This window comes from Pecten maximus, chromosome 18 (genome assembly GCF_902652985.1).
Source record: "Pecten maximus chromosome 18, xPecMax1.1, whole genome shotgun sequence".
NCBI lineage: Eukaryota > Metazoa > Mollusca > Bivalvia > Pectinida > Pectinidae > Pecten > Pecten maximus.
In genome coordinates this window covers 17474853-17619031 of record NC_047032.1, presented here as the reverse complement: position 1 = coordinate 17619031, position 144179 = coordinate 17474853, and the positions used below count along the sequence as shown (strand labels likewise).

General features: G+C 35.7%; 1 protein-coding gene across 1 annotated transcript; it reads right to left on the bottom strand.

Annotated features, from left to right (window-relative positions):
* Nucleotides 1–28057: 28057 nt before the first annotated feature.
* On the bottom strand, nt 28058–118459 carry LOC117317102 (thyrotropin-releasing hormone receptor-like). Its single transcript, XM_033871900.1, has 2 exons — nt 118098–118459; nt 28058–29466 (listed from the first exon to the last, which is right to left on the bottom strand). Exons 1-2 carry the CDS (start codon nt 118146–118148, stop codon nt 28294–28296), a joined length of 1224 nt encoding a protein of 407 aa, XP_033727791.1. The 5' UTR covers nt 118149–118459; the 3' UTR covers nt 28058–28293.
* Between the last annotated feature and the right edge of the window lie 25720 nt (nt 118460–144179).

The following is a 144179-nucleotide window of genomic DNA, read 5'->3' as shown; positions in this document are numbered from 1 at the left end:
ATATGAAATAACTTGGTTAGCTCAAAAACTTAGGTTATCTCGACTGTTTTTGACACCACTGACTGCGGGAAAACGAGGTTAAATTTTAGTTATTACGGAACTCAAAGTAACGATTTAAAGAGCGAACAGGAACGGAAATACAACAAAGAAAAGATAGAGTCTGGAGGGAGAAAACCCAATAATTTTAACGGAGCAAGTAGGTCAATGAAAGGTGTCCCAATTGTTCAGTAAATTCCCGTCTCTTCATTCTATGGTGGAATCTAGTGATCACAATTAACTGCATGGTTGTGACGTACCATGTAATATTTGATGATTTTATTGTGTGAAAATGCATACTCATTTCATTAATTAGCAGATGACGTCAGCGGTTGTGTCACAATAATATTAGAGAAAATGGGAGATGATCACTGTATGTGATAACTATATATTGTATGATTAAGGGGTCATTATTTAACGATGACATAAAAATTGATATCACGGTTATAACCAGGAGAGACGATCTAAAGTAATAATGCCTAACAAGAATGGGGGAAATTTCTAATTTATGTAAACTTAGGAATCCTTACTTAGCAGGAAAAATGAAACTACAGTATCGTAGGACTTTCATGGCTATTCGTATTATATAAATATTAAATGCTATAACTAATATGTAGCATTTTCTAGAATACATCATTACATGGCACCTATAACAAGGTCGGGTTTTGCATTATAACTTCATGCGCCTTAGATAAATAAACGTTTCATGTAGCTCACGCAGGCACGGCATGTGCTGGCTCATTATTGCAGTCCTTTAATTCGTCTATTTTCAATGACCAGGCTCACGTTGCTGGTATAATACTGCAATAATCACCTCGTAACTCTCCCATGTGTTCTCATTCGTATCCCCTGATGGTAGCAAGGGAGTCCTGGAAAATTGTTTGCCACATCGGAATGATAATTTTTACTGTTCCCCAAATAGCCACAAAACTATGATATGACTAATATCAAAGGCTAGAAATAACGGCTGTGTTACCGGAATAAGCCGACATTATCATATATAGGCCATTCAAAAATGATAAAAGAAGGTCCGCGTCTGATATATCCTTAAATCGTCCTTCCTTTAGCGGCGATCGCGTTCAGATAGACGTTTTTATCATTTGAAGGCTTGGGCACGTTCGAAACTTCCACGCCGGTCAACATTTTTCACAGTTGACCGGCTAGTTTTTCGATTTTAAACCAATATTCTTAGGAAACAGTCGAAAATACTTAATTAACAATGACATAGAGTGCCGGGCAACAATAACTTCAAACCAATTCCGATGTCAGTAGTATGTACAAGGAGAGACACATCAGTAGAATGACACGATATGGACTCTGAAACAGTCGGATAAATCCATGTAGGTATTGGTTTTACCTGAAGTAAACTACGGTCAAAGCTAGTAATCTCGAAGTCACAGGGGCCATGAGATATCCCGAGTATTTAAGGTGAATGGATATATTTTCTATTCACTTTTGAAACCTGATTTTACGTTCCAGTTGCATTATCAAAGTTCGAGATGACGAAAGGCTTGTATGCGTCTTTACGGGACACTTGATAATAACAATAAACAACCTGTATCGCAGTACCATATGGTAGAGGACACCTATAAGCCTTTTCCCAGTTTTAATGATACCGACTACACAAGGTATATGACACTCCATTCAATATGTCGGTGATTCTTATTAATACATAGCACGGGTTTGAGTTCGTACAGAAATACATGGTTATTGACAAGACTTATAGGACTTTCAAAATGTCTACAAATATGTCTTGAGCCTTGGTTTTCATTATTTAGTATCACATTCCTTGTCGACGTGACCGATATAATGTACCGCTAATTTGTTACTTAAAGGACTTAAATAACATTCTCTTAAGGAACGACTTAAACAAGTTGGAGACAATTGTGCTTCGTATCAAACATACATGACATCAAAACTAACGTTAATATGCACATACAAACGAATATACGAAAATCATATTGTCAATCGACTTAATCAATTCGAGAGAATTTGATTGACATGTCAATTGTAAAGAAACAGATAATACTTTTAGACTTTATTGGCATCCCGTACTAGACGCAGGTTGCGTGTTGTATGGTTTGGAAGTGCTTGTGTTATAAGCAGGATCCAATAATGATTTACCAAATGCACGTCAAGGCTACTGCAGCTGGCACTTACGTGTATACATACATTCCCACTCTTAACAATATACTACGTCTACAGTGAATAGACAGAAATAGGTTGCTGTATCCCTCTGCATAGCTGGACGAAACGACGGTTTATGGCGATGTCTGAGAGCACTTCTCAGGAAGACCACGACTTTCAAAAACAATATACATATTAAATGATGATGTTCAGTTGTTTATCTAGCGTATATTGGACATAGTTACGGGCTTTCATAAAAAAAAAAAAAACAAGAACAATAGTCTCGAATCCCAAACTAAAGAAAGGCTACCTTTCTGAAATGATCTCGCATATTTTTTCGAAACATTTTTACTGTAATAGTGCATTAATGTATGAAACGTATACTTTAATATAATTTCACTCGGATTCATTAAAGGATTTCTTTTTAGAAATTCATGTAAAACCTTTCATCGTTTTTCTATCTAATCTGAAATACAAAGCTTGATTTTGAAATCGAGAGGCCTAAAACATATTACGACACGAATCAACGGGAAACGAAGATACAGCTACAGTTGACGTCTTCCATAGACTCATCTTATCAGCTCCGGTCAGCGCTTGGTTAATGTCTGGTCAATGTACACAAAAGGCAATACACATAATTGACATATTAATTCTATGAACCCCATTATCCATATTCAGACAATGATTCCTTTAACAGTCGTTATCTGACAGAGTGTAGACATTAATCATATAAAGATCAATAGCTGAATCGTTCATAATTCATCTATGCTAATTGAGATACGACCATCTGTGATGTCAGTTCACAAATTGCTGTTTATGATCATTTTCCGGATTTGTGTCATGAATCAACGTGTACTAGTAGCATATTACTTCATAAATTGTGCATTGTACAAGTGGAATACAAAAATTGATCTTGTAATTTTATTTATTTTTCTCTCCTTTTTCTAATGTGCCATTGAATTGATTTTCGTCTATGAACGAGGTCGACTAATGTTTTAAAGGATGGAACTGAGTGCCCTCTTAGTAACGATAAGCTTCATCCTGTGTCAGTATGATGTAAATTAGTATCATGCCAAGCTACAAGGTTCGCGGTAAGGGCCTGTTCATTCTGTGTCAGTATATAATTTTAAATGTACCTGAGTGTGATGTCATGCTACAAGGTTCGCAGTAAAGGCCTGCTCATTCTGTGTCAGTATGCAATTGTAATGTACCTGAGTGTGATATCAAGCTTCAATATTTGCAGTAAGGTCCGGTTCACCCTGTATCAGTATATAATTGCAAATGTACCCGAGTGCGGTGTCAAGCTACAAGGTTCGCAGTAAAGGCCTGTTCATGTACCCGAGTGTGATGTTAAGCTTCAAGATTTGCAGTAAAGGCCGGTTCACCCTGTGTCAGTATATACTTGCAAATGTACCTAAGTGTGGTGTCAAGCTACAAGGTTCGCAGTTAAGGCCTGTTCATTCTCTGTCAGTATGCAATTGCAATGTACCTGAGTGCAGTGTCAAGCAACAAGATTTGCAGTAAGGTCCTGTTCACCCTATGTCAGTATGCAATTGTAATGGACCTGAGTGCAGTGTCAAGCTACAAGATTTGCAGTAAGGTCCGGTTCACTCACTGTCAGTATAATGTACAGGTGTAGAGTCAGTATACAAAGTTTTGCATTTCAGTGTGTTGACAATGTAAATTTTGTCACTCGTGACGCGGGAGCTCGGTTTCTAAAAATACAACATTCAAAATGCAGTATCAATACACGCTATTCATTCGATTTATAAGTTATTCGCATATGTCATATATGATATGAAAAACGAAGATTCGAAGCTACAATACACTCGATGCCACCAGATAGCCGAGATGTTCATACCTCGAAAAGTGTAACAATGTGGAGTTTAGCCGCAGATGAGTGGAATATTTATGTAATTGTCTAGAAATATGAGATATCATTATAGCAATGGCGTTTTGGGATGTTAATTATGAAAAAAAATAAGTAGAGAAACACTGATAATACAATTTGCGGTTTTCGATTGCCCGAAACTTTTGTTCTCCTTTATCACAGACGATGCGTCACAGGGAAGTAATGTGCCATGTTCTCGATAAAGTATATTACAGATATCAGTTTTGTTGTGTTGTTTAACAGTGTTAAGATTATATTTCCTTTCTGTCCAGCATCCACTATTGAATTCGATACACTCACAGTAGGTGTCATGAGTTCGGTGCTTTCAACAGTGACAGTGTTCTACCAGATTAAGTGTGTATTGCTAAACAGTGTCAGCAGTATTTCATTGAGGCGCGGCAAATCGAAAATATCAACATTCCTGGTTAAGACATATCACCATTTAAACTTCAAAACTGAAATTTAAAAAGCTCACATGTAATTCATCAGCCTTTATTATATAGGTAAGCCGTTAACGTTATTACTTCAGACTTACGATATGTTTGTTGATGTGATAAAAGTACATATATTGCATGAGAAGGCCCTATTTAATGTCATATAGGATGTGTTTGAAATGCTGTTCTCTGAACAGTTCCGAGATGTTTCAAAACAAGTGGGTTCCGAACACGCCAGAATAGAAAGTTGTAAATAAAGATGGTGTCTCCATCACCAATCCCTACTCTGGCTGGGGTGGCTATGGCAATTTCTTTTGACAATATTGCGTTTCTTGCGACAATCTCGTTTCTTGCAGTCTTCTGTTTATATATACACACAAATAATCTTTGCCATATACCGATATGCTTGAATCTCTTCCAAATATCTTTTCTTTTTTCACTGACCAAACTCATAACTCCTTGCTATTATCAGATTTTTCATTATGATCTTTTGATTTTTTTGTAAGAATGCACCATGCCCGTCCATCATCCACTTATCTGACCCGCACTATATGCATAACTCTTTTTTTTACACTTTTTGTCCTGAGCCTTTGTTCACATTTTTTTTATCCCACATATTTTCACTCTCCTTTTTTCTTGAAACTCTTGAAATTACCGTAATATCGTTTTAGTGATACACCTATGGACTAAATTGGGAGGAACCCTGATGAACAAATGGTCGAGATCAAAAAGCGACAGGCTCATCATCACTTTTATGATCAGTTACAGCAAATAAAAATAAGCTACATATTGTTGCCTACCTACAAACCACCAATTCATGTGAACAAAGGGTTTTCTATTTTTTTCTGGTGTCACTGAGAAAACTATACTTACATTATAAATATAGAAATGTATGTATTGTTCCCCAACAGGTAATGGAGTATATTTATTATCTGAATATATAATTTGATTTAAGATGAAAAAATATTCCAACTATGCTTAAAAATCGTCAACTGTTTTTTTTTATTGATTGATGCTTACCATTTAGGAATAGCTGTCTTTTAAAATCATTCTCAGTTTTCAACATGGGCCCGGATAATATCAATTTTCACATTTAAATGAGTAAGTACCTTCTCTTACTTAATTCTACAGACACATTTGATAATTTACACTTATTTTTCATGAAATGTCCCGGAACCATGGTCTTTTACTAAAGTTTACTTCAATTTACTGTTATAAAACAGATATCAATATTTTCTGGTTTAAAAAGGATATCTCCGAATCATAGAAATCGGTAATTCTAACACTTACGTTAATACATTGTCATAAGAAAGAAAGCTGATATTTTTATCACTATATTATCTATCCAATTCTAGAACCTCTGATTCATGTATTATACGCGGTAAACACGAACGCGTTCCAGTACAACACATTTTACTATTAATTTAGCATTTGTCTTCGTTCCCATGACCAGCACACGTATGTCTTTGAGCGGCTGCTTACAATACCAAAAAGATATTGCAATTTCTGCATTTGAAAAATGCCCACCAGGTCTTCTGTTCGCCATATTGTTTTCTCGCTGTGCCTACTAACGCAACGCGCACAAAAAAACAGCTCCGAAACATTATGCCGGCGTGTTCGGAACATGTTCTTGTTGTACAGGACCTCTAGACAGAGGTACAAACGCACCCACAGTGTCGGTAAGTACAATGCATGTCCGTCATCGGCCACGAACTGCATGCGAATGTATGAGAGGTTTGGCTCTTTTGCGATAATCTACTAGTACACCTATACAAAGGAGTGTGCAACCATCTTAATAAGAGTTGGCAGTGTTTTTTGAGAGACAAAAACATGTGCTATTAGTTTACCTAAATCTGTTTACGATGGCAGACACGAGAGATTTAGTGTATAAACCAGACAGTAAATACACTATTGTAAAGTGTATTATATAAAAAATACAGTGTGTTTTATAGAATTATGTGCTTACATTAAGCAGACAAACGGATAACAACAATTATTTTCAATTGTGTTTAACGTTCATTCTTTTATGTCTAATCTAATGAGGGCGTTGTGCATCAATGTGTTAACGTTTCTTTGGCCGTATTGTTAAGCATTCATTGCAGGTATTAGAATACAATTTACATTCTACAGTTTTATTACATTTTCACTGGTGATATATCGAAAATTATCACCCTTTTCTTATTTCGAAGCACTACTTACAAACGGTAATTAGAGAATGTTAAAACTGCATAGATGGACGACTTTGCTTTTAAATAAAACAAGCAATATATCCAACGGTATCCTCAAATATACCAACTTGGTTTGGTTTATTTTGTTTAACGTCCTATTAACAGCCAATGTCATTTAAGGACGGCCTCCCATACGTGCGATATGCTAGCGTGTGTTGAGTGCGTATGTGTGTTTTGGGAGGCTGCGGTATGTTCGTGTTAAATCTCTTTGTGATAGGCCGGAGCTTTTGCCGATTTATAGTGCTACCTCACTGAAGCATACTGCCGAAGACACCCAGCAGCACACTCCACCAGGTCACATTATACTGAAAACGGGTGAACCAGTCGTCCCACTCCTAATATGCTGAGCGCTAAGTAGGAGTAGCAACTACCATTTTTAAACACTCTGGTATGTCTCGGCTAGGGGACAGAACCCAAAGCCTTCCTCACAGCGGCGAACGCTCAACGTAAAGGCCAAAAGTGAGGCATTGTCAAGGGAGACATTAGGAAGAAAGAAAGTTGTTCAGAAAGAAGAGAAAAGATAAGATCCCAAATTTAGTCGCCTCCTACAATCATGCAATCAAGGGCAGCAGGTACAATTCTTACGCCCTACCTGCAGAATATCAAACTATTTGCCTCACTCATGATATATATTTGGTATAACTGACGACAATATAAGATATCCTGTATGTAGAGTTTACACACTCGAATAAGGTTATTTTTTTAAAAGTTACAATAAAACCCTATCTTTAGCGAGTGTCTTTTGTAACTTCCACTAGTGGAATATAACACACACACACACACATATATACAGTATATCCAACAGTCAGCACATTAATACAATGACCTGAGAGAGGCGTTTTGTGTTAGAAATACTATTACCGAACAAAAGCGTATTTAAAGCCCCTGAGAAGGATGGTATTAATATGAATGCACTTCACGCTTTATTGGTTAGCCATACAGTAGTCAGTTCTGTATTAAAGTTCTTATTTACCACGAAATAGACTGCACAATTAAATGTCACTTTTGACATTGATATACGAATCCATTGCTAAGTGTCGGCCCGCCATAATATCTCAAGTTCGAACAGTTTCTAAGTACTTTAAATACAGCATATTGTGGTTCTAAGACAATATCAGAACTCCTTTTGTCTCACAGCCACAATTTTTAAAATAAATAATGAAAAATCTTGACGAACAAGCACATACTGTTTTTTTTCCGATAAACAGACTATTTAACGAGAGTCTGGGAAGGGTTTGATAGATGGCTGGTTATTCTACGGAAGAACAATGATAAGCTTGTCTCGTCAGTATACTTTCCGGAGCATGTCAACTGACAAGATGTTTATATACGTGTACATACACCAGCATTTTGCACGCTATCACCTGTCAAAACAGAATTTATTTAGAATTCCCTGAGATGTGATATGACGTCAGGATAGTCGATAGATGACACGCATATATGTATATACCAATGCAAAAATATGGGATGCACTTATACAAATAACGTTTTGTAATCCTAGGGGAGCGCGGATGTTTACTTCTAGCAAAATATTTTTTCTCGTATCGAACAAGACAAAAATACAGCATGCAACTTTTGAAATAAACAAATCCAGTTTAGAAGTTCGATAATTTTTTTTGTATACTTTGTATGAGTACGTATAGATTTAATCCACAAACATCGTACACCACTTAGCATGGCATTCCAATACAAGATTACGACATGTTCTGATTAGTTGTCGTCGATAGAGCAGAGGAGACTAACTCTTCCGGAAACACCTGTTTTCTCTTGTATTTTTTTCAAAGTTTAAAAGTGCATATGTGTTTTGTTCAAAAATGTCCCTTATCCATTTTTAATCATCATAATTGTTTCGTTACAATTCCTCATACTCCGCTGTGGTTTTAACCTAAATGGCAGTCATCGAAGTTTGATACCGTTACACCTCATATTGTTTTATCCTTGTATTTATTTCATGGTATATTTGTACATTTTTATTTTGCATATTTTACATTGCCTATGTTTACCGATTTTGAGTCAGAATCACTTCAGATATTGATACCGTTACAAATGATATTACTTTACATACGCGTTTCCGTCATGTTTACTACGTGTATATAGCGTCGATATGCTGTATATAAAAAATCGATAGAGTCATTTTCACTCAGTATTATTTCTGTGGGGCACTTAATCTGTAAATAATGTTTCGAAAAGGTTTTGTTCATTAAGACAAAAAACATTACATTTTTATACATTCATATATTTATTTGATAAATGTTTTGATATTTTTGGGTTTTCTGTATTAGATTCAGACAGATGTTAATGAGATCATTTATTTCAGAAAAGATTTGAGTTTAGACACAAAGACAGTTGAAATCTTCTTTGAATCAGTCACAATCCTTCAGCTAACATAACTCACAGACTGATTCCTTATATTGATGTCCGCCGTAGATTGTTAACCTCAAACACCCCTATGTTTTCGGTCTATAACCTATACTTTTCGGTCACAATATCTGCAAGTCAATCTTCCTTCAAGTTATTACTTGACGCTCTACGTTCATATGGTTATTACATTTCTACATCGAAAGAACATGGTAATCAGTTTCTAAGAGCCGACCAAAAGAAAACAAAATGTGTGACCATAGATCCGGAGCGTTTTAATTCATCTGAATAGTAAATTGGTTCTGAATCTCCAAATCTGCTTAACGTTCATCTGAATAGTTATATTAAAAATGTGAAATAGTTATTGAAAATTATGGGTACTTTGCACTTTTCGTTTTACATTTTCAAGTTTATTTATCGCCTCCTATCATTTTAGACCCTTAGCATCACTGCTGAGTAAGAGGAATTAGTTGCATTGTATCCATGGCATCGAAGGCGAATGCAAAAAACTTACGAGTCCAAGAAGGATAAAACAACAGTGTCCCTTGCATCGCTGGCGAGTACAGGAAGGACGTAACTGTTGTAGGATATCCCTTGCATCACTGACGAGTCTTCGAATGACGAAACTGCTGCTGGCTGCAGCATTAAGCTATACTGTATCGAACTCCTCATCTGTTACAATCGTTACAATTTATGTCGTATTAAAGGGCATTACCGATGTTGACGATAACTCGAGAGTACGGCTGGCAGAACATTTACATGTACGTCGAGTTTTTATTCTTAACACCAACGGCCCTTCATATGGTTCTATCACTAAGTTTTAAAGTTACACAATATCGAAAAATAGATTGAACTGCACAATAATTATCATACCAAAGACAAGTATGTAATATGAAAGTAAATGAGAAATAATTTCATTGGCGATCTTTGAAAATAATATTATATTTTCCGCGTAAATTCCCTGATCCAGTTTTAGAAACCAATGTTCTTGTTTGAGATATATACATAAACGCCAATCAGAATGGCAGTATTGATTGACCAGACCTGTTTTAATTAGAAAAAAAAAACGGCCAAAGGGAAATCGATGAGACCACGAGAATTTCAAGAGTACGCCCTACCTCAGATTAAACAAACACCACTGACATTTCCTATGAGGTTTGCCTAAGTCCAAGTGTGATTACAATGCTGACATCATGATCTGTATAAGAAACTTGGGCAAATTAAATGTCTAAAAGTAGTTTCAAGAAATAAATTGGTGTACTTTCCCTACTTGAAAACACAGCTTTTGTAATGCTGCCACGGAAATATTTGCATTTCTTTATGTTAAATGAAATTGATAAAGCAACTTCGTCATAATATTATACTATCCGTGCCTGACGAATCACAATCGTAGAGCCTGTGTGTGAAGGTGGAGGGTTAAACTTCTATTGTATCCAATCACATGTCGTTAGTTTTAGGTAGCAGAAAGGGGAGTGGTTAATCCGATATTTAGAGGGAAAAACAGAAACAGTATTATTAAAATCTTTCTTAAACAATAAACCAATTACAAAACGTTGTTCAAGAATGATAAGATCATAGACTGGCGCTAATAACACTGAAATACACTGTGGTTTATTTGTATTTAGGGGCTTAACGTCCTCGCCACAGCCAGGATCAATTGAGGACGGATGTCAAGGAGACAGCATTGCCCTCCGCTAGGCGTTTATCTAAAATGTTGTCGGTATGGACGGAAGTTAATGTCATAAGGCGAGACACCTTCTTTTTATAGCAGTGGCGGCTTGGTTGTATCCACGCATAACAAAAAAGAAAAATGTCTGCCCGTCCTTAGATACGACACTATCATAATTGGGGAATGTCTTGGAAACGATTTTGGGAAATCTGTACATGTATATATATTTTTTAATCTCAATTGGATGCTTTTTAACCTGTCAGCTTTAAACAGTGATTGTTACATAATACCAAAAAACGGCATTCAGGCACCATTAATGCTTTCAGCAGAAATTATCAATATAATTAATTCGTAAAATTAAAAAATAATTTAGCATCACATGTATATAATATGAGATGTCATTGTGCAGAATGTGCTAACTTATGTAGATCTAGTGGACATGGTATTAATTCGAGTAATTAAATGGTTGATTTATGAAGTTGTGCCCATATCAGTCGCCCCTGACGAATCCGTGAGGTAGGATAACGTTGAATAAACTGGTCCAAGATCCGGAGGGATTCCATGTTAAGTTGCGACTAACGACATTCATTGATATTCAGCAGACCAGACGTATTATTCTCAATTCCTGAACGAGTTGGTGATTGGATTACTAAGTTTCGCTGTCTAAAGGTTTAAAGTGACTTTTTTTCAGAGACAAAGACAAAACATAATTCTCAATTTTCCTGAATAAAACCGAATCGTTTTCACCCATGTCTGAAATTCACAAATGTATGTCGGTTTCTGATCACTTGGTTGATAGTCGTACGCAGCTAATATTGCAAAGGAAATCTTCATTTTTATAAAAGGACCTGCTATCGCCAATGGCAGCTTTATCAGCGTATCGTTAAAATGTTGGTCTGATGATACTAAATCCTGGTCAAGCGCAGACATCGCAGCCGTATCACGGTCAAACACACCTCTTGACAGTATAGTCAACCTCCGGGAACAGTGGTCGTTCTCACTAGGACGCTCGATAGTATTACACAGTGTAAGTGCCGCTGTGACTTAGATTCTTAGAATTAGATTCAAAGGTCTATTCCTGGTCAATGCTGAACTAACAGTACTTAAACCGTGTATTTATTGCTCTCTATAACGCTTCAACCTAATATTCTCGTATTTTTGAAAGGGTACATTTTTTTTCAAACTGAACCGGTATCACCACATTATTGGAAGAGAAACACAATTTTGCAGTGTTAGTCAAATATTAACGTCGCTTGTTGATTTTGTGGGAGAACAGGTCACTATGACCTTAATATTACTTATCAGTATCAGTTGTTATACCGTTATCACTGTGGGTCCCTTTAATAGTACTATCCTTTAATTGCAACCAAACGGTACGGTAGGACTACACATTCCGCGTATACTTCCGGTTGTGTATTAGTCGCTATCACCGGTGCTGTCTAAGTTACCAGGGGTGTTTACTTTGGAGACGACCGGATCTTGGTGAGTTGCCGGAAGAGGTTCCGACCTCACTACGCATATGCTATAGATTTGTCCAATCAGAATGGGTATGTGATGCAGGGATGCAGGTTGCATGTAGGACCAGGGGGCTGGGGTATAAAAGGGGCTGCACAGTGATAATCGGGGACTTGCATGGCCGGATAACCGGCCAACACCTCAGGAGAGGATACCCTCTCCACAAACCAGGCTTCGACAACGTTGCCACAAGGTGCTGAACACCAGTGCCACACATGTGCTGACAACAGCACACCTACGTTAGGGGACGATAGGGTGTAGGTTACGTTAGTGTTGACTGGGGGATCACGGTATGGGGTGTTGGCTGTGTTTATTAGTGCTCTAGATTAGGCTCATTTGTTACCACGTGGGAGGCTACTGGGGCAATGTTTTCTAACCATTTACTATCTGTCTACTCTACATAATTATGTAAATACTTTGCCTGTATCTTTTAATATGTTTACTTTAATATTAGATTTGGTGCCGTGACCAAACCTTGTTTCAAGTGAGGTGAATACTTGACAAGGGGATACCCGAACCTGGGTTGTGAAGTCTTCGGGGTCGAAGACTTAAAAAAAAAGGAGGGAAGAGTGTAGCGGAACTGGACCGGGTCGATCCTCGGCGACCAGGTAGCTCAATCGGTAGAGCATCCGGCTAGTGTTCGGAGGTCCCGGGTTCGAACCCCGGTCTGGCCGTGCATTTTTCCACTCCTATTAGAATGGTGCCGTGACCGAGGATGTGGAAATGTGAGTAACAAGTCATATTCTAGTTATTAATCTTTGTAAATTTGAGTTTCAACACTTGTATGTGATACCTTTATTGTTATAAATAGCCATTCCTGTAGCAATAGATGTCCATTTACACATGGTAATGTAATTGTAGGTTGAAATAGATGTATAGTGCCTTTACATATGTTGTGTAGTTAACCTGTCTCTAAAACAGTGTAACGGTACGTCCAAGGTTTATCTTAATAATTAGTGAGCTGTATCACTGTCGTTATCAAGGGATCCTCAGACTTGTATTAGGTATAAGATTATTTATGTAATCAGTGGGTTTTGTTGTTAGTGTAGCTATACAACCAGATAGTTTAACGGTTGGGTTTTACAGTTGGTTTGAGGTATAGACACTGACAATGAACACGTCTGATGAAGAGACAGATCTACAGTCTGATTGGGAGGGAGAACTTGGAACTCTAGTTGATACACCATTAAGTATGACAACCTCGACTCCAAAAGATTTAGGGTATAGTTTTAAACCTTTTGCTGTGAGCCAGGACACGTATTATTCTCAATTCCTGAACGAGTTGGTGATTGGATTACTAAGTTTCGCTGTCTAAAGGTTTAAAGTGACTTTTTTTCAGAGACAAAGACAAAACATAATTCTCAATTTTCCTGAATAAAACCGAATCGTTTTCACCCATGTCTGAAATTCACAAATGTATGTCGGTTTCTGATCACTTGGTTGATAGTCGTACGCAGCTAATATTGCAAAGGAAATCTTCATTTTTATAAAAGGACCTGCTATCGCCAATGGCAGCTTTATCAGCGTATCGTTAAAATGTTGGTCTGATGATACTAAATCCTGGTCAAGCGCAGACATCGCAGCCGTATCACGGTCAAACACACCTCTTGACAGTATAGTCAACCTCCGGGAACAGTGGTCGTTCTCACTAGGACGCTCGATAGTATTACACAGTGTAAGTGCCGCTGTGACTTAGATTCTTAGAATTAGATTCAAAGGTCTATTCCTGGTCAATGCTGAACTAACAGTACTTAAACCGTGTATTTATTGCTCTCTATAACGCTTCAACCTAATATTCTCGTATTTTTGAAAGGGTACATTTTTTTTCAAACTGAACCGGTATCACCACATTATTGGAAGAGAAACACAATTTTGCAGTGTTAGTCAAATATTAACGTCGCTTGTTGATTTTGTGGGAGAACAGGTCACTATGACCTTACTATTACTTATCAGTATCAGTTGTTATACCGTTATCACTGTGGGTCCCTTTAATAGTACTATCCTTTAATTGCAACCAAACGGTACGGTAGGACTACACATTCCGCGTATACTTCCGGTTGTGTATTAGTCGCTATCACCGGTGCTGTCTAAGTTTACAGGGGTGTTTACTTTGGAGACGACCGGATCTTGGTGAGTTGCCGGAAGAGGTTCCGACCTCACTACGCATATGCCATAGATTTGTCCAATCAGAATGGGTATGTGATGCAGGGATGCAGGTTGCATGTAGGACCAGGGGGCTGGGGTATAAAAGGGGCTGCACAGTGATAATCGGGGACTTGCATGGCCGGATAACCGGCCAACACCTCAGGAGAGGATACCCTCTCCACAAACCACGCTTCGACAACGTTGCCACAAGGTGCTGAACACCAGTGCCACACATGTGCTGACAACAGCACACCTACGTTAGGGGACGATAGGGTGTAGGTTACGTTAGTGTTGACCGGGGGATCACGGTATGGGGTGTTGGCTGTGTTTATTAGTGCTCTAGATTAGGCTCATTTGTTACCACGTGGGAGGCTACTGGGGCAATGTTTTCTAACCATTTACTATCTGTCTACTCTACATAATTATGTAAATACTTTGCCTGTATCTTTTAATATGTTTACTTTAATATTAGATTTGGTGCCGTGACCAAACCTTGTTTCAAGTGAGGTGAATACTTGACAAGGGGATACCCGAACCTGGGTTGTGAAGTCTTCGGGGTCGAAGACTTAAAAAAAAAGGAGGGAAGAGTGTAGCGGAACTGGACCGGGTCGATCCTCGGCGACCAGGTAGCTCAATCGGTAGAGCATCCGGCTAGTGTTCGGAGGTCCCGGGTTCGAACCCCGGTCTGGCCGTGCATTTTTCCACTCCTATTAGAATGGTGCCGTGACCGAGGATGTGGAAATGTGAGTAACAAGTCATATTCTAGTTATTAATCTTTGTAAATTTGAGTTTCAACACTTGTATGTGATACCTTTATTGTTATAAATAGCCATTCCTGTAGCAATAGATGTCCATTTACACATGGTAATGTAATTGTAGGTTGAAATAGATGTATAGTGCCTTTACATATGTTGTGTAGTTAACCTGTCTCTAAAACAGTGTAACGGTACGTCCAAGGTTTATCTTAATAATTAGTGAGCTGTATCACTGTCGTTATCAAGGGATCCTCAGACTTGTATTAGGTATAAGATTATTTATGTAATCAGTGGGTTTTGTTGTTAGTGTAGCTATACAACCAGATAGTTTAACGGTTGGGTTTTACAGTTGGTTTGAGGTATAGACACTGACAATGAACACGTCTGATGAAGAGACAGATCTACAGTCTGATTGGGAGGGAGAACTTGGAACTCTAGTTGATACACCATTAAGTATGACAACCTCGACTCCAAAAGATTTAGGGTATAGTTTTAAACCTTTTGCTGTGAGCCAGGACACGTATTATTCTCAATTCCTGAACGAGTTGGTGATTGGATTACTAAGTTTCGCTGTCTAAAGGTTTAAAGTGACTTTTTTTCAGAGACAAAGACAAAACATAATTCTCAATTTTCCTGAATAAAACCGAATCGTTTTCACCCATGTCTGAAATTCACAAATGTATGTCGGTTTCTGATCACTTGGTTGATAGTCGTACGCAGCTAATATTGCAAAGGAAATCTTCATTTTTATAAAAGGACCTGCTATCGCCAATGGCAGCTTTATCAGCGTATCGTTAAAATGTTGGTCTGATGATACTAAATCCTGGTCAAGCGCAGACATCGCAGCCGTATCACGGTCAAACACACCTCTTGACAGTATAGTCAACCTCCGGGAACAGTGGTCGTTCTCACTAGGACGCTCGATAGTATTACACAGTGTAAGTGCCGCTGTGACTTAGATTCTTAGAATTAGATTCAAAGGTCTATTCCTGGTCAATGCTGAACTAACAGTACTTAAACCGTGTATTTATTGCTCTCTATAACGCTTCAACCTAATATTCTCGTATTTTTGAAAGGGTACATTTTTTTTCAAACTGAACCGGTATCACCACATTATTGGAAGAGAAACACAATTTTGCAGTGTTAGTCAAATATTAACGTCGCTTGTTGATTTTGTGGGAGAACAGGTCACTATGACCTTACTATTACTTATCAGTATCAGTTGTTATACCGTTATCACTGTGGGTCCCTTTAATAGTACTATCCTTTAATTGCAACCAAACGGTACGGTAGGACTACACATTCCGCGTATACTTCCGGTTGTGTATTAGTCGCTATCACCGGTGCTGTCTAAGTTTACAGGGGTGTTTACTTTGGAGACGACCGGATCTTGGTGAGTTGCCGGAAGAGGTTCCGACCTCACTACGCATATGCCATAGATTTGTCCAATCAGAATGGGTATGCGATGCAGGGATGCAGGTTGCATGTAGGACCAGGGGGCTGGGGTATAAAAGGGGCTGCACAGTGATAATCGGGGACTTGCATGGCCGGATACCCGGCCAACACCTCAGGAGAGGATACCCTCTCCACAAACCAGGCTTCGACAACGTTGCCACAAGGTGCTGAACACCAGTGCCACACATGTGCTGACAACAGCACACCTACGTTAGGGGACGATAGGGTGTAGGTTACGTTAGTGTTGACTGGGGGATCACGGTATGGGGTGTTGGCTGTGTTTATTAGTGCTCTAGATTAGGCTCATTTGTTACCACGTGGGAGGCTACTGGGGCAATGATTTCTAACCATTTACTATCTGTCTACTCTACATATTTAAATACTTTGCCTGTATCTTTTAATATGTTTACTTTAATATTAGATTTGGTGCCGTGACCAAACCTTGTTTCAAGTGAGGTGAATACTTGACAAGGGGATACCCGAACCTGGGTTGTGAAGTCTTCGGGGTCGAAGACTTAAAAAAAAAGGAGGGAAGAGTGTAGCGGAACTGGACCGGGTCGATCCTCGGCGACCAGGTAGCTCAATCGGTAGAGCATCCGGCTAGTGTTCGGAGGTCCCGGGTTCGAACCCCGGTCTGGCCGTGCATTTTTCCACTCCTATTAGAATGGTGCCGTGACCGAGGATGTGGAAATGTGAGTAACAAGTCATATTCTAGTTATTAATCTTTGTAAATTTGAGTTTCAACACTTGTATGTGATACCTTTATTGTTATAAATAGCCATTCCTGTAGCAATAGATGTCCATTTACACATGGTAATGTAATTGTAGGTTGAAATAGATGTATAGTGCCTTTACATATGTTGTGTAGTTAACCTGTCTCTAAAACAGTGTAACGGTACGTCCAAGGTTTATCTTAATAATTAGTGAGCTGTATCACTGTCGTTATCAAGGGATCCTCAGACTTGTATTAGGTATAAGATTATTTATGTAATCAGTGGGTTTTGTTGTTAGTGTAGCTATACAACCAGATAGTTTAACGGTTGGGTTTTACAGTTGGTTTGAGGTATAGACACTGACAATGAACACGTCTGATGAAGAGACAGGTCTACAGTCTGATTGGGAGGGAGAACTTGGAACTCTAGTTGATACACCATTAAGTATGACAACCTCGACTCCAAAAGATTTAGGGTATAGTTTTAAACCTTTTGCTGTGAGCCAGGACACGGTGTCCTTTCCTAATTTCCCTAGAATGGATAACAAGATGGGAATTAAAGAGAAATTAGAAGCAAAACGGGAAGATGTCAAACCTAAAATAAAGCAGAAAATAACTCCTAGCGTCAAGAAAGGGATCCAGGAAACAGGAAGTGCTACAATGGAGCAATATGAGGGTGATACAGAGGAAGATAGTGAGCCCTATTATAGGAATAGGAAGTCAAAACAGGGTAGGACAATGTCAGGGGTAGAACCTACCTCACGCATACACAGTAATCCAAATAGACACAGGGATATAAGAGAACACAAACATACAACTAAGATTAGACCGGGAAAAGCATGGGTAGAGTCCGGCTATCATAGGGTAAATAGGAAGGAGAAACACCCAGATACATTTAATGGCACCAGCAGTGACTGGCAAGATTATCTTGTTCATTTTGAACAAGTCGCTGCCTGGAATGGTTGGTCGGACACAGAAAAAGCTCAACAGTTGAGTATGAGTTTAAGAGGTACGGCCCAAAACTCCTAAGTTATTTAACTGTAGGGCAGTTGACCGAATACCAGACTATTAAACAATGTCTGACTCAGAGGTTCAATCCTAAGGAAAGGAGTGTGGCACATAGGTGTACATTCCGGGGACAAAAATAGGGTAAGGATGAAACAGCCTCTGATTTTGGGTATAGTTTAAGGAGGACAGTCTTACTCGCCTACCCTAACCTACCTTACCATTATCTTGAATGTCAGGTAGTAGACCAATTCATTAATGGGCTTCATAATTTTGAAATGAAAAAACAAGTAACTTTTAGTCGCCCCAAAACCTTAGATGAGGCCATTTCCTCTGCCGTAGAATTTGAGGCTGTAGCCGGTAGTTTCTCTAAGAAACCTGTAGAAACCGAACATGTATGTTCCATACAGTCAGATATCAGAGGGGAGCAAATTTTGACCATAGAACAAATATGTAAATTAATGGGTCAAAAGTTGATAGTTAACGCTAAAAACAAAGGAAAACAAGATAAACAGGATAGAAAGAAAGGGAGCTCAAATTCGGACAAAAAAGGGGCTTGTTTATGTTGTAAGGAGGAGGGTCATTACATAAGAGAATGTAAACGACTGGAAACTCTAAGGAAACTAGAAGAGAAATTAGGCAAGTCGGAAAACTAATGAGGGCTGGGGTCACGGCCGAGATCCCAGCCTGTCCGGATACAGTAAATACGATAGGTATTGATAGGCCAGTAGAGTTGGGAGAAGAGACAAATCTAGGAGAAATAGAAAAGCAAGGGAAAGTGTCAGGTCAGGTTCGACAAGGGTTACCAAATGTACAATTAGACATGGGTTGTCTATATGCAGAGGTGCAAGTGCATGATGTAACAAGTAGAATGCTGATAGATACTGGGTCCCCTGTTTCTGTTCTCTCCTACAAAGAGTTTGTAAAATTGGGGCGAGGTGAAGAGTCTACAGAGATTTGAAACAAATCTCACCACAGCAGACGGTAACCAACTCGAGGTTAAGGGATGTATTCCTTTAGTTTTCAAAATGGGATCAAAGATATTTGAACAAACCTTCGTAGTTTCTAGAGTGGAAAGATTGTCTGGGATACTGGGAATGGATTTCTTGGCTGGATATCAAAGTTCTATTCAGTTAAAAAAGGGAATTTTAGTAACAAATCGGGGAAATGTCCAGTTGAGTAGACAGGGTTTTAATTATAGAGACCAAATAGTACTCTCCGTAATGAAAACGGAACAACCAATTAGGCCTAACGAGAGAGTCAATAAAACTGAAGCTAAACCTACATGTACCGAGGTAGTGGTTAAGATATCTAAAGGGTTAGATATGGAAATCAATAGTAAACTCCAGACAGGTAGTAGTACTGAGGATATAAACACTAACGAGGAGGACTATATGTTAGCAGAGGAATCGGGGGATGTCGCGGTATCAAACAATGGTCACGAGAAGGCTAACCTAGTTAGTAATGGTGTTACCTTAGTAAAAGCTATGATTGTCATGGTGACAATAGGATTGGTTGGGTTAACTTTAATTGGTGTAAGTATGTCAAGCCCGTTATGTCACACCTGCACTGTAGATACTACTGCTATACACAAAGCTATATGCTCAGAATTGATCATACTAGATAAGGAGGGGTGTTGTCCGACAGCTCGGTTTATTATAGCTGGTAAACCAAGGGTTTGGTACCCTCCGTAACTATAGGTAGTCATCTTGGTAGTATTGTAGTACATGTAGTTATTAGTTGTTCAGGTAGGATTCATATATTTCAATTAAATGATAATCAGGATACAGTATATAGTCATGTGGTATAATTGTAATTAATTACCCGGGAAGAGGTATCATATACAGGCATAACAATCAGAGCGACTGTAACCAGTCGTCAGTATTGAATTCTATTTGAGAACCTAAAGATGTAGGGAAGCAAAGGGAAATGTGCATATACAAAAACTGCATATAATATCTCTTAGCATCAATTGGCAGGGGTTATAAGCGTAGCACTACTTAATTAGATGGTCAGGGATGAAAGGGAGTTAGACCACCTAAGGGCCAACATGTGTGTATCTGACCAGCCAGGGCAAGGAGAGAAACGCCACAGTTACCACGGGTATCAGATTTCCAGACCGGATCTGACTGACCAGCGCTGGACCTCCCTACTGCGAGGATTGGCACACGTTTGTCCTCAGGTGACCTTAACCAGTTTCGGGACACCGGTCATATACATGTGTGTGCCGTATATGTGATATACACATATAACAGATCAAATGTCTACATTGGAATTGGCCTCGAGGAACTGCACCAGTTCTATTGGGTCTATTGTCATCACGTCATCAGAGGTAATCCCGGAGACGTTACGTACCTCCGTGAGGATACAGGAACTGAAAAGGAAGAGGATCCCCAACACCCGAAAGCCGGAGGTCGTTCTTGAGTTAATAAGTGTTATGCAGTGTCTTTACTTGTGACTGTGTTAAACATTTACAGTTATGTGAAACGAACTCTGATAATTTAAGCAGCTGGATTGTACTGAAATGTGTTTATGCGTTTTATTTCAGGAATTTTATATTTTTATATGTTATTGTTCTTAAGGGGGCAGTATATATTAGCAGTACTACTAGGTGATGCTATTTTGTTTTGTGTCTAATTTACGACAGGTACAGTATGCATGGGGGCTACATTAAATACTCAGATATCCAATAGGGTTAGTTTATTCGAAGAAGACATTGTGCACCTCAACTCTGTAGGTAATGATATATACTTCTTAATCGTATGCTGGGTGCGATTGAGCGTTTCCTATTTTAGGGTGACATGATATTACCTCAATAGTTAAGTTAAAGTCCTGTTTGTGAGTTCTTATGTTTGTTGGCCACGGTGAATTGAGTTGTTAGCTGCGTTCCCCACTACGTCTCCATAACTTGTGGCGGTGGCCAATGTAAATAGTTTATTTCCATGGGCCACGTGGCAGGACTTCGCTAACATCGGTGCAGTGAATAAATATATATTATATTTCATTCACATATAAGTTCAAATAAATTGGCATAATATGGGATGATCATTGGATTCTCCTTGTTCACCAAATGTCTTAATTTTCAGTCAACTTGCATTGTCATTATATGTGTTTCTTGTACTGGTATTTACGATGTTGGACCGTTATTGACGCCTTTGATTTATGTACTGTATGGGCCGTTATTGACGCCTTTGATTTATGTACTGTATGGGCCGTTATTGACGCCTTTGATTTATGTACTGTATGGGCCGTTATTGACGCCTTTGATTTATGTACTGTATGGGCCGTTATTGACGCCCTTTCTTGTGCAGGCCGTTATTGACTCCTCTTGACTTGTGGGCCGTTATTGACGCCCTTTCTTGTGCAGGCCGGTATTGACGCCATTTCTTGTGCAGGCCGTTATTGACGCCTCTTGACTTGTGGGCCGTTATTGACGCCCTTTCTTGTGCAGGCCCTTATTGACGCCTCTTGAGTTGTGGGCCGTTATTGACGCCCTTTCTTGTGCAGGCTGTTATTGACGCCCTTTCTTGTGCAGGCCGTTATTGACGCCTCTTGAAATGTGGGCCGTTATTGACGCCCTTTCTTGTGCAGGCCGTTATTGACGCCCTTTCTTGTGCAGGCCGTTATTGACGCCTCTTGAAATGTGGGCCGTTATTGACGCCCTTTCTTGTGCAGGCCCTTATTGACGCCTCTTGAATTGTGAGCCGTTATTGACGCCCTTTCTTGTGCAGGCCCTTATTGACGCATTTTGAGTTGTGGGCCGTTATTGACGCCCTTTCTTGTGCAGGCTGTTATTGACGCCTCTTGAATTGTGGGGCGTTATTGACGCCCTTTCTTGTGCAGGCCCTTATTGACGCCTCTTCAATTATGGGCCGTAATTGACGCCCGTTTAAATTAGCAAAACAAAAATTAAACACCGTGGCCATTACTATCAGTATTGTGTTTGTTGTTTTGTTTAATAACATACCTTTAGTGAGCTTTCACGGCGCCTAATTGTAATTAAAACACTTAAGTTTACTTAAATCTCAGAATGAAAGTGGCAGGAACTTCCTCAAAAAGGTTAAGGTTAGCTCGCAATAAAGTGCGCCATGTGTGCTTCTGATCAACTGTAAGAAGTCATGGTACTCATCGGGCCGAAACCTTTCTCATTGTTAGATTCTCGGTCAGAATAAAATGTACTTTTTCCTTATAAATGACAATTTTACTGGCTATACATATTTCTGTGACTTGCTCTCAATCATAACGATATCATGAATTGCATTGACAATTTCTGAGGTTGCAACTTTGATAGTCCTTCCAGGAGGGAGTCATCATTAAAGCTGTCGGCCGCGCTTAAATTCCGCCACCAACCTTTTCACTGTATCATATGACGGGACATCTTTCCAAGTGCTATCTGCTATCATATAAGTATGGATATCCTTAGGTGTTAAATATTTTGTTATGCAAATATTGGATCACTGCTCTTTCATCGAGTTTGTCAATTTTGTAAAAGCCGCTTGTCCTGTTTACTTTAGATTGCTACCTAATCCATATAAACTCACCAAATTAGACCAGTCCTTGGGTACACAGCCCTGTATAATCAGAGAATAATAGTAGGATTTAAAGATATTATGATTTGAAAGGAACATCCTTGAGTACCTCCTTCATTGCTAGGATCACAACATATCAATTATACCTCGTATTCTACAGTACAAGCAAATGCCAGATCAGCCTAGTCTTCCTGGTTTTTTTTTCGAATTCGTTATACCAAAACTCGTTGGAAAGATTAAACATGTATATTTATAAACGTGGATATACAATAATAAAGTGGGTCAACGATCCATAATGTATAATAAAACATTGTTTAAATCATTTCCCGGTATGTTCTATTGTGGGGTTACGACTCTTAATAATATCATTCAAATTTATCTTTGTTTGTGGACCATGGGTAGAAATACCATGCCAAGTCCATGTTGGAAATAACATACCCGGTACCTGACCTGTTCACTATATGCTATCAATGATACTGGCAGCAATAATCTGATTTTAAAACAAGGAAATCAAATCTAGCGGACAAGATTATTGTTTTCAAAACATTGAACAAATTAAATAAATTCAACCTTATAAGGACATATATGTGATACAGGTAGTATTCGTCCGCTCGTGTTGGCGCACTGGCTATAAACACTGTATATACACGAAATTAAGAATCTCCGTTTCGTCATGTCTGTTTTAAACTAATGCATGCTATACTCCATGTGTATCGGGACTTCTACCAAAATATGGAGAATTTAATTCTATAGTTGTTAGTAAGAAATCTGGATAAGCGAAACGTTTGAGATAGTTTAATGGGTGCGAACGGCAGGAGTGTTGTAGGCAGTAGGCGAATCATGAGCCATAAAGGAACAAAATATTTCAGCGAATCCTTTGTACCTTTACACCGGGGAGAATGTGTTTTGTTTATACAATTCATAAGCTTAAAATCATTTAAAAAGCTAATGTACTTTAAATCGTTCAATTTTTTGTATAGCGATTCAATTGCAAAGTTCACTGTTGGTATATTTCGATCGTCATTAATTCACATTACTAGATACTTCTACTCTATATTTGTCTCATTTTACATCGCGAAACCTTATACATTTCAGTTTAGAACTCAGTATTATAAAGAAGTGTGTAATGTCCCGATATTGAAGTACAGCGATCGACAATATTCATATCGTTGCATTGGTAGACATTTCAAAATGAAATTGAACTTTAAATAATAAACGCCTACTAAATCCACGATAAATAATTGGATATGCCACTAGCCTGAAAGCTTCTAGCATGTCAAATTATGAAACTCGTTTAATATATTTTTTTGTGGCATAGCCAGTCATGCAATATCCTAAATTAAAACAATATCGAGCAGCCAAACCATGAATTTAAAGCTAAAGCAAATTGCCAAACATTATACTTTTACTACCATCCTGATGTTTTTAACTTTCCGTTTTACCTATTAAATTACTTGTACATGTACCACTGGAAATTTAAACCCCCAGTAAATTCTTACTGTACTCCGCCTCAGTATTTGGTTTGCAGTTTTTGGTCTTGTCAGCTGGATTTGTTTTCACTTTTTCTTTCAGTTAAACATATTTCCACATCGTTTAGGCTATGAAAATGCCCTTTTATAAGCGAATACGATGTCGGCGTTGTCACAGTGGGTAGTCACGTGGTCTGAAGATACGGATTCAAAATGGCGGCCACCAGTGCAGAAATCATAAAGTGAAGTTAATCACTGTATTGGCTTTTCATAATTGCGATCATATGCGTTACCAAATAACCAAAGTTCCGAATCGAATTCGTCAGTTTAATTGTTCCGATTCGAAACTTTGGTCAGAATGCAATTCAAGATACAATTTCCTATTTACGAAGACATATTGGCGAAGCCTTATCTTAGTTTAAATTACCTTCTACCATAAAAAAAACCATACAAGAAAGGCAAAAGGGGCTTAACTGAAATTAAATGCAGACGATTAAAAGATAAAAATCCGTAAAACATAAAGAAAGAAAGAAAAGAAGAGGAAGAAAAAAAACGCAGTTGCTGACCATTCGTATTCAGAGTACCATCTCCTCTGGAGTTATCTCCATGTATTAAGATCCTTCGGTACAAATTTATTTCAGACACATTATCATTGGATGAAGACTACTACACATGTTTTTCCTGTCATGATGTCGCGACAATAACATAATGTACAGGTTCCAATTAAAACGACTATAACTGTCGATTTCATACTCATTTAACTGCTATTTCTTCTCATAAATAGTTAACCAATTTGAAGATATAGCGATACACGAGCTAATAACATAAAAAATTGTAAACATTGCTTAACGGAGAAAGCCTAATGGGATGACTTGGTTACGAGTGACGAGTTCGCGCAGAGTTCTATTTACGAGCGGTAGCATGTGATTTCTTGTAGAACCTACCAAATTTTTTAAATGATTTTTACACCTTGTAGTCGCTTTTAGATAAAAAAAAGAATGCAATCCGTTTTTCTTTAACCCGTTTTCATGATAACGAATCCGCCCTTGTCTCATCAACTACAATTCTTGTGAAGCTTGTGTAGCCTATGAACAGCGATATGTTGCCTACTGTAAACGTACTAATTTTGGCTCACTCAAATTTTCGCTTATTACAAATTATATCAATCGCCTATCTTTTCCGTAATTATCTCATTTAGAAATATTGTATTTCCTTATACGTTATAAAGTCAGAGGTTTCTGATGTTTGTTGATATGCCTAGTGCTACCATAATTATAATTTGAGAATTTGACCTCCTCTCGGTTTTGACCTTGGCGGGTGTCGAACAAAACCGAGGTTCTTAAGAGAACTTTCAGCAATCCTACCGGTTACTGTAAACCCGAAACATGCTAAATATGTTTGGTAAATTGTCCGTCCGTCTTCGAATTGAAATATTTCACTCCAAATAAGCAAATTCACTTTAGGCCTTACTTCCGTAACATGCTCAATGTGACGCAAATAAGGCCTAAAGTTTCGACGGTGGTATTATAGCATATCGTCGTCTGTTTCCGTCCGCCCGGCGTAAACTTTAGTTTATTTGGAAATGCTCTCTTACAATTTTCAACCAAACTAAGATTGCTTTACAATCATGATATGTAGTTGTGTTTCACTGAAAGGCATGTCGGTTCGATTCTTTTTGCATTGTTTATTGTTCATTTAAGTATTTTGATCCGGAGATGGTCTCATTCATTTTGCAGCCGATCTTTTTGAACATTAGAAGAATTTACAATCATGATTTGGAGTTGAGTTTCGCTCACAGGAATTTGAAAATAACGTCATTGTCCTTATGTATGTATCTGTGTTAATCCTCATCTTCAGTTTTAATCCAATTTTAACAACATTATAGACTCTTGTATGACATGAAAATGCACTTTCTGAGTTAATAAGAAAATTGTATTACAACAGTTGTATGTACTTGATACCACAAATGTATTTCCTTTCGGCATGAGACGGGCGTATATTGTTCCCTTCCAATATACTCTTAGGCTAAGTGTATTGGTTTAAAATATTGTCGCCAGGCTGATATATATAGTCTCTGAAGATTACAGAGACGTTTCATGTTCCTCATTGATTTGTGTTCACGCTTCCGCAATTTCCCTTTCTGGAACTGAATCTAAGAATGTAGAAGATATATATTATAGGGGCTGGAACCAAATGACGCTGGGTTGCGCAATGGTGACAAAAATCGCCTTTCACTTAGGCGACCAGGATTTGATTCCCCGAGCGGACGTGACCAGGTTGGAATCATTCTCGTACTTTCATCCTGTTCAACAACAGTGATTAACATGAGTTGGCATTATTTGTTCTGCTATTGATGCAGAATATAAATAACTTATAATTTAAGTTGAACCCCTGAACTCCGAAGAAGTGCTCCGCTCTAAGTAAAAAAGTGTGTACATAACTGGACATACATAAAAACAAACATACAATTGTATAACTTGATGAAGTATACATAGCAAAAGACAAGGCAGCTGACGGATAAAGAAAGGCGTGAACGTGGAAGACATTACAAAAGAAACAAGTTTACCAGACATATAGGCACGTAGAATAAACGCCACAGACATGCAAGTTAATAAACACCGCCAGGAAATACACACTGGTATCACATATCATTCTAACCATCATATCGTTTGACATAAACTTGATTTTGGTTCCAGTTTCAATTTTATCGAAATTTTAACAGTTTCTCCTTAAAATGATAGGGCATTATTTCTGTTGCCAACTCACCCTCTACTTAATATGTTGTGTATATCGACTTCGATTTAAAAAGGTTTTGCTGCTGTTACCTCGAAGTCGTTGTAACTAATTGGATATTTTTTGATGCCAACATCCTATTAGGATAAATCGATATTGTGCTGTTATCTCGAAATCTTTGATAGAATTATGCTTTGAAATTATGTCTAAGTTTTTGCGTTTAACAAAGCTGACCACAAATGAATATGTCACCATCATTGTCACCATACCGAATTTCGAAATAAACGGAGTCTGATTCCAATTTTGATATATGACGTTTTCGGATTGAAATCAAATGTTGAGTTGTGTATTTTTCGAAGATATCATGTCAGTACGTGTATTTATAGCGCAAATTGACATAATGTGTTTAAAATTAAGTTACTATGACTGAATGATGCTGACGCACCACCTGAAATCTAGGGGCATTCAAATAGTGGTTTATTTCCTTGAATGTTATACAAATTTCCCTACGGAGTTACAATTTATAATCACGGATTATTTAAACCAATACAGTGTTGTCCGTAACATTTAAATCACAAATTCAAGTTTTTAGATTCTCAACTTTTAAAAATTGATTTATTGAATCCCATCTCAATATATATAATTTTATTGGCTATTCCTGTCTGCGCGTGCTATTTTATCATTTAATGTTTTACAACAAACGTCTCGGCATGTTCCAACAACGCTTATACAATCTTCTCTATTCTGTCGTTTTAAAAGATAATATTGTTTTAAATTATTTACTACAATGGCGTAAAGAGTATTGGCATCTTTTAAAATTATACTTAGTTTGCTGTTCTATAACCATTTCTGATATGATATATTTATCATATCAAAATCAACACAAATCATGTGACTTGATCAAGGACGTATACATACATTTCTGCGTCACGTGTTTTCATGTTCGTCACTTTAAACGGAATATCTAATGTAATGAGGATAAAGAAATTAAAAGGATACAGCTGTGAATAATTTAATATGATTCTGATACAAAGAGTACAATGCCTGAAAAAAAGATAATTGATCCCCACCTCCAGAACTAGCAATTACAATTAAAGGCCAAGATGAATAGTCCTGATAAAAATCAACAAATAAATATTTAACGCCTGCTGGATAACAACCACCGTTTCACGCCTTTCAGTATCCGGTCTGTCAACTTTCCGGAATTAGCTTTTTTCAATTTCCGGTTCCGCTCATACCCATGACTGTGGCGTGTTAGAATTTGAATTATGCACAGAACAGCGATGATAATTCTGGTACGCTTTACTTTTATATGTAAACAACATCTTGAGCTCTTTCCGGAAGTAGGCCCCGGTGACACTGTACAGGAAAAAATTGATACAATAGTTTATGTAAAAAATTGTTCTCGTAAAGTTGAGCAGATCTTGTGTCTCCCAGAAGGCGATCTTGTCCATTCGGTCACGTGACAAGACGAAGAGCTTGTACCATGCGACGGTGTATGGGACATTAAACGCTATAAAACAGAAGGATATAGCGATGAGGATGAAGGTAAACTCCAGGCGGATAATGCTCTCCTCAGTAATCACCTTGCATTCTCGATGTCGTCTGTTCCGAATGAAAAGCTTCCGGATGATGAAGCCGTTGAGTACCGTGATGATAACGAAAGGCAGAAAAGTGATAGATACTCCGAATATACAATCGAAAACGAACGACAGATACTTGTGGGTCTCACTGCGCGTGCAGGTTGGCGCGTTGAAGTTTCCCACAACGTGAACTTCGCTCATGAAAGGTTTAAAGGAGCAGAGGATGAACGCCAGGACGATCAGGGTCAAAACGATTTTCCTTGACGATCTGACGTCACAGATATCCTTTCGTTTGAGTGGATGACATACTCCAATATAACGCTCTAGTGTGAAACACGCGACAAGCCATGCACACAGAAATCGCGAAACGTACTGTAAGTATAGATGAATCTGACAGATGCCATTTTGTTCAAGAAACTCGGCTGTCACGTGACCGTGTCCGGAGGGGATTCCCCTTCTGATCCACTCCGTCAGGACATAGAAACATAGTGCCATTAGATCAGCAACAGAAAGCGCCGCGAGATACACACTTGCAGACAGTTTCCGCATGTTCTTCGTGAGAAATACCCTAAGGGACAGTATGTTTCCTACCAGTCCAATAGTGAAAATCACTGGAGTTACGTATGTGAAAAAATCGTGACCGATTGATGTCTTGTTTTGACTATTGACCCACGTAAGACTTTGGTTGTTATGAAAAATGGTTGTTAGGTCGAAGTTTCTGGTACAATTGATATCCGTAGATGCGTTGAACATGGACTCATTAAGGCGTTCGCTGCTATATTGCCAAGTAGAGCAAGGGTCCCTTTTAGATCCATTGTCATTCTGGAAAGATACAAAAAAGTGAAGATAATAAAATATGTAAAAACAAAAAAGTAAAAAAAACAAAAAACAAATAAGAACAAAACTATTCCATGTAAAAATAGTTTCTTAGAAGAACATTTGCGCAGCTTCAACAAAATAGACAATGAAATAAAATTGTTTGAAATAAATGTGTAAAATAACTGTAGTATGACCTTATATGAGATATAGGACAAATGTCTTACGAATTTAGATAGTTTGTTTGCTCTGGTTTCTGTTTTTCTTGTCTGTTGTTTGTCTTTTTTTTCTCTTTTGTTTTAATTTCCAGGGGTTTAACATCCGCACAACAACCGTGGCCATATAATGACGGGCGTCGAAAAGACACTTATAGAAATAAACAAAGCTCTGATAGGCAGAGTAGTGAGTCGGGAGAGGTACAAGTTAACACCTCAAGTGTTGTAATGGGAAGACCCCGACCTATACATACGATGTCAACTTTTACTCCTCAACGATACCCCGCATCGTCGATAATGGACTAGTTATAACATTAATTAATTGATTTCTTATCGGAGGTTTATTTAATTTGAATTATAACAGTGATGTACTTAATGTGTAACTAATGCATAAGCACAAACAAACTTCTCATAATTTTCTCTTCCTTTAGCAAAATGACAAAATCACACATACAAAAACGTAAGGGAGTGAATAAAGCAAACAATGTAGTGTGTCAACTTTGTTTATTGTTCGAAACAATAATCTTGCCGTTTACTTTCAATTAAATTGGCTCTCGTTGGTTTAAAATTGTAGAATGGCCGCCAATAACATCAATGTAATGAATTGTAGAGATAGCAAATACCAAACGTATATATTATTTTCATGTGACACCAACAGATAAAAACACTTTAAATATATTTATTTGCCGCTTTCATATAGGTGCGCAAAACTACTGAAAATAAACCGATGGTATTGGGATGAAATGACCCAATTACAGTAACCAAGAGGATCATAATTCAAATGCTTTATTTAGCGCAATGTCAATAATAAAAAAAAAGAGATTAAGCAAAATAATCTTTTTTTTTCAAGGAAAGACATCTGATAGATAGTAACAGTTCTTTACACAAATGAAATATTTACCAACATTGTACATGACAGAGCTGATTTTCAGGACCAATTTCATTAAAAAGGACATTTCCTAACTTAAAAGTTTCCATAGTAGAACAATACACAGTATAATAGTTAAGAGCCCTTCTTAAATTCTGTAACGGTTTCCTATGGAATTCGTCCATTCGTTTTCTTCGTGTAGTATTCTTTACAAACATCAGCCGAGGTTAACATTGTTTTAAAACCCATAAACATATATCTATATAATATGTTCATGGCATAGACTCGTGCGTTGCTATATCTGAAATCCATTTCATTAATTTATTGGAATAAATCACCCTTCCATGTGTCTGAATTCTACAACTTTAGGTATATCGATGAAACTATCCTAGTGATCTTAGTCACTAAGACGTTTAAACGTACATCTATGCACGTACAGTATAAAAAGATGAAGAGTGAAAAGGAACATGATGTAAGTACTCGATCTGCATTGTACCACGGATTGTCTTTTGTATCTAGATCTGCGTTTAATGTAGATTTTGACACATTCCACAACAGAGAACATTGCTATCGATACACCGAGAAAACGACAGATGTCTACAGAAGGTCCTTAGGTGTAAATTGGACCTTAACATCTATCAGATACCGATCACGTTATCACACAACGATATGCATTTGTATTTTTTTTAAATGGGATAGAATTCATAGCTGTTTGTCTGTGAAATAGAAAATTATGTTGTGTATGCATCTTTGAAAAATGTAATTCTAAATCTATAGACAGCGAAAGTATGTAATCCAATAACCAGCTCTTGCAGGAAACGAATATATTTCATCTGCTGTATTCCGATGCATGTTGTTAGTGGCGGCAAAAACGGGGAGTAATACAAAACTTGGACAGGTTTCTTGATGTCTTCCAATAGACATTGAACAGCTATGGTCATTTAAGGACAGCCTCCCCAGAGTGAGAGCTGCATGCGAGGGATCAATATGTCTGTTTTGGACATTTATTTGTATTTCACCGGAGTATACTGCCGAAGGACGCCAGCAGGATATATCATCTTCACTCATTATACTGACAAAGAAATCGTCAAGACTAAGGCCTATGGTATTCTACTGCATGCGATCTAGGGGAATAACATCAGAGGCGACCAATGTGTGAAATAACCTTCTATGATATGAACTTCTGTGACGTTCCCCGCATATGGTGTAATATATTTGTTTCTTTGTTATGAAATGAAATACTTTATATATGATCATATGATAATTTACAAATGTCCTTATCTTTTTTTCTGTTTATTAAAATAAAGTTTATTTACCTCTTGGTAAAATCAACTGAATCTCTTTTTTCTATCAATGTCAAACATCATCGATGTTTGAATACTATTTTGTGAAATGTGAATGATTTCAACAAACATTTTTGAAGTTATGAATACTTAGAAATTTCTCCAACTGAAATCAATAAACTACATCAAATAGAAATTGGCTGATTTCCTAATCCTGCTGAAATGTGTCAACTATGAAATGGTTTTCCCGGGTATTTGAATTCTAGTTTCTGCCTTGTATTCTTCTTATATACAGAATTAATTATTGTAACTCTCTACTGTTGAGGTAATTAAATCACTACCTCGTTCTACTTTCAAATGACTGGTTGGTCGTTAACAAATACAGAACCATTATCTGTTTTCCGGAATGCATTTCCGACAGTATTGCGAATGATGTAACATCCGGTTAACAAAAGTTCAACGATACTATTGGTTTCAATGTCCTATAGATACCATGAGGCCATTCAAGGATTCTCTTACTTAAATCATTTAGTATTCCCAACAGTGTATTAGTCTGATAATCGGTAACCGATTTCATCTTGAAAAGACAAAAAACGTAGTTGTTTTATATCAATTTAATGATAACAGTTTTGTAATTGTACCCATTAACTGGCGATGTTATTGCTTCCACGAGGTGAGTTTTATCCTATGAGGATTACGATTAAATCAGGCCTGAACCTCCACTTACAAATAACTTGCGCAAAAGTCAATCAGTAATCTTATGAGAAGCAGGGTGTCGTCTCCCCTGAGTGAAAGGGAGGAGTCATAAAACGCGGAAATCCCAGAACATTTAACAGATGTGTTTCTATAATGTCGTGAAGAGGGGTATTGTTAGAGACAATGTACCACCCAATCTGTTCTAATAAGCTTTATTTTCGCAATGATATATTTTTATGTGAATTTAAATGATTGAATTACGACAAATGTAAGATATATCTGTAGTGTATGACCTAGATTTTATAATCATCAAGCGGGCGATATATATTTGTTTAATTGAACAAGCACACCCATGAAGTATTCCGCTAGGAAACAAAAGTGATTGCATATGTGGGTTTAGAAAAGCTACCTATTGATGAGACAGATGTAGTATTAGAATTGAAGGAAATGTATAGTTAGTCATTACAGCCCCTGAAATGTCAATTAGCACAGACGCACAGACGAAAATCCTTCGAACCTACAGTGACCTTCATTACTTTATCGAATGTTTTACGCTCCAAAAACAACTAAAGTCAAACGAGGAAAGCTCCCGAATAATGACATGGTCACACATGGGCTGTTTAAAAGTCTAGTGTCTGGAAAACTTTTACTTTCTTTTTATGTTAAGTTATTTATTTCCAAAAAAAAAACACACACAACCCCCCCCCCCCCCCCCAAAAAAAAAACAACAAAACAACACACAGAGATGATTATAACGTTATATCATATCCGCCTGACTTTATTTTGCTACAATAGCATAGAGTGATGTTAACGCCCGACGGAATAAGTTAGATAACAGTATTTACAACAAAGCGTTTTGTTAACATTCTAGAGTTGAAGGTACACGTGTATAAGTTTACATACATGTAGTGTTATTTCTAACAGTACACTACACCTGTCTAGATATACATGTGTATGTGTATTGGCGTCACCTATCAGTATTACTGACGTAATGTAGTTTCTCAGGGAATTCATATGTAATTCTGTTCTGACAGGTAAACGTATTTGTTTGTGCGCCACTAAAAGCATCTTGTCAGATGACATGCTCAAGAAAGTATTCTGACGAGACAAGCTTATCATTGCTCTTCCGTAGAATAACTACTTATCTACCATACTCGTCCCAGACTCTCGTAAAAGACCATGTTTATCTGGTAAAATATGATGTTTATCGTGCCAAGGTATTTCCATTATTTCCTTGGACAATAGGTTTTTTTGGAAATAAGGGAGTTTTGATATTTTAACAGAACCAAAAAATACCATTTTCAATGTGTATGGAAGCTGTTTATTTTGAAATATAACGTCAAGCTGACATTTGGCAGCGGATTTGTTTGTCAATATCGCACCTGACATTTCATTTTACTGTCAACTTTGGGCTAAATAATGTTTTAATACCGTAACTCCCTAAGGGGCCCAATATTACTCTGATTATGTAGTTATAATTGAGTAGAAGTTATGAATGAAATTGGCAAAACACGAAATATTAAACGTTTAAAATTATGTATATACTGTCACTTTTGAAAATGGAACCGTTAGACTTGTTCTGTTGTTGTAAGTTGCATATAGGAGGATAATGCTATTCTACAATGTATAAGCATACTGCACGGATGAATCCGTCTTTAACAAAACATTCATGAATTGTAAAGTGTATTCGAAGATTCCCCTTCACCACCACCACCACCACCACCAAAACACACACATACAGACAGAGCTGAAGTTCGTTGGACAGACAATGGAATGCACACACATTGACGCACAACGTACTAAACTAGATTCGACATGCTCAACTATGTTACACGTCATTCAAAAATAGACATTTTCTCCATACGTCAGGTTTAATACATGTATGCTAATTCAGAGTGAACTGTCTATATACCTTGCAATTTTTCGAGGATCGTTTCCCGGTTATTATATACGCTAAAACTGGCCTATCTGACATGTTCAAGAACTTCATATAAAACGTGCACATGTTTTTGTCTCTCAAACACTCGAAAACTGCCAATTCTTATAAAGATGATTGTTCCCCGTTTGCCTAGGAGTTATAATAGAGTATCACGTTGTGGCCAAGCCCCTCATACATCTGGATGCTGTTCGTGCAAGTTGACGAACATGCATTGTACGTACCGACACCCAATGGCCTCAGATAGTGCATTCACATGCAAAGTATCTAAATTTATTGTATGTAAATGTGAACATATTGTATGTTTGAAGTAATAACAGTACTAGTCTACCTACACAATAAAGGCTTAAGAATTATATGCTAGCTTGTTATATATCTTTGTTATAGTTTAATGGTAGTATATAACTTAACATTGAATTGTGTCGGTAAAATAATGAAAAAGAATAATCGACATGATTTTCACTTATCAACAAATATTACTCACGTAAATAATCTGAGGTCAATTTGGTATGTTTCTGTTTATCAACGCCGGTAGAATAGTATGACGTAAACCAGAAACTAATTAACGGTGTCGGGACACTGACTTGACGTGGTTAGACGAAATCTAGCAATTGGCGAAGTCACGTAGGCGGTAACCAGAAACTAATTAACGGCGTAGGGACACTGACTATACTTGGTTAGACGAAATCTAGCAATTGGCGGAGTCATGTAGGCGGTAAACCAGAAACTAATTAACGGTGTCGGGACTGACTGCACTTGGTTAGACGGGATCTAGCAATAGGCGGAGTCATGTAGGCGGTAACCAGAAACTAATTAACGGCGGCGGGACACTGACTTGACGTGGTTAGACGAAATCTAGCAATTGGCGAAGTCATGTAGGCGGTAACCAGAAACTTATTAACGGCGTAGGGACAGACTGTACTTGGTTATACGGGATCTAGCAATAGGCGGAGTCATGTAGGCGGTAACCAGAAACTAAATAACGGCGGCGGGACACTGACTATACTTGGTTAGATGGGATCTAGCAAAAAGTTGAGTCATGTAGGCGGTAAACGAGAAACTAATTAACGGGGTCGGGACTGACTGTACTTGGTTAGACGGGATCTAGCAATAGGCGAAGTCATGTAGGCGATAAGCCAATGACAATCTAATGTCGACCAAGCAATGTCTACACACGGTTAAACGAAACCTTACAATATATGGCGTCGTTTAGGCAGTGAGCTAGTGACAAGCTAACGCCGACGGAACAATGGCTCCACTCGTTTAGACGAAACCTAACGATAGGCAGCGTAATGAAGGCAGTTAATAAGTGACGTCTGGTTACTAACTCCGACGGAACTCTAAACTACGAAACCTAGCGTTAGATGGAGTCATGTGGTCCGTATTTTCAGTCTTTGGTCTCTTCCTACCTGCCTATTTTAAAGAATACACACATACATGTACAGATTTTGAAGAAAATAAACAATGTTATTTCTACCAACTACATATGTAATTGGTTAGCTACATTGTGAAATAACCTTTCAAACAACTTGGCTTAGGTATATTTTTTGTTTAGTATGACGTACGATCAGAGCCTTTTTTTTCAAATTTAAAACGTATTCATAATGTCTCAATTCGATATCAATAAAGGGCAGCATTTGTACGATATTTTTACGATAAGATTTACTGGCATGTTTACAGCTATATTGATAACCGAACATGGCCGTCCCATTTTTTTTTACAATTATATTGCGGTTATCATACTAGCTATTTAAAGTGGTATTGTTTACACTCTATTGTCATTTGAGGACGGTTTCCACTAATGCTAGGATCACTATAGTGCCATCACACAGGAATACCAGGACACAACGACACGGTGAAGTCACACTCATCCACCCACGTGATACAGGCAATGGGCAGGTCTTACTGCTATATATAAAATCAGACATGAAGCAGAGGCCATGAAATCAAATACCAATGTCATAACTTTAAGGTTTAGGTTTATTTTGTTTAACGCCATATTTCTAGCTAGGGTCATTTAAGGCTTGCCAGGTTTTGGAGGTGAAGGAAAGCCGAGGTACGCGGAGAAAAAACACCGGCCTACAGTCAGTACCAGGCAACAGCACCACTTCGAACTCGCAACCCACAGATGGCTTGTGATACAGTGTCGGGACACCTTAACCTTACGACCGCTGCGGCAGTCTAACTTTAGGAAATCAGTGTAGTTTTTATCTCGTTGTTTAATTTAAAGCTTATAAGGCGTTGATAAAACACACGCGAAGGGTAAAAGGCTGATAAGTGTGTTTAAATCTGTAACCGCACGAGTCATGACCTAAATCAGAGATATAATGACTACAGCTATTTCAGAACATATATAAATCAATAGCCTTATTTCAATAAGCGTCTATTTGGACGATTTTCTGACGGTTTTTATGCTCTTGATCTTTACCTAACCAATATATAAACTCTGTCACAGATGGATTGTTAAGGGGATGGGTACTTAAAGCATGAATAATAAGGATTAAAACTAACAGATTTTTTTAAAATAAAATTATTGCCTCATTTGTTCAACAACCGATCGTACATGTACGCTGACCATTCGCAGGCCAAATGATGACTGGACCACTAGCAACAACAGTCTGGGGTAGATGCTTATTGGCTTCATACTTACAATTATAGTTCAAACACGAAATTTCAATTTCAGAAGGAACTAAATTCTAAGTGCTAACCTAAGCTTTGAATTTCAGAACGGCATATTTTATGAGAGGTTTTGCGTTGAAATTTACATCACATCTGATCCACACTATGTAGTTAATAGGAATTCAATATCTTATAATTCGTAAAATATGTTCTGTATAGCATATAACGTTCATTGTTAATATATTTTCATGGTTACTTTAGAACCATTATTGTTATATTATACAGTATCTATTACTTTTTTTAAATTCTAGGTTTCGAGTTGTGCTCCCAAACATCGCCATTAGTTGTCGTTAAGTCAAGAAATACCGGGAGATACAGCAGAATATTGTTCATCCATTCCGATAGACATCGTAATATATTGTTATGGGAGAACAGATGTACACTTTAATGCCAGCTGTAGTAGCATTGACGTGCATTTATTTGGTAAATCATTATCGGAAACATGTTTATAACACAAGCACTGTCCGACCACGCCACAAAAATGTCTAGCGTTGGATGTCAATTGTTTGATATTAAACATGGTCCCGTCATTCCAAGTCTCTGGAATTGACTGAGCCGGAAGAATTTTTTTTTTACTCATTTGCATGTGCATATCAACGGTATTAAATGACAGTCATGTCCGATCCAAATGCCACGAATGTCGTCACTCTCTCTATATATTCTCTTTCTATTTCTTTTTTCGAATGGAAAAACTCTACCATAAGTGTATATGTCGCTTTAAGTGACAAATTAACTGTACATTATATTGATTTCAGACAGGTTTAGTAGGCTGGTTGTTCAAGATGATGGTAGTGTCTGAAGACAAAAGGCACGAACTATTTTGTTGACATGAGGAACGTCTGAGTAGCCATGTCAATAGCCATTTACCTCTGCACGAATGTCTAGATATAATGGCCAGAGTCATAGACTAATTCATATACGTCAATATAATTCCCTGGCACTGTCGGTATCATGATCATGGTGGGAAAACTTCCCTAAAAAAATTGCTTCTGCTCAAATTTCAACTTAAAACCTCTTGAAAGATAATGAATAACATCATATTGATTTATAGCATTCCACGTACTAAATAAGGTCGTGATTTTCAACGATTACTTCATAAACAGACAGTCATTGAAAACTTGCAATAACGTATTGAGCCTGATGAAGATCAATACTAATGTTTAGATATGTATAACTAAACGAAAATAGGAACTTTATTACTACAAAAAGTATTAATCAAATTAAAAGCCAAAAAAATATTGAAAAACATAAAATGACACTTAATTATGTTGCCTTCCAATGATTACTTCAGATATAGGTAGCCATTGCAATAATGCATTGAGCATGATGAAGTTAAATGATAATGTTTAGATATGTATAACTTTAAGAAAATCGTCATTGTTACTACCAAACGTATTTATCAAAATTTATATCAAAGTTAGTTAAAGGCGGTGTCAATACTTTACTTTATTAATTGTATTTGCTATTGTAGAGTGGCATTTCACTGAAATCACATATTGCACAAAAAGATCCATCTCTCTTGGATCATCTGAATCGGGATTGGCCAGTTGTGAATTGCCTTGCTTCTCCTTTCCAGTATTGCAGTATCTATTGTTTGGTTTGGTTTGGTCTGTTCTTGTTTAACGTCCTATTAACAGCCAGGGTCATTTAAGGACGTGCCAGGCTTTGGAGGTGGACGAAAGCCGGAGTACCAGGAGAAAAACCACCGGCCTACGGTCAGTACCTGGCAACTGCCCCACGTAGGTTTCGAACTAGCAACCCACAGGTGGAGGGCTAGTGATAAAGTGTCGGGACACCTTAACCAATCGGCCACCGCGGCCCGCAGTATCTATTGTCAAACAGGTAACATCAAATAGCATTTTAAGTAGTCTACATCTAAAGCACGAATATTAACCATAGTCGTCATAAATTAGGAAATTGGTACAGGTGGATCAAAGAATAGTCCCCAGAGCGGAGGAGATGAGGATTATAGAATTAGTTATGGACTAATTCCTACCTCATCCGCACACTAAATTATTTCTTTTCTAAATATTTTGATTGAAATAAGAACAAGACAACTGTGATTAGCGTTACAGGATTATTACATCGAAGATGTATACATTGTAAGTATCAAAGGCGCGATGAGGCTTCTAATTTAGTTGCCTGGTATCGATAATGCGACGGGGATAGCAGAGACATTTCTAACCGTCTGCCTGTAGGATAATTAATTCGTAGGCAGTGACTAAACCTAGTACACTTATATATTGGCGTCATATATTTTTAATTATGTCACATATTGATCGCATCGAGCAGTTTTAATGGGTCTATCACTTGATCTCTTGTGTTACTCTGCTGACAAAGGACCTATAAACCATAATCAATATAATATCGAAATATTTTCCGTTGAAGATAAAAATTCTGTCCTTTTTTTCAGATGTGATGATTAAGGACTATTGAAGAAATCCTCAATCAAATAAAAAGGACAGCGGAGAGACATTCGGATAGATCATCGATGTAACTGTTTTCTTCATGGCTTAAGGACATTTTACATATTCCTTTCATCCTACTTTTCTGCTATTCACGTTGAGAGATAACAAATAATTAGACTGAGTTTGTCACCAGGCATTTCATTGATTATTGAGAAAACAAGGACAGTGCGTAAAATATTATATATGAATAGCATTTGATATACCAGTAGGCATATCGATATATCATTACTTTTCTTATTCCTTTCATCATACTTAAAGGACATCAATGCGGAAAGAGAACATGTTATTATACTGAGTCATTTCCTTTATTATCGAAAAAAACAATGGAAACCTCATCTCGTTTACTTAGACGCAGGTGCGTGAAATACAAATATCTTATGATATAGGCCTACCATAGTTCAAAGTAAATTGTGTCTTTAGCAACTTATTTTTCGCCAATAATATCCTTCAAGCCACTGATAATAAGTCCGAAAAGGATATTTCGATATTTCATATCCTGGAAGCATCAAACAAATTGGGTTTGCCGGTTTTTTAGTTAAAACTACATTCGGAACCCTTTGTATTATTATTATTATTTTTTTTTTTAGGAATTTTTCGAAACTGTGCTCGACATAAGTCCAAACGATAATGTTTGAAACCTGCATCATATAATTAAATGATATAAACTATGGCATCGACAATAATCTTGCATCTCTCTTAAGGACAAACCATAGCAATTTAAGACAATATCACCTCTCCTGCAACAAAAACCGTTACTTGTTCGCTTCTTCCGAAAACAAACGATTCCGTTCTTTGCGCAATGTTGCCTGATAGTAATTGATTACTTGTCTCAGATCATCAGGTGAAGTTTCCTTAAATCAACTCTCAAATATTGAACTCCAAAAGTCTTTTTAAATAATGAGAAAGAAAGGCACACAGCAAACAACGCCTAGGAACAATGCACCATACATAATGAACATTGATAAAGATGCCAAAGAACAGTCAATAATGTGCGATTTAGCAGTTACATATGAATGAGAATTCACCAGGGGATACGTAGTGATTATTGGCAGCGTGTACCAGCAACATGGAGTCTCACCAGTGTACATAGACAAATATAGGGTTTCGGTACTGACCGAGCCCTGCCCGCCTGACTTACGTACGACGTTCATTCGTCTATCATATATGTTGTTATAACGCCAAACAGGTTTTTGTCATGAATTTAATTCAGGATGGATTCGTCTCGACAATGTTAAAAAATGCCATGTATTAGATATCTCAGCACTTACGTAAATAATATGAAGAACGTGTTTTTTTTTTTGTCCAAACCTTGCTTCACGCTTCAACGTTTCCTCCTACATTGAAGATACCCAACTATCAGTAAAAAGCATTTATTATTATTATTTTTTTTAATTTTAATTTTTTTTAATTTGGAACAAAAACGTAACCTTCGTTGTATGACATGTTTGTCGTTACGTTCTTATCCAAAGTTAAACTAACTGTACTTAAACAATCATCTTGATTATCACATCCTAGCAGAATGAACATTTCCATCAAACCCTTTATACCTTTTATTTAAAGTGACTATATTCCTTCTTCGCTAATTACACCGTGACAAAAAAAAAAAAAAATGGATACATAATATTTGGAAGTATCTTCTGCCGAGTTTTAAAAAGGGTACACCATACGGAAAACATAGGCGCATTTGAAAATTTAAAAGATGTGGCCAATCTCGGTTTCAAAATAGAATAAGAAATCGGAAGATGTTTTTTATGTGTGTCATACTTTCTTTGTGAATTGACGTGACAAAACTCCCAAGTCCCCACATTGCAACATTCGTAGTTAAACCACCTTTTTATCCTGTCCTTTTTCTTCTTTCTTTTTAGTTTTTCGTAGAATACTGTATAACGAGTTGTTGTAACAAATTATTAGACTTGTTGTCCCCGACCGAATCACGCGAGGGGTTTTTGTTGTGGGGAGGAATCGAATCAACCAGGAAAAACCAATTGGTCGGCAAATTTATCCTTTATCGACCGATCAAGGAATCGAACCTCGGTCGCCTAGGTAAAATACGTTACCACAGTGACAACCGACGCCATTGTGCGTGTTTCTGTGACACATGTCTTCATAATATGGTTATTAGGAGGACGATTGCTTTTGTAGCATCTAGATTATATACTAAACCATCTAAACGTTTTTAATGTAAGTAAAATCTTATATATTGTGATTGAGGTGTATATTATAATCTACTAATATTGCGTTCCTTCTTATTTTGTTTCTTCATTAGTTTTTGTTTTTTTGTTTTTGTTTTGGTTTGTTTTATTTTGTGTTTATTTTACTGCTGCATTGATAATCATTCATATATCACTAAATCTAGGTAGGTCAAAGAAAGAAAATTTCATTCGCATGGACATTGTCAAAAGATCAAAATATTAATCTTTTATGTTCTCGTAACCGTTTAAGTGATATGAGTGCGAAATTCAATGATGAATGGGTCACTACTGTGCCACTCTCAAACAGGTCATCTCGCTGAAGTCGCCGTTGAACACAATATACAACAATCCTCCTAAGGTCATGAAAAGTCTGAGGAATTTCTGACGGTGTAATCACAGCACACCACACACCAGTCTCTTGAGCATTAATATCAGGGCATCGCCGAGTTTTGGAAATAGTCTGCTTGTTATCGTAAGGCAAACAGTATGAACATTTTGGAAGATCAAAGTGCTCTCGAGCGAGACAAGGTCATCACGAGTCTCAGATACAGGACAACTCATGACAATTCAGTTGGAAAGTAGCGATACAGAGATGCCTTAATGCAACATCGATTGTCGTTTTTATATTTTGCGATAACTTGATATTTTATAAACACTGTATAGGTTTTATGTATACATGTGGGACTTCTTCAAGGTGTAAATGGAATATGTAATGATAACCTCATGCAAGAAGCTAAACAAGAGTTTTCAACGGCGTTATTGCATTAGATTTTCAGACAACTGCAGTCCATATCTTTGCCTGGCGGTTTGCTTCTTGAACAATCCTTTTAACCTTATTTGAAACTTTTACGCGTGATAAACTGTAAAAATGCTTACATTTAAACATATTAACGATTTATTGGGTAACTTTGTTTCTTTAGGCGTTGCAAGATAAATGCAATGAAAAAGAGACGAAGTGTTATAATAGGTTGAGTACTGTCTTCCTGATTAATGACATTTCACCTTGATATAATGCTAAAATATCTCTAATACCAAGTTTCAAACATGCAAATAGGGTAAGTCAAATTAGAACCAGTACATTTTAACAAACATTGATCTCGTATGCACATTCAACAAATAACTTTAATGACTATGAGCGGAACTATCCTGAATCGTTAAAGAAACAATATGACACTCGGGACGGAGTATGTGGATTGCTACTGTGGTTGATATAAACTGAATTGATTACGAATCAGGAAAAAAATTCGTTCTTTTTAACTTGAAGGCAACGCTTCCTTATTGAAACAGGGCTCCAGTCATGACCGTATTCACGATTTGTCATTAAGGCGCGGAATGCCGGGTTTCCCATAGAGATGCCGTGCGAATACCCCCTTGGAAGATGGAGGGCTGTTGATATAATAACTATAATCCATTTCAAATGATTTTACATGAGGTATTTAGGCAGCTGACTATAACTTGTAATCGCATTTCTTTGTGCTCTTAAACGTTGCAAAACCAGCATTATTGACAATATATATGACCTTCCGGCAGTTGTAGAAAACAGTTGCTAAACGTATATTCATGTATATATGTTTCATCTATATGTGATGGTTTATGCAGTTCTGTATTTTTTTTATTCCACACGAACACTGATATTGTTTACCCAATTAAAATTTGATTGTATATACGTCCTTGACACATTACGTATCGCTCATCCATTGTCAATATAATGTGACCGGGTCGGGTATCCTGCTTGATATCATTGGCAGTATGCTTCAGTGGAGTAAGCACTGTACATCGACAAAAGTTCCGGACTATCAAAAAGAGGCTTAACAGGAACACACCGCAGTCTCCAAAAACAAATATACGCACTCACCCCACGCATGTATGTCACATTATTGAGTATTATTATCAGGACATTGCCAAGTTTTTGAAATAGTCTATTTGTTATCATTCCCATCATTTAAGAAAAGGAAAACAGCAGGGTTAAAATGGCTTTTTATTACATTTTTGGCAGTGAAATATTAGGTTTTATGGTGAAAATATAAGTGATATCACTCAAGATAACAGTTTTGATATATGCACTTGTTTTTTTTACAGAGTACAGTATTGAAATTGAAAATGATAACATCGCCTTTGAATGAAATTATCTTTTATACAAATATCAAAACAAAAGATTTATCTCCCTTCAATTGCAATACTTAATGTTTATACTATATTGTAAAACATTTACATTTTCGGTGTGTGTTCGTTACATAACCTTACTAACGAATTCATCGGTTAGAAGTGTGTAAACGTCAAACTTGACGCGTAGAAATATAAGCCGGACCGATGCACACATGCGGAATCGATGTGAATGCGCAATGACAAATTTTATTTCTATTTTGATTTTGCCCCCAAAACAATACGGATGGAATTTGGTAGAATTAACACAAATATAACGATAAAGAAATAAAATGCTTAAAATATACTACAGGAATTGAATAAAAAACGATGCTACTGAGGAACTATATTTTATCAATGCAGTTGACAACCTTTCCCGCCGAATCGGAATCAGCTGTTTAGGAATTCCCGTAATTGCCCAGCTGTCTATTTGTGGAACACCGGACAAAGAATGCCGATTTAATTTAACAACATTCTATGAAAAAAAAATGGCTAAACGTAAATACAAGGAATAATTCTTGTTTTTTGTATCGTTTACTGGTGTGTAAACTACATTTTTTATAGATGTGTCAACATGACGCACTATGCACTAACGTGAGTCATTAAAAATATATCTGCAAAACAATGCAGTTAACACACCAGTTAACGATAAAACAAGAATGATTCCGTAAAATATCCGTCGTCAATTAATCATGATCAAACCAATCGATCATCTTCCTCCGTCCAAGCTACTTAGCAATCGTGCACAGCTATGAGCGAAGTCAGTCTTTATAGCATTCATCAGAGCTCAGGTCAAACAAGCGTGTGTCTCGTCACGACTAATGTCCGTCGCCATTTAGAAAGCATAACAAGCGCATTCGGATATATCCTGACAGTGACAGTGATTATAATCCACATATCCTACTCTTTGCAGTCAAGATATGTCTCCGGGTATCCATCTTCCGTCCGTATCCGTCCGCACTTCAATAGGTCAGCCTACAATATTTACAAGTAGACATGCCACTTCGCTATATTTGGAGAGCTGTGTTGCGGTTGATATTATTCTGCAATAGAAATTGTTTTGTCTTGTCCATACTCGACAACTAGGAATGATGCCCTGCGGGTAGGGCAAAATATTTGAACCGGCTGCCTTCATTGCATGATCGTAAGAGGCGACGAATTAAGATATCTTATGTTTAGGCAAATCTATTATTCCTAATATCTCCCTTTGCACTGCTCCCCCCTGACATACCAGAGTATATAGAGGATATCTAAGAGTGTATTCAGTAATAACATATATATTTCACGAGTGTGACTATCACTTTGATATTTTTCACACGAGTGCGTAGCACAAGTGAAACATATCAAAATGTTAGCCACATGAGTGGAGCGGACATCAAAAGTGTCTTCAGTTATCAAAATGTTAACCACACGAGTGAAATATATTTGATATTACTAAAATACTGTTCGATATTCTGTTTATTTTATTTGATAGGAAAATATACCGAGGCAGCTGTCAACGGCTAACAAAAAGAACGCCAAATCGTGACGGTATGTATTCTATCTTACATTATCACGTCATATAACATGACGGAGAGCTATATGCAAATCTTAAAATTGGTTCGGCAATTGTCAGTTAAATGTGAACGGGTGGGGTGACCTGCTGAGTGTCCTCGGTAGTTTGATTAGGTAAGGTAGCACTGTTAAGTCGGCATCACTTCCGAGCTGTCAGGAGATAAACACAAACATACCGAAGCCTCCAAAAACACGCACATAAGCAACAAGTATTTAACATGCACACTTTGGAGGCCGTCATTAAATGACTTAAGCTGTTGATCGGACGTGAAACAATACATAACCAAACCCAGCAAGCAAGGATTGTTCATTATCCACACTGGTTTTGTACTTTGACTCAAATATCCCAATCCATGGCTTTTTATGCTGGCTGCTATGTTAAAATAGCCGCCCTTTACCACCTCAAGTAGGCGTGACAGTGATTCATCACGGCGACTAATTAACATGGCAATTGTGTCTCTATAAATAGGCTTTCGGAGTCAGAACTAAAGGTAATTTTTTTCTAACTAGATAAACGGACTATTGAAGTGGTCCCACGAGGGCTGTGATTAGGAAATGGGTCCTTCTACCTTGTCAGGAAAGAATGCCAGCATAGTACCACGTTTCCCCAGAATGTCCAGAACGCAACGGGGTTCTCGCCTCCTTGATGTCTCGACATGTTAGTAAAATCCCGACAGAAGTCGTGTAAATGGGCTTTTTACCACCATCTTATGTACTCTTAAAGCCTGATTAGCTTTCTTTAACACGCGTGTCTTAGAAACAAACCGGTTTGATTAACAAAATTCTAAGCTACAAACTATCATTATCATTTTGATTCCAATATGTCAATTCAAGTTAATGTTGTAAAGATATCCGACTTTTCGGAGAATATCATTCTATAGGAGTTTCTAGTTTGACAGTTGTAAAGACACCAAGCCATCGACTGAAGAAACTAAGAGATCTTTCAGTAATTCTTTGCAAAGGATTTAATTGTATTGACTCGTCTATTAGGAGACACCCCGTTGATTTCTTCAGCTAATTCAGCCCACTTGAGACAAGGCAAATCTATAGTGGTCTGCTAATAAGAAACTATGTTGCTGACTTTTGGACAGATGATTGCAAGTTTGAGCTAAGAGGACAACCAGTAAGATCGGAATTGACATACTAAATAAACTTGGAGATGCTATGAACTCATAATATGACTAGTATACATTTAAACACAATATATTTATATAATCTAAATTACAATACTGTTAAGATAAATCATTGTTAACATACCGTTATTAATCCATGAACACTACAGTACTTTTGCTAATATTCTTTGTAAAACAAAATCAGCTTTCACAGGTCACTCTCTGATCTGTCAGTTGCTTACCATAGTTTAATATAGCTCCAACTCCATATTGTAATATCTTATTCATCTAGCTGTTATTATCGATGGTTGCAATATTAAGATATATATTAAATGACTTAACTGCAATTTTGTGCGTTATTGTTTATTATCGTCATTATCAACGGGCCTGTTAGAAGTGTGTATGCTGTTGATAGATGTTGAGTGTTTTAAAGTAAACAAATATTAACGCTATATACCTACCTACGCCATATATGTACACATAATGTAGCGACACCATGCATGTGACTTACAACTAAGCAAGAACACGGTATATATTGTCGCTAATGTGCAAAATTCTATTCCGCGCAGAGAGTGTTTTTTTTTTGGTTACTCGCCTAATGATAATTAAACAATTCATATTTAAGCGGTAGTTTTATTTTTGCGTGCTTTACGATCGACTCTTTGCGTAAAATATGATTGCAATAATTGACTATACATCACCGAAAACACTAGCGTGATTTGCAAAGAAATGCGTGTTTGCAATTAAGGGAGTAATGTCTGCTTCATCAGATAACCATAAACCCCGAATGTCTTGTATGATATGACATCTCCTGACATTAAAATATTGCCTGATATACATACGGATCTTTATTAATTATCAATTCCATATATATGATCAAAAATCGACTTCGTGTAGCATTATAGGAAGACTTTGAACCTATAATCCTACTTAGATTCAACTGAGATATCCCCTTGATTGGACTTTTGTTATACTAAATACATTATCTCATCATAAGTATATTGTACCTGTTTCATTACACTACGATAGAGGTTTAGGTTTTCAATGTAATGCTGAAATACGTTCGACGTATTACTTATAGATAAGGCAAATACGACTTATGATTACTACCTTTGGGCGTTCGTGGGAGCTCAAGTATACAGAACGAACGCATCGTATGTATCAAATGGAGTTGTGATAGTTGAGATAGCGTTGCTTCTCTTCTGCTTCATGGGAGATAAAGTAATGTTTCATTCAGTGCTAATAATAAGAAGAGTCCGTATCCGGTTTTTCTGTTGGTTTTGCCAAACGTAATGAAAATTGCATTTTTTTCCCTATGCAGCATGCTGTTAGGTCATCAGTTTGATTGCAAATTACAAGACACAGTTCGTTAGTGTAGTCCTGATAGAGGAACTGTTCAGGTACATGGAAGACAGCAATATATATTTGTTATTATTTTTAGTTTAACATGCTTGTTGTCAGAATTTTGAATTATACTTAAGTTGTAAGATTAATATTTTTCGGTCTTTTTGTTTTGTTATATTGAAAATATCGAAATTGTTGACATTGTGAATTGTCGAGATGATGATGCTAAACAAATTGATGACGCCACCCCTTCGTGAGTTGCGTCATAGCGCGAGTCAGCAGTATTTTCCTGCCCGGGGCGGGGTATAGTTGAACCTGTTGAACATGTGAAAATAATCGAATCCTACATTTGTCTGTCCGTTGACAACGAAGGCTCAATATGAATTTGGCTGGTTAGCACGAAGTCATGTATTCTAAATTATTATGAAACCTGACGCGCCATCATTGATGTCCCATAGAAATTGATAACGTTATCAATGTTCGGCATTGTTACGCTACAAAAATGATGACATTACCCTATCATGAGTAGCGTCATAGCGCGTGTCAACTACCCTACCCTTTCCCTTGTTAGGTATCAACTGACAAACACCTACTGGATCACCCTATGGAGTAGGCAGATAAAGAATGTACATCCAAGGAGAGTACAGACCAACCAACATATATATCCTGAGAATCAATGTTCATGCTACCTTATATGTCCTCGAAGGTAGGCACATTAGGTCCAATTCTAAAATTACAAACTGTACAATATGCATTGTAGAATTCAAATTTACTCATTCTACATATTACAGTGCACGGTTTAAAACATACGCGAGCAACACCTTTATCAACAGTGAAATACTTATATTTCAAATATAACTTTTTATCCTTTTTGGTTCCTCGAGACATATCCGCTAGATAGATCATAGATGTGAATACCCATATAGGGTGCTATTGTATATCCGAATTTTTAAAAATGATACACATATCTCATTAAAATTTCCAGTATTTGGCCTTATTGCCCCAGGGCATCCTCTTCCGCATCACGCCATTATAGCCTTAACTAAAAAGACGATGCTCTTTCCTTACCGTTATGATTATTCTAAGGAATTGTAATTAAACCGAAAATGAACGAGACTTGTCAGAAAATTGAATTATACTTAAGTTGAAAGAATAATATTTTTCGGTCTTTTTGTTTTGTTATATTGAAAATATCGAAATTGTTGACATTGTGAATTGTCGCGATGATAATGCTAAACAAATTGATGACGTTATCCCTTCGTGAGTTGCGTCATGAACTAGACTTAATTTGATACAATCTGTATATCCCTGTTACGCCGTTAGTACCCAGAGAAGAGGCGTGGTATCAAGTTACGCCGTCAGAACCCAGAGAAGAGGCGTGGTATCAAGTTACGCCGTCAGTACCCAGAGAAGAGGCGTGGTATAAGCGACACAGAGGTATTCTGGTCTATTAGATTACGTCCCTTTATGCCTGAAATGTTCAGATAAATGAAACGTTCTTATATGATGGTTTTGCCTTCCTGTACTGTACTTTACGAAAGGTTCTACCCTCTTTACGAGCATAGCTAGTGTATGGGATTCGATTGAATATATTGATATCCCATGGATTATTAAATACTCATAAAAGTTAAAACTTTCCCAATTAGATACGATTTTAGTACAAATACTGTCTACGCCACGTTATGAAAACGCAAACTGTATAATAAACCTGCTTCGTCCTTCTTGGTCACGTTCATGACGCTAGGGACAAAAAGTATGACGTGATGAAACAGAAATTTGGAAAATGAAATGTGCCCGAATTAATGTTTAATATAACAACTTATATTTCAAGAAGTCTTTTATGTCAAACGTGAGATAGATAACTTTGCCCCGATGGGGTGTTTTGTAGTCTTTCCTTTATTTTCTTTTTAAAACATCACATTTTTTTTCTATGGTCTCCCTTGGTAATGGTTAGGGAGGATTACAGATTCTGTTATTTTGCCTAGACAAAATGAAGCATTTAAATGCATCGTTCTCTACAGGACGTTTATCGTTAAATTGAGTGGCGAAGACCCGTTCGGCCATTGTTTATATACTGAGACCTAGATAAGACGTCAGTTGATCCCTTCAGGCTTGGACATTGTCCTTAGATGACCATATTATGTGCAACGTAAAACAAATAAAACTGACCTCAATCACTGGAAAATATGGGATATCAAAGAACACATACACTTGTACAGCGTAGTAGGAAGGGGAAATCGTACACAATGGATTTTGACATAACAATGGAAAATGACATGACAAGTTGTCAGAATTTGTCTTTATAAGTAACTGTAGCACTCTACCCCGTATTTAGTTTGGTTTGGTTTATTTTGTTTAATGTCCTATTAACAGCCAGGGTCAATGTAGGACGCGCCAGATTTAGCCGGAGTATCCCGAGAAAAAACGCACTGGCCTAACGTCAGTACCAGGCAACTGCCCCAACTCAGAGGTGGAGGACTAGCGATGATATTTCGGGACACCTTAACCAATGGACCACCGCGGACCCTTCTCTTCCCCGTAATCGCTTTGAGAACATACTCATTTTAACATATATATTGGTCAATCATACGAGCACTGCTTCATTCAGTAATACATGTATACACTATTTACAGCCTGTTCTATTTAATGCTTCTCATCCATATAATTACATCAAATCCTGTAGATATTAAAGCAGTTTCTAGAATCTGTAAGAAAACCCATCATATATATTCATTTATATTATCGTAAAAGAGCAAAGAGCAGTGACCGGCGATCGTTCTTATCCATTTGTGGGGTCGTAATGGACAGAGCGAAATAGTAAGTTCTCATGACATGATTGCATTATATTGCGTGTATGGTCGTGGAAAAGGACGATTAAGATCGCAGATCATTTTTCCTTTTCAATTATAAATAAATCAAAAGACTAACATTTAATCTGCAATCTCTTGGCTATATAATGTCCTGATTGTCTATGAAAGCTTTGGCCTCGCTGTTACAGATCTGTTAGGATTCCAGTAGGAAGATACGGTTTATTTATATATATACATGTGTATATATTCGTTGTGATGGAATCGGCAACCAGATTTTCTCTTCTTCCTGAATTACATATAGCTGTAGTTGACAGGGGTTTCTGGTTTGAGTGACCGAACTTTCAACTCTCACAGAGGAAGCTGTCAGACTATATTCCACAAGACAGAATCAGTGAAACAGGACCAGTTTTTTTAACAGTATAAGTGGACAAATAATCGTCTTATACCGAGGAACACTATGACGCAATGCATTCTGTTACTCTTAACCGGAACTAAACAAGTTGTGGTTCGGGCTGTCAAGTGGCAGCAGCAGGTGCATATCCTAGTTTTAATAAAGAAATAATAAAATACCATGAACTCGCAATTATTTAGGGGATAGTGACCGGCGATCGAGACCGAGTTTAAACCAAAGTTCATGTTCTAATCGCCAGTATAGCCACGAAAAACAACGTACTATCCCCATTCTAACACGTTTACTATCGCATATATTTAGATACATTGTTTTACATCGCTACAAGTACGCTGTTAAGTACTCTGTGACCTCCGCTAGTTACATGTCATACTGTGGCGGATTGACCAATCAGGGAGAAGCTTTCAAAGTCGGTCAATTGGCCACGCCCATACTGGCGAGAGTTCGATCTGTATGTTGACGAAGCGGTGTATTTGGATTGTTGTGAAAGTCCTATTACAGAAGATTTAACGACATATTTGGATTTATGCAGTATGCATAACGACATGGGCGTTTTGACAGAGTTGATGTGTTTCTATAGGCTCAATCGTTATGTGAAAGTTATGTGCACTTGTTCCATTTCATTTCGGATTTTACTTGACCTTAGATGCTTACACACGGACGAAATGAACGTTTCAATCAATAAATGACGGTAAGAATGAAGTTAACGATTTTTGTTAAATTTATCAAGTTAATTCATTCTATTCGATTTCTTCACTTTCGATTCCAATATCACGGGTCATCAATCATAAATGGTGCAGAGTGTTGAATTTCGCTACGAGTCGAACTTGACGCCATATTGTTTTGATTAGAAACGGGGCGTGGCTTAACACGATATGTCATGGTTCTATCGCAGATTAGAAGTCGGTCCGCAACCAATCAAAACACGCGTTGCAAACGAATCGTGTTAGAATGTAAATTAAAGTTGACATTTTTTTTTATTATTCTACATTGCGATTATTTTGAATTTTCATTGTAATCTAAGTATATATTTTATTTCCAATAATTTATTATAATTGATCGTAGTTTGATGTTCAATCATAATTAAAAGAAATAGAATGAAGTCACATACGTCAAGAGGAAAATATCTTTGATTAGATTATAGGGCTTACCCAAAGAGGAAAATAGGTTTAAAGTAAAATTGTACAATCAAAAAAGAGTGATGAGTCTTCACAAATCCCTACTCAGACAGTATTACTTCACGTGTTAGTCACCAGGAAGTACGATTACATCCGTTTAATAGATACATTGTAATAAAAATTTTCATTGAGCTTCGCAAACATAAAAACGTTATATATCACTTTGTTTATACATGCTTTAAAGGTCATTCTGTGGTCTTATTTGTATCCGGTAAACAGGAGTGTCAGCTGTGTACATTTCAGTAAAGTTGATAATGACGTGCTTTCTGTTGTCCTACAGCTGACACAATTATGTTACAGATAGAAAATAAAAAGGCAAACAAATACTGCGGATGCATCATTAAAATAACCTTGCGCAACGGTGATGCACCCGCCTTCAGCCTAGGTAACGGGTCGATATCCCTGTAGTAAAAATGTATGTAGTTTCCAGCCGACTCCGCCCAGTTTGCTCCCATCGTTAAACCTCTTGCACGCTTCCATTCGGACCAACATGTGTCATAGACATAGTTGATGAGACTGTTTCGCATTTTTTCGGCATAGCCGTATAATATTCTTTTGGCCCGGATATGACGCGACAGGTGGCGTTACTAGTCAAGATGAAGTATCTGATAGGTCAATGTAGCGGTCAATGCAAAATGCAGATATGCAGTTAAAAACCAAACAAAGTTAAGATTGAATGCAAGCTGAATAATTGGATGTATCATTTGAAATGACACATTAATAAAATTATATTCCTGATTCAAATGCAGTCTTATTATCACCAAAAATGATTCACACTGATATAATTTTGTTATCCGTGCTGAAACGCATTAATTCTTTCATTTATTTCACCAGCAGTTTTATATTATAACAACCAGCATTAAAACTATGCCGTTTATCTTTTTTAAAGATATTTCTTGTTATACAGTTTCTTTTGATTAACGCCAAACGTGATACAATGATTGTTGTTGCAAGTATGGAAAACGAGACGAAATCGTTCAAATATGTCCTGTTTTTTACATGCTGAATATGCCATGAAAAGAATTATTCTTATCAAAGTCGTAAAGTCATATTGGAACAACTGTTAGGGTTTCTGAAACTCTTTTGAGAGCTATTACGGAAACTTTCTTATGTAATCAACTAAAATTCTTCAAATAAATCTAATAGATTTTAGAAAATATACACATCAATCAAATACTTGCTCCCTTAATTATCCAATTTAAACCTAAAACTAATCTTAAAACAAAACTTTATTCCACGGAAACGAATTGATACACAGGCAGTGCAGCCTCAGAAAAAATCACGTCTGCTCATTGCATTACACACCATGACAGACGACTGCATGTTAGGCTGTCCTAATTGCTCTTTTTTTTAAGGGACCAATGGAGAGGCCAGTATCATGTGGCGCGAAAAACGTTTATCTGTTTGAAAGACTCGCAAATTCCTGCGTTCTCTACTAACGGGAAAAATGACAGTCTACAATTGAACACTTTTAATCTGGATATATATATATGTCTTTATGTCTTCACCTCGATTGGTGTCTCCTCGGCACTGGTCCTCATATGACACTTGGAGTGAGGACATACATTCTCGTACTCAGACAAAAATTATTGAATTTGTATTCTGCTGTACACACTCCAATTGAATATACACAATATTTCAAATAACGCTGTAAATCGCCATTAAAATAAACAGAGGGTCATAAAATTGCAAAAACAGCATGCAATTGACTGGAAACCCAATAACAGTTTAGTGAGAAATGATGGAATACGTGGCAAAATGAAATATTTTAGGATCTATTCATTTATTGTAAAAAAAGTCGTCTCAAGTTATTTGATTTGAATTTTTTGATGGTTCAAAATAAAATAAACAGCCAACATTTTCACTGACAGACTGAAGTATTTTCTGAGGGAAGCATTGGAAACTATATGACATTTCAAGGTCAACTTGAACATATAATAAATCCAATCGAATCAGTTTCAATACATACTTCAGCTTGGATAGAGACTGCTGACCACACACGATATGGCATCAGAAAACCTGAAGTGTCATATGCGTGACAACGGGCATAAGACAACCTTAATATGACAAGGGACGTGGAAGGTCCCTGGGGTCAGATAAAATACGTGTTCTGGACAGTTATTAATACATCAGTAGTCAGGACATGTTATTTTTGGGACGTGAAAAGCACGTGCAAACAGCATTCCCTAATAAGGCAATGATTAGTAGATATCGTGTCAACACGACAGTTATCAATTAATAGTGTTGATATGCATAGTTAGGTTAATACCTCATTGGTTTCCTGATGCCTATGTCCGGTATTTGAGATAATTTTCAGTATTGCTGTATTCACCGTAATGATTGATAACGAATGTCAATTAAACCCGAACGTGTCCAGTTGTTTGGAATTCCTTTTGATCATACATCATTATAAATGGTCTCATCTCCATGCCTTTAGTTGAGCGTCCGCCCCTGTTAGGTAGGTTTAGGATTCTTTTACCTGACCGAGAAATACCACGAGTCTATAAAAGTGGTAGATTCCACTTCTGCTTATAACTAAGTCTTATAGCAATGGGGTGACCGATTCACGTGTTTCCAGTATCATTTGAAACAGGTGGGGGTGTCCTACTCAGTGTGTTCGGCAGTTTTCCTCAGTGAATATTACTATGAAGTTGGCATCACTTCCGTGCTGTCACAAGGAGCAAACACGAACATACCACAGCCTCCCGAAATTCACAAACCTACACCTCACATATGCATCTCGCACACAATGAGGCCGTCCTTAAATAACCTTAGCTGTTGATACTAAACTAAACCATTTATCTTCAATGACCATTTTCAAATCTCCATGATTGTATTTTTTTCGTAGTTTACTCTCGTTTTATCGATTTTGGGAAGGAATTACGGTTCTGTTTTAATGCCGTTGTGTGTTTTTGTTGCGGTCTTCGACAATTACGAATTACTCTTTGTTTGCACTTTCCCTTGTTTAATCGATTTAAATCAATGCTACGGTTACATGTTAATGTCGGCACTATCTGTTGTTTTGTCGTGTTCTTTGAACAATCACTTTTTAGCATGTTTTTTTTTTGATTTCTGTAAATCACAATTGTTTGCTTAAGCACGCATTACCGTCACATAAAAGTGTTGTTTTCACATATTAGAGAATGATGACAATGTCAGCCTACCTTTGACATGGTATTGCAGTGAAATTGCTATAAAAAGCTGGCCTTACGTTTGGCAACGTTCACCAATGTCAAAAATGTAGTATTGTCAATGCAATAGATTAAATTGATAGATTTCAAAATAATCACCATCTTCATGTCTAGTGTTTGACCCCGTCCCTCCTCATCCCATTGTCTATATTCTGTATCTAATATGTAGACTTCCCCCTCAAATCTTGTAGTTTTTCTTTCTTATTTATTTTCCTTTTTACTTTTGCCATATATCATAGCAATGCATTTTAATTGATGCATTTTTTATATTACTAATATTTCACAAATTACTATTCTGTGTGCTACTTCATTCGTTACTCGCTTCCATTCACGATCAATCCGCCAAAGGAAAAATAATAATTTATGAATAACGCATGCGTTTAAATTAAAATTTAATCAGAGTATTTTAAATTACGTGCAACTATTCTCGAGGTAGCTAACACATATGTTGATGATGGCGTATACAAATATCTTTGATTTATAAAATTTATAATATATCGGGCTTACTATAAAAGTATAATATTAATTCATTCAATTGAAGTTGGGGGGGGGGGGGGGGGGGGGGGGGGGGTGGGGTACTGGAATCGGTCTGTCTGCCGGTAGACGAAAACTGTCCGCACAACTCCTCTTAAATCGCTTGGCCAATTTCAATGAAACTTCACATAGATTTAAGTGATCATGTGTAAATGTGCATGCAGTATTTCTTTTAGCGAAATTATGGTTGCTATGGTAACTGGTCACTATAAACAGGTTTTCTGTAGAAAGTTTGTCCGGACAACTCCTCTTAAACCGCTTGGCCAATTTCAATGAAACGTCACACAGACATAAAGGTCAAGACCATGTGTAGATGTGCATGCAACTTATCTTTTCTTAATTTTATGGTTGCTATGGTAACCAAACCACTACAGTAATCATTTTCTCATCTCATTGGCTTTCCCGTAGACTAGCTTATACATATAATCATAACATGAAAGTAAGACACGTGTGTTGTAAAAAATGTTGTAATAACTGGCATCATAAATTTCAGTATTGAAAGGTCATTTTACTTTTCTTATTTCATTTGAAGACTTTGAGTAATAACTAACTGCAGCAAACTAGACAGGATTAATATACTTCATAGAGTAGCTGGCGTCGGGATGGTCATCCTTCATTAGATTAATGAGGTTTCCCAAACAAATTTGAACGATACATCCCTATTAAGAGTTTCTTATCAATTTGCCTCATATATACATGAGATAAATTGGCGACGTAAGTAGTTATTAAGATGAATAACGACCTAAGGAAAATATCATGATTTATAGCAGTCTGGATGATCCCAATTTTCAGAGATAAGAAATTAATATGTCTTACCAAAGTATGTCATAGTCTATAAAATAAAGTATTTGATATCACATTTGAAAAAAAATATACCTTTGACAAGAATGAATACCTGGAATTTCACATTATAATGAAAGAAACATTTATCGAGATGTCTGATTGGTTGTATATCACATTAATTGTATGGTTGATGATATCCAGGCGCGGCGTTCTGTCACGGTATTTAGTGGTAAACAATGTAGTTTTCAACTATAGGCAATCTCTACTGTGTCACAACACTTTCTAATTCGATTGTATAACACGCTCACAATCTCAGCCCTAACACTCGAAGTACATATATATCAATTTCCTTAACAGGTGTTTTGTAAAAGTAATACACGATTCATTATTACGCGAAATGCATCCTCTGTGGTCGATTCCCCGGCAGTGAAAAGGTATGGGGTCATCTGCCGACCTCAATATAGTTGTATGTAAGAATTGCACTCGGCTGCTACTTAGACAGATAGGCTGCTACTTAGACGGATAATATGGATAACGAAACCCTATTAAACAAGGCAAATTAATAAACATTGATATAGATTTACATGAAGATCAGTAAAACACAGCCAGGTGCTCCGCGAGACTAAGGGTATTTTCTGAATCGACAAAACCCGTCATACAGTGAGGTTGAACTATAGATAGGCAAACGATCCGGACTATCAAAAGGAGATGTAACATGAACATACCGTGTCATCCTAAATACACACGCACTCATCACATGCATGCATGTCGCATGCACGGGAAGCCGTCCTCAAATGACCTTAGCTATTGATACAATCATTTATGCAGGGCATTGAGTAATGATAGACCTAACCATAGGTACCGTCTGCATATGATCTTTCAACAATTTTCCTTTGTGTCTATAGTTTTGGCCACTATCCACTACCAGCAGTGAATACCCAAAACTCAAACATAGGAGTAACTAAATAAGAAGGGGCTCGTGATAGATAGTCATATACGATATAACTGACTTCAGATTTTTGATTAAATGCTGATTTCTAGTACAAACATCTCCGGATCTTTACAGTCACTCTGAATTCTGCCTTCACTGGAACTACTTAATTTGTCGGAGGACACATTAAATGAAATAGGCATACTTCAGACGAACGTCGACGTTCGGGTACAGACCACGCAATTACAAACTCGCACAATTAATTTCTAGAGAACATCATAGTAATTCAAAACCGTCAGTATTAAGCACCTTTCATTACAGATTCAAAATCAATGCCCCTTGCTGATTGATCCTTAAAGTTTAATTAGTACACACTTCTTCATCGGAGAAAATCCGTCCAATTACATTCACTGGCATGTCGAGGAAATTGTCTGGCCCATAAATAGAACAATAAATAGGGGTGTGAGAGAGAAAGGATAAACAGGGAAGCTGTGACTTTAATATTTTCAGCACCAGCGACCGTAAAAGCCTCATTTTCGTATAGACTGTCGCGATAGCATTATTTTTACCTAGTTTGATTTACTTGTAGCCTTTTACATTCCAATGAAATAGACTAGAAATGGACAAACCTTTTGATTGTAATTGTATATGCAGCTAATGTTAGTTATGAATACAAATATATTAGGTAATCCTAGGTTAAAACTAGAAAGCTACATCATGTAAACCCTTTGTTGAGGACACAAGAAAAGGTAAATGTTTTCAATAAAGACAAGAATTAAACAATAATAGGACAGAGGACGCGATATTGCACATATAACTAGAAATTATTAAACTTGCTGCATCTGTAGCTGAAAATCTTAGTATATAAGGCAAATTACTAATCAACTTGAGAAAGTACATATCCGAATCAACAGTTTGGTTTATTACATTATAAGTATTTGCATTTATTGGCTTTTAAAATTCAACATCATTCTTCTATATAGATGACCCTTACACAGTTAAAGTATATGAAATCAGCACTATACCATACATTCTCATACGCCATTACACTATTTTCATTTCAGCTCTTACTTAAAACAGTCATTGTGATTCGGGCTTAATGTATCACATATTCCAGCATGGCTTTCTTGCACTGTCTAATAATAGCTTTATTTGATTCTTTGTATGATAATATAACTCTTATCGGTAACTGAAAACGTCAAAATACTATGTATCAACCCTAATAATATTTTATGTTGCTTTTAATGATCCCAGAATATTAGTTACCACGACGAAAGAGCCACACCATCCACAATCGGAAACATCATTATGGTACTGGCTGTTTAGCGATGATAACATGATGATATAACAAAACTAACATATCAAGACAGGAGTAATCTAGTGCTAGTTTGTTAACAAGCTAATATAGTCATTTGGAATATAATGAGAACATGTCAATATTTATCCACCTATTTACCCAATCACAACGAAATGCAATTCGCTATGATCATGTACAGCAAGTGAAGTGCTTTTATTATGTATTAACTGATATTTCTACACCGGTGTCAGATGTGTGTTAGCCTATATCAGAGACCAGACAGGAAGCCATGAACTATGATTGAAGATAATTGGTGTTTGAACAATTATTATACACACGACATAATGGTCTATCCTCAACATTTCGCAAATCCATCACCTGTCGGTGTGACCTACTTTGTATGCTTTCGGAAATACTTGAATATTTTCATTAAATGAATATTCTTGTATATTTCGACATACAGTAAAACTCGTTTATAACGAACTCTAAGGGACCTGGAAATTCGTTATACAAGTAGTTCGTTGTTTATATAAAACGAATGGGAATAAAAGTTGATAAAAACAATTCGTTATACGTGTTAAGCCTACAGTAACTAGCGTATTTGTAAGACTAGTAATGTTAAAACAAACAAGATAACAAACAGGTAAAGTAACGTTCCTTTAATTGCAGAAAAAAATATGTTTTCACTTTTTCGTAAAAAGGTCCAAACTGGACTTTTGCTGAAAACATGCATCAGTCCTTAGAGTAAAAAAAAATGAAGTGTGCATAGCACTAAAAATGTCATCCGGGACATTCGACTGTGCCTCGACGAAACGTCGCAATTGTCCAAGATGTTCATTGGCCAACGTAGTTGTTGGTATAGGCATAGAAGAGCTTTCGCCCTCTTCCTCATCACTTATCTAAATCCTGATCACCGCTATCCGAAACAGAACGAATAATATCATAGTTCGATACCAACTTTTATCTACAAGGTACCATATTACGTTATATAGATCGCTGGCCAAGCAAGCCAAAACATGGTTAAATGATATCCTGAAGGACTATAACAATAGAAAACAACCACTGGTAACACAATTATGTTATAATTAAAATGTGTTCTAGAAAACCAACATTACCAATTACCATATATACGAAACAGAATAAAGCAAAATAAGCTGATTTTTAATTTTGATAACTGTTAGTGTTTCAGTATTTTAGTTTTTATCTTACCCCATGTAAAAGTTTGCCTATTATCTCAGAAAATTTCAATTATAATAATGAAATAAAATTTGTGATATGCCACAACGACTTCAACAAAATATCGTATTATCGTAATTACAATTCCTCTTCCTGTCGCAATTCATTATCTTTAAAGTAAATGTATCAAGATGTTTAGTGATACAAAATGTATGTTGCATTCGGCAGCAGTTAACTGATTAAAAGATTATACATGTTGAAACATGACGATAAACTCGTTTCCCTCTTGTCATAGACGGGCTTAACAGTTGCATGTTGAAGTTTCATTATATATATATATATATATATTTATATGGAAAGAGAGTGAGAGAGAGTAAAACTTGTTGATACATTCACAAAAAAATATGTAATGACACCTTAATTAGTAACGTTATCTCCCCTGGTGTTATTATGTTGTATATAACGTCATAATGTGGTAATCAAGACGTTGAATACGTGAATCGCCTGAATATGTCCTTTAGGGTTTAAATGTTAGCAAAACACAACAGTTGTCGTGTTGAATTTATATTTTTCAGCTTTAAATGTATATCCTTTTGGATCAGAAAATATCAGCCGTGGATTTGAAAACAGTATTGAAGAATTTGAAAGACATCGATCAATTCTATAATTTTACCTATTCTACTCCATTTGACTTTATATACATTTGTATATCACATACTCCTCATCATCATTTCGTTATCCCTTTCTTTATCTTAACCCCGCTTTTATATTAATGATCCAAATGTAAATGCTATTAAAAGTGATCACCTTTATCTGATTTTGTGTTCGCCCCCCCCCCCCCCCCCCCCCCCCCCCCCCCACATATTTGTTTATGACTAGTTAGTTAAAGCATTACCATGAACCATGAACCTAAATGTCCGCAGCTATAAACTGGACGTTAACAACATCCCCCCCCCCCCACCTCCCTAAACAAATCACGTTAGCCAACAATTGCTTGATAGTAAAAAAAGAGACATGAGATTATTACAAGCTAAATAAGGTAAGTCGTTATGTATTTTTCGGAAGGAAGGCTTATCTTACTTCGATAATGTACGCCGTTACCGGTTTAATTATACCATTATCATGGTTACCGAACATCCTATTTTACTTCATTTGTATCGCGTTTACCAGACTGCTACACTGATTACCGAGGTGGATACCCTCAGGGATGTTCTTAGCAATAATCAATGTGAAGCCGCTACTCTTCATTCGTTCGTTTTTTCATGTTCGACATTTGGACAATTTTGCTAGTTAATAAGACCTGACAACAGTACTGTGCAGGTACATATTTTATTCTTTTAACGTCTCATAAATCGTGTATTTTCATAAAATTTATTACCAATATATTCCAATTTGATGACAACGGAGAATAGGTACATTGCGTACGAAGACCATTCCAGTCGGTGTAGAGCAATAAATTGACATTCAGAACAGAGCCTTTTCTGTCGTTCGTTCTTTGTTCTATCTGTAGATGTTTGGAGTTGCTTATTTCAGCTTTATTATACCCGTTACACAATTTGTAGCCCAGGTTTTATGTGGTCATATCAGATCTATAATTGCCATAATACAACTTAAAGGAAAATATGATGCTTGTTGTGCCGATGTATGTTGTCAGTTGAGTACTTCGTTTGGGCATTCCTGCGCTTATTTACCCTTACTGTCAGCGTTAACACACAACACTAAGTCTTGACATAATTACGCATTATGTGAAATTTTCTAGTCAATTATCTCAAAACACTTGATAATGGCTCTTGTGCTGAGATCCTTTCGGAATTTGTTAGGAAACTTAATTCCCCAGCTTCGTCAAATCAGCGGATGACACCTAATGTATTGAAAAATCAATGTGTTGGTTGTATTATTTTGCTGTAAACGGTAAACTTTAATTTTAATTTTTTTTTAATTGACTTTGAAATATTAAATACATTCACTATCTTTATTTTCCAACAATAATAAACAAACGAACAGTGAATATCGATATTAATATCGGGATGATATAGGAACGTATCTGGAAATGTATAAAACATCTGCAATCAATATTGTTAAGCCTACCTGGTACGAAGCTTATGCCATAGTGCAGAGTCCGTCCGATGACCGTCAACATTTCATTTAAATCACTTTTTTTTTTCTAAAGGCCTTATTAGATTCTGATGAAATTTAGTCTGCAACATAATTGGGCAAACGAGATTTAGTGTTGTATAAATGGAAGGTGTGGCTCTCCTGGGGTAGGAGGGTTTGGGCCAAATAGAGAAAAGTCAGGTTAAACATATTAACTATATCCATCTTTTTACACTAATAACTTAAAAGCTATGTCCAATATTGATTAAAGATGCCTTTCTATATTGTATAGCGAAAAGCGGTTTGTGTCGTTATGCTGTTGTAAGCATATTATTTAGCCGAGAAACAATGTAATTAATGATTTAATCAATAATTGTTAACGCAGAATAATCACTTGTCTATGAATGCCCTAACAAGAAACTGCTCGTGCATTCCAAAACTTTTTTTCCAATTACAGCGAGAAAAGGGAACCCTGGCAATACGAAAACACGGTGTAAGTAATGAAAAAGTCTCTCCTATGGTTAAATATATTCCCATCATTCTACTTATTTAATTTATGATGCCAACTTCAGCTCACCACTCTCATAGATGTGTCTAGCACGGATATGCAACTTCTAACAAACAACACGTGTAAACGCCATCTGTTTAATCGAAGGAACCGATGATATTAAGCTAATCAAACCAAAGTTATGCCATGTTCTGTTAACGAGAATAAGTGTAGTGGTAACGGAACATCTAGTGATCTCTTTACAAGCCTCGTAAACATATGATTAAAAACAGTACAAGGGAATATAGTGTTTACTTTATGACCTCGTGACTATATTCCATCGTAACGTAAATTGCAAAACCGGTACCAAAAAACCTACATGTGCAATGTCTAACATAACCAAACGCTACGATTGGAATATTTCTTATTAATTTTAAAGCAACTGCAAATTTCATAATATAATACCAATCACTCATGTTGGCCTCGATAATAGCGTGAGCGAAACCGAGTACCAATTGAAACCAAAGTGTTAAGGAAGACGACTCCCATACGACTCCCATACGCTATCACTGCACCAGCAGACTATATTTACATTTGCTTCCATTTCCCCATTGACACAATGCTAAGAGGCAGTTGCCATAATACGCCTATAACACCCAGTGCCTCAGGCTATAACACCAGTGGGCCATGTGACATTACAAAAGAAGGGCTTTTTGTTTGTTGGTTCAGTTGTTTTCAAAGTTGACGGAAATAGTAAGACAATGTAAATATAAGTATTGAACAATGGTTTTAATGTTGCTATAGTCGATATGGCAGCAAGATGTATGGTGGGCAAATGTAGCATGGGAACCCTAATGGGTTCCCGTGCCATCTGCCTACCATACATCTTCCTGCCATATCGACAATAACAACATTAAAACCACTGTTCATTGCTTAAATGGATAACGCGTGTCCGGAAACTCTTCAAAAGCACTGCAAAGCCCCATAATAAAGGAATCTATTAATTAAATATTTCCTGACCGGATGATTGAGAAAATGCAAAAAACTATATTACTGTACGGAATCAATAAACAAGCACTGATTTTAAGCATTAATACTGCCGGACTCCAATATCCACTATCACATTTCGGTTTTGGCTGTTTTGTTAATATTTCGCCGAATGATACAACATCAACAAGGTTCATTTACCTGGTGTTTTCATTAACATCGAAATTTACACTAGTATCAAAGCTAATCTCAGTACGCTGCATGTTTCAATAACACATAAGAATTATATCTCAATGTATATTCTGAGTTTTCGTAACAAGGCATAGAAGACCGGACGTTAGTCAATTAGCATCATTAAGGGAATGAATAGTATCCTATTTTTGCATATTGCTTTTTTTTAATTATTTTTTTTAAATGAAAGCCAGTGTCATTTACTGTATGTATGAGTTGTGTATTAAATGCACAAGTATGATCACCGATTATGTTATTATCTTATTATTATAAAAAGCATGGTTGATCATCAATTTGAATGAAATGGGTAGAACATGTAAAAGGAATTGTTGCTATTTAAGTCATGTCAATGAACATATCCCACTTTTCAATATTCTTCAAAATTAAGAAACATAATAAATCAATTATTGCGTTTTAGTTTCAGTTGACAGATGGTTATATCGACTTAAAAAAATATTTTTCTAAGGTCGACGTTCATTGTATCGACGTCATCAACATTCTATAAACGTATATTATAACACTGAAATAGAACTCAATTTAATTTGTGGAGAGCGTTTATTATCATTTGTTTTTTAATTTGCAACCTTTCTGTCCACTTTGATATTTCCCTTTGTACTTTCACATTAATTAATGTATGGAATATCAACCAGAGTCTGTATATTAATATCCCAGGGATATACATCGGCACAACAACCATCATCAAACGCCCGATAGACTCTGCTTTGTCTTGCTACCCGGACTCTAACGGCAGAGCAGGATCTCATTCATGTCCGATAATAGCGATCGACCAGTCACATATATCATTAGCATGTGATTTTTCGGAACCAAAACCAGAGGTAAAAGGAATTAAGGTATTAATGCTTTCGAATGACCTAATTTTAAACTACTATGCTACTATCATATCATTATTAATGCTATTTAGAAGGGAAATGACATGTATGTGCATAAGAACACCAGATATTGCCGTTAGATAAATAACGGAATAATAAGTAGAAAAATGGGAACAAGATAGGAACAAAATATACATAGCTAGATTATAGATTTCCGTTAACAGAATCATAAGGCTCAGTGGAAAGGCAGGCGACTTAATTCTGCTTCATCCATGGCAACCCCCATTAAGATCAAGGTTAAATTCGAGTTAAGCTTCATTCTAAGATATGATTGATGGTGTTACCAAATAAGGTCATTGTGTTAACTATAAACCATTTGTATATCAACCTGCATATCTTGAAACCTCGTTCTGATAACTTCTCCTGTTCAGTAGAAAATTTGTTTATATTCGTTTTATCAATATGTTTCGGAAAGGTCAAATTTAAGTATATCTGCCTAATAGAAAAGTCTAGCTGATATACATTGTAATGTTTTTATACATCAAGCACTTAATTGTATGGATGTAATGAAGTCTTTATTGACCTTATCATAAACGTTCTTTTGGTCTTGCATCATAGTATGCAAATATGCGATCGTCTGGGACTTAAATACCATAATGCATGGATTGTCATGTCAATTTCTGTTTTCAATCATTCAATAAATGCCATCCTGATATATTGTGGATATTCTTCAAGAAAAAATTAATTCATGTGGTCGTCGGTAATATAAATACTTTCATTGTATGCACATAACAATACATGAGAAAACAAAGTAAATTGTTCCAAAAATAGACGATGCAATGCATTTCATAGAAGATGATTGTATTACGTTGGAAGAGCAATTGAAAGGATAAGATAGCAACATTCATTCCTTGGAGTTTCCTTATACATGTAGTACATATAAACGACTTAATTCCAAATTCCCCAATCGATCCCACCCGTTGACCCCAATCACTGTGGTCGACATGTCGATTTAGGGCGCATACGTCAGGCCAGAGTGTACGTATCGTTTACGCTGTAAGATTCTGGGCAAGATGGCTCATATTGACGCGTGTTATTCGAGGGAACGAGTATACTGATTCCTCTAATTATCTAACAAAATATGATATTGAAATGAGCATGATTGGTCGATAGATTAAATAAAGGAATAAGAAACATTACAACATGATAGCAATCGTTTTCACTAAAAAGAATCTATAATTCATATCAAAATTATTTACACAATTTTCCACGTGTCGTTTTTGACGTAATTAGATCTTCCTAAAATTTGTTAAATCCATTGAGTTGCGTCATTGAAAAGACGTGATGAAGAGTTGACACAGACGAACCAGTACAGCTTCCAATTATTTTACACAGTAGAACATTAGACGTCAGCAGTAAAATAAACATATAACACTAATACAATGCTTGCTCTGGTAGTTACAGTGTGAAACTGGTTATTTTAATCAAAATCACAAGTCGAACAGTCTTATTGCTATTCGACTACATGGCGTTCAGTACAAGACATGCATTCATTGATAGTTCCCTATGGAGCCTGTCTAAAAGAGGTCATCCTGCCATTGCTTCTGGCTCGAAAGGGACCTGTTCGATAAAAATACCAGCAGGGACTATTTGTCTCCTTTTATACTCTCTAGATACGGTGAAGCGTATTGTTCCCAGGAAAAAAAGAGGTTGTTGTCGACTTGGATATTTTATTGATTACAGATAACAGTCCCACAGGTTCTTGGACAAATTGCATCTTTATTCGCAGGGGAATTCTTACATTATTTAATTATCTGTAATAAAATGTGCCCTGGAGTGTGTTTAAGTGCTTAGCAGCTAAATCATTGATAGCTTCACCAAAGTTTTACGCAAATCAGAAAAAAATTATTTCACAATGCTGGTTGAAATCAATATGTATCGGGAAGACAGAATTATGTTTAGGCATTTTGAATTCCCCGTTGTATTGATAACCTCACGATTGATTGTCCTACCTCCTTGTAAACGTTAAATGTTGTAATTGTGGCGTATAAGGTTACGTTACGCAATAAATCTCACTTTCTTTATTTCTTTAAATACTGTCTTTCCTTTATTGATTGCATCTCCATATTTGCGTCACTTTCTCTCGATCTAGCTCGTACTACCTCGACATTATTTTATTCTCTACATTTTAGGCTCTCTCTTGATTCTTCTGGGTTTCCGTCTTTTAAACCTTCTGACTTTCGCTCTACATTTCTTCATGTTACTTGAAATGTGTTTGTGTATCATTTTGAAAAGAATTGAAATCATTTAATATTATTTCTCTTTTACAAATATGGACACTGTCTGCATGGGGTGGTATTTCGGTCAACTCTGACATCGATTTCCTGTTGTGAGCGGTGTTTTCTTTTTATCGTTTTGTAAAGGTTATATAATGCTTCGGTAACAAAAGATAGCGTTACAAATAAAAAAAAATCAGTTACTAGGTAAATTCAGCAGTACCTATTTTATTTAAAAATATGATATCAATATTCGCAAAAAAACAAGTTTTCCGTTTTAGTCACGAGGGCAGTATATAAGAGGTAATAACTAGTTTTAGAACTCAGCGAAAAAATGCGGTATCAAATAGCTGCTAACTGGTATATTTGTTGAAAATTCGAACTGAAACAGTCGCTATTATCAACATTTTTTCCCCAAAGACTTGTTCACTACACAACGAAACGAAGAAAAAGCAACAAAAATAAATATAGAAACCAAACAAACAAGAAACCAATCCAAAAACTAAAAGTAGATACTAACAATTTTCTGTAAAATTATTCGGACGGAAACGATTAGAATTATACATTGTACAAGGGAAATGTGATCAGGTGTTCCCGAGTGGTATTTGCCTTCTGCCTCATCTGCCATGCAAATCGAAACAAAATGTATTGTCATGTGTGGAATGAGAATCGAACGATGACAATGGAATCATCAGGCATATTGGCAACGAGCGATGAGCATGTCAGATTAAATATTAAAAGTAGGATATATCCATAAATGTCCTAGGATCCTGACCTCGACTACGGCAAGAGATGTTGTATAGATACAATGATATTTCGTTATCTTGATGAATGACAGTTTTTTGTCATCTGGTTTAAAGACGTCAATGAAAAAATCGTTATCGATTTATGAAAAGAGTCTTCGAAAAAGTGGAAAATGATATTCAAGATTATAAAGAATCACAGTCTAGTATCAGTATTTTACTGCATTATTGCCGTCAAAAAGGACAACAACAAGCAGAAATTTGAATATAATAAATCACTTCCTTTTGATTAAAACGTTAAGCTAAAGAATACATGTTAGGCACGATCCGTCACCGTCTCTCTTTGCTTTATGCTCTTAGTTGTAATAGTAAACCTCCGACGCCGATACGTCATGTTTTTTTTAAATATTTGACAAAATCGATTACGTTATCGCATTATGCTATTGTTAATCTACCTTAGGTGGTGTCATTAAAATATGACATTCCATTTTTACAGCGTTTTGGCTAGATGCTAATCTACACTCAAAGCGATAAAACAATTGGAATATGATTGATTTACACAAGACAATATCAAACTAAGAAATGATCTCATGAGACCCTTTTTATAGCGGTTTTTGGCGTTTACGGTCAATGCCAAGTACAAAGAGTTGATGCTTTATTGAACTCATTGTTTTGAACGTTATCTTCTAAATTTGACGTTCATAACATAAATAAAACTGTGATTAAGATATAGTGGGGAAAAGTATTACCAAGTGTTAAGTACCTAGACCGATCCTTAAGGTCGATTACAGGTCACAGCAGCCAGCGTATCGCACACAGCGAACTGCCTTTATAGCATGTTTTGTTTTGGTTTTTAATTCTTTTAACTTTGACCAAAGTACGATGTTATATGAAATCGTGACAGAAAAATGAGTATGCGAATCAGACCAGATGTTCAAGAAAGGTAAGCGTCTTATCCGCCATTGGTTGAAGCCGCAAGTGAATATCAGTGAAATCAAATTGTTGTTTTGTCCTTTTTACGATGTTAATGCTAAACCCAGCAGACATTCCAATAATTATAAATCCAAATTTAACTTTACAACGTATGATAATGTGTATAATTAAGATCACATGTACTTATGTTTGTCTGTCAAAAATAGATAAATAAATATGACGTTTCATTTTAAAATCATTATAACCCGGTGCAGTATAAACAGAATGTGTATTCTGTGAATGTCTTAGTTACATTTTCTGTTTAAAAAGGAAAAACAAATGTTAATTATAAGTTTTATTTTATATATTATTCCGTTAAGTATCCCTACCTATATTGTATTTGAGATTTTCGTTACAAGGTATGACATAGAGACCGAACCTTTAACTATTACATGTTTTCATTCATTTAAAAAGCGAAATTTAGAAACATCAGAGTTTCACTGTGGAGTTAATGAGTTGTATACATCACCCAAACACTAACTGATGTAATTGGTTGTGAGATACATTAACATACATTAAAGTCAAAGGTCAGCAGAAAACTTGTTCTTAATGATTCCAGCTTGACTCACAGCATGTACATTTTGTAAATTTCAAGTGATATAAACAACACAGCATATATCTTAATCACCGTGCTATCACAGAGGGACAAATTGAAAGTCAGTGCATAATAACAAAAATATATAACACACTCTTGATGACTATGATGATCCTTTACCTTTTGTCTCCGCCTTCAATAATATCAACGTGGTACACATTTATGGACTAATATAAAATGTCCATCTGAACATGATGACATGGGCTAAATATTTCGATGAAATAGATGACGAATCCTTCTTTGTTGTTGTACAATGGATATGTAGCAGTTTTACATACAAATGCGTTTCGATATGATCTGTAAGCTGAACTGGAAGCATGCTCTGTCTATTCTGATACATACTGAAGTCTACCAAAAAAATGGTTTTTATATGGTATATATTTGGTCCTGAAATATTCCAGAAAACCGATATATTCATTGCTTTGATAAAGTATGCATCAACTTGATATTCTATCTTCTAAGAATAAATTCTGGTTAATTGTAATTCGGTCTTTTGTAAAAGAGTTATGCACTTTTAAATCGGAATGTATGAAATTGACGAAGTTATTTAGCTGTAGGATCTTAGTTTTCATACTATTATATATATATATTTGAAATACTGTCGTGATTTCTCGGTGAAATATTGTTGCAACCCACATTGAACTCCTCTTTTTGTAAAAATTAATCAAGGAACATCATTTCATTGACAGGTTGTGCGTGCATAGGTTGATTGCAACGCCTGGCAATTTCACCGACATGGTTTCATAGAAAACCCACACAAAGTGTCCCTGAAACAAGTACCATAATTTTCCCTGTGAATGAATGAGTTTAACAACAAAATAATTTAATTCGCAACTTCTTGGCGAGGAAGTGAAACGAAAATGTAAACGTTTTGGTTCTTTTAAGAAGAATTATTCTACTTGTTATTTTCTCAAATTTAAAATTATCAAATGTGATTTGGGGATGTTGTCTATATTAGCGTGTTTAGGTTAACGTCATATCAAAGGCTATGCTCATTTAAGGACGGCATCTCATGTGTGAGTGATGCATGCGTATGGTGTTTTGGTGGCTCCTTTGGTAGCGCGGAACTGATGCAAGCTTTAAAGTGCTGCCTCACTTAAGTATACTACCAAAGGGTCACAAGCAGGAAACTACACCCGGTCACCATACTCCCAAAAATATTAATCAGAGTTACTAATTACGATTTGAGACTATGGCATGTCTCGACCAGGGAACAAAACATATTAATGATGGAGTTAACAGAGGCCGATTTTATACTTCAACTCAAGGACAAATTATCGAGACATGTGACCCAGTTAGCAATATTTTGACGGCCCAAGAAGCAGTCTTTAGAGCCATCTGTTTAGATTCCAGCGAGAAACATTTGCATTCGGTAAATTTATTTTCGTGTACGATTATTTTGTGCGTATATCGCTGGCAATTTAAATCTGAGAAAATGATCGCCCCAAAAGAATTTTAATCACATGTACAGTAGACCTTTTATGTAAATTAAATGATGAAATTAAATTGCCATGAAAAAATCGTTAGACATAAAAACGAGAAATTAAGTCGCCGCTAAAATCAGTTGGTTAACAGTGTTACTTGGTAAATTTCGGTCAGGGGTCAGCACCAATAAAATGCCCTACGGGGGCCAATGTTCAAACAATGACTAGAACAAAAGCATTCTTAAGGAGAATAGTTGATAAATAAATTGAGAAAATACAGGTTATCAAATATAGATGCACCTTAAGGAAATTAGGCAAGACACTCTCGTATGTTGTTCAGTGAGGTAGTCACCAACTACTACAAGAAGTCAACGCATCAAAAACCCAGCCAACAACAGATGAACAATGATTTAATTATATAGTTGTATGTCAATGCAAATACAATATTTTTGTTTTGCTTTGAGAACAATGATATTGTCAAATGCTTTGTACCTTTAAAGAATCAAAAGTAATAAAGATGTTATTTTTATCTCTTTCAAGTAATTTTGGGCGTTTAACGTCCTTATAACAACAATAACCACAAGAAAGCGGATGGCAAGGAGAGAAGCCGTAAAAACCAGAGGAAAGAAACGATACACATGAAAGAAAGCAAAATGGCGTGATACTAAGGGCTGTTTTCGGCCATTGGATATGTGATATTGCTTTTGACATCACAAAAATACTCGGATTAAATAGAAACTCGATATCAAAAGAGATCAGCTGTTTTTCCTAATGATGTAAATTGATCTACATGTGCTCGTACATCGTTATATTTCCCCGTTAATCACTAGGAAAAGGGAAAGGCTAACAAATCGTTAATAAGCGATAGCTCCATGTGTGACAAACGGCTATGTGGAAGCTTTTCTGTAAGGTCTGATGTGTATGATACGGATCTCCTCCATATTATCGTTGTTCTTTAAATGTTCTTTATATTACATACAGCTAAAACGATAGTTGGAATCTTTTATTTTAACATTTGAAACGTTTATATTTTAAATCAATGTGTACTATGGGATTTGGAATGACAGATACGCGTTAATATACTGGATTGTTCCGTCGCTCTGCCTCTGTTCTTACTTTGAGAATATAACATAAACGGGACCTAGTTCAAATTTCTCGCTTCCTTCAGTGACGAAATTCCAGTCATAGCTGGCTCGTTTTTTTATCAACTTAGAGCTAGAATTACATTGTAAACAATGTTGCCGTGAGCGTAAAATAGCTTTAACATCTACGTTCAAGAAATAGATTTCACTAGAATACCTTATTTTGTTATCCCAACTGACTCCGTTGTAACGATTTGATTAAGCTGTTCATAATTAAGTGTTTCAAAAATAGTAACCAAAAAAGTTAAAATTTGGTAACAAATAACTCGCTTACAATGTTTCAATATTTAAATGAGTTGAAATGTGTTTAAAATACGTATACAATAGCACTCTATTAGATCGAAGTAAAATATGCGTTATTCAGGTTTAAAAAATCAAACAAATTAGACAATAAAACTAAAGGAAACTAAATATGCAACATTTCTCACGCTCATCGATTGTCTAGAAATTAGACATACGGAACTGTGGTAGGGAGCCTGATTGAGGTGAAAGGTTTTCCAACATCTAACTTCGCAGTGTTAACATATGTTAAGTATCCTAAAGTAACAACCCGATTGTTAACCGCGAGACCCCTTAAATTGATCTTCTGATCATGTGTCACCAATATTAGCTTCAAGAGTAACATTAAAATGACCACATGGTCGTTAACCGTGGGGTCTTCTGGGTTTTTTTTAAATAATACTTTATGATTGCAAACTGATCTCGTGATCGTAACTCGCGATTAAAAATCTTCATTTATTAAATCTTTCTTTTTACCAATAACTATATATACTAATACATTCACAAAGATTCATTTTTTCTGAAAGGAACAATATTAAGTTGAAAGTCATACTGTTATAAAACGGCTGGCAACTCACATTGTTCCACAATGAGAGCTCACTTGTGAATTGAAAGTACGAACATGTTTCGCCGCGTGACACATTGACATTTGCATACCATGTTTGTCTGTGTCCATAAAAGACTCCCTTTTGAAAACCCAGCGTTTATACGTTTCCCTCTGGTACGTTCTCTTATCGTGTTATTTAGTCTGGGCATGAGTGGACTAACTGACAACCTCTTGGATTGGTGAAATGTAATGCATTGTTCTTGTAATAACGTTAGGAATCATAAAACAATGCACGTGTTTAGGGAGAAGGACTTCAACGTCCATTGCAAAGCCTGCAGGGGAAGTCTCCTTTCATTTGTGTAAATTAGTTTTGTAATATCCGCAGTTGTATTTAGACATCCGCTTTCAGAAAAATGCCTGGTTCTATTGTTTCCTTTTCTCTCTTGATAATAGCTTTATTTCAAACACGTAACGATTGATAATTTATTTACTGTTTATTGTGCTTTAAGCAGCAATTTACGTTTAAAAAAATATATTTGTTGTGTTTGATCTTTTCATCTGATCACTCAGCCCTAGACTATTCATAACAACCACACTGCGTGTATAATATATACTAATCTGGTGGCCTTGTCTCTTTAAATACATGACCAAACAAAAGAACACAGGAATAGGTTTGATTTTAGTTTTGTGTTCTCAATATTCTCCATCCTTATCTCCGTACGATGCACAGTAATATGTTCCTAAACATTGTTTGTGAGTTTCCTACTTCAAGAACTATGCATCGAACACATGCAATTTCTGAACTGAAATGCATGATTATGGGGTTTAAAACCCCGCCCTAACTCCGGCTTACGCAGGAACCTTCTCGTTAGATAAATACTTATTTTAAACATCTTTAAAATCTTTTATGAATGTTCATTTGATTGCTAAAAGTATGTACTGTATTGCTTTGTTTTAAGGCGCATCGACAGTTTAAGTCATTTAGGGGCAAACAACACCATATCGTTCGTCTCCATTGAACTGAATTACAATAAGGTTTGACTACTTCAGTATACAAAATGGAAAGAAAAAAAAAGAAGAAAAACCGACAGTATAAATTGAAGGATTGGTAGATGGTACATGTACCTCCTTTCCATAATTCCATTTATCAATTCATCTGCGTTAGTTATATATGTGCTTCTTTCAATAATTGCATGCAATTGAATGTTAGCACAAAAACTAAAAAGAAACGGCTTTCAATATATCTCCTACATGTAAGCAGGTTAGAAGAAGGTGTTTTTAAAATAAGCAGTGATGTCTGAAACAAAATTAGATTTTTCAAAACTTTCCTTTGGGGTTAACAAATGCAGATTTTTTAAAGTACCGATTAAGGTTATTTCAGCTTCATCTTAATGACATTTAATATAGATGTTCACAAGCTACATCTACATCTAATAGAAGGCATTTAGAAATTTCTCCTTTATTCGGTAGACCGCAATTTGGTTTTATAGTCACTTGACAGTGATAAATTATTTACAATATCTTCGTTATCAATCACGTTAAGAACTGAATCTTGTTTTCTTTTTTTATCAAAATCTAGAGAATATTGTTTTTCAACAGTTGTTTTCCCTGGCGTGTCTAACATATTAACATATCGAAAACAATTATTTTCAGTAAAAAACGTTTTCAGTGTAACCGTTTCTGCAAAAAAAACCAGAACGAATATTGCTCGGATGCCCCGTGTAGCACTAAAAGATTGATCACAGACAGAAATTGAGAAACCATATATAAATATATATCAATAAATAAAAACAACATCTGCGTAGTTACATTTCTTGGCGTTACTACCGGATATTTAGTCTAAATTTGGCGATTTTTTAAATGAAATAATTTCCCTCTAGGCTGAATAGAAGCGTATTATTGATCTTTCGTTGAGCTATGTAGATCAACATCTCGGTAAATAACACACTTCTTTCTGCTTATAACAGAGTTACCTTAAATTAAGATCCTTCCTATTAACTCAAATGTAAACTGTAAACGAGGCTGTTTCTCGCAGATCCTAATAGTATGCGGGTTTACGAAAAGGCGAAAGGGGGATTGTGAAACAGACTAATATGTATCAATCTGGTATAATATCGAAAACTGAAAACTCTTGAAAATAACATTCAGCATTTTGAAACGAATGTTTTTTATCTGGAATTCATTGTATTGTACAAAGAGTGATATTTGTATTGACATTAACAAATCTATATTAAAGTAGCATTCCGTCGTTGAAATGAGTTTATGCTATTAAACAAATGTAAACGGGAATCTTGATTTTTTCTCAACTAGTAAAATTTATAAACTTTATCTGATACGACACACAAAGCCCAAAGATAACCAATAGTTCTTCAAAATAAAAGTTTTTGAAAATGTCACTTTGACCCGAAATGCAAAAATTAATCGGCGCCAACGACTATCAATACCAGCATGCGCAGACAATTCACGAACAGAGACGAAAATGGCGTACTGGGCTCCCCGAGTTAGCGATTACCTAATTGGACAATCGGAAAGACAATCAGGACACGACAAGTTAGTGAATGTCACTAGAATCGTATACATGTCCGCAACTAGTTGGAAAGATGAAAGAGAGTGAAGTAGGCCGCGTCAGTCGTGTTGGACGAGGAATTCGCATTGCTTCTGGTAAGTTCTGCGGAATATACATTATACTTATAGTCGACTCACCAAACGACAATAGAGGATTGAACAAGTATAGTTTGTATTTGTATTTGTTTTGTATCTCGCCATTTCCTTCATTACCATTCATGTACACATCAGTCTGTAAACACGGCACAAGTTTGCGCCCTTTGGTGCTCATATTAATGCGACTTTGTGCACGAGAAAGATAAAGTTTGTAATATTTTAGAGTTTTTTTTAGTATTCGTAACTCATTTACTAGTTATGCATGTTACCATAGCAATGGTAATAGTTGTAAAACGGACTGTTATTGGGGTTTATCATCACAACAAAAACGGTAAACCTACCACGCTAGGATTAGCTTTACCAATTCGATGTGATTTTTACCGAAGAGATGTAATTTTTGGCGAACTGATGTGTCTACGGTTGTCTGTGGTGTCATGTTGTAGCTAAATGAAGCGTAGGAGGCGAGGCTGAATATCCCAGTGCGGTTTATAGCAGCCGGGTTTTGCCGGTTTTCTGTACAAATATGATATTTATTCCATCAAGCTAAACATACATATGAGTGTTAGCTTCTGTACAACACACATCTAATGTTCGAAAGAAGAAATGCCCCTTTAACTAAAATGAATCCAGAATATCTGCATTTTCATGGAAATAGTCATCATTTATGATGTTTAAACGATTTAATCAAGAGTCTTATTGGTATGTTGTTTTCTGTGCCATTGTTGTTTGTTTCTGTACCATTGTTGTTTGTTTCTGTGCCATTGTTGTTTGTTTCTGTACCATTGTTGTTTGTTTTCTGTGCCATTGTTGTTTGTTTTCTGTGCCATTGTTGTTTGTGCGTTATCAAATGTCGGCCACTGCCACACAATTTTTCAGTTCAACGTTTGTCCCAATCACAAAGAGTCAAATATATAGCAGATAGAACCTCCGATAACATGACATGTATATACTTAGATCTCATACAGTGGAGAACGTCCCTACATACGTACATGTATATCCCATCTGGAGCCTTGTCCTAGCCACGCTGTCGCTTAGGTGAAGTTAAATGTAACAATATTGTCAATTTACATTAGGTCTGGTTATGCTTTACACACCCCTTTTTAATATCTATGTAAACTTCTTGAAAAGTGTATTAAGGTTGTCTCTGACCAGCCAACGTGTTCGATTAAAAACCGACATGCGCTGGAAACCAGGCCAACATAACTGACGATACGCACAGAAGGAAACATATGTCTGTACAAGTGTCAAGGAGCACGCAAGACAACGCACGCCATGCAGAGGGTTGCACAAGAGTGCCATAGTGCTATCCCACACCCAAGCAGACGGTTGACCATGCCATGCGGTTAAACAATGAGGCAGCATCATTGCCTCGACTCCCTGAACACCTAACCCTATTCAAAGGTCTCGATGCCAATCTTTACCTTTAGTAGTATTCCTAGTTACATGTATATTGTGTTGTCATTGTTGCCATACAGCACAACGGAGATCATATTGTAGTATCACCGTATGGTTTAACGTATGAAATATTGGGGTAAAAAAAATACAAAAAAATAACATAATAATTCAAACTCAAAATCATTTTAAACTCAGGAAAAACATGGAGTAAAATATGGATTTGCAAAGAGTCTCGTGAAAAGTGCAAGGATAAGAAGACCAGGTGTTCAGAGAGAGAGTAAGCGTCTTTTGCTTCACCGACGACACCCGTCATTAACATCTAGGTGAAAATCGTTGCCACAACGTCCTATACGTGAAGCTTGACGTAACACAAGCTAAGAAAATAGTTTAACTTTCATTCTTATATTTGGAATATGATGATAACATGTATTTAGGGCAGTTGAAACATATGCCGGTTTTAGAGTTACAACGAAAAGCATTATAAGTATAATACAGTATAACATGACAAACAAAAAATAAAGATATAAAAATTAAATAAATAATGAAGAGACGTGGGTCCTAGCATTTTAATGTTTTCAGTAAAAGCTGTTCCTAAGCGAACGCACCAATATTGAGCCTCGTTCTGTTTCCCATGTTTCTTGTTGATTTTTATGAGACTCATTCAGGTATGTTGGCTGATATATGCCATTTCGTCTTTTCGCCCCGCAGGGCGAGATAGCGAAGATTATTATTTTTTCGACCCGCGGGGCGACAGAACGAAGATCATCGTCTTTTCGCAGCGAGATAGCGATGATTTTCGTCTTTTCGCCCCGCGGGGCGAAAGAACGAAGATAATCGTATTTTCGTCCCGCGGGGCACAATATCGCTGATTAGCTGGGCGAAATACGATAAACAGCGGGGCAAAGTATTTCGGGTCGCTAAACAGCGACCTTAAAATTTCGTTATTTCGCGTTACTTTTTTTTCGTTATTTCGTTCTGTCGGTGCGAAAAGGTGATGATTAGCGGGGCGAAATAACGAAATAGCACTTATCAGCCACAGAATTCAGGAAACAAATGGTCCATTGTGACTAAATATCATAACAATGTCATATCGATGACGGGATCGATCATAAATATCATCAGCGATAATGACACGAGTGACAATATTTGGTTTGGTTTGTTTTTGTTTAACGTCTTATTAACAGCCAGGTTCATTTAAGGGCGTGCCAGGTTTTGGAAGTGGAGGAAAGCCGGAGTACCCGGAGAAAAACCACCGGCCTACGGTTAGTACCTGGCAACTGCCCCAAGTAGGTTTCGAACTCGCAACCTAGAGGTGGAGGGCTAGTGTTAAAGTGTCGGGACACCTTAACCACTCGTCCACCGCGAGTGACAATGCAAAAGAAAAATTACCATAATGAGTTTTCCAGATAATTCCAGAATTCCTGAAATAACGAAGTGATTTCATTGTCCCCATCAATCGTTATACGCAAAATTAACTACAATCGGAATTAAAATAACAGCAAAAACGTACGTTTAATCAGCATCTTGCAATAAGGGAATTTTCGGCGAATTCCGTCAAATTTGTTACAGCAAATCAAGAAGTATGATTGGCGCCTGTCAGAACTAAATTCCATACAGTAGACTCGTTATTTTTCCCGTATCAAATATTTCAAAGCTCTCATTATTTAGGATATCCGGACCGTTATGCATATTCTATTTCGTTTATCGTACAAATTTACATATATGCAGAATAAAATATATATATTTCATATAACAATTCGGAATTTAACGTATGCTAATCAAATATATTCCAAGAATCAATAATGAATCGAAAAACAGTACGAATCAGGTATGGACTTTAAAATTGTGTATTCAGAGTAATTCAATTTGAATTTCAAATAATCACTGAGTAAAATCATATGACGCAATAGAAGACAATACTGCCATACATACTCCGTTATCTTTACAGTATAATGTGATGTAACAATGCCAATAAATATGTAGATTAAGTATGGCAGACACAATAATTAAAGTCATGTATATCAAAATCTGGCACATTCCCTAATATAGCAAGTACTAGGCGACACACACACACACACACCAGACATTTTATATTTACAAGAACACGGGGACACTAGCTACACACTTCGATATTGACGAATTTAATACATCTTCAGTAACACAAACCTTAAACCTTAATTAGTAAATTTATTACTGGACAGAGGTAATGGAAGGATGTGTAAGATTAATGGTTTCTACATCAAAGACAAACTTCTTGAGATTCGGTAACCAATATAAACATTTAACTTAATGACAGTATATTGACTACTAATAAGATCCAATTATGTTTCTTTGTATTATTTTACAATAACCAGCTTCGACAGAAATACAAGATGAAATATGTAATTAACATTTTGATCGTTTGTTGCTGATAGTAAATCACCATTGGTACTATGACACGTAGATATTAGTGTTAAGGTTGGTTTTTTTATTGAAGTTCTTAATTACTTAATTTTAAATCTGATTTTTTTTTCTTTAAAATTTCAGATAACAGGGCACTTTTTTCGCCATATTGATCTACGTTATTTAATTGTATGCTGACTCACGTAAACAGAGCATAGCTTTGCTATAACCATTCAGGTGATCCTGATTTTTGAAAAGTCTTCTATGAAAATGATTTTAAGTAATTCCTAAAGCTTGAGTAATTTATCCCAGAATTGTTTCACATAATCTGTAATCTAAATATAATGCTTTGTTTTCATTACATTGCTTTGTCGCTCAAATTGCATTTGTATTAGTAATAATCTAATCTATCAGCCAAATAGTTATATAATACAGAGGTTCAGTTGCGATATTGTTCGCATATCGATCACGGTGGCACACGTCAGCGGTTAGTGCCTAAGATGGTATTTGCTGTCGCAATATTTTGTACTGAAGATTCTCAAATATTGTAGAAATTGCCTTTATTCTCTCAATTTCTAAACTGGACGTGCATTGTTTAAAACCGTATTGTTATTCCGTAGCTCAATTAAATAATCTAATGTCGAGCATAAAATTTTGTGTTTTTGCTGTGATCATAAAAAAAACATTTAAAAATTGCGACTTGAGGCTTTGAGAACAAATAGTTCGTTGTGTTCATCAGAGTTTTGTAATCATATATTAAACACTGAATACTGTGTTATGATCCTCCTCCGCTGGACATTCATTGTACAATTACCGAAATTATCGGAGATCAGCGACACACTTCACAACATTATTATCTATATTTCAGTGATGGAACCTTCAATTTGATAACAGCAGTTACATGCGTTAATCTAGGTTAATTGGAATTAGATATATAACGTCGCCTTAACACGTTAACACCTCAGAGTCACTGACGAGTTCCGCGAGGACGAAAACCCCCATGATGCGGATGGAATTATTTTCTTGCTATATCCAACTCTTAACCTATATTAAAAAGGCTCTCATAACATTTGTCTTTTTACACTGCTTTGCTTTTTCTGTTATTTTTACAACGGCTGGTTTTTAAACTTTTCCTTCTACCGTTTTTCGTTTTCCCCCCGCTTGCCCTCTTTTCAAGGGCAACAGAATAAAAGAGGAATTATCATTGAGCAGCCGTGTAGCTACCGCTTCAGTGTATCTAGCTACCGCTTCAGTGTATATAGCTCTGTACCACAAACCATGCCTGCGCCTGGAATTAATTATATAACTCAAGTAGTTGTTATATGCTGGATAGACAACCACCCACACTTAATCATTGTCAATGTTCGTATTTTCTTCTGTACTACAGTGTAAAGTGGCTGCACGATATAATATGCAATTTTCTGCAGGATAAAAGTGCAGGATACTCTGCAAAGAAGGTTGCTTTCAAAGGATTTCAATTATTTGGATGGATAGTACTTTGATAAAGAAGTAACAACCGGTACAAAGAAAACAATGATGGAAATATTTTAGTGGTGTTTTAATCCGTTTTACAATTTTCGTAACAAACGATATACCTTAGACATTTTGGTTTAAACCTACATACATCGATAAATACTACCCTAACAGTACGGCAATAATACAATACATTAATTAAGAATTTAAGTGACCTCCTGGTGATTTATAAAAAAAAATTTAAAAAAAGTTAAATATGGTATCGATATTTGTTTCGTAGATCGATAAGCGATACATCAAACGTCCTTTGAAATAACCACCAGAAAGACACTAGTATCACAATATTTACTGTCGATATTTTTAGTTTTGATCAATCACAAATTGAAAAACTCACTGGTTAAATTGGATGGTATCGTTTCGTTTTTACATGCTCTTTAACATCCAACAAACAAAAACAAATGCATAAACAAAAATAGTTCAATATAATGATAAAAAAAGTATGTGTTTTCTCAAAAGAGTACAGAAATGGCTTTCGTAACTTTATTGTGTTACTTAAATAGAACCAGAGTGGAAATTGCGTTAATTTTAAGCATCTGCACAACTCCTATAAAATATGTGGAAATAATGAGTACATTTTGGTACTTTTCAATGCTTTGCCAAAACCACCATTCTCATCGATTCTAGCTACGACCACAAATACACGGACAAAGTAAGAGTTGGAGTAATATGCGCGATTCCTTAGGGAGAGACCACCTCCGTGCTTCCATCCGGACCAAAAAGAGTGATAAATATAAGTTAACATAATTTGTTACGCAATTGTTGTAAAAAAACTTACAAGTTTACATTTACAACAAAAACACTAAAAACATAAATATGCACCATTCGTGTCAGGCAGTACACAAACAGTAGTGTAAATAACATAAAAACAAGGAGACATAATCGGTATGTACGAGATGCAACCGAGTACTGCTATGTGTAGTTTATATAAATACATCGGGCAAAGGGATATGGTGCAACAGTAACTCTCGTGCTTAATGTATATATACAGAACACGTTTCCACTTGTGCGGTGACTGACTGTAGATATTTAAGCATTGAACTACTTTCAGTTGGCAGTTATGTGCTGATAATGCCAACTTGACACATGCAAATTTAGTGAAACGCTCTAGCATTTCAATGCTTACATTTATCCACTTGCGATTTTAAATCAAAGTCATTTAAATTAATTGAATTCAAGCTTTATCTTTCATTCCTGGTGTGAACATGTTAACGTCTCTACCATGTTGTTCTCTGTAAAAATGCGTAAGATAATAGAAAACCAGACAATAAAGATCAATGGACGGTCAGATTTACTGACATCAGATGTCAACCTAAAAGCTTAACACAAAGACGACATCCACTACAATAGTTAAAACAGGGTACATGGTTGATTAAAAAGAAGGAAATGAAATACATAAACAAGGCTCTTCTTACGAATTCCAGCATTTCCCAAGCTTACAGAATTGTATGTCCTATCATTAAAGCTATGAACATATACACTCATTAACAGAATGCAACGATATATAGCAAGATTAACCGATTTTCTCCATTGATGAAGTTCTAATGTCTAGTAGGATGGAAGTTTAGTATCTTGTTAATCAAATCTTCCCCTGAAGTGTTTTAATATAAAAGCAATATGTCGCCTTTGCCTGTTTTATCGAGTCTCCCTCGCTATTTCGATAGAGATGACACAGTTGCGCATGTCGTTTCATTGACGATTCTCGCTTTTTACACTACCCCACTTTCGGTTTTTCTTTATGTCTGATATCCACATATGTATGTTTATAGATTCAGAGCTTCTAAATCCGATGATCATGGTAACATGAAGTACTTGCCATGGCTTTAACAATGAGTTACAGATATTTAGTGGTAGATTCGTTAGGTAGGTACTAAGTAGGGACAAGTAAGTATAGGAATATTGAGCTATCAGTGATTTTTTTTATATCTTGTATTCAACAGAAGGTACTTATTTAATACAAGCAAAAGGTTAGGTATACAATGTACTAACATTTCAAAAACAGAATATTTAGATTTTCGTGTCACTGTTTCACGATATAAAAGCGAACAAGAACACCTTACCCGAGAAATGGTCAATCACCATGCATGACGTAGACAAATCGCGCCGTCTTTAGTTTGAATTATGGATTATATAACAATGAAAAATATTTAAACGGGGATTATTCTTTTCTTGAATAAATAAAAGATATCATATATCCTTATGCGATATGAAATCACGCTTGAGCGACGCTTGATGATAAACAGAGTGCATCCTAGTCGCCACCGCAGTTCTCATTATCAAAATGTGACTAAAACAGGATTTGACTAATATTTGTGTTGCGAGTATCGGCGATGAAATAGAAGACCAATGTTCTGAAGAACACCTAGTCTTCTCATCTTGTTCGTTTTGAAGGTCGGTCTTCATTCAAATCTCGATGTTTTGTTGGTAGTTTGATCTCGTTAAGAATTCCATTTTTGTTATAACGTTGGTATTTAGTACTTATCAATAATTATAAACAAATGATACTTTGTAGTTTTCAAAAATAAGGTCATGTCAACGCTTCGCAACATGAGATGGTACTACTCCTAACATGGTTACATTATATTATCAGCCTACAGCAGATACTTACCGAAAACCTATTTCAAGAAAAAAACATCATGCAGAGAATGTCTTTTAGGTTGGGTTTAAGAATTATAACAGGTGCCCCTATTGTATTATTTGTCAGAAGCGAATTAACATAGCTCTCTTGACACTACTTCACGTTTTGATTTACGGGGATTGTGAGCTTGTGATTATTTTGCCGTAATGACCCTTTGTTTTCAGCTCCAGTTGTGTTTTTGTTTAGCAATGATCCATAAATATATTTTGGGTTTCAACCGGGAAAATGCTTTTTTTTTTTTTTTCTTTCTAGTGAACTAGAGTAAACTAAATTAAACTAAACTACATCTAGCGTATAAAATAGTGTTAATTATCATGGAATTCAAGGAACCTGTACGTCTAAAAAAGTATTATGTGAAGAGGAATGGATAATATGCATCTCTGCTTCGAAATTGAATTTCTTATTTGAGTGAAAACCTACTTGTACAGGTTAACGATTGCTTTTCAAGAATGAAAGTATGAAATACATATTTTCTTCTTACAGACATAAACATTTACCCTTTAGAAGTCAACAGCATTGCCCTATATTTGGGCTCATAACGTTGATATTTTCGCAAGCCTGCAGCATTTTACAATAACGCACATTACTTCGGCTATTTTGATGAACACTTCGAGATTCTTAACTTAATTTTTTCCGTGAAATATGATCACATTGAGTGACAAGTTACAGTCGTAAAGATTGATTGTCTGTCGGTCAGTCGTAAATTTCTGTGTACTGTCTCCGTTGCGGCCGTCCGAGAACGCCTTACAGCTATTCACTACAGACGTTAAGAGAGAATAAACCATGTTACAAGTCATTGTAGTGCAAGGAATACGCAGACAAAGCAAAACAGAAATAGGTTGTTGCTTTTAATTTCCCGATTGGCTTCAGGTTGCTTTTCTCGGTATGTTTTCATTGTGTAACAATTCTGTAGATAATTAGAACTTCGAACAGAACACTAGGGTTCTATTGGAATGTGGAGATTCTTTGTTGTTTATGTGCAACACATTACATTGAGCAATTTCTGTGGAGGTTGTAATCATAAGAGCACTTAATAAAATGACACACGCTTCTCCCTACATAAATTTCACAATGAATCACTTACTGGGTAGAATATACTATGTACAGTTCTTGTCCAATAGAATATTTGTATGGAGTGTTTTCATCTTGTTCTATATTGCCAAGTCGGAAGCGATAATTTTACCTGCTACCAAATTGCATGATCGGAAGAGGCGACGAAATTCTGGATCCTATCTTTTCTTTTCTTTCCTAACAACTGTCTTCTTCTTATTGCCTCCCTTGACACCGGGGTCTAGCTGAGCATTCGTACCTGCGATAAAGGCGCTATGTTCTTTCCTCTGGCCGAGACATACATGAATCAATAAAAATGATAGTTGTTACTCCTGCTTCACATTCGGCTCTTTTAAAAGAGGAAACTATTAGACAAAGATAATGCCGATATTGTAATTTCAACGAAGTACATTTATTCTTCTATTTATCATGTGTTCTAATTAAAAATCAATTGTACATAAAAAAGGCTTCTGAAACATTTTATGAGAAAATGGAGATCTCTGGACAAGTTCCAAGACATGAAATTATATTGAAAGAATCATTTCGCTATTCGATTTCACATTTGCCCCCTTTTTAAGACTTTCCGGGGAGAAATAGATTATCGACGTTTGTTGTAATGTACGTCGAGTTTCTATTTTACGATGGTAACATTATCAAGTCAGGGAATCGAACAGAACTTGTGACGTCAGGGCTGGAGCATGTAGTAAAATCCTTATAGGTGATATCTCTGGTAAAAAGTGGTATATGTTATACCACCTAGGTGAACCACGAGTCACGAAGACCTATAATATTTAGTTGTATTGTCTGCGTTTCTCCTCCATTGCTTCCTAAGCCACCAACCAGTGCTCGTTCACTTTCCACTTCGCTAAAACTATTTCAATTCAATTAAATATATCTTCAAGTGTAGAAAGAGTTTTTTTATTTTTATTAAATTGCCATCTTTATGGAATTTCCTTCAACTTAAATAAATAATTTCACATTTCTTACCATATCTACACATGTAGGTGTGATATTCCTATGTAACGTATGATTCATCAACCAAATGGATCAAATGCTAAGCGGGCCATTTTTCCTGTACTTTACTAGTACTAATATTAAGATTTTTTAAACGGATTGAAATGGTTAAATTGTGTTCTAAAACAGAAGATGCTTATTCTCCTAAAATGCTTCGTCTTTTCTCCTAGAATTCTTGTAATAATTTCCGTCTTAATCGATTTTTTGTAACCCTTGGTAACCACTAAATCACATGTATTTTATTAATACTTTGGTGTTAACAATGCTTTGATAAAAAACATTAAACGAATGTACATATCAAAGGTATTGCAGATCAAATGTAGGTTATTTTGTTGTCATTAATAGGAAGGTAGTGTGACGGAATTATTTATAAGTCAACCATACCTTAACCAGTATTAATACATTCTCAGACGTGTTTTCAATGCTTCAAAATGAGCTTAAGATAAAACAGGAAACATTAGATCAGTGTAATTAATGCGGGTTTCATTGCGGTATTAGGTTCATTGCGTAGTCAAATAACGACATAACGCTATTCCATTCCACGCTCCAAGGTGTCATTTAGAGCTAACTTAGCACAAATGACATAAAAAATTATTTAAAATCCTACATATTTTTTTCGTAAATCGGTTGTTGTTATTTTATTGTTGCAAATGCACATCAATAACACTTTTTTTTATCATTTTAGAAGATTTTATTACAGATTTGTATCGTTGTATAAATTTAGACGTTGAAGCTGGTGAGCAAAGTTAAAAAGATGTTTTAATCTTTAAGGGATTTGTTTAGGATTACACTGGAACAGTAGGCGTATACTGTACATTGTTTTAATTATTCAGTACTAGTTTAGTCATAATTAGGTCACTACAATCGTTCATAGTCGCAGTACCACACACTTATTAAGGCGGACTCGAACGCGTAACCGAATCAAAGAAACAGCGTAAATGGCTCATCCATAATTGGGTTCGAAATTTTTGGGGAAAATATGCAGAACTTAAAAAAGCCTGTTTATAATTTAGTTGAATACTTTTACGGTAACAATCGTTGAAAAATAAAATCACATATGATGTATGAACGTTTTTAGTGTCGTTTGTTTTAATTAAAATATTTTTTTGTTTTCCGGAACGTTAATACAGTTCTCATTCTTGTAAGCAAATTTTTCTCTATATAAATATTGTCCCAGAACCCTATTTTTCTCTATGTATTTACAAGGAAGTACTTTGATTACAATGCTCGGCCATAATGGCGCCTGCGTAAAGAAAAATGGCGTCGATAACCGGGAGTGTAGGCGTTTAAAACGTTACGGACACCGGTAAGCAAGCCCAAAGGATGATTATGTTCTTGTATCTTAAGACGGATAACGATATGTCATAAACTAAATATCTGACATGCTGAGTGTAAAGTGAGTGTGCTCAACAACGCTCCAAACCTATTTAGACCCAATACAAAGATTGGGATAGTATGGTATTTGTTCTATGACAAAATGGTTACCGCAACCATGTAATTTGAAAATTCAATTTCGCATAAATGCATAGATAAACAGAACCCCTTATTGTCTGAGTGAAAAAAACACAGAACGATTCGGATGTTGGTTGCAACTGTTTGAAATCTGACCATCTCATTATCAAGAAGGAAAAAAACACTTGTTTCCATTTTTTTCTGCTGGTTACGCTGGCAAAATGCTTATGCAGTATCGACAATGCAGCAGTCCGACAGTATGCTGTTCATAGAGCACAATATACCATCTTACCATTGTCAAAATGCAGAAAATACTAGTGTAATTGTAAGTCTATACATGTGTCTCAAACAAATCCTGACTTATGTGCAGTAATGACTAAACATTTTATGCTTGTTTCTTTTTCTTTAAAAATATTAATTTGCTGAAAATTATATGTCTATATTATGTTCGTTTTTAATCTATGAAACTTGTCAAATGATATGGCCTGACCTATTATATATCGTTTTCGTGTTTTAATCCATAACTGTGTTCTTGTGTTTATCTAAAAACATTACATATATTTCATATGGTATTATTTTCCCCAAAACAACATATAACGACCTATTTAATATTGATTCCCTCATGCAATTTACTTTTGTTTATATTTTCCATTTGATTGATCGATTTTAGATTAGAATTATAGTTTCGTTATCATGTCGGTATACTTTATTGTTAATAAAGGTCATGAAAGGTTAAATAAAAGTGCCGTTAGTGCTAAGCTGAAATGTTTTTCCGCTTTAATGGCGTATGGGCATGCTAGCTAAAATAATAAGGAGAGTGCATTCTGTCTGTTGAAATGTTGTTACAGACAAAAATAACGTCACAATAACAGTGTGCTGCTTATATTATACATATAACATAACGGGTTTGTCTAAAATGAATCTTGACCTTCCTGAAATGAGCGAATCTGATAAGAAACAGAACTGGCATGACAGATATGGTAGATATTATATCTACATTAACGGACAGATTCCTGGATTTGGTGAATCATTTCGCAGGCGTCGGAAATATCAGTTTCAAATTGGTTTCACAGGAAAGTGTCTCCGTTATCCGCGCTTCAAAATTTACCAAGCTGATAAGGAAGGGGTATAAAACACAAGAGACAAATACGATCAGCGTCAAAAAGTGGTTTTCCATCGTTATAGATTAGTTCACTTAATGCTTTGTTAAAACTGACAAATGGAAAATTTAAATTTTCAACGCCATTTTTTTTAAGTTCGGTCACTGACATTTTTAAGGAATCCATTTCTTCTTACCTCATAAGCACATATATGTTCAATCAAGGCACATGCTTCGGATTTCCGAGTCAAAATCAAATTCTAAACATCGTTTAAATGGATTTCTGGAAATATTTCTACCATTTCTACCGAAAATTATTTGTTAAGTCAGTTATATTAATCTTATTCATTTATTAAACGAAAAATCGATTAGAAGTATAATTCGACAGTTCATATTTACGAACCGTATGCAAATATTTTTACTTTGAGCTAGGATATCGGTCTTACTACATTCGGTGTCGCTATTGTATTTATAGGTGATAAGTATTTGACTACTCGGTGAATCAGCCACAGTTTTCACAGTATCATGTGGTTACTGATTTGCTATTTGTGATTTGAATCTATATACATATTTTATAATGTGATATGTAATAGTGTTGTACCTTTTAATGTCCCCACCATGAAATGGGGAGCTTAGTGTTACCAATATCCGTCCCGTGTTGTCGTTCCCCGTCCCGATGCAATGTAACTAGCTAATCTCAGGCACTGCTAATTCCTGACCAAACTGTGTTTCGAGAAAAAGGAAAATTCACTACTCTTTTCCTTGGGGATTTTTCTCTGCGGCAGTTATACTTTTTAACCACCAAATAAAATAACATAATCTAGTGGGCGTATCCTTGCAAAACACCAAACAAAATGAATAAAACAAATGCATATTTTATTTCAAACAATTGTATCTTATCATTTATGACAATATCTAAATTGTGTACCTCTAGGTGATACATATATGTGTAGCCGCAAGCGCGTGACACCATAATTGTCAATCACGATCTGACAGTGACATTCTGTTTCCACTGCAGAGACTGCTACAGAAAAGCGTCTATATATTTATCATCAATTTCCTGGAGGCAGATGGTCGTAGACCTTCTTAAGTGGTCACAATATTGCGCCTAATGTAGTAGTCTAATTATCTACGGCGGGCGTATTCGTCATAGCCACTTCCCGAAATGACGTTCATAAACTTATAACCCCAGAAACGTCCTTCGATCAATGATTTTACCTTTGAAGCACTCGGAAAATGTTGAATGGGACCACCGCCTTATCATGTTTTGTCAATGGTGCAGTTCTCGGAAATATCTATAAAGTGGTGTTTTCGTTGGAAATTTGGGTTAAACAAGTCATTATGTTGTATGTCTACATTATGCATTGCAATTTATTGATGAGATACTAATTTAACACCAGTTCTATAAACAAAAAAACATACCAAGTACAGAGAAAGCTGGAATTACGTTAAGCTGTCATTTCGAATTGGCGCCGTCTTATTTTTGAAGCGTTACGTCATAAGGAGGCGACGTCTAATTTATTCTACCGATTCCTGCGCTTTTTTCGACGCAAATATCTGTTTCTATGTTTGTTCTCTTTTTGAAAATAAAATAGCCAACTCAATTATTTGACAGATTAAATCGATATTCCTACCGGTGCTTTGCACTCTTGAAAACTATTGATATTCTTAAATACCCTTGACATGCACGTGCATGTTATATTTAGCAATGGCAGATCCTCTTTTTATTCTCTTTCAGTATACATTCTAATTAGAATTAGGGTATGGATGTTCTGAAGTGAAATAACAACTTGAGCAAAGCATAACATTTTTGCAACCCTTTCAAATTCATGAATGATAGTTCAGTGTCATTCTGATATCGTTGTCGCTTATTCAAGAGAATTTGTTTCCTTGTGATAGCGCAAAATAAATGGAGGAAGTTCTTAACTGTTTACACTTCAATCGAACACAAACAGTCTTAGTTGGTTCTTCAGCCTGCATTGCACATCAATCACTTTTTACAGATTTTGAATGAAGACATATCGAAATTGCAATGAGAAAATCAATCGGGTTGTCTGTACTCACGGAGAATATACGACCTTATGTTTAAATTACGTAAGCTTAGAAAGAGATTTTTTTAATAAGAAAACAAAATCGCAATAAGTCTGAAATACTTCGAAAGTAATAAAGATATTTAGTAGAACTGACATTATTCCATTACATTTCAGATGTAACCACAGCCCCCAAAACATTGATGTCGGTTTCAGCACCGCCACGTAACGCTCCCTAACCGTGTGGGTTTTGTGTTTTTCGTGAAGCTGAGAAACGGGGCGGTCTGTGTTGTTTTGGTTGTGTCCATGTGAACGACAAAATAAAAAAAAAATGCTCTGGGTGGCATTTGACGGACACCCTTTTGTTGTTAAAAGAGGTATATGTAGTTACCAATTACTACAAGAAAGCCCCGTCTCAAATGATCCTGACTGTTCATGGAGCGATAAAGCCAGAAAATAAAAATTCGCAAAAATTCGCAAATACCATTCGATATCATGCATTTGTATTTATATCATTTTTATTTATCATTTCCTATATATATAATTTTGCAATGCCAACATATGTTTAATCAACGCCATGCGAGAATGACATCACTGTAAATCATTCGTCATGAAGACACGTATGGTGTTCTATATTAAATTATCAGGCCTGTTTAAAAATCTTCTAAGCAGTTCTAGAACAAAATTAACATTGGATGTTTCCCTATGGTTATACTAACATGACATGGTTATACGATTCCCTGTCTTGTCACACGAACAGCAAAACAAGTAAGGAACCTATAAGGAAACAAAACAGTGCTTACATATATATGACATGCATGTTTGTGACAGAAATATCGATACTAGTTTCACTTTAACAACTGTAAAAGCATATGTTAAAGATTGGTATTGTAATGCAATGCCTACTGTCGCAAATACTAAAATGAAGCGATAGGAATAGAGCACAAAGGACATGTATGAATGCCTTAGGTTGTAAATCAGACAACATATGGTGCGAAAGGGCCATTGGATACCTCTACGATTGCTTAACATGTAACATACAGTGAGAAAAAGCCAAGTAACAATCATGGCAGAGCGATGACCGGAGAACTTCTCTCTCTCTCTCTCTCTCCTGATTTTTGGGAATCGAATGGCATGAGATCCAAAAGGAAGGAAAGTTAGGAATTGAGACCGCTTTTGAAAACTAGAATTTCAAAACCTTTGAAAAAAGTTATTATTTTTTTAATATCGCAAACATTTGAACATTGAAAACATAAAACACCATTGTTTGTTTGCTTAACCTCTACAGATTTTGATAAAATGTAAATCTGGTATGCACGGTTGCAGCAAATACTCTATAGCATATATACCATTAATGATTAATACTAAATTGGCATCAATCATATTTTATCTTTCGTGTAAATTAATGGCTTTAACGTCCCTTTGTATGAAGTTTCCTTCAACATTGTAAAATATATTCCTTTAACGATTTTCTCAGGAGTCTTCGAATTCACCGGATGCAACCATAGCATACTTGTATGTTTATCGCAGAGTTACAAAAGAGGCCTCTGAATTGTATTTTTATTACAATGTACAAAGGTAAAATATAATTATAAATATTTGTTACGCTTTTCATGTGGGTGTATTTGATGTTTCCAATTCCGGGTTAATTGAATATCAACTGGTTATTACGACAGACGTTCTCCGAAAGAAATTGCTTCTGGTTTGACCAAAAACAGATATAAAAGTTGTACTCTACCATAAATGAATGTTAGCGACGTATACTAGTATTATACTAGTATTATAGACATGGTGCAGGGCAGTATTACATTGCATTTATTACGGTTGCTAGTTCTAAATATTTCAAAATGTTCAGATGTATCCCCAAAGTGCATTGTTTTCTTTGTTTACCAGCATTATCTCGCTTGTTCTTCCTGATTTTCAAGGCAGCCAATGCATATTGGAACCCAAGGGATATATTGAGCAATTAAAAACGAGTTGCTTTTCCCTTTACTTTATTATATATTTTTTGTTTTCTCCCCAAACCAAATTATCAATAGAACATGCAAAACCTAAATTGTTTTCAGTGTAATAATGCTCATTGGATTGTTCTGAAAGACACGCCACTGTTTGTCAGAACCGGAATCGGAGGCTCTCATGGGATTGTTTGTAATCTCCAACGACAGTCATGATTTTGCTACTAGCTATATATATAAGATCTAGTGTAACCCTTGTAAATGCTAGCCGCATTACAACACTCGGCTAGAGAGATATTCTCTTTAGCTCGATCGGTTAAGCGTGAGACTAGTAGCCAGAGGTCCTGTATCAAATCCCTAGCGGATGTAGTGATTTAAACTTAACAACCCAATGGACACATATTTCGGGAGTGATCGATGTGACGTCATAGGACCGAGTTCCTTTAAAGTACGTACACTGGCGACAACCTGATACTTCCTGGAACAAAAAACAGCCTCCGAACACATATACCATAAATTATAGTTAAATGGGAATACTATTAAATTGTAGGCGGCATCTTAATGCATTGATGAAAGCTTCGGCATTGAAATAGTGAACACATTTTTGCAGTAACGTAGGTGTGTTATTAAACTACTGTTAATAAAATGCAACGATAATCATATCAAATTATCAATTATCTAAATCAAATATGATTTTCAATCGTTAAATGTTTTTCCTACAATGTTAGGGTTGTGAGTCACCCATTAACATGTTTATTAATCGCGACGAAAACCAGATCACAAATATGTTATTATCTTAATATATTGCTGATCAAAACCGTGAGTTATTACACAAGTCAGTGAAAATTCAGTAGTACTTTGACCGTGACATTAATAACAATTATTCATCTTTTAATTGACAAGTTGTACGGGTATTGTCCAAAAAACAGTTTTGTAAAACGGATAGTGTATGTAGAGTAGAAATTGAGTTTGTATTTCATATGATATTTTATCAAACGAATAAAATAAATAAAAATAAACACTTAGATATTTATAGCAATTAAAGTCATCAGGTGGAGGCTTATTCAAATAGAGACGGCCATTTTGTCGCGTCATTCACGATTCATGATATCACGTGATTGATCATATTCTGTCCTTCGATTTCCATTCGAGCACCATTGAAAAACGCTCCGAGGTATATTACATTAGTACACATGTAATATATGCAGACGTACTATACGAGCGAATTCACTGGTTAACAGGACGATTTTGTGACAAACAAGAACAGGCATTGCTTGTATATTTTTCAGTAATAATGCAACTATCCATAATACATATAATAAAAGGTTCGTCAGGAGGCAAAAAGGTTAAACACTCGCCCTTCATCTCAGCGGCCGGGGATTGATAAGGAAGTCACATGCCCTACAACGTTGGTTTTTTTCAGCGTACTCAAGTTTCATATCACAGAAGGAAATTTCAGCCGCTCTAAACCCGATTAGAAATCAGGAAGTAATGTTTCGCAATAATTGTCGCAAATATAAATAAATAAGTGAACTCATAATTAGTTATAATCATTACTTGGACATAAAATATTTTGTGATGAGAGTTTGAGGAACGCCACCAAGATGATATTTTTTGTGATGAAAGTTTGAGGAACGCCACCAAGATGATCTTAGCAATAGAGGCAATCCCACATGTACAGAAGTTCTAATTTACTAGCAGGATGCCTATATTGATCCCATGTTTTATCTCATTTTAAACGTCTTAATTATGTATTTTTACAGCGAAGCGTATGATTCGGAGATGTAATATGAAATTACACATATTTTAATCATCAGTAACAACTCCCCCGCATTGCTAGTACAAAGTTCGGGCAAATAGTTTTCGTTCAATATTACATTTATTTTATAATACAGCCAAACATACAAAGGCGGGGTTACAAGCCGAGATTATCAAACGAAAATCAAATGTTTGATAATTTGGTTATTCCGAAATACTGTATTTTTCCTCCTGTGATTCCTCTCTAGAAAAACTTTGATTTGAGTTATGATTCAATATTACGGCTGTTTGATTCGACACAACACGGCCAAGGGGAAGTCTCATTATCTAATAAATTGTCATAGTTATGGCTGCTGGGGACATCAAACAGGAAACGTACTTACCAGTGTAACGATTTAGACAAGTTGTTAAGTCTCTATTACACATAGTCGATAATTATACTTGAGCTAACAGATGTCCTATAAGAATGCTGCATATTGACCTATGTATTATAGATTGATCACACAATAATAAGGTTTCAATTAAGGATAAAGGGAAGTGAGAGCCTAATATCTGTAGACACTGTCGTCATATGACTTTGATTCTGGTGTGATCCAATCCTCTGTAGATACCGTCGTCTTATGACCTTAGCTGTTGTGTGATCAAATCATCTGTAGACACTGTTGTCATATGACCTTCGCTGTTGTGTGATCCAGTCATACGTAGACACCGTCGTCATATGACCTTAGCTGGTGTGTGATCCAATCCTCTGTAGACACTGTTGTCATATGACCTTCGCTGTTGTGTGATCCAGTCATACGTAGACACCGTCGTCATATGACCTTAGCTGGTGTGTGATCCAATCCTCTGTAGACACTGTTGTCATATGACCTTCGCTGTTGTGTGATCCAGTCATACGTAGACACCGTCGTCATATGACCTTAGCTGGTGTGTGATCCAATCCTCTGTAGACACTGTTGTCAAATGACCTTCGCTGTTGTGTGATCCAGTCATACGTAGACACCGTCGTCATATGACCTTAGCTGGTGTGTGATCCAATCCTCTGTAGACACTGTTGTCATATGACCTTAGCTGGTGTGTGATCCAAACCTCTGTAGACACTGTTGTCATATGACCTTCGCTGTTGTGTGATCCAGTCATACGTAGACACCGTCGTCATATGACCTTAGCTGGTGTGTGATCCACATCTCTGTAGACACTGTTGCCATATTACACGTTGTACCTTAGCTGTTGTTAACCAACCTGGAGATACCGTCGTCGTGTGACTTTTTCTATTGTGAAACAGATAAAGTTATACAACCTTATCTATTGTGTGGCGTAATAATCTGTAGACATCGCCATATGACCTTAGCTGCCATATGTAGACATGATGATGTAGACACTTTCGTCATATGACCTTAGCTGTTATTTGAATCAATCATCTAACGACAATTTCTCCATGAGACCGTAACTGCTTTACCTAAGGCATGGTGCGGCGTTCCATGTGTAGACAGTCTCATCGTGCGACGTGAACTGTCTTTAGACATGTGTCATCATATGACTTTTTGTTACTTTATATCCCCACAATCTGCAATCATAATAGGTGATGACGTCGTCATATACCCTATACTGATTTGTCGTCGTAGAACTGCATGCTGACGAGAACCACAACGAACCGATTATCATGGTCCTTTAAGACTTTATAAGTTCACATTCCCGCAGATAAGAATCTTAAAGCAAAATTTTCATTGTCTGTACAAGAACAGGGAAAGAGAATAATTTTGTCTACGTTGAATCTTGACACAACAGCGCGTATTTGAGGTGCAGTTTCTTTTAAAATGTTTGAACTTGGTTTTATTTTCAAATTTAGAAACAGTTTAGGTCCCTAGTGTTTTTCTTTGTTCAAATATTATCTTTCACCTAATTTTTACTGCAGAGTTATAAGCGATAGGACAAGCATTGCCGTTTTATTGTATTGGTAAATTATATTGTCAATCCAGAGACTGGTCATAATCGTTACGCTGGTATCTATGGTTCGTATTTGATGTCTCCATCAGCTCGGACTATACCAGGTTATGTGATAATTAGGTATATATCATTGGTCGCGCCACTTAGTAAAATATCGTTATTTTAACGCATTACTCAAATTTAAGTGTGTCTAAAGAGACCATAAAGAAGGCAGAAAGTATATGGGATTTAGGTGCATCATCATCATCATCATCATCATCATCGTCGTCATCGTCGTCGTCGTCAATGTATTAAAATAGTTTCCGAAATAAACAGTGTAATACATTGCACAATAAGTATTAATTGATTACGTACATGCAAAACTTACATGTGTCTAGTGTCTAAATACAAGACAAATTCAAGATATTCATTTTCCTTGACCCATGTCTGACATCTTCCATAAGGCATTAACTGACCTTCAATGTCTGTTTTGATTACAAGCTTCAGTTTAATATACGACTGCAGCCGATTTTTCCATATGGCTCCCCTGCATTCTTAAGTGAGTTGGAAAATACGTAACATAATCCAATAAAGCTGGGAGCACATTTCTGAATGGTGCCGCCTTTCTGATACAAGAGCCTTTATTTTCCAATACATTATACAGTTGGTTAAATTCGCGTCCCAATTCGAACCATATTGAATTAATTAACTGATATGAAACATATTCTAAGTGGCGGAAAACCTGTTTATTAGCTTTTCAGGCTGTGCAGCGTTAATCACGAAAGGTTAGAATGTACGAAAGTACGTTTTGACCGAGAACACGTATACAATTAACTTCATAACACCACGGGAATATATATCGTAGGAACGGTGAACGCTTGTGCACTGGCAATATGCATTTTTCAATGTTATACCAGTATAATTGTTACAATATATATTTGTTTACTGTTTTATTTTCTAGATATTTTCATAAATATGATAAGGAACAGAAATACAATTCGGTTTGTTTTTTAGTCTCGCACTTGATTTCCGCAAACATGCACTTCTTAATTGTTGCTTAACTTTCGCTTTACTGGCTGTGTAGGGAAACACTGCCTGGTTAAAACCAGGATGCGAATTTTTGTATGACTGGATAGCTGAACATGATCCTTATGCTATCATGCTATCTGTCAAGGAAACATTCGAAAGAAGAGGACATGTTTTACCCAACTTTTCATATATAAGACGATGACACGGCTAAAAGCTAGGCGCCAGAAAATCGAGCAGTTTCCCCTGTTACGTCTACGTAGGGGACCATAAAAGAAAATGATTCATCTGCCATCTGCACAAGTCTACCTTTTTTCCCCCTTCATTATTCCATGGAGATTTTATTTCTGCATGCCCATCATGGAAGACGACAAGGCGACAAAGAGTGGGCGTCATCAAGACGGGGAGATTTGTCTGTGTCTTCTATTCAGCGGACCGTATAGAGACATCATCCCAAACTACTTTTTTTTCTTTATTCCTCCATGCTTACTGTTTCTAAACTGTTGATTTATCCCATGTTAATGCATACTCGATGGTCACATTGCTTTAATTGATGAATGTAGTTTGAATATTGCCCAGACTGATCAATGAATCAGGGAAAGCAGTTTACATGACCGTTAATATTTTCACGATTGTTAAAGCGTTTTATCAATTTGCTCGGAATAAGTTTAACAACCCATTGTTTCTCATGCATTTGCATTTGCATTATATATGGATATTTTGTGATGTAATTATATTTTTCCCCTTTTTTCAAATTTAAAGGGAAACAAAAGAAATTTAATAGAATAGCATTTTTAAATAGTGAAATTTGCCTATTCGTTATCATGAGCTGTACATAATTTAATAAAAAAAAAAACAGTATACAATTCAATGTACGGTGGATACATGATAACCGTAGTGGTGGTAGTACGGAAAACTCATGATCTAGATGATTGAGATGTTCGAGGATTCCGTTATAATCACCCGCTTTACAAAACCAAGCCGCTTTGAATAAACGTGGATCTACTCTATGAAATGTTTATAACCGGTCTAACTTATGTTTTAAAACACCGAAACTTATGCATTAACACTGGACCTGACATTTCATCGTCAGAACGATTAGAGCCAATGTGCCTACATAAGTATATATATATATAGATATATAGCTTGCATGCTATAGGATATCACACAAAACATGATCTGGTTAGGTATACGAACTTGACATATGTTGTATGTTTCAGCATTAATTTTGGATTCGAAACAGATACAATTTCGAAAAACAGGTTGTATGTCCTTATAAGCTGTAAGGCCCTATTAAGGATTAAGTACAGTAATGTAAGCCTACATCACTCAAGATCATTGCCCCCTTTACCACATACATGTATATCTCGGGAAATCTCTCTGCCGCAATGGCCGGCATCATCAACTGAATGACGTAACATTTACATGATAATTACTTGCAATGTGACCGTGCAATATCTTGTTTGATACATTGTCTGGTTACGTGACAATAAAAGGTGCATCCTAATTGTTTTCGTAAAAAAAGAAGTCAATTCTAGTTACTTATAACACAAATTCCAATGTTATGCATTTTGATAAGTCGGGCGTGACCTAATCGCCTAGCCAGAATTACCCTCAGCTTTTACCGCTGCGTTTCATCCACGTATACAAATTATACCAGTTTATTTATAGCGATATATCGTGAGTTCAATGTATTACATGCGCATGTGTGTTGATCAGAAGGTAAATATTTGAATTCCCTGTCGTAGTTGTTGTGTTATATATATATATATAGGATATATTAGAAGCAACACTCAAACAACACCTTTCTTCTTCTTCTTCTTCTTCTTCTTCTTCTTCTTCCTAATGTCTCCCTTGACAATGCCTCATTTTTGGCCTTTAGTTGAGCGTTCGTCCCTGTGAGGAAGGCTTTAGGTTCTGTCCCCTGGCCGAGATATACCGGAGTCTTTTAAAATGGTAGTTGCTGCTCCTGCTTAGCGCTCAGCATATTTGGAGTGGAACGACTGGTTCGCCCGTTGTCAGTATAATGTGACCGGGTTGGGTGTCCTGCTGGGTGTCTTCGGCAGTATGCTTTAGTGAGGTAGCACTATAAATTGGCAAAAGCTCCGGCCTATCACAAGGAGACTTAACACGAACACGCAGCTTCCCAAATCACATACGCACTCACCACACGCATGCATGTCGCACGTACGGGAGGCCGTCCTTAAATGACCTTAGCTGTTTATAGGACGTTAAACAAAATAAACTAAACCAAACCAAACAACACCTTTTTTATTACTGTAAATTGCGTTATACTACAAGGTTTAGTAAAGGGTGATTTATTTACGGCATATCTAAAATCCATTTTATAACCACAAACTAAAATATATCAGGATTGCTTAAACCAGTTTTAACTTCATCCGTATAGTCACTGTTTAACCATAAAAATAAACTGCGTAGGTAAACAGGCTGGAGGCAAACCGCGAAATAAAAGACTTATCGTAATTATGCGCTTCGCAATTTGTAAAACCTCGTGCAATTGCGTAATACATATATATAGATCGGCCTCCGCCGCACGGATGTAAACATTAGGCATTACGGTTGACATCCAGGAAGGAATAAAAAATGTGTCTGCGGAAAAAAGTAAGAATGATGCGATTTATACCGAATGGGGATATCTGAAATAGTGTAAGAGATTTTAATTACCACACCTTTGTTAACTTTTTATCATTGTATGCATTCTTTTTGCCATTTTATTGCCGTTGTATCGTTGTCGTTGTATGTCACAGCTGTAACATGGTTTGCTAGCCCTGTTCGTTTCATCTTTTATAACATTATCTGTTGTTTAGATGTTAAAAAAACAAGAGAGTTGTAGAATGAGATTTATTTCATGCGAGGTGTCTGCTTTAATTCGAGTTAAAGGTTTATAGTACCAGATAGGGTGTTAATTGGTGCATTTCTAATTTATACTTAAAATTGCTGTATAGATACGTAAACTTGGGGTAGTGTTAGGCACAGAGGAAGACTTGTTCTACTTAGGGGGAAGGGAATCACGTGAAAGAAAGCGAAGATAAAGGCATAGTAGTGGATACCGCCTATATTATTCCAACATCATGATGTTCGAGATGTCCTGGTAGATGTCGAGTGTTGTCAGAGGAAAAACTACAACAGAAGTTTTGAGATTAAGAAGGGTGTGTCGGAGGAGGAGCGATGGTGTAGATTAAGGTTGATTAGGACCAGTAGGGACTATTGTAAACGTGGTTATTTTTTTTCGCGGGAGTTAATTTCGTGATTTCGAAAAGTAAACTATATGCGCGAGTGTAATTTTCGTGATCGATCCACCCATTCGTAGCTCGAAATTACGCAAATTGATATTCAAATGTACGCGTGGGGGAACTTTTGCGATTAAAAAGGAGTCCGCGTAATTAGCGAAAATTTCCCCTTGCGTAAATTTCCAAGTGGTAGTTTGATTTTTTTTCAAATTTTTTTCGTGGTAAGCCCATGTAACAATAATATATATCATTAATACACACAACGGTACTCTTTGTATTTATATTACTGGTAACAAAACAACCATACTTTACATAACGACGTTGTCCTGTTACACAGAATTGTATTTCTTTGTTCCATATAGCCGTGTTGGACGTTTGCTGCTGTGCCTCAGAGTGCAAATGTAACCATCTCGATTCGCATGATGAGAAAGTGATATTAACGTAATTTTACCAAGATTAACAATGTGGTCAATGAAACAGGTCTTACTTTTCTTTGATAATTAATTACCTCATAATTGATCTATATCATGTTCATGCATGTAGTTGGCTAACGTTTTATTAATTTCAGTAAATAAAAAAATTATCGTTTTTGTGAAACGAATATAACTTCTGAACGTAATTAAGTTGTTTAAAGTAACATAACTGATTGGTATCGATAACCAAGGCAATCATCTCATCAATAGATTATATCTTTATTAATATTACTTCTGTTTTTCCTGCATACCATGTACAATATATTTTAAGCGTACGGGAGGCCGTCCTTAAATGACCTTAGCTGTTTATAGGACGTTAAACAAAATAAACTAAACCAAACCAAACAACACCTTTTTTATTACTGTAAATTGCGTTATACTACAAGGTTTAGTAAAGGGTGATTTATTTACGGCATATCTAAAATCCATTTTATAACCACAAACTAAAATATATCAGGATTACTTAACCCAGTTTTAACTCCATCCGTATAGTCACTGTTTAACCATAAAAATAAACTGCGTAAGTAAATAGGCTGGAGGCAAACCGCGAAATAAAAGACTTATCGTAATTATGCGCTTCGCAATTTGTAAAACCTCGTGCAATTGCGTAATACATATATATAGATCGGCCTCCGCCGCACGGATGTAAACATTAGGCATTACGGTTGACATCCAGGAAGGAATAAAAAATGTGTCTGCGGAAAAAAGTAAGAATGATGCGATTTATACCGAATGGGGATATCTGAAATAGTGTAAGAGATTTTAATTACCACACCTTTGTTAACTTTTTATCATTGTATGCATTCTTTATGTCATTTTATTGCCGTTGTATCGTTGTCGTTGTATGTCACAGCTGTAACATGGTTTGCTAGCCCTGTTCGTTTCATCTTTTATAACATTATCTGTTGTTTGTATGTTAAAAAAAACCAAGAGTGTTGCAGAATGAGAGTTATTTCATGCGAGGTGTCTGCTTTAATTCGAGTTAAAGGTTTATAGTACCAGATAGGGTGTTAATTGGTGCATTTCTAATTTATACTTAAAATTGCTGTATAGATACGTAAACTTGGGGTAGTGTTAGGCACAGAGGAAGACTTGTTCTACTTAGGGGGAAGAGAATCACGTGAAAGAAAGCGAAGATAAAGGCATAGTAGTGGATACCGCCTATATTATTCCAACAGCATGATGTTCGAGATGTCCTGGTAGATGTCGAGTGTTGTCAGAGGAAAAACTACAACAGAAGTTTTGAGATTAAGAAGGGTGTGTCGGAGGAGGAGCGATGGTGTAGATTAAGGTTGATTAGGACCAGTAGGGACTATTGTAAACGTTGTAATTTTTTTCGCGGGAGTTAATTTCGTGATTTCGAAAAGTAAACTATATGCGCGAGTGTAATTTTCGCGATCGATCCACCCATTCGTAGCTCGAAATTACGCAAATTGATATTCAAATGTACGCGTGGGGGAACTTTTGCGATTAAAAAGGAGTCCGCGTAATTAGCGAAAATTTCCCCTTGCGTAAATTTCCAAGGGGTGGTTTGATTTTTTTCAAATTATATCGTGGGTACAATTTTTCGTGGTAAGCCCATGTAACAATAATATATATCATTAATACACACAACGATATTCGTTGTATTTATATTACTGGTTACAAAACAACCATACTTTACATAACGACGTTGTCCTGTTACACAGAATTGTATTTCTTTGTTCCATATAGCTGTGTTGGACGTTTGCTGCTGTGTCTTAGAGTGCAAATGTAACCATCTCGATTCGCATGATGAGAACGTGATATTAACGTAATTTTACCAAGATTAACAATGTGGTCAATGAAACAGGTATAATTTTCCTTTGATAATTAATTACCTCATAATTGATCTATATCATGTTCAAACATGTAGTTGGCTAACGTTTTATTGATTTCAGTAAATACATTTATTTTTTTCGTTTTTGTGGAGCGAATATAACTTCTAAACGTAATTAAGTTGTTTAAAGTAACATCACTGATTGGTATTGATAACCAAGGCAATCGTCTCATCAATAGATTATATCTTTATTAATATTACTTCTGTTTTTCCAGCATATCATGTACAGTATATTTTAAGCGTACGGATATTCCAAAGCATTTTATCATCATTCAACATCAGAGAAGGGAGACAGCATGTTCTTTTTTTTCTTTGAGAGGGAACTCCGTAATCTGTTTTATTGAAATTGCTTCATTTAATTTGAGTTAGGTACGGTTTCAATTACCCTGCACCATAGAGTTATCATTATTCAAAGAAAACTCATGCATCATAGAGTTATCATCATTGAAACAAAAACTCAGTCTAGGATAAAATTGTATGATATTGACACTATGTTTTTTGTCTATCGCTAACCGCCATTTAATGTTTGGGATACAACTTAAATGGATTAGCACATGGCCTAACTCGTGTCCAGTGGTTCTGAGTAATAGGACACAAATTGATTGCTGTAGCACGTGTTTCTGGTGTCTGGCGGTCTTTTCATTCTAAAATAAATCGAGTTACCGCCCTTTATAAACCTCTCCTGGTGCCCGAGTTGCCGTATATCTGACTCTCATGGTTAATTATCTAGCAATTCTGGTTCCCTAGATAGCTGGTGAATTAGATTCAGATGGACAGGAAACAAGGTATGTGGGTCACACTACCAAAAACGCCTTTACAAAGACCAATTATCTTCCCTGGTTTGCCAGCTTTTGGCAGGCCATTCCAATTACAACACGTTTACTTCTCGAAATTCTGTAATATCTGATGTAAAATGTATCATATATGGAAAATAAGCATTGTTTATATTGTACACTCGGCATTTTTTGTATAGTAATGGTGAAACATATTTCAAATATGTAAAGCAAGATATACCTGATTCATGATGAAAGTAACGCAATTGTCGCTACTCTTGAATATTCCATTTACATATAATATTACAGTATTCTTAACGGTAAACAACACAAAAAGGCTGTTAGGGCCAACACACCATTAGGCACACACATTGCCTTCGAAAGTAAAAATAAAATACAATATAACTTTAATGTTCCATAAATAAAATGCACTTGGCCAGAAAACTGAATAAAGACATATTGAGATATCCGGCCATATCCCTCAAATCAACGTTGGCACTGGTGCTAGATGAAGGATGAAGAATGGAGTGGTAAACCAATTAAAAGAGTAAATACCCTGATAAATTCAGTGCTCAGAAAAGACCGGACAACCACTGCAGTTCAAGGGGATATACACGATATCGATGGGGCCAGATCTGTCACCCAAATTGTATTCATATCGACTGTATACTATCATTTGATAACTGTATACTACCATTTGATAACAGTTCAATACTTTTATTTACATTCATAAATATTTTTTGTTTACTGTAGGTTATGACGCGATTAAATTTGCCGCTTACCCTATCACTGACGTCATCAAGTTCGAATACCGGAACAGCCGAAATTTCCAGAAGGAATAATATAGTCCCTCGTGTCGCTATTAATAGCAAACACATAAAAACGTTTTGCATAAATTTGGCTTTATTTTCTATTTCAATTACGTTTGTAGATATCGTCAAATTATTCACAATTGCATAATTTCTTATTGTTTAAAATCCAAGCCGTTTTTTGGCACAATGCTATACAGTTAACATTAAGAAGTGATGTGGCTTTGAACGGGTATTGCACAGGACACATTCGATTCCTACGAAACACTTAAGTTTCTATCGACTGGATTTATTTATTTTTAGAAGAATTTCATTTCTTAAATTCTAAATGAAAGTTGTCTTGACAGTAGGTGAGGACGATTCCAAGGATATTTCGTTCGAAACAGATTCCAGTCTAACCGGTCACATCTTAGCAGACGATTTTCAACGTCGCAACAGCTCGATTTTGTAAGGTAGGCCTTTGACATCAGTGAATAGCCACGAAACTAAAATCAGTATATATACACAACTGGAAACCATGTCGATACTCCCGATTTTTCACTATATTTTTTTTTTTTTTTTTTTTATAAATACTGGACTTTTAATGTTGTCGTGTCTTGCATTTCTGAAAATTCGGAAACAAGCCCCTGTGAGTGTGACGACATTGACAATTTGATAATTCCTAGATCAAGAACGGCGCTTATAGTTATTTTGTGTTGACTAGTTTTTGTTTTCATTATAAAATAGTTCTCTCATAACTTGTGTAGTTGCTTTATTTTTTGTTGTGGATTATATAGTATAAATGCTAGGCCTTGCATTCGAAAGCTCTCTAGGCCGAAAGTAACTGGTGGCCATTGTTTTGACCTGCAACACCTGTGGCTGTATTCCTACAGTGACCGAATCACTGTAAATTGTAGTATACAGTCTCATGAATACAATTTGGTTTACTAACGATATATAGGCAAATGCAACACAGAATGTAAATATAACCTTATGAACAATGATCATTACATTTGGATGATATAGGTACATACATTTTTTTTTATTAATTATAAAAAGATAATCACAATTCGTTGATCTAAATATGTAAATTTTGTGCCATACACGATATAACGCATGCGAACAACAAACTACAACACGCTAAAGCAAAAATGGTGTCCCGCGACCACGGTTAAAAAGGTAACAGCTTCCGCAACAAAGAGAAGAATGGTCAAATGGGTCAAAACATTTAAACTAATGTATAATATCATTATCTCATCCAGATGGAATATTTCGAGTTGTCCAGTACGTTATCGTGTGTTCCTGTTTACAAATGAAAATGCCTCGATTTCAAAACAGTCAAGTGATTATTCAAAAATAATTTCCGCGCTTATTTTAGAGGGGGTAACAGGTTAGACATAACAGGTTTGACTGCGAAAGAAAGCATTAAATACTGTTTCCTAATGATTTATGACTAACAATTTGTTGACGCTCAATGCCCACATGCGAAGGTCACAAAAGGTGAGCTAAGCTAATATATTTAAACGACTTATCAATAAACAAGTGACCCACGGACTTCATATTTGGTCCGTGGCATGCTGTGGAACAGATTCACCAATTTTATTCAAATAAATCAACTTGACCTATATTCAAGGTCGCAGGGGTCACATAGGCTAAAATCTTGAAACGGCAACTTCTCAGAAACCAAGAGACCCAGAAACCTTTCATTGGGTTCTTATAAGCTGGCCTTCATTCAAGGGCATAAAGGTCATTTCTACAAAAAAAAAAAAAAGAAAAAAAAAAAAAAAAGAAAGACAAATGCGTGAAAAGCCTATCGACTTGCCTATGATAGTTTCTATAATTTAGTTTGATGTTTTCGGTTTTTTAACAGTTGATAATCATTATCTGAATTTATAACATGGTGAATCCGATTTGCCTTATCAATTGGCTACCTCCTGTGCACTGATGTACATTTTTTTGTATGTACAGGACTAGTATTTTCGCCTTAAAATTGATCATTGTATCCCACGATGGTCTTTTCCAGATCATCGAGAAAAGAAATATTGATTCCAATCCTTTGAACTGAATCTGCATTTATCTGCAAGAGTTATGGAAATCTGGTTACAAATAGTGTTGATTACCATTCTGAAAAGATTATCGATCTGTCTAAAAATGTCACTTTAATGGAGGCAAAGGAGGTTTTGATGATCTCCTTTGTAACAATCATTGCAGTAGCGCACGGAACAACAATTGTCCCTTTTGAGTATTGCGCATATTCTTTTGAACATACTGGGTTCCCTTTTTTTCTTTTGGTGTGCTTTGAATAAGCTCAAGGTGTCTTGTCATGGATTTCTATTGGCAATGTGATGATAGCAATCTGAGTTTTATTCTCTCTGTGATTTTATGAAAACGCCTCTCTAAAACCGCGAACCTAGGAAGACGAACAAAAACAGAAGTGGGTGTTTTGTAGGATGCAAGTAAGGCATGGCGATGAAAAAAGGTTTCACTTTTATTTCGTAACAAGCTATTTTGCGAATCCTTTGTTATATTGTTATACTCCCAAATGTTTTAATTTAATATCAAGATAGACAATTGCAAGGATATGTTTCGGATCTGATAAATAATGACATATGAGCGTAATTCGAATCATAGCTCTGCATACATTTAGAAGGAAATAGAATATAGGCAAATAAATGATTGAGGGTCATTTGAAAGGTACAGAAATTATACCATGCGTTCGGGAAGGCCAACTGTTTTCTATTGAATCGCCACACCTAATTAGATTCAATCGTATATAGAAAAAAACCAGTCTTCTATCTAGATTGACATGATCGGCATTTTTTTTTAACACCGCGTAAATTTGGTCCGGAGCAGTAACCAGCATTGACAATTGTTACTTTGACATTTGATCAAAACTCGATAACGTAATGGTTATTTTATATAAATATTGGTACAGTATAATGGTTAAATAAAGTGCGGTCTCGTTATTATTTTTGAGAAAATGGAGTGGTACGTCTAAGACCTCGATAGTATTGTCTGTTTTAGGGTTGCAGGACATCTGACAATAAACTTTGATTATGTATTATCTACTAGATATTTTGCACAGTTGATAAGGCATGGATGTACAAATGATATTTCCTTAACACTTGTTCGTCCTCGGTAAATATTTGATTGCACGGGGTATGTTATAACATACTATTAACCTCAAGTAATATAATATCTTAAAAATTTGCTGTATGTACCAATATCATTTTTGAAATACTTATGAAGTGTGACATGTCTTAGCATTATTTTGTGTATCTATGTATCAAATAGGCTCTTTCGGATTGCATTTTGATTATATACAAATTACTCAAAAGTACGGATGATTCACCATACATAAATCTAACTTGTTTCAGCTGCAACGGAATCGTCGGGGGTTGATCATCAAAGAACATCATTCATTGATTGCGGTTTCTTTGAGGTTGTAATTTTCAATGATGGCATACTGATTACTTATCAGAACTTCATCGGGAAGTGTTTGATCACAGAATTTATTTCTGTCATATCAGTATCGAGATGTCCTTTATGCTGCGTGTTACATAATAACATTAAACAAATGTTGATACATCAGCATCATCTGGTCAAAACATGTTAATTGTTTCATAAAATTTACATTAAAGAATAACATTTTAATATAACATAAGATTACAATTTATCAGTAGGTCGATGTACTTTGTCCATGTTTGTTTATCAATTTCATTTTGAATTCCCTTCGGTGTCTCAATTATCTACCACTGAAGGTAATTTGCATCAATGGCGAGTCCTAGAAGACCGACTGTATGATGCAATTTAATTCATATTTTCTATAATGCAATTTGGATCGAAAGGTGTTGATATCTATTTTGGAGTGTGCAAATCTTTATGATATAAAATGTACAGTTGTAGTGCCGTAATATTTCCGATTGTTACATGTGTTTTCTAACCAACAAGTATACAGATGTACTAGTATATTCCATTGAAATAAAAAAAAACTCATTGCTTTGCTGTGTGACAATTTGTTCCCTGGAGGTCGAAATAGACCAAGCACAAAGCGATTCAACACGAACAAAGAATGGTGTAAAAATGAATAAGAACAGATACAGGAAATGAAACCATATACGTTTTCCATTGGTTTATATCTCTGGTTTAGTTAGTGTTCCAATAATAATTATAGAAACGATGAAATAATGACAGGCACTATTTTTCCTGTAGGAAGCTCACTCCACTTGCTAGGTAAGGTTTACTTACTGCTGGTATAGTTTTACGTATACCGCTCACGTTGTACTCCTCACGTAGGAGAATTAGGAATTATCTCACCTCAGATGACCTCGTTTTTAATTGACGATTCCTGAAAGAATTACTTACCTAGGGCTAGTTAAAATGGAATATCACTGCATCCATGTAGAGGCATTGCGTCGGCAGTTAAACTTCTTGTTGACAAATATTTAAAGAAAGGATTAATTAATAAACGCTGTGTTTCCTCGGAGGGAATCGATGTCCGGTGTTAGAAAACACCCTTTGGGGCAAATCAAATCGGAAAGCAAATGCCATTTTTATGTACGCTGTTGAAGGATATATTGTAGTACTTGAAATATCTATCATCTGATTGAGCAATTGTTTTCCTTTTCCATACTTGGATGTGAATTCCCATCATGTAACAAACAACGATGGCTCTAAGTAAATTTGATTTTACATGTGGTTGTCGTCGAAGAAACAGAGCAGAGGCTTACACTCTCTTTTTACAAACCACGTGTCTAGAGCTAGAATTAAGGTTTCTTTTACATGTACATATTTATTTGATCTTTATAAACATTATCTTTACTTTTATTATTTATTTGTTCTCTTTTAAATTTACATAGTTAACTATTGAAAAAAGTATTTTCTTGCAACATCATGTCGTTTAAAATGATAATTATAGATTGATGGATCAGGTTCCCTTGTTAACGACTTTAGTTCATAAAGACAGTGGTTTAATCATTAACCTTTGATCTGATACTGTTTGTCGTTGTCAGTTACCTAGTCCTGATTTCCATGCATCACTGATCAATGGGATTTTTATTACTACCTCTTATCCATAAGGGGCCTTTATGGTGTTTGGATTTCCACTTGTCCATGTTCTTGTGGCTTCAACTTTCCTTGTGTGTTTGTAATATCTTTTGGTTTGATATGGCGTCTGATCAATCCAACATCGTTATTGTGACGAGAAAAAAATCCTAATCGCAAAAGACATTTTTTTAATCTTTATCCGGTGATTTAAACCATATATGACTAGAATTGATTGAAGTTGATATAAAGGGAAAATATTAATTATTGATATAAGAGTTGTTTTTTTTTTTTTTTTTTTTTGGGGGGGGGGGGGGGGGGGGGGGGGGGGATTTTGCGATACGGTTAACTAACAAATATTTGGATTTCTAGCCCTAGCGGTGATAAATTGCAGGAACCAGTAATGCCAGAGTTGTTACTTTATTTGATTATGTTTAAATCAATTTTTAGGTGATAATGCTATGTATCTCTGCGGGATTTCATTTGTTAGAGTATGACTTAAAGTTGCGTTGCAATTGCCTCGGCACTCCATTTGAGCACGTTACATTGATATTATCTTACTTTGTTGATTCAATCGATTACAAGGCATATTCTCATTTGCAATAAATTACGTGTTATGTTTCAGTTGTTTCCGTGCTTTACCTCTAAAATTAACCAAAAATAGGGAAAAGAGGCATTAAACTCTCGAAATAAAACACATTATGTAAATCACTATCTTGGAAATAAGGCAGAGGAGTTTTCAGAATTTAGGTATGAATCTGTGAGTAATAAATTATTATATAAATTAAATAAACAATTGTTAATGTTTATGACAATATCTTAACAGACTCCAAACGTTAACGGGTTTGATGACTTAAAGGTATATTGCAATCTTATTCAACCTGCGAAAACTCGTAAACAACGCACCCTTTCTAAGGATATAATAGGTCCTCGCGGAATTCAAATTGAATGACAGTATTAGAAATAAATGATACAGAACAAGACAGGAAATTCCGAGCATTTGATAAAACAATGAATAAAAACAAATATAGAAGAAACATAATTACGCTCCTAAAGTGAGTTATGTACAATATTAAATACTTAACTCACAATAAGTGTTGAAGGTTAAGTTTGTCAGGATAGTTTTGTGAACAGGGTTAACTTCATTAAGGCAGTCTTTTCTTAAGAGAATTGTGTGTTGGATTTTTATGAATATTTAGTGTTTACTTGAAAACCACTTGGTTCATTATTCTGTGTAAATCAAAATGTGCCTGATTTAAATCAGAAATTGATCCATCAACGAAAATGATATAGGATAGTAAATTAGCTTGTAGAGAACGGAATATCTACATACATGTATGTGATTAAAATGTTAATCATGTCGAGAAATGAAAGCCAATCAGATGTGAGATAGAACAGCTAGTAATCAACTATGTTCAAAGATATTTAAACTGACTAAAAACATCTTTATTTGTGGGCTTCCACCTTCATTCAAAACTAATTCAAAGCCTTATTGAAAACTGAAAAATAAAAAAGACGTTTATGCATAGTTTAATTCGTATTATTGTTGTATTACAATAAAGCTTACACTTATTAAGAAATAACATGTATCTAATGAAATATAGTATTGTTTATTCTGACAATTAATTTTGGAATGAACATCGGCGTTGTACAGCAAGTCAAAATGCAGTTGACATCAATTGATATATGTAGATTAGTGCCATGATATCACCAAAAGCTTGCAGAAAATGTGTTTTTAAATGGCTCCAGCGGTGTGTTGTCGATGAAGCGTTGCGATAGTAAAGCTTAAGATCTTATTCATCATAGTATACCTGCCTGTAATTTCGCTGGAGATAAAATGATGACTGGCTCTGCCCTGATAATGAAACGACTGCCGTATACCAGATTTCAAATAAATACTATTGTTCCTGAACAAATCAAAGAGAAGGAAAACAATCATTCCGAATACAACTTAGTGACATGAGGAAGTCGTATGAAGGCTATTACATACAAAATCACCGTATTTTTGCAGATTCTTTTTGTTGCAATTTCGTTCTGGACAGCTAATTACAGACACTATAGTCTGACATATCAATGTGAATTCTATTAAGGAGTGTATGCACAAATGATATAATGATAATTTCGTTTCTTTGGAGATATTCTCCAGACGTTTGCTGATCCGCTTGGCTGAAGACAGAGCCCACACTGAGTAAGCTTACTGTTGTAAACATAACATACATCTATCATAACTGAATCATTTTCCAACTGCTAGAGTTTACGGAAGAATGCATGCATTATAGGTATACCTCCTATCTGCAACCTATTGTTATATTTCCACCTCCTTACAATACGTGTTATTGTAATTATAACCCTTCCTGTCATTCTCGAGTTCGACACACATGCCAGAATATGCACCAAAGCTGCACTTAAATGTCTAATTTAGGTATGATGATACATTCTTATAGGAGATCATAAGGCGTACTGAAACTTCATTCGGAATTTTATTCCACATTGTCAGCGTTGATAAAATGATGAGCTGACAGTAGAGGGCATGATGTGTATGCTAACAATATCATTGTCAGAGAAGAATAAGCGTGTATTTTTATATAACGACCATCTCTATTCCACACTTTAAAGTATCAAACAGGTTTAGATTCAAAACACTGAAAGCAGAGAGAGAAACAAATGATCGCACGACTGATATTTCAAATTCGCATCGATTATTACAAAATCGACATGTATTCACAAAAATAATTGCAGTTATTTGTATAAATTGTCAGGCGATGTTTTGGACGTGATACGCACGCCCTAATGAGAGTAATTCAAGCAATCGCAATCGTTAATGACCACTTTGAAGGTAGTTATTTAAGCAATCAACATCTGACAAAGCAGGAAACGAGTCACGTGATGTTTATCCATCATGGAAGACAATTTTCAAGATAATGTTCATGTCGTTATCTACATGAGGAATTAAAAAATATAAACACATATCTTATTTTATCACACATTATGCAGTGTATTGTATTGTTTTTAATTTTAGCAGATATAAGTGCATGCAGTCTTTGATATCTAATATCATCAGGTAGGTAGCATTCTATTCAATTTTATGTTTGTGTCTTTTTTGTGGTCAGCTTTTTGTCATCAAATGCTTCAAATGTTTCCTTGATTTGCCGAAATTGATTTTTGTTAAGTAAATAGCATTTAGCTAAGAAATTACCGCTTTAAGTACATAATAAAATCATAAAAAATAGATTTAAAAATTAAATAAATAAACAAAAACTATAAAAAACAACAACATGTTTTTGCGCTTGGACATTACGATATTCGATTTTGTTATACTTTGATACTTTTGATATTCTTTTAATTCCTGTTCTTCATAACACTACGGGCCCAATCGGTTTTTAAAATGTTGTTATTGTAACTGTTGGTATCAAATTTATGACACGCAGCGCTAGCTAGCATAGGCACTGCTTTGCAGCCGGTAATTATCGAACCAGGTAAGACATTTCAAGCATGTGCATTAATTATATCCCCTTGCATAAATAGTTTTAAAATGTTAATGGTAAACAAAGTTAAGGGAATCCTTTGCTAAAATTAATGATGGCCGCGTGACGTAAATGGCATCGCGATCTCCATACATACTGTATATCTTCATTAAACATCTGTATTAAAAACATGAAATACGCATACCCTAAGGCGAACTTTTATCATAATTATTAGAATGCATCATGACACACATTTAGGAACAAACATTATATAGTATATGAATGGAAGACAAATCGCGAGGTTTGAATTCAACTGGTTGTTTTTCTGTTTGTGACTTTATATATACAGTTTGTCTGTCTTTCTCGATTTCAGTGTTCCAGGCAATTTACTGACATATTACTCTAGGCCGATGTACCCTGACCGCGAGATCACCCCATAGCACCATTAAAATGAACTTCATCATATTGTAATCTGACAACAGGTAAATTAATTGGTTCGAAAGATATAATGTATACATCAAAATGCGATCTCAGTCAGGAATGCTACAGGGTTAGAGGTCTTACTTTCCTTTCAGTGCCAAATGTGATAATTAAGTTAGCTTTTCCAGGTATGCTTCAGAGTCATAAAAGTGTTTGATTTCCATTGCAATAAATTACTGTAAAGAACGGAACAAAATATAAAGCGTTCTTTCCTCGGGGTCGACACTGAAAATACTTAAGTTAAACATCTGTCTCGATATGAAATTGTCTCACAAATCTTTTTGAATAGGTAGAAAAGCTTAATTTCGATAACTTAACTATATTCCATTAATGTATGTTTTCAAGTTTATAATGCGAATTAAGTAAAATAAGATATTTCAGAAGTATGTTTGAACTCGTTCAATATATTTGCAAAATACTAATTTGAAAACGCATTATCTAATTGTCTGTAATGACAGATATTAGAAATGGGTGATCATCATGATGTTTTCACCCTTTTAATTTTCCGTTTCTAAATAGTTACACCTCTGCTTCCCCTACGTACGGTTTTTAAATGCACCAGTGAATTCGATATTCAAGGTTTCTTCGTTTGTCTATTATAAGGATTTCCATGAAAGATGTCGACTATTAACGGAGAAATCAACAACGCAAGGTTACGAAAGATGCAGGTTGTTAATACCGTGGGAACATTTAATGGTAGATATCATTATCTGATTCTGACGTAGCATGTTTCTAAATACGATGCGATAAGAGATATAATATGTTTGCTGCTTCTTGATATGCATAGTTCTTCAGTTGCCAGAACGCACTAAGTTATCATTCAGCATGTGACGTATCCTGGATTTAACCTCGGTTCGTATGACGACTTTTTAAATGATTGTTTATTTCTTTGCTGGAGAGCCAGAGTAATTTTGTGGCAAGTTCTCTGTTTAGAAGTACATTTACTCTGTTGTAGTAGGTAATTGAATAGCTGGTGTGTACACATTTTTCGTTTTGAATAAAAATCAAAACCTATTTCTGAGATGTTGATTACAACCGATCTCTATGAACCTGATACACATGTAAATCGGCCAAAGTTTCTTGTCCAGGTGACATCCGGTTTAGACAGGTTACACGGTTGTTTACTCTCTCACTGAACAATATACGGGAGGCCCGTCGCATGCCATCTAGAGCCATTAAGGTAAAGTGTCTTGCCCAAGGACACAATTACGACAGTACAGACCGGCCTGTTTCTCTGTTATCCGGAAAAATAGACCAACGCGGGAAGTAAGCATCGAACCACGCACCATTGATCTTCTCATGCGATTTCGTGGCTGGCGCTTTACCGGTTAGCTATCGCGGACCCTGTCTTAGATGACCCAGAAGACGGACCACTTTGTTTTATTATCGTTAAAGGAACATTAAATGATATCCATGTGTATATATATATTCCCCTCTTTTTATCTATTTCTAGTAAGAATTATGGCTTTGTAATTATGGCAGTTTTTTCACACCGAAAACTATAAAATTAGGTGAATACAGCTAATATTTGAAACCTTGTGCTAAGACTGTGGATAGAACAAAGTAATTGGGTTGTAAATTAAACACCGTTATTCATACATAATACATTTTTTGCAATATACGGTGGTAGCTAGACCTAACCGCTAACAAAGCATTTCTACGACCCCGAAACCAATATTCTTAGCTACTCTCCATCTATAAATCTAACGAGAATTAGTCACCCTTTCATTTATCAATTTTCCTCCTGCATAACCCCTATTAAAATATCACACTTCTAATCCATATCCCCTTGAATCAATACAATTATTAACACATTCCTTTGGCGATCTAATATCACTGGAATGATAATTTAGTGGTCTAGATACTTTCATTACCATAAATACTTTTCTAGTGTTTTATCTAGTATACAGAATGCTTCATATAAAATGGTATCTGCTCTACAGTTCGAAATCATACGTCATATCGGATATCGGAGGGGTATAGCAAATACGTTTTCTGTCTGTTTTATCGGTATAAGAGACGACTGACTTGAACATGACACATGATCGGCTACATCTACCTAAGATATGTCATCTTTATATATTTCCTAACATGCCCTACGAGAAATTTACGACCGACCTGACTCCTAATTTTAATTACTTTACTGTTAATTCCTTGATTAACCTTCAATATACGTGGTGAGTGTGGTCGGTGAAGTAGAAGACGCTTATCCTGCCGGTAAACATGGTCTTATCAACTCAGAATTGTTTTGTGTTAATATTCTGTGAGTTAATTAACGTTTCTATTTCAATGTCGATATTCTCTTCTTGGTTTTTTGTAACATTAAAGTAAAACAATTTTTCACATTGCTTCTATTATTTCTCGACAGTTTATTTCGAGTGGCTGCGTTTTGACATTAAATGAGCTGTTTTATATTCATGATATGATTAATCAACATCAAGTTCCAATGACAGATATGTGGACGTAGAAACGTTTGTTAAAAAGACGACGTATTGATAGCGCGTACTGGAAGTCGTGCGCTGTAAGCTCTTTATCGTTCAATTAATTTACGATTAAATTATTTTTTTATTTTAATATTTTCCGGTTCTGTTTCTTCTTGTACGGGATATCGCATTTATTAACGTGTCACCAACCTATCAGGGTATCGCTTTAACCTGAAATAGAAGCGAGGTCTTTTTGTCCCGGGAACATCATAAATCAATTAAGAAAATCGATACCCATATAAGCACATATCCGTTTCCCTAAATCACTTCTAACGGCCTAATAGTCACTCTACCTATCCTTCCTACTCCATCTGGGGTCATAGCTCGCTCAGCGATCGCCCTGTGAACTGCTTGATATTCGATAACTCTTATATTTAAAGTTTGATTATTGTTGATACATCCTTGGGGTGGCAATAGCTCAGTGAGTAAAACATTGGATTACTAAAGCTTCTGGTTATACAGGATATCTAGCTTGGAATAATGTTTCTCACAACACCTTGAAATGCAAAATAACGATCACCTGTTATTTGCTCGGTAAAGTAACTAGCAACTGCTATATGAAGGTCAAGCTTAAAATTGCTAAGCCTGTTGACACGGTGATTATCCAGGCAAAACATCGTTCACGAATTTTTTGAATATAATTGCGCATATATTGTTTTTATATTTCATACTAAAATACGGTTATAGATTTTCTATATTGATGATAATAGAATTGTTTTTGTACAGGTTTCTTGGTATTTTTGGTGAATTTTGCAGCAGAACTAATTTCGCTATACTCAGGGTCCGTTTATAGCAAGAAAACAGAAAACATCAATGTTTGAATTACGAATAACTTTCCGAAAAAATGAGTGCCGTAGGCATGCATTTCTGCACAAATGTATCAACTATTCCTTTAGTATTTGATCTGATAATATGTTTACTAAAGTTATCATACAAAAACCGCAAGAGATATAAAAGAGGAAAAAAGAGATGTTACAGGTTTTCATAAAACATTCCTCGTTTTCCAAGCATTTATTTCCCTGTAATTATGATGGTGGTCATATATCAGTTAGCTTACACATGGGGACGATTTCTGTCATAACGATCATTTGGTAATTATCTGGTTTAATGGACTGTTTAACTTTGTGATTTCTATTTTACACTTCTCAATTGCCTATTTCTAGAGAGTATCATTCCTGCTCCCCTTACCTACGGTGTTTTACTTGCTTCAAAAATGTCTAAAAACAACTATATCGGAGCGGCAAATATAGACAACTCCATATCCTTTTTTATCTCATTTACATATCAGAGCGTTACTCAGACGAGTATATTGCTAGTTTGCTAAGAGCTCTACCACATCGTAACAGCTAATGAACTATAATGTCGAAACGACCCAACGACGAACCCGTCACGTTTTATAGCAGAATCGCACTGAAATGGTATCCGTAGACACGGCATTGTCTTTGGAGTGATAAGTTGGCCATGGCAGCTGACATTGGGTTGGTAAAATAATCCTAACAATCGACGTAAGAGCAATATAATGAGTTAGGTGATTTAACTAGAGGAAATTAATTAAAAACCTGCACTAACGCATCCGGGGAAGATCTGCGAATCTAACATTCGAGTAAGAAATACGTTTGATCTGTTCTATTGTCAATAGTAAACATTTTGTATTGCCGATAATTTAAAAACAGAAATAAGACTTAATATCATACATGTATTCAAATACCATAATTTAGGTATTTACTCTATATTCAATTTATACAATACATGTATTGTCAACATATGTAACATTTGCTTACAATAGTCATTATCGAATGTGCACGTTCGACAGAAGGGAGGGGGGGGGGGGGGGGGGCAATATATAATGGCTATGCAAGATAGAATACATACACATTCATCTACGTTTGAACTATGTATACAGTGTATCTACAAGTTATACAAAATACGTACAGTACTTCCGGAATATTCATAGAAGCCCCAACGGGAACGCCTTTAGTCTTAAAATGTGTACAAATCGCCATTCGAGTATATTTATAGACAAGGACAAGCTACATGTATGGGATTAAAATTGCATTATGGTCATTTTAATGGCGTGGAGGACATTTTGGAGAGATATGGCGATATATCTCCATATCTAAATTGTGCTCTGCTTTCATATATCAGAGTGTGAGGGACGTTCTCTCATGTCATAGTTTTGTATTCCTCTCTTACAATTTAAACATTTTAAAGGGAAAATATTAACCGACTATGATATTTAATGAGCCTTTTACTCTCAAGCCTATCACGATAGATTGTAGTGATTTACAATACATTCGTAACATATATTTCCACGCTAATGATACGTGAGCTTTCTCCAAATTGAATGTTTCCACCATATGAAGATAGAGTCTAGATAGCATATGCTTTAAACTTGTTATGCAGTGTGTGTTGCATGAAAATGTCACGCAATGTATTTTTATCAGGCCTTATATCTCTCTAAGTCTTGAAACTGTTTATGAATCAGTGTCAATAGAAACTTGGCTGATGCAAATATCGAAAGTCATAACAGGATCATGTAAATTATAAAACATTAATTCACATAATATAACAATATACGAAATTGTACATGGACTAAGCAATTATTACATAATTAATCGGACTAATGTTTATAGTCAAACTGCATTACTGATGTAAATAAGCCAATTGCTACGCTTTTAAATTCTTGTGATAAAAAAATCTTACCTTTAGCACAGAGTTAAGAAACCTGTTGAGGAATTCGTCGTCGTCCGTCATTCTTATCGTCAATGCTTGTCGTTCTTAATGTAACTGTAGTAAGTGACTTCTCCGTGGCAGCCAGGCTCTCGCTGATAATATACAATGCACTGTTTTTCCAACTTCAAAAGAATATAAATTTCAAAATGTTGTATATAGTAAGACAAAGTTGCTCTCACAGAATTATTGATACAAAATCAGAGTTGCACTGATGCTTCCTTGAGTGAGTGTTAATTTTAAAAAAGACGAAGCAACACGATCTTCACAACTACAACTAGATCCCATCTATAGTATACCAAGTCCAACAGTCGATCTGTAGTCAAAATGACAGAACGTATTTTCATGATATAGAGAAACGTTTCTCATCAAGTTCATAAAATGTAAACAGTTCATGTAACAAAAAAGTATCTCTGAAGAAAACACATGTAGATGGAGTGCATACGATGTAATATGTATTACAAGTACTCCAGATGTGTTTGTACGGCCTACAATGTAGCTAATCCCCGCTCCATGGTTGTGACATGATGTCAATATATTTGTAAACACCAGAAACAGCTGTATGCTCCAGATACAGGAGGCGGGACACACTCAGTAGTACTGGTGGCGAGAGGTGACTCTCTGATACGCAGGCTGGACTAGGATACATATATACCTGCTGGCGCTTCATCACGATCGATTGCTGCGATGGGATGAAAAACCAGTACATCTCAGTTTAACGATGCCATTCACTATTTCAATATCTTAGGTAGTGAGGAAGTCATGTTGGTCCGAAACCAGTCTTTTTAACGGAGAAGCACGTCTGAGTTAAAAAAAACAGGAGAGATAACTCAGACTAGAGAGATTAGATAAGCTACATAGTACACAGAAAGTGTTGTTTGTTTTTCAAAATAAATATTTCAATGAAATAAATAAGAGTAAATAAATGAAATCCGGACTTTTTATATAAAAGCCAATCGGATAAAATAACAAAAAAAGTTGATTTATTTATATTCTGTTATCCCCGTAATCTTAGGTATGTTTACGTTAACATCGTACCGTTCATTTAAAGAGGCTTACCCGCAGACGGACCGGTTAAACGGCACATCTCCGATCACTAAATAAACTTCAGTACACGTTTCTATGTGACAAAATTAGAGGCTTTCCGACTTTATTTCTTGAAAACAATTACAGAATATGTATTTAAAAGACGTTTTAAAACTCAACCTGAGAGGGAAATGTATGGAATATAACGGCAAATCTTCTTTGTAAATCGCCGCTGCCTTTGAAGTTATCACTGTGCGGCACTGTACACGTGCTTGTTTCTTTGATGTGTCAATCAAATTAGACTTATTGCGGGTTGCGATTAAATAAATAATATTGAAAAATGAGGTTTTAATATCACTTTTCAGCGTTTTGTAAGGAAAATAAAATGAAAAACTCAACAATTCCAACAATCTGTCATGTGTAAAAAATCTTTTTCTATTAGCCAATTTTTTTCTGATCTCTCTGCGGGCAAGCCTCTTTAAAGAAGATTTACACTGAAAATATTCAAAACCGAAAACATGCAAGGTCAACAGTCCGGAATACGACTGAACCATAAACCCATAAAAAGGGGGTTGGTACTTCAGTTTATACAAATAATTTATTGCTTTTGGATACTAGTTTTACAGGAATATGATATTTCTAGTATCATCAAAATAATCATATTTTCCCATTTAAACGAAGCGATAGGTTATGCCCTAACACATATGGTTCTTTAGCTATAAACATAATTAAATGTAATCTATTTCATTTAGGTTATAGCCATTTAATGTCGTCATCAAACAAAGCTTAGTGTATTTCCTTCCATAGCTATATATGTACATAAACTCTTAGGATACTTACAGTACATACAAAATGTACACAATTCATTTACTTTAATCACGTGTATTAATTAATTAACTCTGACTTAAACAAATACATCTGCCATCTTTATATTCCTTTTGTAGTTGTCGTCGTTGTTGTCGTCGTCGTTCAACATAGAAAAGGATATCACAGCAGTATTGATTTACCAGGGATCGTTATGAGATGGAGAGGATCATACGAAATTGGATCCTGACCACCTGGAGTAAATCCTTAGGTGCTATGAGAATATTAACACAAATCTAACCAAATGAAGGACGTCAGTTAACTAATTTCCCAAATCAAAATAGAAATAAGACAAAAGTTTCATAAAGCAGAAATATGTGTACGTTTCCAATGATATATATGTTCTTGTTACTGTTTTGACTACGTTTTTTACCAGTACTTTTTTTACCACATCTGATTTATAAAAAAATCTTGGCGTTTTGTCATAAATCTAACAATGCTTTTAATGTGTATACACGACGATAATGAGGGCGGGATTGTCTTATTCCCGGAGGTTTTCTGCCAGACTGAGGTACAGGTGTTGGGACTAATTAAGTTAACAACCGTGTATCAGTTTACTATCGGTGGGGCAGGTGTCAGTCATCAATACGCTTGGCGTAGATCCCGCTATACACAAACATAATAGGTTCAATGCTTTCGGAACTCAAACTGGTGTTATAGTGTAGTGTGTTATTTGTTTGCTATCTTCAATTCATACACATTATTTACAATGATACATAAAATATTTCCGTTGATGTATATGTTAATATTTATGAAGATGTAAGTATTTATGTTGATGAAGATGTAATCTATATATGCTGATGTATATGTAAATATATAATTTGGATGTATATGTAATTTTTTTATGTAACTGTTGATATAAATATGTATATCTAAATATATATGGCGATATTTATGTATGTTTCGAAAGAAATATCCCTTGAATCGCTGTCATCTACTGTCAAGACGACTTTCAGTAAGACTTTTAGAGTTAAGATAACGTAAATTCAGTCGATAACATCTTAAGCGTTTCCGAGGAAGCAACTGAATCCTTCCGATGTAATACCCGTGTCACTTCTTATGGAGAACAGCGTATCAATAAAAAAACCCATTATATTCAAACAATCAGCGAATATGCAATTGTCAAGAGTTGATGTTCACGATGACACGGGAACTATATTGTTTTTTTTTTTTTTCTAGATTATTCGTCTGTCCCCGGATTTGAGCTTTCGAGATTTTGCACGTCCTTAAGTGACCCTGGCTTCTAATAGAACTTTAAACAAAATAAAACAAAATTCTAAGCATAGGTAGTTGTATATCTGTTTAACAAATGTTTATCTTAGATTTCGCGATTACTTTATTTCGCGAAATTATGTCTTCACATATATTCGCATATTTCGCGAACTCTTATCTAGAAGGACTTCAAATTTGCGATTGATGAGCTATTAGAGTCATATTCTCCGCAAGACTCAAATATCGGTGACCAATATCTAGGCCGCCACAAACATTTTTTATTTTCCTACAAATAATCAAGATTTGACTTTACGATTTTGCTCTCCTCGCGTATTAACGCGAAAATAAATTCCACGCGAAAAATAAGTGAGTTGTAGTAGGTGGCTCAGATAAAAAAATATATACATATTACTAAAACACTTCCAGTGAGCCGGAGAGCGTATCCAGTTTCTCAGTAGATCCCAGTTAGCCGTATGTCGAGTATTTTTGTTCCTAGTGGAGAGATGTCTCGGCCAAGGTCAAAGGTTACAATGCTGGTGGTCTATTTTATCAATTACAGTACTGTTATCATTTCATCGTTTAGGTTACAGACAGGCTAAATGTTATATATAGAATGATGCGGGGATGTTCTTAATATTAAATCCGAGATTCGACATGATCATTTACCTTGGAATGCCCTGATACGCTGGAGTGTTATGATAGTACACAGACCTAGTCCGCTTGTAATACTTCCCGATTAACGCGGTGCACGTGGTGTATCAGACCTACGGAGTGTTACATATGTTCTTGGTTAAATACTTAAATGACGGATGAGGGTTTCACCATGACAACATATCCTATCACAAATCAAGTAATTATATAATAATATATTATGAAAGCTGAGGCGATCTTATTGCCGATCCTGAATTATATACAATTATTATTTAATTATGCATGTTTGCAGTCAGTTCGTGTTATGTATATAAAATTACTATCGATTTCTGATGTAATATGAGCCGATATCGTTCCAATTCTTATCTCATTAACGTACGCCTAAAGTAAATCCTGTGATACATCTATATATCGTCTACTCTTCTCAAAATGACCATTACATCGACCAAGCTAGAAATAGATATTCTGAATATGACGATAGCGTATTCATTTAAAAACATTAATGCGGATATCATGCTTAAGGACTCGCACAACTAAATCAGCCAATCAGCTAGTGTTTCACCTGAACCAAGTCCCCGAGGAAAATGTGTTTCTTAGGGTTTTTTTTAGCTATTTTCCTGAGTAAATATCATATGAAATGGGTACTTTCTACATACGAGAATAAAGAGTAGGGTCTTGAGGTTTGGAAAATATACACTCCTACTGAAAATAGAATGACGTAGGATTCGAGGTGTACAAAGGCGGGAATTCCTCAGGTAGGGGTTCCCCAGTGTACTGTAAATGTCAGGGTCTTTTGAGTATCCGTGTGCTCTTATATGCCATTAACCCTATACAATAACAACATTTATCCGATAGAAAAAACTTCAAACTTTTATTTGATATAAAGGAGGTGGTGCATAGGAGGGCTAAATCGGCCCACAGCGATTTTTTTCCCGGAAACATATTTTTGTCAAAAGCATAATATCCCCGATTATGTGGGAGGAATTAATTTCAAGTCCTCAATGTATATATTCTTTTTTTAGTGATTTCATTATTTCCCCATCAAACTGCATAAGAAGCTAATGTTTTGACCACTAACTATTATAGAACATATTTTTATTTCCTATTTGTGAAACAAATTCACCCCATTTGTTTAAGGTTTAATTTTGTATATGAATCATCACGCTCCGTGACACTTAAATTAAATTTCAGCCTAATTTGATGTCTTCTTTGTGAAAATCATTGTTTTTAACTTTTCATTTAAAGTCTAATGCCACAAAGTTATTGATGGAGTACTATCAAAATTTCAGGTTAGAAATAATCTATGGATATTCATAAACATTTAATGAAACAAATTTATTTGGTGAATTACTGGATATGCCAAGATTTTATTATTGTTAAAAGCATACACCCCCAATTTTGGACAACATATCAAAGTACCGAAGGTACTGAAAATAGAGACAAATGCTAAAAATCCAACAAAAATAACAATGCAATCAGACTTTACTGCTTGTGTCAGACAGGGTGCTCCTTTTTAACCCTTGGTTTTTTAATACAATTTACTTCATCACCTTTCTTTGTATGCAAAAATCTTTTGTTATCCAGTAATTTTTGATGATTTTTTTTGGTTGTGTATTAAGATTAATATGCAAACATGTTTTTTAAAAGCAAAATTTGATAGTACTCCAACGATTATTACATTTTATCTACTTAAAAAAATAAAAGAAAATTTCAAGAAGGTAAATTTTTAACTGAAAATTTTGCTAAAAAAGCTGTAATTACACTTTCTATTATACAAATTCATGCTAAACACACATGTTTTTATAAAATATAACATCACATGAGACTATCAATGCAATATGAAATTTATCAAGTACTTTTTGTACAAGAAATATATTTAATTTAAAAGGGAGGGTAAACATTTTTTACAGAAATCATGTTAGGTGGCGCTGCGTATACAGCATTTGCCAATTTTCGTTTTAGTGGTTAAAATGACATGTATTTGGTAAAAGTCTATCATAATATCATGCATAAAATAAGATTCGGCTGTGGGCCGCCATGCACCACCTCCTTTCACAGCATTTGAACTTCAAACGAGCGAATGAAGGGATGGGGTCACTAGTAATAACATATAGTAAATCATTTAGTTGTGGGAGTCCTCAAACATACTACATACATTTACCTGTTGCTGGCCTGACAGAAAACATTGAGATAGTTTTAGGGTGCAAACGTTATTCATTTTACAACAATGGCGAAACATGTTACGTCACCTAATATTAATCGCGTTTGTTGGCCCGGATGGAAGCGCGAGAGAAGACTTACTTATGTTCGCTCGGAATAAACCAGACAACACGGAGCAAACCCATCTGGTCGAGAAGTTGACCCAATAGTGTTTACGTCCTATCGCTGAATCGATTGCCGGCCGCCAAGCGTGCTACCAATGTAAAACCCGACCGTCCATTACGTTTTGTTGTCGACTTCGTGATCTCATTTTAATATATTGTATTTCCGCGTAAGATATGAAGTCATGTGTGCTCAATGGGCGCCGATATGTCGGACGGTTCCTCTGTTAATTACTACCCTACTTCTCACATAGGAGTCATGTCATTACATGAGATGACTAAAATCTACATTGCCGGTGTTGTCGAAGAGGTAAAAGATGCCTACCTATCCAGAACAGTCGGTCCTATAGATATTGAACTTAAATGATATTTTGTCGTCTATTTGTCGATTTTGATGATATTTTGTCGTCCATTTGTCGATTTTGATGATATTTTATCGTCTACATTTGTATTTGTCGATTTTGATGATATTTTGTCGTCTAATTGTCGATTTTGATGATATTTCGTCGTCTATTTGTCGATTTTGATGATAGTTTGTCGTCTATTTGTCGATTTTGATGATATTTTGTCGTCTATTTGTCGATTTTGATGACTTTTGCCGTCTTTTTGTCGATTTGATGATATTTTGTCGTCTATTTTTTATTTTAATGATATATTGTCGTCTATTTGTCAAATTTGATAATATTTTTTTTCTGTCTGCGTTTTTGATGATATCTTGTCGTCTATTTATCTATTTTGATGATATTTTGTCGTCTATTTTTCGATTTTGATAATACTTTGTCGTGAATCTGTCGATTTTGAAAACTTTTTGTCATATATTTGTCGATGTTGATGATATTTTGTCGTCAGTTTGCGTTTTCGATGATATTTTGTCCTCTAGCTATTTGTCGATTTTGAGTTATTTCGTTCACATTGTATTGCTATCTTTTCCTAATTGTTGATGTACAAGGGCTGATTGATATGTTGTGAGCCTCATATTGAAGGATTTTGATTTTGCCGGATATTTATTATTTTTATCATAATCCCCTTCAGTATCTAGACACTTCTGTCAGTTGTGGTTAAGAGCCTCAATGCCACTTTGATAGAACTCCTTTTCTTTGCTATTCACAAAGTCATCCACTGCATGTACATTTGTATGTCGTCATCATCGGACTAAAAGTAGGTGTCTGCAATAGCTGTTTTCAGTTTTTGAAAAAGAAGTCTGATGGAGCGAGATCAGATGAATAAGGCGGATGCTCAATCAATTCAAAGCCATAATCGTGAATGACAATTATGGCAATGACAGACTTGTGAACAAGAGCATTGTCCTGGTGGAATAACACACCTTTAGTAAGCTTTCCGCGGCTTTTAAGTTTAATATTTCCCCATAACTGCCTCAAAAGTGAAGCATAGTATGTGCCATTGATTGTCTGTCTCTCTATTAGCAAAATACCATCTGCATCCCAGAAAACCGAGGTCATAACTGCTCACCTTAAGAACAGTCGTTGCCTTCTTTGGCAAGGGAGAGCCATGGTGCTTCCATTGCTTCGATTGTTGTTTCTCCTGCGGGGTAAAATGAGTGACCCATATTTCATCCATTGTGACAAATATCTGACGAAGGTTGGCAGGATCTTCCTCGAAAAGGTTAAGAATAGCACGCAATACTGTGCGCCTGGTGTGCTTCTAATCAACTTTCAGAAGTCTTGGTACACATCGGGCTGAAGGCTTTTTCATTGCAAGATACTCGGTCGGAATGGAATGTACTATTTCCTGTGAAATGTCAACTCTACTGGCTATACATCTTCCTTTGACTCGTCCGTTAGCATAACAATATCATGAATTTTATTGACCAATTATCGCGTTACTCCGTCCCAGGGGAATGTTGATAACATGGGAAATTGAATGGTAACTAATGGTTAACAATCCCAATTCATTTTTGTCTATAAAAAGCATTTATGTTATCTTAATGGTTACGTTGATTTATTTTGCTAATTTTCAATAATTATATAATTGAATCAATTAATTATTTGGTTGACTAATTATCAATTATCGAATAATTGAATTCTCAATTTTCCTGCGTTCTTAGTTAAAATTAAAATGAATTCGTGTACTAGATTATACATACCGATCTTATTTATAAAATGATGCAATATTTAAATAACAACTCAGTTGTTTGATTTATTGTGTTTAACGTGCTTCCAATTTCTGATTTTGTTTATCATAAAGCTACGCTCTTTTCTATTTCCTATATTTTAATCTGATAAAAAAAAGCATATCTCGATCTACGCTCGCATTCTGTAAACTACGCTCCGCAACTTATTTGTAATTTAATGATACCAATTAAGGTCAATTAATTTTGTTGATTAGTTTTCTATTATCATATAATTGAATCATGTCCCAATAGCCCTAAGTACCTCGTTAAAATCATTATGAATTGTCGTACTAGATTATATATACGCATCTTAATACTATTGCTATTTTTTGAACGATGTAATATTCTAATATCAACTCAGTTATTAAAGTTGAGTGGTTATCTTGCCTCCGATTTATGATTTTGTTTAACATTACGTTACGCCCCTTTTTACATTCCAAATCTGATTGAAGTCATATCTTGATCTGCAAAACCGTGTAATTTACAATTTTCATAAAATTGCTATATTCTTGACTTCAAATTCCCAAAAGATCACTGTTGAATCCTATTCATACGGAAATTAGTTGTATTTTAATTCAATTTTATTTATTTATTTTGTTGTTTTGTTTTTGTTTGTTTGTTTTTTTTTTTTTATTTATTTATTTATTTTTTGCTCTTATGTTTACTATACATCGTCTTATCAACAGCTACATGCATGATCATTTGTTAACTGGATCTCCTGTGTGCGAAATGCATACATGTCGTTTACGTGTTTCGAGAGGCTGCGATATGTCTGTGATTGTCTCCTTGTATAAGCGACGAACTGATGCCGAGCTAGCTTGATAGCTTGATAGTTCTGCTCTCTATTCATTCCCGTCACACATACTGTATTAATCTAAAAATCTTGAATTTAAAGGTATTATCTATATGTGTATTCTCTTAACATTCTTTTGCAATCACTGGTAGCTAAGCTCCGCTGTTAAACTGTATGTCCCAGACAATTTTGTCATCAGCCTGTATGCCACGTTTACATTTTGAAGTACTGTGGTACTGTTTCATAATATCATTGCTAATATAGCAAAATTCCATTCATGTGCATATCAGATAAATAAAAAATATACCTCCTAATCCTGGAGAAAAAAGTCATGGAAATTACAATTTTTGCAAACCTTTTCATTCGAATATGCCAGAATTATTACGGTCTTATCAGCTTGACCCTATCGGCATTACCGCTTCCATAGGTCGGGGATCATCTACAGTTCCAGTTGACCTTTGATACATGTAGGCTTGTGAGAAATGGCAATAAGATTGATTTCTTGGCTTTTAAGAAATCGAAAGTTATAACAAACGACACACGCAGATGGATCTAAAAAGAGTGACCTTAAAAGGATTTTGGTTTGTATTGCTTTCTGTCCTTTCTTCCTAATAAGGTAATTATTATACCTATATGGGAATGTAATCCCTTTAGCAAGTAATTTCATTGAAATGCCATGATCAGACACATTTGCATACCTTCCATCTTTGGAATTCTCCAGTTTTGTTACTTAGTGTGTCCCTTTCAGCATTAAAAAAGGGTGAAGCAACAACCATTTTTTAACATGTTGGTATCTCGGCCTGGGAACAGAAGTGAGCCTTTTCCCTCGAGGCCAATCCTGAGACAGTGTCGATGTTAACCTCATCTATTTACAGCAATCGCAAAACAAGTTATATCAACTTATATTAATAGCACGTGTTGGCCCAGATGGAAGAGCACGAGGAGTCTTTCTGTTAAAGAAGACCGTAGAACCAGGGGAGAACCTATGTGGTCAGGCAAGTTACCCCATATCTTTTCACGTCCGATCAGGGAATCGAGCCCCGGCTGCCTCGGTGAGGAGGAAATGTGTTATCACTGTGCCAGCGTCATTGGAGGCTTGCGGAGTCGTCGGGTACACTGACTACTCTTTCCCTGCATGTCTAGGATTAGTCCTATGGAGTACTAGTAAATATGGATGATTATACTCAGCTTAATATATTATGAAGCTAAGTAGCTAAGTCCAAATATGAATAAAGAGCTCACCAAACGACATGGTCAATGTAATGATCATAAGTATGGGAGCCTGAAGTTGGTTCCGAGTTCCGAGTTCCTAGTCCCGTTTAAGTTAAACGGAACTCGGAACTTGTTAAACGGAACTCGGAACCAGTTCCGAGTTCCGTTTAACAAGTTCCGAGTTCCGTTTAAGGACTGACACAACTAAATAATTTACTATATGTTATTACTAGTGACCCCATCCCTTTATTCGCTTGTTTGAAGTTCAAATGATGTGAAATTTATATCAAATTAAAGTTTGAAGTTTTTTCTATCGGATAAATGTTGTTATTGTATAGGTTTAATGGCATATTAGAGCACACGGGTACTCGAAAGACTAACTCTGACATTAACAGTACACTGGGGAACCCCCACCTGGGGAATTCCCGCCTTTTTACAATTCGAATCCTACGCCATTCTATTTTCAGTAGGAGTGTATATTTTTGATTTTCCAAACCTCAAGACCCTACACTTTATTTTCGTATATAGAAAGTACCCATTCCATATGTTATTTACTCAGGAAAACAGCTACAAACCTAAGAAACACATTTTCCTCAGGGACTTGGTTCGGGTGAAACACCAGCTGATTGGCTGATTTAGTTGTGTGAGTCCTTTAAGAGCAAATTTTTATTTTTTCTTTAGCCGTAAACTCATTAAAATTAATCTATAATGTTCTGCAGACAAAATTCTCAAGTCACAGCAACCTGTATTCAGCAGTTCTCCTGAAATAGCAGATTGTCTCCCATGATGTGCTGGCACATCTGACCTTGACTGTGCCACGAGTAACAATGACTTCACCTACGTTGATGCCCTCGTTTACCTATCAGTTTTTTTTTTGTTTTTTTTTATATATTTTTTATTTTTAAAGACATTTTTAATACATAAATACATAAGAATCACACTCACACACACAAACACACATCGATTCCAATATGTATGGTTTGCTATCATATTAATCATAATATCATCTTCACTATCATCATAACCTATATTTTTCATCATCATAATCTCATCATCCTACTTAAACATTAAAATCATTATCATAAAAATAATCATCATCATAATATCATCATCATACTAATCATCATCATAAACATCATAATCGTCCTCATCATCATAGTCATCATCATCATAATCTCATCATCATCATCATCATAATCATACTAATCATTATCATCATAATCATCATACTCATAACCATCAGAATCTTATCATCATCAGTCATCATCATAATAAACTTCATCATCATCATAATCTCATCATGATATCATCATCATCATCATAATCTTATCATCATCATCCTCCTCATTATCATCTTCATCATCATCATCTTCATCATCATAATCTTATCATAATATGATCATCATCATAGTCATCATCATCATCATCATACTCATCATCATACTAATCATCATATAAAAATAATCATCATCATATACTCATCATCATCATCAATTTAACTACGAGGATAAATACATACAAACCATACATACTCCTATACCTGTATACATATTCTGATCAACATACATCCATCCCACACACACATACTGGTACATATTCAGTTTCCTGGTAGCCTGATCAATCCTGTCGAAGGCTCAGCTTCTGTGTTGGTCATATCAACTCTTGCCACATCAACTGAGTCATCGGCACCATTGACCAGGCTCCACACTGATTGCACCGTTTAGATGTAGCATATACACACAAAACATACATACGCATTCAAAACAATGTCATACGTATACCCACATTTACATGAGAGAGAGAGAGAGAGAGAGAGAGAGAGAGAGAGAGAGAGAGAGAGAGAGAGAGAGTATGTAATTATTAAATTTATCTGAATGGTGAGTTAAATTTAAAAATAGATTTTTTTTTTTTTTTTTTGAAAATAGAAGCATCAAATGGCATTTGTCTTGTCAGGGACTGGTGAAAGATTAACTCAATTTACTCAAGACTGTTCAATGATATAATTGTTGTTATAATAATAATATATACATGTAAATAGTAAAGCAAATACCAATATTAGAATAAAGTTACACAGACGAAAATTAACATTTTCATGTACTTTTTGATGTCATATATTATATATACATGCATGTACAATAGTAAGCATGTCATTGTAAAATTTGTATTAATTTTCCCCACTTCCTCCAATCATTCACAAATTTTTCTTTAGCTCCCTCCCCTTTAATGTTAGTGATGTATTTCTGCACTTTATAGTGATCAAGTATAGAATAAATCAATGCATTGATGTTGAGAGACTTATGCAGACATCTAGTTCTGTAAATATATTGCTTTATTAGTAAAATTATTTGATTGTCAATTTTGTATAATGCAGGGTTATAAGTATTAATCTTGCCAAAAAGTATTGTTTGTTTGTTTAAAGTAAACGGAATAAAAAGAGCTTCCAATAACAAATCTAAACTTTGTAAAAGATTTTGAACTTGATCACATTCCCAAAATAAATGTTCAATGGTTTCTCTTTCAGAGTTACAAAGATTACAAAGAGGACTATCTACAAGTTTTACTTTAAAAAGAAAGGAATTGGTGGTTAGAATATGGTGGAAAACTCTAAACTGTAACCACTGAAGTTTGGAGTTTTTAGTAATTTGATAAGGCAGTGTGTACACACTCAACCAGTCCTCCTGATTAAAATTAAAGATTTCTCCCCATTTTTCTTTGCCTTTGGCGACTAGAGTTTTTTTATTGTTTAACAAATCATAAAATACTTTAGAACCTTTAGTCCTTTTAAGAAATATAGCAATGTTGGCCGGTAGAATAGGACGAGTTACTTTGTTTTCTACAATTACCTGTACATTATTTTGTAGACATTTTCTAATGGATGCTACTATTCCATTATATTTCAAAAAGTCTGTTTGAATGTTATATTTATGTATAAATTCATCATATGTAAAAAATGTATTAGTATTATGGTCCTTAATGAAGTCACCTAAAACATAAATGCCTTTTTCATACCACCTGGGATAGAATACTGGTTTGCCACCAATGGTTACACTATTATTATACCAAATAGGTGTTTGCAAGAGTGACTTCCCCTTTACTAGTTTCATATTATCAGAGTTATCTAGTCTATACCAAGCACCTAAAACATCCTTCCAAAAATTATTATTACAGTTTTCTTGACAAATCTTTATGAAGTTACCTCCAATATCTAACAGTCTTTTTATGTTCACTAATTTCTCCAAAATAATTTTCCATTTACCAGGGGATACATATAGTCTCTTGATCCAACTTAACTTCAATGCGTCAATATAGTTATAAACATTAAGCATTTTTAGTCCACCCTGAGCATAATCTTGAACTATAACCTCCCTTTTAACTTTATCAACTTTACTGTGCCATAAAAATTCATATATAATTGTGTTTATTGTTTTCAATATTTTCTTACCTGGATTTGGAAGGGAAATAAATAAGTGATTGAACTGGGAAATCATTAACGATTTTATCAAGTGTACTTTTCCAATTGGAGTTAGATTTCGTCTACTCCAAGTTTTAATAAGACTTTTTAGTTTCACAATTTTTTTGTCAAAATTCATCTTTATCATTTCATGCAGATCAACACTGAATTCTATTCCTAATAAACAAAATTTCTTTTTTCCCCATTGTAGATTTAACTCTGGCAAAAATTGGTCCCGACTATATTTTTTACTCCCAATCCATACAATTTCAGTTTTGTCGATATTAATCTTTAAGCCAGAAATTTTTGCAAAAGTATTTAATTCACTTATTGATTCTCTCAGTGACTGTTCAGTACCATCTAGTGTCAGATAAGTATCATCTGCGTACTGAGAAACTAACACATTTGTACCATCAATTTTAATACCCTTAATCTCCTTGTTATTACGGAATCTGATGGCCAGAATTTCAGCGCATAGAATAAAAATATATGGTGCTATTGGGTCACCCTGTCGACAGCCTCTTTTGATATTAAAAAATGAAGACAGATTTCCCCCTTGATTGACAGATGCCCCTACATTATTATGAAACAGTTTTATCCAATTCAAGATATCATTTCCAAAACCAAAGAAGCTAAATACCTTTTCTATGAAATTCCAAGACACCGAATCAAAAGCTTTTTCAAAATCTACCATTAGAACCATACCAGGGATATTATTATTTTCTGTAAAACTCATAACATCATATAATAGTCTAGTATTTTCACCTATATATCGCCCTTCAAGAAATCCTGTTTGATCCCTATTAATTATTTTATCGAGTACTGATTTTATTCTGCTAGCTATTACCCCGGACGCTATCTTATATGCAATATTCAGTAAAGTAATTGGCCTCCAGTTCTTTATAAAATGGTGCGGTTTATTTTTTTTAGGAATACAAGTAATAATACCATGACGTTGTGTGATTGATAGTTCCCCTTTAACAAATCCATAATTTAATGACCGAACAACAAAGATACCAAGGTTTTATAAGTTTTAAACATTATTTTTTTCTAAATTGGTGCACTTGTGATATACATATGTACCTTCAATAAACTAATGATTTGAAACTTATAAACGAATTCAATGCAGTTTTATAAACTTTTAAATAATTATATAATAAATACCTGAACATTTATTAAAAAAAACAAGATTTTTGTTTTAAATGTAAGAGGCTGGAGGCATTGAGAGTCTGTCTTGTACTGGGGAAGAGTATGCTTATATGATATAAATAAACATTGGTAACCAGATTTAATCTGGGAATCAAACATAGCCATTCTGCTCCCTCAGGTGGGGGTGTCTGAGCGATCTGTCAGAATGGGGGGGGGGGGGGGGGGCGGCAATTAAGCTGCTATTATGACGCTTGACTGGCGTGACAGACGTCATTATCCTTTAATCTCATTAGCAGAGATACTCTACCATATGTATATAACACCCACTGAAATTAATTCTCATTGCATTCTGAGAAAATTCGCCGAAAGTACAGTAAACTTTCTAAATCTCTAAGATTTCCAATGGGGAATGTCCCACACAGCAATCACACATCACTGGTCAACACAAAAATGATATCTACTTGTGTATTTGAATCCAGAATCATGTCTGAAAACAAAGATGTTCCCACTTGTTGTCATATCCAGAATTCCGACCCCGACCAATATGAAAATACTATGGCCAAAAGACAAACTGTAGGCAATACATACAGTTGGGAGCAAACTAAACTTGGTAGTCTAGTGCACTTCAGTGCACTACAAAAGTTAACTCCAGTTAACATCGTAGTGCACCTGAGTTAACATCGTAGTGCACTTGAGTTCACATCGTAGTGCACTAGAGTTAACACTGTAGTGCACTGGAGGGAACATCGTAGTGCACTAGAGTCAATACATACAAAGTATTTGATATACAATGCAAAATCTCTTGAACATATGTTTCATTAAAACAAAATTTCAAAAATATATATACAGGGACTAGTCCATGTATATTGTGTGTGTTCATGATGGTGTGTACATTTTATTCCAGATATGTTTATTACATGTATATAAGTATAATACATGTCACGTATTGGTAAATAGAATATACACAAAAACTTAAAATTAAGAAAGCATGGAAAATACCAGTTTTGAAACTAAAATTAAATCGATTAACATCAAGCTATATTGATTCTGCCTTCATTGAAACATATATTGTACATGCAACATAAATGTTATAGTTTGTATACCGTCAGGTATATAGTCTTTTCAGACCAGGTAAATCACACAACATGGGATTATGGTTGTTATTTTGTTGAAAGGTGTAAAAACACAGCCAAGGAATCTGGCACAAGGAGTCCAGCTGTTCTGGGCATGGCCAAAGGGCATTAAGCTTAATTAAGATTTACCTGTACAGGTACTGTACTAGTCATGCATGGCTACCCCTCCCCAAAACACTCATGTAATTATATATAATCAGTCCCCAATCTAACTTTTATCGTATGTACCTAATAATTGTATACATTAGTTTCCCGTTAAAATTATTGATTATTATCGAGAAATAAAAATACTGGTTTGCAACTTTATTTAATTTTATAATAAGACTTTCGAGATAATATTATCAAGGTTTTCAGAATCCAAACAAAAACTTGTGAGTTTACCTGTCGTTCTGATAAGTGTCACCAAGCTGTGTGTATTAGAGTATGGGTCGAATCCAAGTTTCAAAAATTATAGTTACAGTCATGCTAGACCAAATGTCTGCATCGACTAGATCTTAAAAATAATAAGTAAAACAAATATGTTTATAATTTGATTACTTTTTTCATTACTTATTACATTATTATATTTATTAGATTATAAACAAATGATTTTTTTTCAAATGTCTATAGGGAGGTTAATTACTTATCATTATTATTTTGCTGAAATGTTTGATTACAAAATGTTGCATTTGACTGATCACTTTTACATGGAATTTACCTGGTGGTCACTCAGGTATGACCATACAAGACCAAGGTGTGAAAATGTATCTGTTGGTTAGACCTTACCTGTAATTATCCCCTATTGTTCTACTCTCTCACCTGTAGTCTCACCTGACCAAGAAAATACTTTACCTGTATCATAGTTCAGAATGTCTTACCTGGTAAACGCTGGGTGTCGTATATTGATCAATAAGAATGCAAATTTATTAATACTTACATTTAAAGTTGGATAATTCACTTTGACTTTCTTTTTTTGGTGGGGGAGATGGGCACAACAAGGTACAACCGAGAAGCCACATGGAGATTAACTTGTTCCTCAGTTTGAACTGTTTTCATAATTATGTAACGCGATTCAACTTAATACAGTTTTGTGAACAGTATACAATAGTAAACAGTGCTTAGTCAATTGTTTCATATTTTGTATCTGCAGTAAACAAAATTGCTTTTGTTTTCACTGAATTTTCAGTTTCATTATTTAAATGACAACCAAAATGCAGTATTGCTAATTAGTATATGGATGAAATCTAAAATGATTTCTCATTTTATAACAAACGGCTTTCAATGGAGATTACTTATATATATATTTAATTAGGTACTCCTTAATTAATTAATAATTTATATTTCATGAATATAACTATAATTATAACATTGTATGTGAAGCTTTCAGGAAAATAAATAAATTTGTTTGTTTACCTAATATCAAACAAGTAATTAATGGCTTTTAATGGAGAGTGCTTAATATGTATACATAATTATAGGTATACTCCCTAATCAATTAATCATTTATATATCATGAATATAACTATAATTGTAACATTGTATGTGAAGCTTTCAGGAAAATATATAAATTTGTCTGCTTATTCAATATAAAACAAATAATTAACATAAGTTGAGGGGAAGCTACATACTTTTACACACAATGAATTATATAGTGCCACTAAATCCTAATAAAATCTTAACTGCAAGAGACTGATACCAGTCCAGTGCCCTTGGGGCCCCTAGACCACTGCCATTCATACCTGTTACATATTAATTACCTTGTGTGGTGTGGGTCACACCTGATCAGGCCAGTTTCCCCAATTAACTCCAAGGGGGTCCATTTATAGCAGGCATTATACCGATACCTTATCTAACTATAGGTATCCTCTCATAATATGTAAGTTACATGTAATAATTGACAAGATGAATGTACCTGTAGTCAGGTTTCATTAATACATCATTTACAAACATGAAATAAATATAAAATGAAACCACTAGAATGTCTGAAGATGGAACTTAAATATTTCATATTGTTTTAGCATAGTATTAAAAATGCACATTTCCTGCATCTAGCATGGATCGAATTCCTCTGGCCTTTATACGTTAAGACTGACATTTTGACAGAATATATTATATTTAAGTCTAAATAAGAAATTTCTCTGTCAGCAAGTCTAAATTAGTACTGAGTCAGAAGGTTTAATTGTGCTACATACACGAACATGGGTAGCTATACCTTCAAAACTTGACTTGCACACATAATATACAACACATCAAATCATATAGCTCATAACAACATTTACCCAAGAACTGAAGTGCACATCATAGTGCACTTGGGTTAACATTGTAGTGCACTGGAGTTAACATCGTAGTGCACTGGAGTTAACATTGTAGTGCACTGGAGTTAACATCGTAGTGAACTCAAGTTCACTACGATGTTTAGTCTAGTGCACTACGTTGTTCACTACGTGTGCACTACGAAGTGCACTTGGTACCAAGTTTAGTTTGCTCCCAACTGTACAACTGAGCTCAAGCACATAATACAAGAAATTCAGACAGCTAAATTAAAATTAGTAAGTTGTACTGGTCTATACTAATATCAAGAGACTACGAAACGGACTAATTAGAAAACCTCACAAAAAAGTCTTACTTTGACAAGTTTTTGTCTGTAGTGCCCCCCACCTCCCTCCCTTCCCCTCAATCTATTTCCGGGATTTCAGACAAATTTACGATTTGAATTTCGTCTATAGTATCATGGGAAGGTAGCATTTTAATCAAAATTGCTGTACAGGCACCGAAGGTCAAGGTCACCTAAACATGTGGTCGTTACTCTTAAAGGACTCACACAACTAAATAATTTACTATATGTTATTACTAGTGACCCCATCCCTTTATTCGCTCGTTTGAAGTTCAAATGATGTGAAAGTTATATCAAATTAAAGTTTGAAGTTTTTTCTATCGGATAAATGTTGTTATTGTATAGGTTTAATGGCATATTAGAGAACACGGGTACTCGAAAGACAGTAACCCTGACATTAACAGTACACTGGGGAACCCCCACCTGGGGAATTCCCGCCTTTTTACACCTCGAATCCTACGCCATTCTATTTTCAGTAGGAGTGTATATTTTTGATTTTCCAAACCTCAAGACCCTACACTTTATTCTCGTATATAGAAAGTACCCATTCCATATGTTATTTACTCAGGAAAACAGCTACAAACCTAAGAAACACATTTTCCTCGGGGACTTGGTTCGGGTGAAACACCAGCTGATTGAATTGGCTGATTTAGTTGTGTGAGTCCTTAAGTAAAAAGGAACTCGGAACCAGTTCCTTGTTCCATTTAACCAATTCCGAGTTCCTTTTAAGGTAATGTAGGTTTGTACATGTACAAATGTAGAAGATTTACAGGTTTTGGTCCCAGTTCCGAGTTCCGTTTAAGACAAACGAATTACTATGTATAAACTTTACGGGACTTGGTCCGTTTTTCTTAAACGGAACTCGGAACTGGGACCAAAACCAATAAAGCTAATACATAATATTTCAGTTTTTCTTAAACGGAACTCGGAACTGGTACCAAAACTCGTGAAGCTTATACATTGCAGTTCCGTTTTTCTTAAACGGAACTCGCAACTGGTTCCGAGTTCCGTTTATCTTAAACGGAACTCACAACTGGTTCCGAGTTCCGTTTTACTTAAACGGAACTCGGAACTCGGAACCAACTTCAGGCTCCCCATAAGTATTATGAAGTTTACTTCTATGTTAAGATCATTTCCATATCCAGCACCTATGATTAGATCGACGAAATATATAACCGGATTGATTAATTGATATCAACCATTATTGATATCAAAAGCAGATTAAGATATACATGTAATTACTACGAATTTTGAGATTATTCTCAAACACGTGTTGTAACAAACATAGGCGCTATTTCGCTGAGGATCATATACTACCTGGCACAAATAAAAACCGTGCTTTATACGTTCGACTTAGTAACATCAATTAATCAATACATTTGTTAATCAGTAAAATAGAATGAGAAAATGGAAGGCCCCCGAGGATCCCTCAAAAGCTAATGGGTCAAGCTTTGGCTGTTTTATCCGGTCCAATACGTTTTGTCAACATATTTTGATCAGTTCTTTACACTAGATGAATTCCTCTTTTTTAGAGTTTCCGATTGTGTTTTACCCTTTTGCATGTAATTCGAAACTAGCAATATAAACCAGCCACTGTCTATCCTTCAATAAATCAAGTCATATTATATATGTGTGTATGGAACCGTATTCAGACTTTGTCACTGCAAAAAAGACTGACAAAAACGTCTATGGAAATAGAGCTAAGTTATAGAAATCATCATCATCATAATCATCATCATCATCATAATCATCATCATCATTATACAATGGCATCATCATTACACAGAGAGAGAGAGAGAGAGAGAGAGAGAGAGAGAGAGAGAGAGAGAGAGAGAGAGAGAGAGCATGGTCTGGATTACTGATGTTGTAACATACATATGTACATTTGTAAAGAATTAAAGAGCATATGAATAATATCCATCAGACTCGCTAAAGCTCATGTCTTTTGTAACTTTTAAAAAACAACTACTCGTTAAGTAACCTCTATATACATTAAATACAATATGTACAAAATTGCAATCCTTTGACAGGCATCTCAAAGTACAATATAAATATAATACAATAAGTACAGGATCGCAATCCTTTGACAGTCATTGCATAATACAATATAAATAAAATACAATATGTACAGGATTACAATCCTTTGACAGGCATCTCAAAGTACAATATAAATAAAATACAATATGTACTGGATTGCAATCCTTTGACAGCCAACTTATGATAAAATCCTAATGATCATAATTACAATTAATCATAAAGCTCTGTTAATGTCTCTGAAGCATTTTGTTTTGTGTTTGGTATTTCCTATGTTCATCTAGTTCTTACTGAAAGTGTTTAACATGTGAGATAATGAATGTTTTATCAACAAAAACAAGAAAGAACACTGATTACATTTCGCAAATACCACTCAGTATAATTACGCATTTAGTTGAATGGGGGCTGAACACGGAAAAAGAATCGTTATACTTTGATATTTGAATTATCTGAAGACTAAACATCAATTGGTAAGTGGTAATTAATTTCAATCAAATCTTCAAAGACATTTTTATATGGCTTTTTGCAAGAGAACGTATTCATATCTACCAAAATAATCAATAACTAATTCCGTTTTTTCACACTGAAGGTCAAAATTAAGTCTTATATGCAATTATCTCAAGATAGGAAGCCAGCATGCCGCTTGCGGCACATTCGTCCGAGAATCCATGATGGAGATGATCTAGTTTTACGTCCCTGTCAATCAAAAGTATTCCGTCACGGTCAATAGAGGAATGTTGGAAAGGTCGTCTGCAAAGCAAATTATCTAAATAGATGAAAACACATTACATGAGATAGAGAAAACTCTCATATGAATAATGTAAAACTGTTTCTCTGTACATATAGTATACACTGGCATTTTAGAGCAAATGTATATAGCAATGCACAATTGCGAAACCATTACATTTCCCCTGTGAGGTGCACCATATAATTAATTGCTCAAAGTGAACTATATTGTTACTGGTTTCTTTCTAAAACTGAAGCTTATCGATTACAGTATATATTTGATCTTGACGCTCAAACCCCTCGCTGCGTGTGTATGGAGGGTTTTCGACATCTTAGATTAACAATACATACGCCACCGGATATAGAATTTGACCAGTGGGAAAAAAATCAACATGGTTTCCGACTACTTGTCCTTTGTGAGTGGAGCGCAGCCCTGGTGTAGAGTAGAGAACTAGGGAAGGGAGCTAATATAGGTTGATAAAGACGTCGCAGTACATTCTTTAGAATCAAGAATAAAAAAACGAAAAATCAGATATACAAAATCTTGAGAGCTATCATGCAAATGTTTCTTTTACATGTCATTTCAGTAAAATTGACACTGTAAAATGACTTGATACAGTTTCACCTATTTACGTTTTCATAACTATCTTGACATTATGTGAAACAACAACCTGATCAGAACTACAGGGCATCTATATCTGTCTCAGTGAAGATGTTGAACTAATAACGAATCCTACGCCTACAAACATCACAGAAATACACATCTGAATTTGAAACGGTGAGACCGGAAAATATGCCTCTAATTACGAAACTGATACACTACACACAGAAGGCATAATGACAGTTATAATTGGTTAGAATACATATTTTTCATTTCTCTTGTTCCTATGGTGGAACGGAAATCTGTAAACAGTCTCTATTTCTCTTGTCTGATTATCGTATTGGAGATAATCGAGAAAATTCTGAGTGTTAAGCGGAAATAGCGACTTTCCTATATATAAGGTTGTAATGCTACTTCAGGTACATTTCAAAAGACCCGTCTTTCGGAATCAGCACGACTAGTCAAGTCTGTTGTCAATACACATGTAATGTGACATTGTGGGCCGCCCTGCCGGGTGTCTTCCGCTGTATGCTTCATTGTGATAGTACTATAAAGTCGACGTCAGGTATTTGTCATCACAAGGAGACAGTCACTATCATCTGCAGCCTCCCAATACACACACAACTCTACACACACCAGCATCTCGACACAGGGGAGGCCGTCCTTAAATATCACCATAGCTGTTGATAGGACGTTAAATAATACACAGGGGAGGCCGTCCTTAAATATGACCATAGCTGTTGATAGGACGTTAAACAATACACAGGGGAGGCCGTCCTTAAATATGACCATAGCTGTTGATAGGACGTTAAACAATACACAGGGGAGACCGTCCTTAAATATGGCCATAGCTGTTGATAGGACGTTAAACAATACACAGGGGAGGCCGTCCTTAAATATGATCATAGCTGTTGATAGGACGTTAAACAATACACAGGGGAGGCCGTCCTTAAATATGACCATAGCTGTTGATAGGACGTTAAACAATACACAGGGGAGGCCGTCCTTAAATATGACCATAGATGTTGATAGGACGTTAAACAATACACAGGGGAGGCCGTCCTTAAATATGACCATAGCTGTTGATAGGACGTTAAACAATACAAAGGGGAGGTTGTCCTTAAATATAACCATATCTGTTGATAGGACGTTAAACAACACACAGGGGAGGCAGTCTTTAAATGACCTTAGCTGTTGATAGGACGTTTGACAATATAATACCAAACCAAATGTCTATCTTATTTAATTGAAATATATATTTGCAAGTTTTTTGTTTGTTTGTTTTTGTTTAACGTCCTACCAACAGCCAGGGTCATTTAAGGACGTGCTAGGTTTTTGAGGTGGAGGAAAGCCGGAGTGCCCGAAGGAAAAACACCGGCCTACGGCCAATACGTGGCAACTGCCCCACGTAGGTTTCGAACTCGCAACCCAGAGGTGGAGGGCTAGTGATAAAGTGTCGGGACACCTTAACCACTCGGCCACCGCGGCCCCGATTTTTGCAAGAATACTACATGTAGCTCCGATCAATTTATACTGGTCATTCCAAACATAAGGTACACAATGTGCGTAATATTTTCGGACGTATTGGAAGTATTTATAAATAGTTATTAGCTAATTAAGTAACTAATTAATGCTACTTTTTACTGTCAGCAACCGCTCGAATTAATTACTCGTTTACCTGGTTCGGTAGAGAATTTGGTAGTATAGAGGATTTGCCGAGTTTTATTCCTGGTGGTGTCATTCAAGAGTATAATGACCTTTGCGACATCGGTGCTACATAAGGAAACGACATTTCAACACCATTCCAATAATAAGAAAGTATTATTCATTCCTTACACAAACGGAGGACCTCGTTAATCATTCCTGCAATTATTTTGTAACAATAACACCTTTGGAGAGCTCATGGCACTATGATCTTAAAATACTATCTCGCACGTACAAAAAGAAAGTTGTAAGTTCATTTTGAACGATACTTAGTTGTACGTCAATAATACTATATTATACGTACAACATACATTGTATTACGTTTAAGTACAGGCTACTGTAAGTTGTACGTAAAATATATATATTAAGTTTTAGAACACGGTTCCAAGTTCCACGGTACTAAGCTGTACGTTTTATGTACATGGCACTAAGTTTTTCGTACATGGTACTATGTGCTAATTTGTGTTTAGAAAATACTTATCTGTACGTACATGATGCTTATCAAGGTGTACATCGCATATACCAGATACTACGTCGTCCGCACAAAAAAACTTAATTCTAAATACAAGACTTAAAGTTTTTTGTAGAAGATATTGGGGCCAACATAGTGGATACATAAATATGCGCACAAAATACGAATTTGGTTATATCTACAAGAAACGAAGTGCGTAAAAGATACTAAGTTGTACGCAAAAGATACTAAGTTGTGCGTAAAAGATACCAAGTAGTACGCACAAGATACTAAGTTGTGCGTAAAAGATACCAAGTAGTACGCAATAGATACTAAGTTGTACGAAAAAGATACTAAGTTGTACGTACAAGATAATCAGTTGTACATACATAATAATATGCTGTATATATATCAGACACTAAGTTGTACGTACAAGATAATCAGTTGTACATACATAATGATATGTTGTATATATCAGACACTACATTGTACGTACAAGAAACAAAATCGTACAATACCTGTACGTACGTTTTAGTACCGTGTGCTATAAACATACTAAGCTGTACGTAAAAGGAACTAAGTTGTACGTAAAATATAAGATAGATGTTTTAACAATGACCTTAATATGACACCGTAACAATTATAAATAAATAAAAAAAATGTCACACAATGATAATATGGTGAATTAGAGTAAACAGCGATATCAAAGTTATTATTTTATTTTTCTTTGCATATTGAGCAATTTGAAGCATATTGTAAACTATCCTATTTTTCTGAATAACAACTTACACTGTAACAGTTCCTTCAACAAATCAAATGATAATAGGTATTTCCTGTCTATGTTAAATGTCAACATGTTTGGAAATGAACCAAGTGTAGCAAAAAAAAAAAAAAATAAGCTAGAAATATTAGTTATGGCGGCTGCCACTGAGACAAAAACTGTAACGAAAGTTTCACGTACAGTAACTGAGGCAGCAAGGTGTGTCTTTAGTACATAACCCACCAGGGAATTTACGCTTATGTCATTGTAAGACCCGTACTTTGAGGCCAACCAACGTTGATGTTGTGTTGAAATCTCCATAGATAGTGTAGAAAATGGCCATGCCTTTGAGAAATTGGAGAGGAAATTCAATTATGAATTTAACGATTTTAAATAGATGTAGCTTTCACACAAATACAAACATATAAAACATCTGAGATGAGTGAGGTGGATATTCTTTTTGCGAAGCACAAATTTCGAAGCAAAGTCAACTTTGTCTTTTGAAGAAATTTGCATTAGGCGTTAGGAGAGGGTATCAAGAGTCGTTGAAGAGAGACATTTTTTTGGTCGGTTGGTTGTTTTTGTATTTTTTGTTGTTGTTGTTTTGTGTTTTAAAAATATATTCGTATTACGTGTGGCAGGTCTTGCCAATAACTTAAGCCCTTAAAGTCTTCTAGAGGCTTGTCCTTGTAATGATCAACTATCCGACCAGTTAACACTTAAACACGTAGGTGAAAGTTATGAGAGTTCGTTGAGTCGATGTTGATTCAGACGCGGATTTTATGATTTCTGAGTACCGACAGACATCACATTTCCCGGCAAACTCTTCCGAGTGTCAACTACTTTTCCGCAGATTTGGTGACGTTTAGTCTAGATGCAGGTCTCTATATCTCGGTAAGAGTGTCTTCTGGTGGCGATAACGGACGACATTATAAACAGCTTTTCCTTATCAACAAAATCAATATTGTTAATTATTTTTAAACGTGTACAATATCCGCCCACTTCCTCCGGTACTGAAGTTTCTTTTGTAATCCTTAGATCTAAGACGCCGAGTTGGATAAGACATTCACTTTTTTAGTAGTTCTCTTTAGGACATTCCCAATCATGATCTATCTGATCCTTAATAAGTGGTGGGTTTCATATACACGACGCATATTCCAAATGTGTACTGTACAGGCTTAATTAACATTTCTTTGTTCAGAAAAGTGAAAACGTTTAATATTATTTCAGTTATTATGCTGGT

What these genes read in the sequence shown, in the direction of transcription:
- LOC117317102 (XM_033871900.1), bottom strand. Translation starts at nt 118,148, where the DNA reads ATGACGGACGACGACGAATTCCTCAACAGGTTTCTTAACTCTGTGCTA. An exon ending in TTCTTAACTCTGTGCTAAAG is followed by an intron (nt 29,467 to 118,097) that starts GTAAGATTTTTT and finishes GTATCTTTCCAG; the next exon opens with AATGACAATGGATCTAAAAG.